This window comes from Diadema antillarum, unplaced genomic scaffold (genome assembly GCF_040938485.1).
Source record: "Diadema antillarum isolate AM-2024a unplaced genomic scaffold, OU_Dant_1.0 scf00000197, whole genome shotgun sequence".
NCBI lineage: Eukaryota > Metazoa > Echinodermata > Echinoidea > Diadematoida > Diadematidae > Diadema > Diadema antillarum.
Genome location: NW_027271086.1, coordinates 2,575,018 through 2,686,695, shown reverse-complemented (window position 1 = coordinate 2,686,695; position 111,678 = coordinate 2,575,018). Strand labels below are relative to the sequence as shown.

The 111,678-nt window shown below is 39.0% G+C and overlaps 1 protein-coding gene across 1 annotated transcript; it reads left to right on the top strand.

The window, feature by feature from the left end:
• The first annotated feature begins 5,394 nt into the window (after positions 1-5,394).
• LOC139723654 (dual specificity testis-specific protein kinase 2-like) lies at positions 5,395-106,616 on the top strand. Its single transcript, XM_071634879.1, has 11 exons — positions 5,395-5,551; positions 14,976-15,338; positions 22,653-22,774; positions 37,014-37,062; positions 83,532-83,681; positions 84,664-84,740; positions 91,213-91,297; positions 97,348-97,431; positions 102,809-102,895; positions 104,564-104,654; positions 105,769-106,616. Exons 2-11 carry the CDS (start codon positions 15,045-15,047, stop codon positions 106,419-106,421), a joined length of 1,692 nt encoding a protein of 563 aa, XP_071490980.1. The 5' UTR covers positions 5,395-5,551; positions 14,976-15,044; the 3' UTR covers positions 106,422-106,616.
• The last annotated feature ends 5,062 nt before the right edge of the window (positions 106,617-111,678 follow it).

Genomic DNA, 111,678 nt, shown 5'->3' with positions numbered 1-111,678 from the left:
TCTATTGGATGACAGATTTTTCTAAAAGTTTACATCAAGCAAAGCAGCACTTGGAATTTTCTCTAATGTTAACTACACATGTATTACAACTTAAAATTATTGCATGTCCAGCAAAACAAAAAATTATAGAAAATTGCAGGAGATGAAGAACAGAATGTTTTCCCAAAGCATACCTGCGTTGCAGTCTCAGAATAATGTGGCACACAGGGAGTCGAGTTTAATGGCACGAAAAGAGTTGACTTCCCTTGTTACTGCATTTGCACTTGGTATTCATCAATGGCTAATGCCAATGGTATTTCACACGCCACGGTGCGTCAATAAGCACCGATATACTGGGCCGTAAAGTGCACAAATGCCGTAAAAGTAAACCTGCAAAATTAGGTCGATGAGTATAATTCTTGTACGCAGTACAGTAACGAGTAGCTGTTCTAACCTTCGGCATATTTTTGCTAGTTTGCAGCGCAATGAATTCCGAATTCCGCGCCTGTGCTGTGGTGGCACTGACAGCGCTGTGCCAACAGTCACAGCACCCAGTACTTCGGCGACGAAAATTGAGCGGTCGTTGGGGTGCAGCCGCAGCAGTAGTCTAGCTCTACAGGATAGAGAAGCAGCCGGCAGCCCGTCTACTATAACGTCACGTAGAATATTCCCATGGACTTTTACATGCCGAATCATAGTAACTCACCATCCATCCCCTTCTTTGAAGCTATTTGAGTTTTCAAGTGGTCATAAGTGTAATCAGTTCGCAGAAGAATATGGATGAACAGCAACACAGCAGAAGGAGGCAGCAGCTTAACAGTCCTTCCCGATCGATCCCCAGCAGACCTTCAACGCTTCCGGTTTTCGCAAAGGATCAACGGATCTACGGAACAGTAAACGTAGAGGGCAGCAAATGCTCTTCCTTCATCAGAGCCGCGATCGCGAGCGAGAGCCATTTGTGACCCCTGCACCACAAAACAAACTAAAAGTCGCCAGACATGGATTTTTAGTTAAGGTCAGATTCTGAAAGAGCAGACTCTATGCTTTAAAATGATATATAACTCAATCCAAATGGACTCTCCTAGCCTATCTAAATATTGGAAAGAAAGTACGCACTCTGGATAAGTGTGAACTGAGAAAAGAGGCTCTGAAGGACAGGGTCTATTCAATCTTTACCAAGCCGCGCTAGCTGTGCCCTATGACTGGAACAAATGACAGGATGATAACCATCAGAGCAACAACAATGAAGGGATTACTCAATATCGGATTAGGCTGAAATTGTGCATGCTTTATTAACACATTCTGATCAATGCCAACTTTCAAAGCAGTAGCATCATCCCATCTAAAGTCACTAGAGTTGAAAATGATGAGCATGGACAGGGTTTTTAAGAAATGAAAAGAGGACTCTTTGAGAAACACCTAATCACACTATTCTACCAAAAAGTGTTTCAGAAAAACTGCTAAAAACCCAATTTCCTTTTTGTTTTATGATCCCAAACTTAAGTAATATATAGAAGAAGACTTGCTCTTTCAGAATATATGAAAAAGTCAAGATTGGCTAGGTTGACCCTATTTCACCTACAGGGCCGGCGCAGTGTTTTCAAAAGTGTGGGGGCCCACTTCCGGGTTTCATGAGCTAACAAGCAAAAAAAAAAAAAAAGAAAAAATAAGGTCCTCAGCTCATCTCTCCCCGTCCACTTCCGGGTTTCTTCAGCTGACAAGCAAAAAAAAAAAAAAGGTCCTCAGCTCATTCTCTCCCCTCCCATTTCCGGGTGTTATAAAAACAAGGTCTTCAGAGAAAACACATAACCTTACCGCCGCCATACTTTAAGATCTCTATCTATTTCTATTTTAGTGCCACTTACGTACTTCCGGGTTGAAAAAAGTGTGGGGGCCCAAAGTGATGACACCTTATGTATTCCTTTGTATGGTGCACAAAAAGAGTGGGGGCCCGAGCCCCAACGGCCCCCACGGCTGCACCGGCACTGACCTATTTTCAGCTCTCACACAAAATCAGTGCGTGCGACTTTTTGTTCGTTTTGTGATGCACGGTCAGATTTTAAACGTATTGATCTGGCATACCGGCAGGGGTCAGTTTCATGAAGTCATCGATACCAGAAGTGAATCTCAGAATGGCCAATATTATAAGTCGCTCATCATGTAGCTTTTGAGCCTTTCAAATGCTATCCATTTCATGGAGTCTCTCATAAATGTGTCTTATGAGCGAAAGGTCTCTTATAATAACGGACCCCTGGTCGACGTATTTAGAATAGTTAGAATAAAATAAACATAGCTGTTTGTGGTGTCACAATACATTACTTTGTGACATCATTTCACAAATAATACCATCAATTGGAAAGTTTCGTCATAAAATGTGACGTAATTTTTTAAATAGTACGCCATGGGGTGTCAAGTATGCCAACATTCTGACATAACTGAAAAATATAATACCTACATTATTATTTTGTATTTTTATAAGTACTTCTTTTGTAGAATAATAGCTGCTGCTAAGTAGCTACAACATTATGCTACTTGAATTCATTCATGTTTCCACCTGTATTGCCATCAAGATAACAGTGAACAAGATGAAAAGGATGGTATAGTTCTGGTTGAAATGGGGCTTCAGGTTTCCAACAATTTTTTTTTTTAACCTCATATGAAATCTGAAAGAGCATACACTTTTTAAAGTGGGACCCACCATTTATCAGAACCACTTTGTTTTACTTTGTTTTTAGATATCTCGGCCGGTTCAAAAACAATTTTCCTCAAATAAACTTTTAATTCCTGTTAGAAATGTATGCTCTTTAATAGATTTGATACTGAGTGGTTTATAATCATCTCGCAAACATTCAAAATCTGAATTCCCCATCTCAACCAAAACTATATACTATTCCTTTAAAGGGAAGGTATACGAGTATTGGTGGAGATCAGAATTGGGCTTTAACTTTTTGCGAGATACCAAGAAAACACTTATGAAATAGTGCATAACATACCATTTTAAGAGGAATTCTACGTTTATTTGATGAAAATCGGGTTTGGAAGGACTGAAACATCCAAAAACAAAGAAATAATAATCGTAATAAAGTGTGGGTCCCACACTTATTAGAATCGCTCTGTTTCGGATATCTCAGCTATTTCAAAACCAATTTTCATCAAATAAACGTTGAATTCCTCATGGAATTACATGCTCTTTCATATTTCATAAGAGGTTTCTCATTATCTCACCAAAAAATATTAGAAACCTGAAATCAGGTCCCAACCAAAACTATACAATCCCTTTAAGGCATGGGTAAATCAGAAGAACACGAATGATGTTTTAGCGCGCTCTACACTTTAACACAAACAGGATTCAACAACTGTCCGTGTAATCAATGGTTTTGAAAAAGAAGAAAAGAGAACGGGATATACATTAGAACAACTCAGGATACATTTTCTACCTTGAAACGAAAAAAAAGAAGAAGAAGAAGTTCAACAGAGCAACTTTTTTTTTAATGAATTCTATAGGAGATGATTAACGTTCTATATGCCGGTGCCGGTGATTAAAAATAAATAGATATAACAAAAATGTGTTGCATACCAGAAAATTGTAAGTTTCAAACTTATTATAGAACCGTGTATATTTCGCTCAAGGATTGTTTCCTATAACTATTCCCTTGCGGAACAAATTATTGGTTTTTTCATGTTTGACTTGAATACCAAAATAGGCATATTATAGCCCAATAGCCTACCGTAACTGCAACCAAAAGAAAAGTGTGGCAAGACGCAATCCATGCATTTCTAATTATGTGCCTCTTTTCTTGAATTTCTCCGATAAAACTATTAACATGACTCTACACACCTAATTATAGTTTTATTGTGTTCTTCTTTCATTAGTATTTCATCAGTGTATGTAAGAAAGTGCACATACTCATTGAACCTGTGTTCTGTGCCTCAAACTAGATAATGTTGGCATGAAAACATCATCCGATTGGAGGTGATCTTTCAAACTTATTACAGGATACAGTGTGTAGGGTTTTGTTGATAGGGCTAACCTATTGCTATTGTCTAGATAACACATCTCCGCAAGGTTGAGTAAAAGAGCTGTTTCAATTTATTATGTTTACATGGCCCACTAGTGTGTTTAATGTTCCATGTTCGTAGTGAAGAGTTTGTTGGCAAAAACCGATAAGTCCTTATTTGTCAAATGGAGATATTTGCGATTAAAGGTCAAGAAAAATAAGGAGAATAATAAGAAAATTTCGCTTCTTTTGACCATAACTTCAAAAATGTATACCTTATTATGTAGTGACCAATATATCATTTGAAAGGTATTATTTTGTACTTTATGACAGAGACCGTACTTCAAAATCTTCAAAAATGAACTTATCGGTTTTTGCGAACAAACTCTTCGTATAATCTTAAGACACTTTGCCCAATAATGCATTAATTATTTCACAGAAAGTGAACCTAACAAAAATAAAAAGTGATTAAAGCAACTTTGAGATAAAAAATAGAGAAAACAAAAATGCCAGTTGCGGAAATCTGGAAGTGTACTTTTTCAAAAAAAAAGAAATTAACAAGATGCCGCGGAAATGAAATTTTTAATCATAATTTATGCATTTACGTAAAGCATCTGAATGAGATCTTAATACATTCTGTGTGTGAGTGTATGTATGTTTTTATTTTTAGTTGACCTGTATAGCATTTTTCATACAGCAAAGTAAAACAGAAGGAGGTAAGGGTGCATTCTCGAGGGAAACAATGTAAAACAATGATGTATAAAGAGTATTTTCACCACGTTTTGGCGTGGCATGTCCAATGGAGGTATTTTTTTTTCAATAAAATTACTCTTGTAAGGAGCATTCATCGGATAGTGACTCGGGCAAGTGACGCCCTGTTTTCGCCGAACGATCATATAGGAAGGAATCATTGTGCTGTAGATTTTAATTCCATTCGTATAAGTGTGACACAAGCTAATCCCGAGTCCTGACTCAAACCTCAAGTAATCCACTTCGGTCGTTTACAAGGGGGTTAATCTGTTTCATTCGGCATTCTCTCTGTACAGTCCGGTCTGTTCGTTTGTTTTTGCGGTCACGGTACAAACAATAGTGACGACAGGTGGATTGAAGTTTGCCGCCCTCTCTTGTGCTCATACCGTGGAACACTAGTCTACACACTACCCATGCCTTCGTCTGAATGGTGGTTTGTTGACGGAAATAAACAGGCCGTGCGTGGGAACGAACTCTGGAAGCTGGCTGCAGCTAGCGTACCATACAACATACGACTCCGAGCTAGCTGTGCGTATCGCAGCTTGAGTGCTGTACTGCATGGTGATTTGTTACGCACGCTCACGTACAATTACAAGTGTATGTATCGCGTAGGCTTGAGCATGCATGTATGCATGCATTCACGATGATGTTGCCAGGTACTAGTATATCATCTACTGGACGAGATATCGTCGAGCGCCAGTGACAAGTTTCACATCTATCGCTCACTCTGACCCCTGTTTTGACACGCGAGATCTTCGTTGCAGAATTTGACAGACGGTTTTCTCCCCTGTTTTCATCCCAGAATATGTCTGCCACGATGCTGGGTAAGTTGTTAATACTTTTATTTAGATTCATGCTGCTCAGACTACCAGCCCCCCCAAAAACCTGTGATGCTGACATGTGTACAGACGGAACGGAGCTCGTAGCCGAGCCCGAAATGTACATCTGTGCACGGAGCGCCCGGGGTTTATCACCCAGAGCAGCTCAACGACTTTAGATATAATTCCTGTAATATTATTAGGAGCTATTAGAGATTAAGAGATCTAGACCAGAGCCATTATCGGTCTATGACAAATGTTTAATGCATTTGTGCATGCATGCATGCAAATGACAATGCCCGACTCAGGCCCAGGGAACAAATTAATGCCATGGTTTGTTTTCGTGGTCACATGCATGCATGAGCATGGCCTTCTCTGTATTTGACTATGAGTCTTGTATCTTTGAATAGGGTGTCTGGAGCATTTTTGTAACTTTTGAAATTCTGTGAGAAACGAATTGTGAATTATTTCATATGAAAGAGAATTACATCATTAAGACATATTTCAAATTTCATGGCGAAATGATGTTTCTATCTTGAGAAATTTAACTTTGAAATCACAGCAATATCACCCCTTTTTTTACGAGCACGCATGAAAATGTGACCCAAATCATGTTTGCAAACAACGCCGAAAAGCTGCATTCGCGTGTGGATCCCCAGCGATCAGATAATGAGCGTACAGCGGTGAGAAAATCTGCGTAACAAGCGCAGAAGCCACTCCCCCTATGTGTTGTCATACCCTGTGTGCGCTGCGTGCGTACGTACGTGCTCGGTATTCAGTTTACATTCGATTTACATGTACCGTATTGAGCGCCCTACAACACGTACGAACCCCGCGTATGTATGCAGGCGCAGCTAGCTAGCAGCAGCTAGGCAGCCCCGCGGGTAACTCGGGGAGCCAAGCGGAGAGCATCGCGATTGTAGGCCAGGGCAGCAGGCATGGCGAGCATGGTTTGAAGAAATATGCAGTCGATTGTCGAGAGCAGGTGCACGCAGCTCGCGTGAAATGTACAAGCTACAACCTCTACAGCCACAGGCTTGGAATTGATGCCACATTACCACTATTCGTACATGCAAAAATGACCAAATAAGAGTCTTCCGAAATCTTTTGCACGCCCTTTTTGTCGATCGGGTGTTCGTAATACACCGCTGCCGCTACCACCACTAACGTTAGTTTATAAGGCCTACTTCGTTCGCACTTGGCTAAGCGGACGTGATTGTATTCACAACCGACTTAACGGCTTAGTGCCAGTGACTCGAGCATTGCGAGTGCACTTTCGAAATATAAATGAACAACGATAAGATCATAACCAATCCACAAGTAAACTAATAATAGTAGACAGAAATTTAGTAGAGTCTGGTTGTTTTGCAAGACGTACGTGATTTGTGAGCGTGACTGTATCCGATATGTACAGTACAGAGTGCATGCTATGCGTGTTGTAGGAGCTATCGCAAGCGACAGCGCAGTTTCCTGCCTCGTGATATGCACATCATACACAACACACACACACGTAATGACACACACACACACACAGAGGTAGCTCTTTGCTGGCAGCATCTGGCGCGCGCCGCATGCACATGCGATCCATCCCCATACACCGCAGAGGCCATGTGGTTTTAGACGGCGATGCGTAATCAAATTTACATATGCATTAGCCCCTTCGCGCGAAGTTACTATGGATTCTTGCATACGAAGCCCCGCCTAAAACGTTCGCTGTGACCAAAAAATTATTGCAAGGGGTATCTTCAAGGCGATATCCCCACACCTAGGCGTGGAGCTAGCGAAAAACTAGCGACACCATCGGATTCAGCATGTCCTCAACTACTAGTATGTCTCACGGCGATACAAATACCGAAGCAGACGCTGAGATATGGGGATAGATGTGCTTCTATCGATTTTTACATCAATTTATCGTCGGATTCATGTACCGCCATTCTGATAGGATATGGAGAAAAACTTCCTCTTTCATATGATACCAAATTTGTCAGGATTCGTTAATGGCATGGTCTGGGGATTTGGCAATAAAGGCGAAATTTGGCTCAAAAATGCTGGGTCAAAACAGCGTAGGCGCGCGGCTCCATTGCATTCTATGGGACTTGCGTGTTATAAGATAGGGGCGCGTTTTGGTCGAGGGTTAGCAGTGCGCGATCAGACACCCTACTTTGAATTGATAGGAGTCTCAAGACAGTTAAATTAGTGAGAGTCAGAGAGTAAATAGATCTCTATCTCTAATTTTATGCATGTTTTGTGTCTTCCAGGGGAAGAAAAAGCAGCATTCGCCAACAATAACAGACACTGTATTACACATCACATATGTACAATTTGTAAGGATCTAACGTTAGACTCCACAACTTGTAATGCACTTGTCAATGTAATGACTCACCCCACTACCCCCGGACATGGGTGCGTCATTTCCTCGTTTGGTCCGTCAAATTTGTGACCCACGTGTGCGTCATTTTACCAGCTATGTCCGTCAAATTTTTGACCGAGAGGTGCGTCAAAATCCCATCATTGTCGTCAAATTTTTGACCGAGGGGTGCGTCATGGTACGTCACTTGGCTATGGAAAATAACATGCATTATTCTGAACCGAGGGGTGCGTCATGGTATGCACTTGGCTATGGAAAACTGCACGCATTTTTGCATGCTACGTATACCAGTACCGGATACACGTACGTACCGCGAGTGAATTTACAGTGAGCGCTTTCCCGCGGCAAGTGAAAATCAAAGTCGGGAAGCGTTTTGGAGTAGGCCTAAGAGGGGAAAATGCTTGCCCGAATCTGGTTAAAAGCCACCCTTTCTCCTCACATTTTCTTTCCAACAAACTCATGAAATCACGTATACTCAATCTCAAGCCAGACGGACTGTTTAGCGATATAACGATTTCAACCTCACAGTACTAAATAGTAAAATCAAAGATCGTATACGGAATTCCGTATACGATCTTTGGTATACCGTTGCGTGGTGCGTACTGCGCGTACCTGCAGTAGCAGGCAAGTCGAGTGTTAGTGGTGCGCGACTCGCTCGCTAACGCTGTGCAATTCGCAAGTGAGCAGCGTGCTCGTTTATATTCCTCATCGAACGTACATCGTCCATGTGTTGCATTCAACCGGACTAGAAATGGCCGCGCACATACAGCGCATCTGCAGACAAGTCATATGTATGGCTATGGATTGCATGCACATACATTCGGAATATCGTAGCAGCAGAGTGATGTACGGTGAATGACGGTACGGTGCTTACAGGGCCAGGGTAAGGAAACTTGCCGAAACTTTGACAAATTGTGTTTACGAACCGAAAGAAAATGAAATTGCTTGAATAAAGCGTATGCAAAAATCCTTTCAGTATTTACGGGGGTGCGTCAAATGTACCGAGGATGTCCGTCAAAAAAGTGACCTAGGTGTTCGTCAAAAACCCCGTGTTGTCCGTCAAAAAAGTGACTGTGGTGTTCGTCAAAAACCCCGTGTGATCCGTCAAAAAGTGACTGTGGGGGTGCGTCAAAAACCCCGTGTGGTCAGTCAAAAAATGACCATGACGCACCCATGTCCGGGGGTAGTGGGGTGCGTCATTACATTGACAAGTGCATAAGTTGTCAATTGACATGGTTGGTTTGAAGATGGCATAGAGTTTCAGGCCTAACATTGATGTTACCGTGTCGTTTGGTAGGAGAGTGGATCATATTACCAGAATGTTTGTGTGCATTTTATTTTTGCGAATTTCACGAGCGCCAAGATTCACGAAATTAAAATGCACATGAAAGTTCTTGTCTACACTATATGCATTGAACGCCAGTGGTCATCTGCAAAAATTTCATGCCACAAAAAAGGCTGTCGGCTCCAATTCGCGAAAATTTCATGCCGCGAATATATCATGTTTTACAGTATACGGGTGCCTGCCGGTCCTGACGTGGCCAGAATCAAGTCCTGCTGTATTCACAAAGTCATGAAAATTGCGAATAAACTATTGCAAAATTATGTAAATCATTCACCCTGATTTTGGGAATAGACTTCAAATTATCCCCCCTTCAAAAAGTTCTCTTTAAGCACGGTGCAATATAGCATTATAATTCCAGACACGATTTTCGTAATGGAATAATTGACATCTTTCACATCTTATCCATACACCAGAATCACTATTCATACCCACGATCGCTGTACACATTTGTAACGAGCAGACGACAAAGAGAAATATGGCAAATGAGACTCAAATTTTATATTGTACTATAGAAGATCGAACATGAATTTTTTGAACAATTTACGCAATAAATCTTGTGATAAATTTACATCTTCTCCTAAATCTGAGGTGAAATGATACATGTAAATCTTAGTGTTTCTATATTTAATGTGTTGCATTTTTGATGGTTTTTGCCCATACAATGCTCAGAGAAAAGTAACGCATGAATAGATTTCTGCAGTTTCTTCAAGATTCTTCTTTTTCTTCCATGTAATACTAGTAGTTCTACATACATGTACAGTCAACCAAACATGCCCTGTCACTGTACAGGCTAGCCGAAGGTGTATTCAACACTCTAGGGGATCTGGATCTAGTGTGTTAGCAGTCATGATGGTGCAGATTTAAATTTATACAGTGGCATTGATATCAAATGTGCTGTGAAAAGCTAATAAGATTTCATTAGGCAGTCACACAAAATTGTCAAGTACATAATCATCACACTTTTCCAGGAACTATTTTGGGTTGACTCGGGTGATTGGTCGATTCATCCTGTGCATTACCCAATTGGCTTTTGCCCATTTCCCCCATGGAATGAAACTTGCTTAGAAAAGGAATGATTATTTCATGGTGTTTTGTGAAGATCCTTTCAAAATGTACAGGTGGTATAATGATAGGTCAGTTCTGTAGTAAAATCAAGTCCTTCTCAAAGAGGAGAAAGTATCATGAAATCTGAAATGCAGACAACCTGTTGTAAAGGGAGACAGAAAATAGTGGTCTTTTTGGGCAAGTGGTCTTTATAGACAGTTTCATGAATATTTTCTACGTGCAGGTGTACTGAGGGGAAAGAATTTTACGGGTCTATAGTTGACAAGTGTTTTGGTTTTTTTTTCTTCTTTTTTTTTAGACCTTGGTGATTTGTAGCAGGCAGATATGATTACTGTACAGTATTTGTGCCTACAATGTATGTTTGCTTCTTGGTACAACAGTAAATTTGCTGCATGAAGGTTGCAGCTGAATTGAAGTTCTGTACAAGACACGCAATGCAGTACTCTCGTATTGACGCTGCATAAAAGTCACAAAATATTTTCTCCACTGAGGAAAACGCATGAAGTCATCCTTTGTGTGATGGGTTTTACCATGTAGGCCTACATGTATGCTCTTCGGTTATTGTGTTCGCATCATGCTGTGTACATCAATGATAGACATGAATGAGTTCCTTGTCCTAATTTCAATTTATAATCAAATGGATGTACACCTCAGTGCATTCATGAGTGGAAAGCAAGAAAGTGCAGACGTTCTCTGCCCTTTGAAGATGGCTGCATGGTCAGTGTGTCAACTGTGTCCACACTCTGCAAGAGCATGGACTTTGTATAAATCATGAGGCTAATTGTACCAGGTATTGTGTGTCATACATTTGATCTACGTATCTTCTAGGATTCCGGTTTTTTGGCAAAGCAATTTCTGTTGGTACGGCAGTGAAAAAGAGAAAGTAGAGACACAGGGAATCCATACATTGTGATCATTAAAAAATATGGCCTATAAAATGTATTACAGGCTTCCTAAAATGTTCTCTTTAAAATGTAATGTCTGTATTGTTAAAGTGATACCCCGTACAAAGAATTCAACCTAAACTCTATGTAATCCCATTCCTTATTAAAAAAAACAACGAAGCAAACAAACAAACAAACATACATTTTAACAAAACATTGTGAATGGCAAGCATAGGGTTAGTGTGACTGTAAAATATAATCTTTAGTGCTGATTGATATTATCAACCAACTTGTGACTGATGAGTCTGGCCTTTTCTGTAGAAATAGTCTGGCACCTAGCTGGGCCTTAAGTACTACATGTAGTACTATCCCATATGAGAACATTTGCTGCCAAGTAAAGTGCACATTATTTTGTTAGTCTTGAATTACAACCATCAGGTAGAGAGTATAAGAGAGCAGACATTGCCAAGTACGTCTGGGTTTTTTGTTTTCTGTATACATTGTGTAGTACGGTTAGGTACAACTCTGTAGTACTGTCATCTGACAGCAAGTGGCCTTCAGAGCAAAACGTTTCTTTGCACTTCACCTGGCGGTTTTGTTTTCAAACACATGACACGGCAGTGTACACTTGTCCCTCAGATATAATATGTGTACCCTCGAGGATTATAAAGCTGTGTAAAAAGTCAGTTTCTGTGGTAGGTTCCACTTGAACAGACAATGGTCATTGATACCGAATGTTTGCTGTTACACTGACATGATGAGGTCAAAGATGGAACGCTATTTTTAGGGATGTGGTCACGTTTTGTGCATGTGAGTGTTGCGCTATACAAATTGTTCAGTGGCCAAAGTCAGTCAGGAGGGAGATATTAACAACTGGTGCAAGTTTGTTTCACATCACATCCACAGAAACACTGAGGAGGAAATTCAGAGTAAACTTATGTGTTGTTTAAACATCACTTCTGAACTGGCTCTGAGTATGTAATGTTTTTGCCATACATATACATGCACTGTACATTGTATGCAGGCTTCTTTCAAAGGAAACTTTTCTATTTATTATAAAACGGGAAGGGGGAATAGTGGGGGATGATGCAACAAAAAAATTGTCCAGTATATTTGAAATCCTTGTCTCACAAGGAAGACAGGATCGCTGGAAGTGTTTGAACAGCGAGAGGGAATAGTACAGTATTTACACTGTGCATTATGTTGATTGCAATGGGCGTCACGCACAAGCATGGTTTCAGGATATGAAGGCTAAACTGGGTTCTATGCCTAGACTTCCCCTTTGCAAGCCTGGCCATCCGCCAATGATGGCATGAGGCCTGATTTGAAAATGGAGTAGACAGACGTCCAGGGTCGTTTGGACTCAACCTGATGCTTTTCCACTTTATTCCAGAATAACACGACAGAGTTGTTTAAAATCAGAATACAGCTACACTGTGTATGCATGTAGTGTAGATAAAAGTTTTGGTTTAAAAATTGTTTGAATTATCCTAAAAACAAACTTGAATCATATTCCTTAAAAACCTTTTTTTTTCCAGTCCTACTTGTAGTTACAGAGTGTGGATTTCAAGTCAAGTTTTGCTTAATTTTGGATGCATGTTTTTAGATGCTGAACAGTTAAACCCTGTAAAACTTGTGTAGGAGAATGACTCATGAACAGCCTGACCTTGTAGCTTCTGGGATGTCTCTTCCCACCTCCCTGGTGTGAGTGTATAGTACGTACAAACTGCACTACTGTAAAAGTGGAAATTTTCGCGGTGTTGAAATTTTTGTGCATTTCGCGCAATCAGAAACTAGCGTGAAAATAAAAGCACACGAATATTTTTGCTTGCCATACAATTGTATGTTCCTGTAGTTGATGTCTTGATCCTGCCGAATTGAAAACACGCGAAACTCTTCTTACCTCGCCGAGCGCGAAAAATTAGTCGCACGAAAATATCCACTTTTACAGTACTCTTTCATACTAAAGTACATCAAGAGTTGTGAGCGTAATCAACATTTGTTGTATGGGATGTCACATGCGGTTTGAGCAGTCAGCAAGTAAAATCCATCTTTAAAGTGTCTGAACAACCAGGATTTTGCTCAGACACCTTGCAAGAAATGTTTCAGAAACACTTGCAACTTTAATAGCAAACAAGTTTATAGGACTTTTACAAGTCTGAAACTGCTTCTAGATTGTATAGTTCTGAAACTCTGTTGTTGTTTTTGTGAGCTACAATGATGTAAGCTTCTTAAATTTCTCTGGTGGGACAGTTGATTTATAATCCAGTTTCCTTGTTGGAATAGTGAATCCTGTTTTACCAATAACTTTATTGTACTACTGTACATGATACTTCTTCCGAAATATTAAGGCTGATCAATGCATATGTGATGTGAGTAGGAAAGATTTCATCAAAATTCCGTTCTAAAATTTCCTTTAATACTCCCTCACTATACAAGTAAATATCTTCAGGATTGTGAGTCTGTGTAGTGTGAGGTGACTTCGTTTATCTTAAAATTAAATGTTAAAGGAATGGTATAGTTTTGGTTGAGATGGGGCTTCAGGTTTCCAACTTTTCTTTGTCAGATGAGAAACTTCTTATGAATTATGAAAGAGCATATAATTCTAAAAGAGGAATTCAAAGTTTATTTGATGAAAATTGGTTTTGAAATGGCTGAGATATACATGCAAAACAAAGTGATCCTGATAAAAGGTGGAACCCACCTTTTATTAGGATTACTTTGTTTTTGGAGATATAGTCATTTCAAAACCAATTTTCATAAAATAAACTTTAAATTCCTCGTGGAAGTATTACAGGGTATATAATTTCATACGTGGCTTCTAAGTATCTTGCAAATAGTTGAAAGTTGAATCCTCATCTCAACCAATACTATACCATCCCTTTAACACTGTGAAGATGAATACACACACTGTGTACATAACGTATGTGTCCTACAACAAACAGAACTTGTACACTGTATTAGTGATGATGGTGATGGTGATGATCCACAGCATTTGTATAGCGCCATACGTGTATCTGTTATAGAAACATTCAAAGACGCAGACTCCGAGAGAGTTAACAATTGAATGCCTGGTGAAAAATGTGAGTTTTGAGTGAGGCTTTGAAGTGATCCAGTTCGTCAATTTCATAGAGAAAAGATGGGAGGGAGTTCCATCTTAGGCGAGGAGCGATAGAGAAAAATTCGCGGGTCTCCGTATCCCTTGAGATGTGTAATGGGCATCTGGAGAGTAAGGCCAGATGAACGAAGACCAGGGGAAGGCTGCCAAATCCTGCAATAAAGATGTTTGAATTTTTTTTCAAATTCAAGAACCTTATAAATTACCAGTATTTGCATAGGAAAGGATATTGCCCAACTGCAATGTAGGCAAGTGGTACAATTGTAAAGGCATGGTGTTTCAGTATGATACACCAAGCTAATGTAAATCTTCATACATGTCTCATACTATGTTTGTTATATGTTTAGTCATGGAAAAAAGTTCTAAGTTTAGAAATATTGAGTGTGTACAATGTCATGCTTCCTCGCTCTATATTACAATGTATGTACGTATGTGCATCCCTCCTATCAACTGTGTTCCAGCGAGTTTAATGGGGATATCGTCGAGGAATACAATGTACATCATCCATGTGCATTGAGACATTGAAATCATTATTTATCTCTACTACATGTAAAACAGATGAGGGAGTTATGAGATGGCTATTTTGACCTGTGATTATAGAGAACTGATTTTATCAAGATTATTATTTTTATCTTCCAATTTATGCACAGAATCTCCAAGATGAGAACAATACTCTTAGAATACCCATCGAGGTGATAACCTTCCTCCATCCCATCACCATGGACGCCGTCCCGTCCGCCAGCAATGGGTGCCCCAATGGCGTCGGCAAGCCCAAAGGAGAAGAGGGCGACATCCCGCTCCCTCTGGTCGGTAGGCCGTCCCCGTCTCCATTGCCGGGGAGCCTCCAGCGGCGCTTCTCCACGCAGGGTAACGACTTCCACATGCGGTGCCGCGGTGCAGGGGAGTCCACCTCGTCCTTTGGGGGGCGGGCCTCACCCCTCACCAACATCGTCTTCTTGGAGGACTTCACCAAGGAGAAAATTGGAAGCGGCTTCTTTGCCACTGTCTACAAGGTAAAGTATGCTCTGTATTTAATGTACAATCAATTAAAATATCAAGATACTCATTGGCACCACCCCCCCCCCCCCCCCCCACAAAAACAAAAACAAAAACAATACATAAACAAGCAATCCAACTGCAAAGTGGTGGAAATATGAAAGAAAATATCTGCAGGAGTAAGATTAATTGAATTACATTGTATGTTGAGCAAGTGTCTCAATGGTTTTAAATCATCTTTATTAATCAACAGTTTCATACTTACATGTTAGTATACAGTCTGTATATCACTTTGAAAATGTTACAGGGAACTTCCACCGATAAGGCAATTCGTGCATCAGGCTTTGTGAGCATGTCTTGTCATAAAAAGGAAGAAAAAGGTCTTACCAGGGGAATGGAGAGCTCTCTGCTGTTATGCAGAGTCTGTCAGTTCTGAGAAGGTGTTTATCGACTTTGGTGTTTGTGCTTTCAGTCTCGTAGCTCTGAAGCTATTTGAAATCCCGTATATCATGATATTAAAATTTCCATTTTAAACCCTCCCCTCCCCTCGTTAAGAAGGGAAACATCCAACATATGTCACATTATGATTCAAGATATTTTTTCTCTTTTTGTGTAGGTCTACTCAGAAATGAAACTGATCTTCATATTCTTTCTTCAATACATTTTTTTTTTTCAATTCTGAGGGTAATTTGTTAAAGTTACCTTTTAAGAGAAAAGAAATTAATTCACGATGTAAGAGACAACAGTTTCACTTTGAAACTCATTAACATCTAGCAGTTTCAGTAGTAATGATCTAAAATGCGGATAGAAACATTGCGCAATACTGTTCAAATGAGGAATACCGTCTTTTTTATAATTCACCTGACCGAGAAACTGTGCACTGTAACTTGAGCGTTATACAAAATGTACCTTATTTTACCTTGTTGATAAACAGTAATTTTTATCCCCATGATGCCTGGAGTTGCTTTTTCTGCCATTGCAGGCATGTTACAAGTTACTGTATAGCCTACGCTGTTCTTTGCGCGTACAGATATTTTCACGAACGAGAAGGTCATAGACATTTTTGCAAGATGTTGTTTTCGTGAATTGACGCCAACGCTAAACATAAATGCACTAATATTACCTTAGCACATGGAGATATTTTTGCGTGTTGGTAAATTCGCAGTCCAAAGTATGTGATTCGCAAAATTCTCGAAAATCAAACCCTCGCGAAAATAACAGCTTGTACAGTACCGTATACTGGACACGTGTCCTGTAGCCATAGTGGAATGTCAAATGATAGGATGGTGTTCAGATGAAGGTGGGGGGGGGGGGGGGGGGATAATGTATGCCGGGTCAGTAGGAGAAGAAGGAAGTACACTGCTTCAACAGGGTTGCTTTAATAATCTCCTTTTTGAGGCCTTTACAAATGACAAGGAATCATTGCTGCCGATACCGGTACTGGGCTCTAACTGTATGTTGGACTTCCCCCACAAGCAAAATAATGTTTACTCAATGTTGGCCAAGCTTCTGAGTATGAGCTTCACTGTGTTGCACCATCGAGCTACAATGTGTGAACGCTTGCAATGAAGGGAAGTAGTATGGAAAAAAAGACTCTAACCCCCTTTTCTTTGTTACAAAATACACTGTATGTGACTGTTGAAATATTTAAAGCAGCCTTGTGTCTGTGTCTTTGTGTTTTTATATTATCGTGTGCTTAATCAGTGAAAATAGATTACAGATGCCTGCAGGTTTTACATCAAAATAAATACTGTAGTACTTTGTACATGTATAGAGGAGACATTTGTTCACTCAGTTTTAGAGTGGGAGTAGCACGAAGCAGTCGTACAGTGTTAAAAAGCAAAATGCATGTAATATTTGAATCAACAAATACCTTTTTTGCCTTTACAATATCATCTGAAAAAAATCCTTCAACATGAATTGTAGGCAAAAATTGATGTAATAAAGCTGCCAGAACAAGGTAAATGTTAGTATGTGTCCTTTCAGCCATTAGTTTCAGTACGGTACCCACTAAAAGACCTTTGATATACCACAGAGTATTTAAATGTGAATGTGGCTTTAGTTTAAATGACAGCAACATATTGTAAATTTGTTCTACAAATGTGGGAGCAATGTACAAGGTAATTTTTGGATCTACTGTAAACACCCTCAAGCATTGCTCCATCATTTACACAGCCTCTGTTCAGTTTGTATGCTCAAAATGGTAGTTTGATCGGAATTTGTCATACTGTGCACTTCTTCTTTGGACGATATTTTATGGTGAAGCTATGATGGCATTGTGACAAGTTTTGTAAGGAATGTGAACTTCAGACTCAGACTATTGGCAATGGGGGGGGGGGGGGTGGGCGACCACTCTAGGGGCAGTATAAAAGTCAAACTGATGTGTGACTTCACTGATTTTGTACTCTGTCATGTCCTTGAAATTTCTGTGGAACTCATCATTGTCTCACAGTGTAACCAAGAAAGCCAGTTTATTGTACTCCCGTAGGTTTTACTGTTCTCAAGGCTTCAATTGTGAAGGTGTATGGGAAGTCTCCATAGTTTACTCTCTCTATGTATTTGGTGGACATGGTTTTTATTCAGGTCATGGCAAAACTATTAAAAGTACAGTATGTACATGATGAAAATGACATGTGGACGCTTTTGTAAAATACTTATGTAGCATTGTAAGCCATTGAGCTGACATACATGCCGTATACTGTATATATACAAATCTGTAATAGTCCTGATTTTTCTATTTGTTTTTTCTTTTTATAAACATGTGGAAATGTTAGGATTGAAGATTTATACGGTACCTATAAAAAGTCTTACAAAAAAAGAAGAAGAAATAATCATACAATGAAATAAAGAGTTTTTTTTATGGAGGGAAAAAGTCCTTTTTTTCAAGTGGCCTGGAATATACCAACTGTTTAGAAAGCAGCAAGCAGGGACTCAAAGTTCACATGTTATTCCAATTCAGTTTTGTATCAGGTCTTGTGTACAATTAAGTTACATGTAGGACCTACAATGTATGTAGGCATTTACATTTGTATAACAAACATCCCCAAACATCCTACTGCTTCAGTGTACATGTAGATGTTTGTCATGACAAGGAAACTGCATTTGATATTGTACTAGCATCTCTGTAGCACAGTTGCTCCCTGACACTCATAAAGAACACTGTTCTCAAACCTGTCTTTTTACAAAGTTTTTATTTCTACAGATCCCCCTCCCCGAAGTTTGTTTTACATTCCTTGATGTCAAAGGTCGGCATCATGAGGGGGTAGAATTTTGACCCTCTTGCCTGGTTTCCATGGTAGAGGTTGTTGGATTTTTCTTTGTTTTCCCTCTCTGCAATAATACCACCATTTTTTTTTTTTTTTTAACCCATTAATCATCTTGGTAACCTGCCAAGGGAATTTCATTTTCATCAGAATGCTCCACTGTAGTCTAACCTGTAATTTTTGTATTTTTTAATGTGTATGAGTAAAACCACCATGTACCCAATTTTGGATATGACTGCATTATGGATTGTATGATACAGTACATGCAAAGTCACTGGAGAGGACAGTTTGATATTTTGGTATTTCTTGATATTGAAGCCATGATTACGTGTAGATTTGGCAGAGGATTGGAAGCCTTCACATGACATGTACTTGGTATAAATTTGTAGTAAGGAATGCCTGGAAAGTTTGCTTGTAATGGTTGCTTGGCTGATGAAATATTGTTTGTGCAATGTTGGAAGCCAGTGTACAATTGTACGCGTGTATAAAGGGGCATCTGATTCACAAATCACTTTGCTATGATTGTAGCTTTAATACACAGGTCTTTCAATATCAGCAGTTTCCATGGAAACATGTACGCATCTTGATACAGGGTCATCTACACATACAAATGTACAATAGTTCACAATGAGTATTGTAGCAGTGGTCTCTATTGCAATATCTGTAAGAAGTGGACCCCTGATGAATTGATATTTTCCACTTTTTACAGATTTTCATATAGGCCTACAGTCTATTGTATTTCAAAACTTTGATGTATCTTGGTCATGTGTCATGTTCTGCTTTATCGATACATATTTGTACATTACAGACAGATTCTCGTTGGGGATATCAAAAAGTATAAATTGAAAGAGAGATCATTCCTTGCCTGAACCTGATTTGTTATTGGCATTCCCAGTTTACTCAGTAATTTGTGAACATGTCTCTCCTTAAAGGACAAGTTCACCTTCATAAACATAAGGATTGAGAGAATGTAGCAATATTAGTAGAACACATCATTGAAAGTTTGAGGAAAATCAGACAATCCGTTCAATAGTTATGAATTTTTGAAGTTTTTTTGCAGTACCCGCTGGATGAGAAGACTACTGCAGTGTATGAATAACTTAGATGTCATATGCGTACAACAATATAAGGAAAATATAAAGAGAATTTCACAAAATTCCATCTTTTGAAAAAAGTACACATTCCCCTGACTTGTTACCGATAAATGTTATGGGTAATATTATTCCCCCTGCCTTTAGAAAGAGGCAAGTCAATTACTCTTTTATTATGCGAAAAAAGTGAAAATATGTTGAATTTTCTTTTATATTTTCTTTATACTGTTGTACGCATATGACTCACAAGCTGTAGTAGTCTCCTCATCCAGCGGTTCCAACACAAAAATTTAAAAAATTCATAATTTTTGCATCAATTGTCCAAATTCCTCAAACTTTCGATGTGTTCTACTAATATTGTTGCATTTTCTCAATCCTTATGTTTATGAAGGTGAACTTGTCCTTTAAATATGACCTCTCCCAATTTTCACTGAAATTTCTATCTGTGAAAAGGTTGCCCAATATCACTTCAATGCCATTCAAGTGCCAAATATTAGCTCAAACCACACATTCCTTACACTGTACAGTGTACATTTGTTTAATGAAGATAGCTGTAAGCCTTTATACTGTATTTGTCTAATTTCCTCTTCAAAGTTTTTTATACATGTATGAGAACTTTGAATATTTCCTACGGTTTGCTGTGAGATATTTACATCAGGAAATTTGTACTTTTTCAAGTTAAAGGTCCTGTTTACCTTTGGGAGCAGTGATTTAAAAAATGTTCAAGATATCACTTTTGATGCACAAATGTGTTGGTCAGTTCTGTCACAAAACATCCTACCATATAAATTTTTTGCAATAAAGCCTAAAATATAAGGAGATGTCACCATTTTTCTCATTAAACCATACAGCTGTAACTGTAGACGGTTTCATCTGGAGACATTTTTATTACAACTATTTTTCACATTTTGTATATTTAACAATAAGATACTGGTTCAAATTTTTACATTGGTTGTTTCTATCCCTAACTCACATTTTAGAACTACTTTGAAGCACTAATGCTGGGTTTTTGATTCATCTGCGAATGTTAAATTACGCCTTTAATGTCACATTCATAACATTAAATGCTTCACTGTATACACACTGTACACAATCACTGTATCTGTTTGTTATTAGTCATACACTGTACATAATTTAGCCTGACGCTTGCATAGAATGACAAATGATGCACTTCTAGCAGAGAAAGAAAAAAGATAAGGAATTGCCCATAACACTGTTTGATATACAAATTTTTGGGAAACCTGTTAATTTGACAAATTAATACATTTACAATATAGTCCTGCAGATTGTAAGCAGTAATATAGCATTTAATATGGCATCATCTGTAGTATTGATGAGCTGTTGGCATAATGGCATTGATTGTATTCCATGTCCTTTGTACATCATTGACTGATGGAGCCTTTTTCATCATTTTATAGCTTTAGCTGATACAGTTAATACCTTTGTGGGTGTTCCGGAAATGTATGCTAGATTAGCCATGGGAGCGACTGGGTGTGAAGCCACTGGACTTGAAGTAAATCACTGCCAAGGCTGAAGTGATCAGTGGCCTAGAATTTATCTTTGTTATGTTTTTTTTTGTTTGTGTGTGTGTGTAACTTTGTGATAGTATGGGAAAGGGACAAAAAGTTGTTAAGGGGAGGGGGTAGGGTGATAAAAAAGGTTTTTTTTGGGGGGGGGGATGGGGTAATTGAAGAAGTGAAGGTGAGACATTTTCTTCCCGTGGGTCAGTCGGGAGGGAGGTGATTAGCATTTTACAGAGCAAACACCTTGACATTTCAGCATCTGAAAATTTTATGACATCTGAAGCTGCTGTCAAATTTAGTCGTCTGTGGATGTCTGCAAGTCTGTGGATGTATTTCCAGTGTGAAAGTGCTACGTGTACACTGTGATCAGTAGTATCTTGTGATGCTATAATCTATGGAAGTGAATAGGAGACCATCTGCTCTCAGCGAAGTCAGTCAATGCATTAGCTGAAGCCAAGTTTTATGCACACATAATGAATGAATGCTTTAGGGTAGCCTTGCTTTGGGTTTTATTTCAGCTAATTATTTTTTTAATGCGAATTCAAATGTGTAAAAACTTGTATCTAAAAAGAAAGAAAAGAAAGGTATTTGTCCGAAAGAATCAGGTGACAGAAACTACTTTTCATTCACTCACAGCGACAGCTACCAAAAATATTCTGAGGACTACAGTATACAACGTACTTGTATGATACATACTTGGTATATATGCAATGTACTGTACATTTTAATGTACATTATCCCCTTACTTTCATGCTGTTTATGTGTGCTTTATCGTAAAGGATTACTTTGAAATCCCTCCTCCCCTCTCTACTCCATATGGATATCAATGTACATAGTATCTAATGTCATGGTGACACAACAATGAAGCACATTTTGTTGAGCTTTTCAATGAAAACATATTCTGGGTAACAGGGCATTGTGACACTTAGGTCATATTTAGGTCTACTGGGATAGAAATCACAAAGGTACCATGAGGCAACTGGTCTACAATTGTAATTGTACAAAACTTTGCAAGAAAAAATCATAAAGTCACAGTGTGATTTATCTCTATTCTCACACCCTGCTGTTACTTCCTTTTTTATATAATAGAAAAGGACTCGAATAGGGTTGTTTTTTTTAAAATCAAGACAATGTTTTTTGTCAGCATCAACAACTGTATGGCATGAATAAAAATCATATCTTTCAATATGTTGTTATACATAAAATAGAAGTGGAAAGCGTGTTGTGAACAAATAACAGGAGCACTCAATATGTGAATTCTGTCTATCCCAGCTTCTGCCTCCATCTTTCTGTTTTTCGTTCACTCAATTTCTATCTCTCTGTTCCTTCTCGTCATCCATGCATACACAAATTTTGTTATTATTACACTGTATTTGCTGTCTGAATTTCCCCCTTAAAAAAAAAAGAAGTAAAACAATCACTCTCCAACGCTGTCTTTTTGATAATATCCACAGGTGCAGCACCATTGCACGGGCCAAGTCCTGGCGGCAAAGATTAACACATGCGAGAACAACTGGGACAACGTGCAGCACGAAATCCAGTTCATGTGTCGCGTGTCGCACCCAAACATTGTCAGGTAAGTTGAACCATGGACCTACGAACCAAATCTCTCAGCTTGAAGGCTCACACAGGTATAATGCAGAGATGCTGTGTTTCTCAGCTGGCCGGGAGTGAGAAACAGCGATTTAGCAAAGCACCCGTAGGGGGTGGGTTGGAGCGGATGTCCATCTCCCCCCCCCCCCCTCCGCCCCCTCCACTTTAGCTTTTTAACTCACCTGAGCCAAAAACTCAAGTGACCTATTGCGATCGCTCTTTGTCCAGCATCTGGCATCCGGCGTCCAGCGTCCGGTGTCCGGCGTCCAGTATGTGTATCAACTTTTTACATTTTCAATCTTCATGAAAACCCCATCGCCGATTTTCACAAAACTTGTTAGGTAGCATGTCTAGGGGGATAGGATCTCAGTTTGTTCAAATGGGCACCATTGCCCCTCCTTGGGGGCCCCCAGGAGGCCTAATACCCCCCCCCCCAATTAAGGAATCTTTAAAAATCTTCTCTCGAAGCATCCATACTGTCACACAACTATTAACTCCTGTAGTCTATATAGAACATCCTGCACGGGCCCAATGAGGGAATAAAGACATTCGCTACAGCAATGCTGAGCACTGTCACTGGTCCTACGGTCAAAAAAGAAAAAAAAAAATCACTGTTGGATCAGCAACTTTTCAGGGATTGCTGAATTTACTGGTCCAACACGGCAGGTAAAATAACAGAATAAATATAATATAGCATTGGTCGGGGCCAGTAAAAAAAAGTAAAAAAAAGTACAGGACTATACCAATACGGAAAATGCATTAGTGTGCTAGCATACTCACTCAATACTACCACAGTTCGTGGTTGCTAGATATCCCCCTCCCACCCCCCCCCCCCCCCCCCCTTGAATGTTGTCTCTGCATGACTACTGCAAGCTTGGTCTGTGAAGGTTGGTGTCAAGTACAAGTATGAAATTTGCCACAGTACTTTTCACTCTCACATTGTGTTTGTCATTAAAATGAATTCATAGTAATTTATCGTCAAGCAGAATTTGAAGAGCTTTGCTGTCAGATAAATGTGTACTAATTTGTTATTAAAATGAAATTAATAGTAATTTGTTGTCAAATGACTTTATAGTAATTTTGCTATCAAATAAATTGAAAGTCATCTGTTTTCTAATGAATTGACAGTCATTTATTGTAAGCAAATGATGTGCAGGGCTTTACATTGTTGGTAGAAACAAACTCTCCTGCTCAAAGAAGAAAGCAAACAAACATTTCTACAATTGTAGTTTAAATATTCAGTGTCAGTAGCACATGAAGACAAGAAATCCAAATTATCATAGATAAATTAAGTGCTTGGATCAGACCGTAATTACATGTATTTGTTCTGTAATTGAGGAGAATTAGTCGCGTGAGTTGCCCAGACAAATGTACCACTATTCATCATGCTTTTTATGTTCTATTATCGTTGTGTGTGTGTGTGTGTGTGTGTGTGTGTGTGTGTGTGTGTACCGTGATGGATCACAGTGTAGTCAGGCTAATCCATCACAGTGGTTGCCTCAACAGTATGGTGGCCTTAAAGGTGCCAATGAAAGCAAGAGACTGAATTTTGCATTGTTCTTTCAGAGTGCGAACTCGCAAATCGCACTGTTCCCAAGGGGGGGGGGGGGGGTCTTATGAAGGAAGAGAACCCATTTTGAGTTCGTAATTTGTTGTAGACTCCATATCGACGATTTGAATGCTGGTTGAACCAGTCAAGAAGTCATGTTTAACATGCTACTAATAGTACTGCTGCATCATTACATATCCCAACCCAGGAATGCAAAGCTCTTTGTTAGATCGTATTTGGTGGGTTTTTTTTTTAAATCACACTCCTGGCATTAAAAGATGTCATCGTCAGTGACAGGGAATACCAACTGAATGACTGTACACATTGACTGCAAAGTCCTCTTGTGTTTACCTTGGAGTTGAGAAAAAGGGGAGAAAAGCTGGTCTTTGAACTTTCTCACGAGTTTCATACAATGGCAGCGGAGAATGTAGCAATTGTTCATTCATTGTCACTTCCCTATGGGGCATAAAAACTGCATTGTACTACAGAATATATGCTGTGTAGTTGTCCTACACTATACGTTGCATGTGGCTACTGGCACTTTGCCAGATATTTTTACAGTCTAAATAAAAAATGTTGAAGACGGTTGAGGTGAGGCTAGCACACAGCACACTTCAAATTGTCTGAGCTTCAAAATACTCTTGTACACATGCCCCCCTCCACACACACACACACACACATACACACAGAGCCAAGGATACAATACTAGTCTATGGTTCAGACATCATTGGTTTGTTTATACAAATGCTCGTTATACTGGACAAGATGACAGCAGTACACTCGTTATGTACACTGAGTACTTTACACACTGTAGACAGCAGCTGCATGTGTGTATTTCAAAGTAATTGGCAACAAGTTAGATACAGTGCAAAGGAGTTTTATAGATGGAGAACATCTGCATACAATCTACGCGTACATATAGCATCTTGTAGACTTGATGAACTGCAGAGCTGCATACCGGTACACGATTTGCGGATAACGCAGACAGTATGTAATCGTTGAAGACTTAGGAATCCAGAGAATGCAGTGAATGTCTGACATTGACTGTAGATGTCATGATCACATTTTGTCTGCCTGTGGACCAAATTGGTTGCACCCAGACACTCGCTCACTGTCACTGTCAGTAAATTGTGGGTATGGTTTTGGAGCAGGTCTATCAAAGGTGAATTCACAAATTATCATATATACAGTTGAACCTCTATTATCCGGCCTCCCTTTATCCGGATCTCTCTATTATACGGACGCAATCTCGCCGTGATTTTTTTTTTTTTTTTTAATATAATTACGGGAGGAAAGGGGGATTCCCAACTCCTTGAGAACTCCTACACAAACACACATGAATTACACTTCCAACATGATTAACATACATTACATCAAATTTCCTTCCAAATTGCTTACCCTCAGACATTTTAACATCCCCAAACATCCCCAAATGTAACAATGAAAAGGTTGCAGTATACACATTACTACATGTGGTACTACAATGGGCTACATCAGTACTTGTGTATGTATACGTACATAAAGCAATGAGTCTCCCGTATCCGGCCAAATCCCTTATCCGGATGAGCCCCGGTCCCGACTTGTCCGGATACGAGAGGTTCAACTGTATTGTGTTAGGCAGTGATCTGAAAGATGCAATTCAGGTCAATAGGCCATTTCATCAACACTTTCTATCTTTGTAATGTATTTCTTCTGTTTTGTGGTTTAGTTGTTTGTTTGTTTGTTTTTTGTTTGTTTTTTGGTTGGTGGTTGTTGTTGTTGTATCTTTTATTCATTTATTTATTTATTTATTTATAATTATTATTATTATTATTATTTTTTTTTTTTTTTGGGGGGGGGGGGGGGAGTCCACGTGGGACCTACAAGTGTATAGTATAATTGCAGGTTGTTTAATTCACCAACAGATTTATTCTAAATTTACTAGAGTTCTGCACCTGGAATTCAGTTTATGTAATTTGCTTTTACAGATCATTCTCGGTAAGCCTAGGCAAAGCTTTTTGGTCGTCAAGAATGACCTTTTGTTATAATGGTATGCAAGACATTTGGTATTTACAATGTATGTTAAATAGAGTTGTACACTAGTATGGTCTTTTGTGATGAAGTGGTCATGAGAAATTTACTGTGAACATTGTACATTTTATTTTGTACACTACAGTAAAGTGTGTGTAAATTTTTTTTTTTTTACAATGATTACAAAATTTAGAACCTAGAATACAATGTTTGTTTTTTCTCAACATTTCAATGCTAAAAATGCTTTTTGATATTTGAATAGCATTAATGTTGCCCTTATCACGAATGACTGGATATTTGATCGTGGTCATACATGACATTGTACTGTACCTTTGCAATTGGCAGTCATCATATAGTTAAAGAACATATTTCCACATGCTCCAAATAGCAAAATTTTCCCATTAAAACAGAGTAAACATTTTACATGTATGACTCATACAGTTGTGCCAAACTGTGAAGTGTATTTAAAGGACAAGTTCACCTTCATAAGCATAAGGATTGAGAGAATGCAACAATATTAGTAGAACATATCATTGAAAGTTTGAGGAAAATTGGACAATCGATGCAAAAGTTATGAATTTTTAAAATTTTTGTTTTGGAACCGCTGGATGAGGAGACTACTACAGCTTGTGAGTCATATGCGTACAACAGTATAAAGAAAATATAAAGAAAATTCAACATATTTTCACTTTTTTCGCATAATAAAAGAGCACCTGACTTGCCTCTTTCTAAAGGCAGAGGGAATAATATTACCCATAACATTTGTCGGTAACGAGTCGAGGGAATGTGTACTTTTTTCAAAAGATGAAATTTTGTGAAATTCTCTTTATATTTTCCTTATATTGTTGTACACATGTGACATCTAAGTTTTTCACACACTGCAGTAGTCTTCTCATCCAGCGGTTACTGCACAAAAACTTCAAAAATTCATAACTTTTGAACGGATTGTCCGATTTTCCTCAAACTTTCAATGATGTGTTCTACTAATATTGCTACATTCTCTCAATCCTTATGTTTATGAAGGTGAACTTGTCCATTAAACAGAACATGTGATAGTAGAAGTTTTTCTGTTCCAACACCAGTAAGCAAACTCTAACTAGTATTTATCAGCCAAATGAAAGCCACTAATCAGGTATCATGCTTGCTTTTTTGTGTGTGTTTGATGTGGAACCTAATTCTTGTTAAATGCAGCGATTATTTTGTTAACGGAGAACGGTTCAGAGTATCGTCTCCATCAGAACACAGGCAACTGCTGATATGTGGCCTGTCCAATACAAATAGGGAGAGAAAAATATTGAAATACTATGTTGTATAATCACTATATAGACCTGTGTATTGTGTGTGTGTGTGTGTGTGTGTATCTGAGTGTGTTTAAAAAGGAGAGATAGTGTATGTGAGGGAGAGGTGTTTTGTGGGTACGTGAAAATAAAAAAGAAGATAGTGTGCATAGTTTATGCAGGAATGCCTCTGTGTGAAAGAGAGAAAGAAAGAGAGATGGGGTAGAGGAAGGGATGAAGAATATGGTATTATACAACAGTATTGTGTGTGTATGTGTGTGTGTGTGTGCACATATAAAGAAAGGAGAGAGAGAGAGGGGTAGAGCATGTTTTTATTACAGTGTGCACATGTCTCCGTGTGTGTGTGTGTGTGTGTGTGTGTGTATTAAAAGTGTATATTATGTGTGTGTATATGATGGGGTGGGAACAGACAGCTGCCTCTGCAGAGATTTCCTGCACAGAAGCACGGTGTCAGCCCCATGGAATTCATAAACATAAGAATTCCCATCATTGTTTGAATTGTTTGGAGCTGATATCACCGTGAGCTCGTTACAATGTACTTCAGGTCTAATTGTGTCATTTTAATGGGGACACCAGTCTGATACTTGAACAGTAGACTTTCCAGGAACTGAAAATTGTGCTTTTTACGTGTGTTTGGTACAACAAGGAGGAAGAAAGTTAACAAATAGAGTGGTAAAAGATTTAAACTGAAGGACAGCCTTTTAGTGAAAGTGGCCATCAAACTACAGATTGATGGGAAAGAATGTTCCTGGTCTGCAGAGCTGAGCTCTACACCAACATGCATCAGTGCAAGAGAATTTTAATATGCACTTGAGGGGGAAAAAGAATGTTGCAAGTGAAAGGGATGAATAATGTGCTCCTTAGTGATGCCTGAAGGATGTTAAAGACAAGTTAGTACTTTGAAAGTACTGTCTACAGTAGGAAGAGTGCTTACATTGTGTTTTGATGTACTTCATGTATTTACTGAAAAGCTTTCATATTAGGACTCAATTTATGATCATTTGCACAATACACATGCCTCAAACAAATCTTGGTACCCTTAACTGTGAAATTTTGTTGGAAGTCCCCCCCCCCCTTTCAAACTTTGCTTCCCTAGTTGTTTGAAATAAAGATTATACATTTGCACAGTTCGTTTTCAGCATGATGTATTTCCTTGTTTCTGGATTCGAGTATTTTATTTTGAAATGTTCCATGTTGATTTCCATTTTATATTGATAATCGTGAACCTGCAATTACATTCTATACTTCAAACCCACAACATTTACAACATGTTATGACAGTAACACTCCTGCCAGTCTGGAGACGAGACTACACCACCAACTGGCATGGCATTTTACTGTCTTCAGTAGATAGCAATGCCTGTGCATACATAAGTTGTACACAATCCTACAGAGTCCGAGCCACATTGCATAACCGCAGAGTTTAACAGACTGTAGATTGCATCTAACGCCTTACGCAATCACAAGGATGGTAGTCTGTTTTGTTGTTGTTGTTTTTTTTTATTGTATACATGTACAATAACAGTATCATGTTGTACTGTATGCAGTTTGAAGCAAGGTCTGGAAAATGGTGATATTGAGGCTGAGAAGCTTCGAACATACTCAAGCCTTAAACAGAAAGAATGCTTTGTCAGAGGTCAGCGCTCAGAAGCCAGACCATATACATGTAGGCTTTGTCCAGACTGCAGCCTTAGTGACTGATGGCGTTTGGAGAGTTCTGACCATCGAAATTTGTTATTGGAAGGGGTATCAAAATGAAAAAGAAAATGTCACATTATTTGACATTTGTCTTAGAAATATAGATAACCGTACTGTAGTGCATGAGGTAGTAGTTCATGTAGAGTGCAAGATCCTTTGTTATGTGCTTTACATATATTGTATAATCTGTCCAGTTTAATACACAATTACAACAAATAATTCATAGAGGCTACATGTGTAGCACTCCTCAAGCTTTATAATCATCTGAAAAAGAGAGGCTTAGTTTGAAAGATTAAGGCCACCTGTTACAAAAACAATTTTCTGTCATCTGCAGATTCTAAACAGTTCTTTGTACTGTTAGTGTAATCCTGGGCTCCAGCAAACTACTTAATCCAGTGCAGTGAGCTGTAGAGATTAAAGGGGGAAAAAAAAGGAAAGGACAGACAGACAGATTGAGAGATAAAGGAAGTCAAAAACTGTTTGAAATGAAAAAATTCAGCGAAAGCGGAAATCTGCAAGACATGCTTTGTATCATGTCCTTCGATGCCTCCTCATTTCCATTTATCCGGTTATCTTTTTGCCAAGTACTCTCTAGTGCTGTGGCCGTTGTTGCGTATGTCAACACCGCTCTAGATGGCTGCCCAAGTGATTAATTCGAGCAGATCACCACTCTCAGCCGCTTTTCGGTTGGGAGTGTGTGATTGCGGTGCGATGAAAGCCGTGATACTTTGAGTAGCTCTTGTATCTTGCACCAGCAGAGTGGGCCTCTCTGGCAAAGACTTTGTATTATTATGTAAAAGAGACTATGGCATGATCTATAGATGCACATACCCTATTGTATGTTTACATTATTTGTTCTTTTATCAGAGCTACGAACATGTATATGTACCGTTCTTGCCAGGAGGAGGTATGCTCAACATCTGTGTGACTTGTGTTGGGTCTTTAAAAATATTCTAAGAGTCTGCGATCAAGGCTATGGTGATATGTGTGAACATACTGTAAATGATGTACCTACTAGTGTACAACTGCTCTGGCTTATGTTTTCCAGCCTAGACTTTGAGTTACTTTCACACAGAGCCCAGAACAGGTAAAACCTGTTCCAGAAACTGCCTCCAGCAGGTTGGCACAAGAAAATGGACCATGATACACTGCAGAGCTGAGTTTAAAACTATTTTGAAATAATAGTTACCTTAATATAATTATCACTGAGAGAAATTCCATAGTCTGGACATCCAAACTCCTGATGTAAAATGTTGACATTAATGCTGTTGTAATTGCACTCATATTTTTTTTTGTCACAATCCAAATTTTCAAATTTTTAGTGTGACAACAGAAATAATGTGTTTTATGAGATTTGGATTGCAATCCAAATTGCACAAATTTGTGTGATTTCTTGCAAAAAGTCTAGGTGTGCAGTTGATAACGGTGACTGCAAAGAACTTCTAAGATTTTACATTCCATAATGCACCATGCAGTCCCTCCTTGCTATCTTTTACTATGCTCTGGCTTCCCATGATACATTGAGTTGACCTTGAGATGTACACTAGTATAAAAGTAATACCATTCATAACATGCACCGGTCAGCTCATGATTGCGACCCAAATTTCGAAATTTTTGCAATGAGAAGACACTGATGTCATTGAAATCGCACAGAGCAGGGCTTTTGCTATTGAATGCCCTCTAGGCTTGAATGGCCATTGAATGTCCCCTATGAAGGTTGAGTATCTGTTGAATACTCCCTTTTTTCACCATTTTACAATTTTCCAATGCTGCAAGAGTTCATACCGCAGGAGGGGCATTGGAAATTATTGCCCATCAAATTTTGGTTGCACCCCACAGAAAAATAAAGGATAAACACTGATTATACTCAACAAAAATTGTCCTTGTTAATTGTGCGTGGCAGATGGAAATCAAATGCATGGTGTGTGGTGCTCTCTTGCATACTTGTACAGTACATTCAGAGGGGTTATCAAGAAAGAACTCTTCGTGGAAATTTAAAATGAAGTGGATGTCTGGAGAAACACCTGCATCTATACAGTGTACATAGAAGTGTATATGCGGACAATGTTAATCTGTAGTACAGTTCTCTTGTTTTTCAAGGTTGCTGTCTGATGTTCCGTGACGATTATTTTCTGATCACCCTTGGAGGCCACAAGGCTGCTGCTAATTTGGACCGTGTTATTCCATACCAGCACTTCGTGGAAAATGTAGATGATACAGTAGACATTGCAGCCGATCTTTCTTGTTAGAACGCTACTATATTTGTACCAAGCGCTACCAGCAAGCAGTCAAAAAAGCATAATGAGGTGTGGATGGATATCTGTGACCTCTATCTTTTGACACATGTTCTTCTTTAAGTATGGGTATACATACGGATTGAAATTTTTCATGATGAATAAAAGGGTCGTTCTGAATCAGGGATAACGTTTTCACACAGTAGTTGGGCTGCAAATACCAGTAATGCCCCCTTCATTCAGTTCGAAGCTTGTTTTATCTAGATGTGTTTAATCTCTTCTCAAGTTGTACGGAGAGAAAAAGAAATTGTGTGAGATTAATGGGCTGGAGACTGGTTCGTGACCTGGTTGTGACTTGACTCTCGCTAGTCGCGGAGATGTCTCCACAACGTCTCTTGGAATGTAGCCAAGTCTCTGGGAAGCCACGAGAAAATTGACATGTTCAATTTTTAAGAGTCTTTTTCCAGTCTCTCGCTGGTTGCAGAGACATTTCTGTGATGTCTACAAGTTGTGACCAAGTCACGGAGTCTAATTTTATTCATGAGGTCTCCGAGACGTCTCTGCAACTTTGCGGAGACCCATTAGTCACTTACCAAGCACGTTGCGGAGACGTCTCAGAGATGTTGCAGCGATGTCTTCATGACTTCCGCAGAAATGAATTAGGCCATTATCTTATATGGAGACATCTCTGAAGTTGTCATGGAGTCTCCTTCTTTGTTAGAGTGCAGACCATTGTTTTATCTCTCGAATCGCACAAGTCGCAATGACTGATCAGTCGCGGCAGTTGTGGCAAAGTCTCCGGTGAGATATGCCCTAAATAAAGCAAAGTTACTGTGAATCAGGGAGAGGTACAACGAGTGTATGTATCTGGCTCTAGTTAGGCCTGCATGACATTTTTTTTTTTTTATCTGCAAGATTCAAATAGTAACATGAATTTTTAAACTTTGATGATTAGCTTATAGTTTTAATTTAAAATACACTTCTACATTATACCTAATCTTTCAAATTGAACTTTTGAGTGAGAGCCCCACTCAATGATTAAACCACAAAACCGGAAGAAATACATACTGCAGTGTATGCAGCATTTATGGCGATATTAAAACGTGCTGATGTGTGACGATACAGTAGTGTACAACAAGCACTAGAGATTGACCTGGAAGCTTTTTGGAAAAACATTTTGTATGAGTGTGTACATATACGTATTTGGTGTTACAGTGTCTTTGTTCTTGTGTTGGAAGTTTGTCAATGATAGGGAGCCTCCCACACACTTTCGCGAGAAGTGAGAATGATCGGTTCAGGCAGAAACTTCTCTCCACCAGTGAATTTGACAATTTGACTGACCAAATATTGACTTTTGTGTCTCAGAATTGAACATCAAGCAAGGGCAACACATCCTTTAACTTCCTCAGTAGATGTTTCCAATTTAGGTGGTTTCTAATGCGCCCCAGGCTTGTTAGTACAGGTACACTTGCGCAGTGCTACTACTAATCGACCATGTCAGCAACGCCACTTCCCATCCTATTTGGTAAGCTTCTCAATGTTGGTGCACCACCTACACGATACGCTGGAAAAAAAAGAAATCATCTTTGTTCAAGTGATGCACCATGATGTACTCAGCAGCTCAGTGAGGTTGGTCAGCTTAAAGTTGCATCCGTGGATATAATTTCTAATGTCACGCAGATGGTGATTATGCAACATCTCAGGGGAGATCCCCTGATATGCATGTGACAGTGGTTTGCTTTGGGTTGTTGTTGTTTTTCTCACCCAAGAGTGTGCTTGGATGAGGCATCAGTTACTGTAAGTGGAAATTTTCGCGCATTTCGCGCAACCAGAAACTAGCGCGAAAATAAAAGCATGCAAATATTTTTGCTTGCCATATGCTCTTGTACGTGATGTCATGATTCCGCGGAATTAAAAACACGCGAAACTCTTCTTACCCGGCAAAGCGCGAAAAATTAGTCACGCGAAAATATCCACTTTTACAGTATGCTAGCATTGCATGCTGTACACACTTGGTTGCCGTGGGAATCATTTCAGCATTTCATGAAATTTGTCAAGTCACTGACAGCTGTTTTAAGCTACTGGAATCCTTGCATCTGATTGGCTGAGAACAAATTTGTCAGTGAAAATCACTGACCAAACACTCAATGAAATGCTCTCTGATCTGTGTTGGCAATACTTCTTTCCTGTTAATATATTTTGAAAATGCACTCAAAATATGACTTTTTAGTCTACTCATACGGTGTACGTCTGGTGCAAAGAGGGGATTCATCATCATGACATTTCATATTTCACTTTTGTTTTAGATAACTGTGTTAGATTTGTCCCTGTTTATCCAAATTTTTAAAGCAATTATGAACATGTCCTATGCAAACTGTATTCAATGCATCCCTGTACACTAATGCACATGCAAATTACATGTATAAAATGAGGGTATGAGAACTCACAGAATGTCAACTGACAGTATATTAAAGTTAAAGAAAAAAGATACAAGGACAAAAATGTGCTACCATTGCCCAGCCTGCTGCTCATCAGCAGATGGATGGTTGCTAGGCGACGTCATGTGACGGTGAAAGTGATGCCGACTTCCTGTCCGGATTCCGCAATAAGATACATGTATGCGCAGGGATAATGGTGTCCCCGTGGGAGATCAGATAATTTCTTGCAGTTGGCAGGTGTGACCGAAGCTCCTATTTACACTGCTTCAAAAGCCTGACTTCCTCCGCTAGTCCGCATTGCTGGAGGATTTATTTTTCTTCCTCCAAACCACCTCGTCTCCTAGGCAACAACCTCTTATGTCCATACTATTGAAAATTTGGGCTAAGAAAGTGTCAGCATTTACATTGCCACTTGCCAGTGAAATATAGCCACATTTAGGGGAAAAGATTGTTTGGATGAAAGTTGCGAGGCAGCTGCATCAAATTTGCAGATAATGGCAGAGAAATCACAGGCCAAAGTTCATTATTTTTATAAAAATTTGCATGTGCTGTCATGTTTTGGAAAGAAAGTTATGCCAAAAGAAAAATATTTGCAATATTTGTCATGAGACTTCCCGTGGTGTTGGTACTGTTGCATCATACAACAAGTAGCTGTAGTTGAGTGCTGCAGACTGCCAAGTCAATTATGAATTTAAGCATTACCTTGGGAAAAAATTTTATATAACTTAGGCGATTTTTCATTTCTTTGCAAGTGGAAAGCTCAAACATCACATTTTGTAATGTTGCAATTTTTCCCAATGAAAGGAAAACAAGTTTCGCCTGAATTAGGTGTAGCATGCAAACAAAGCTTAAATTGTGAGTTTGTACTCATTGCATGATTTCATTTCATATTGTTGCCACCAACATTTGCTGTGCACTCACACACCCTCTTTGTGTTTTGGGCAGCGTACACTAATTATTGGGCAAGTACAGTCAAAGGAATTAAAAAGCCTATTGAAAGTGTAGTACTCACTTTATTGCCTGTTAAGTGGGAGAATGGGATAGATATTGATTTAATCATGAAGGGAATATTTGCTTCTCTCTGTCTCTCTTCTCCTTTTTTCTTTCCTTTAATTTTTCACAATGTATCAGGTAGAACAGCTCCGTACGACTGCTCCTTTTAAATCACAAAATTTCATGTGGAGGCAGTCATATGTTTCTCATGTCATAAGAGATAGTGATATATTATATATCATAAATGTTTACAGAAGGCAGATGTGATATATTGATAGATGAGATTCTTTTCTGCAATACAATCTGATCCATGTAACATGCTATCTGAAAGTATCAAGTATCTAGATTTCAGTGGTGGATATGTAGAGCTGGGCCCCATTTCTTCTCTCTCCTCTTTCTTAAAAACACAACAACATATAGAGCTGCAGATATAGTTATGATTTTGTTCTTGCCGAAACCCATACCGTCTGCTAACCCCAGAATAGGGCTGAGACAGTATCACTACATAGAGAACAGTCTGAGATCTACAATTTGTAGATGATGCAGAAATAGCACAAATTGCAGCAAATTATAGTATGACGTATGCACGCAATTTCCTCCAATGATTTTGACTGTGAGGTGAGAGACTGCAGTATCCATCAGTATGGCATGCTGTCTTTTCCAAGTTGGAATTCCATCATCGGCATGGCATGATATCTGTTGAGAATAGTGACAGCACTGCGAAGTTACCACTGGGAAAGCACCTATGTCATACGACTGTCAGGTGTATTTTGACAGTGTCTTGTGTTCGTGACCTCTCATGTTTTTGACCTCTCCGTGTCAAGTAGAGTGTTAAGAGGAGAATGTAGATCTATTTAAAAACAGAGGCAGTTGTTTTTGAGTGATAGTTTCGATCTTACTGAGATTCATAGTACCATGTACGCTGTTTTGATAAATGTCGTGTTTCACTCCAGATTTTGTTTGGAGCTGCAGCTTTCGTGCTTTTGTTTCCATTCCAAAGCAACTTTTTCTCTCTTTCTGCTTTGGCAGTTGATTCTCTTATTTTGCCATTCAATTCAGTGTACCAAATTCTTGCCGAACTGACCTCAGTCTCAGAATACATTTAATGCTTTTAGAACCAGCTCTTTGAGAAATAGTTGGTGCATATTTGAAAGAGAATGATTAAAAGCAGCATTGAAAACAACTGAATAATGCAAGAATGCAGTTAATAAAGAAGCCAGAGATTGGCTTAAACTTGCACAAAAACTTTGTGAGAGGTACAAGTGTAAGATCACTTGAATGCATAAGTTGATTGAATTCAAAGGCTTCAGATATGTTATTCAATGGATTCATGGAAAAGAGTGTTAAACATACAGGATGTATCATGAACCATGAAATCCTGTATGAAGCATGCCATTTGTGTGCTACCACTCAGAAGGCCCTCATATCACAATTTTTTTCAATATATTTCGAGATCTAGACAATTAAGTCCTCATGGTATGAGTGTGTCCAATTAATTCTTAATGATTTTGGTCACTATGCATCATCTGAAAGATGGACACTTGCTGATTTCTACTTTCAGATTCAAGGAAGGAAAATCACATGATTGTTATTTTATGCATATTGTGTATTTGTATGTGTGTTTTTTTTTAATTTGAAATTTTGCAAAGAGAAGAAAAAAAATCCAGATGATTTCTACATAACAAAGTTATGTTCAACTGATGAAAATAGCTGTTAAGAAGGTCTGCAATTTAAGATATCCATTCTGATTTTCTTAAATGCTTCATATAGAAATATGATTTGATGTTTTGATGCCCTGTGGCTTTGATTGTATGCAGTTCATTCATCTTCCTCGCACTTCCTCCTCCTTTTCGGTGAAAAGTCCCCTTTTGTTTGAACTTTTTAGTCTCCCATCAAACGAATGAACATGATGTATCATTTATGCTGTAAAGGATTAATGGCTTTGATGTTCTGTACATGTGTATTATTCATCTTTTCCACTCTCCCTCTCTTTGCCTTTCCAGACTCATGGGACTATGCATTCATGAAGGGAATCTACATCCGCTGCTTGAGGTAATACATCCTTTAATGAATTAAAGTGAAAACATATTTTGGTAAGGGGTTGAGAACCCGTGTTGCAACATTTCATATTTGCTTGCTATATATATCGAAAGAGTCTACCAAGAAACTTACCTGGTTGACGCGATTTGCTGGGATGATGAGTCGTTTCGGAGTGTTCTGAGATCAAAAATAAAAGTCAGTATGCCGACTTTTATTCCAGAAGGATCCAGGTTAACTCGATCTCAGGGACAACTAGGCCCTATTTCAGACAATTAATACGCAGTTTGTGATCGTCATATTCTATACATAGACGCACATTAATTTTGTAGGCGCGCCAAAGAGGTTCGTTGATGTGCACGTTGTATCAACTCAGCCCATAACTGCGACCAGCCAAAATGCGAAGCGCTCCCATAGTACAACACTGTACAATCCAGAGGGACAACTCGGCCCCGCCGTCAAAGAGAGACCGAGTTGTCCCCTTTTCCGAGTTAGCCTGACCCCGATCGGGTAAGTTTTGAGATGCGAACATTTTGGTTTAAATTTCACATTTTGGTCTTTACCCAACGAATATCTTGTTATTACAGCATTATTCCACACATCTCTTAGGCATACGTGAACATTTTGGAGCGAAATTTGACAATTTTGCAGGCGTACCAGAACTATGCTTTGCCTTTTAAAAACCAGAGTAGATTTAGTACTGAACTTACTGCACATCCATCTTGGTAGTGTATCAGAGCAGATTGTGGTGCTGCAAGGGTGAGGGAGCTTTTTGCTCTTTAATAGCTAGACTTTTAAAACTAGAAAAAAACAACAACATTGTACAACAGTGTCATGTATCATCAATTCCTCTATCCTTGTCGGATATTTCCTGCTGCATAATCTGCATCAGCCAGTCTGCCTTCTCGACTGTTGTGTGCTGTGAAGCAAAGCCAAATTTATATGAGGCATGAAATTTTCACGAATTGAAGCCAACAGCCTGTTTTCGCAGCATGAGATTTTTGCGAATTGCCACTGGCATTCAATCCATATAGGGAAGCATCAAGAACTTTCACTTGCATTTTAATATCGCGAATCTTGGCTCTCGCAAAACTGAACTGTGCTAAAATTTGTGGTTTTACAGTACATGTATAACGTTTCAGGAGTTTTTCTGTATTTCCTATTGTTTATTGAAGATTTTCATGTCAATATGTTATTCACTGGCATGGCCCTCATTATCATAGTGTGGATTTGAACACACTGCAGACACATTGATATTCAAGCATACATGACCTTTTATTTATTCTTATTTGAGATAACTGCTTAATAATACTTATACATTCACCAACAGAGTGTGATATGAATCCCAGGTATGTCAACAGCAAGAGAAACATATCAGCAATACATAAATCTGTGTTACGATGTCGAAGTCATAGGCACACACCAAGTAGCTGCTTGTCGAAGGTCCTTAGATCACCCATGTATTTGATTAGCAGTCCGCAAAATTTTCGAACAGGAGCAGTGATTGAACTAAAGTGTACTTTGTTCATGTACATTTGCACGTTCTGCTGCACGTGCATGTAGGGAAAATATTGACGATTCAGTCGCGAATGGTATGTTAAGTTGGCAGTCTGTTGGTTTACGGTCACAAAATGTTTCACACAATGCAAATACACGACATACTGTACTTGGCACACACACACACCCCATACCTCCCTATCATGATATGATCTATTCAGTGGATGGCTATTCTTGATTATGTACAAATTTGTACACTGTACGTACAGGCTGTATACATATGAGTCACTCCTGGACAAGAGAGGAAATCTTGACCTTTAATATCTATTGATTATGAAAGAGTTTAAGTTATTACTCCCCTCCCCCTCGCCGTGAATATTCAGTGTTCATCAGTTCTTAAAATTATTACGAAAAAAGCAAACACAGTGATGCAAGAATTCTTTTTCAATACTTGATGGCCTTTCAGATTAATATTCTTTTCATTCACTTTCAATAATAATGTGAAAGTATGCAATCACATACATTTAGGACATAATGCATGAACTTTATCAAATTGAATTTCAAGTTTTCTTACAATTTCTGTACCTCAGAGAGTAGCTGGAATGACAGAAAAGCAGATTGTTGGCTTTTCATCTGCCATTACACTATTTCTATTGATGACTACAGTGTGGTATTAAACTTTATCAATAGCATATAATTTCACACATTAAGAATTTGAAGGTTGAAAACAAAGTTTGAAGATGTCTGTGCCTCAGAATATTTTGTCATGTAGCAGACCTGTTTATTTTTTTTTTTTAAATCTATACGAAATAGGAAATTATCATTGTACATACTGTATACCTCTATGGTTCTTAGGGTTTTCAGGGTCTATTTTGTCTTCGATCATTTATTGAAATCATTTTGCTGGTGACATATTCTATGAAACAGCATTTCCTAGGGGTGATGACCCTTTAGATATATCTTGCAACTTTTAGTACTAATGGCTTAATTTACATTTTGATTGAAAGAAAAATTACACCATAAAATGTATGCTGGAGAATATCATACAAAGGAAGTATAAACTCTACAAAACACTCCGATTGAATGAAAAGTGGCTGAAGAATTGCACACAACCATGGATACACCATTTTACAAGAATTGTATTCATACTGCATGATTCAGCAATCCAAAATGAGCTAATTGCATCATTCAAACTTAATAACCACACAGAGTTCAGAAGCCAATGGGCTTTCCTACATCAGTAATTTTCATCTTATCAATTGTGTTTATCTTATTCACCCTGAGACCAAGAAGCTCCTTGCTGAGACTAAAGTCTGTGTGGAATGATGTGTCAATTTAAACTGAACCTTGTCCTACAGGGCCCTATAGCCCCCCCCCCCCCCCCCCCCCCCCTGCTCTGGGCTTACAAAATTTGTTGGATTGACCCTCAAAGGTCAAGTACTCCATCGATTGGTCTGCTATATTTTTTTTATGATGTCCTGACAAACAATTTATTTCAACAGGATTGCTTCATAGGTGATAGAAGTACAGAAGTATAGCCATCTGTTGTCATGATCTCATTTCTTAAAAATAGGACACAAAGTGAACGAGTATTGCCAAGTATGTATCTGTAACATCCAAAGCATTGTGAGATTACGCCCAGGCTACCGATCCAGTATTTTGTTCAGTCCCGTATGGATGCTTCTGTGTCTGCTGTTTTTCTTTCACTCTTCATACTCGCAGTACAGTAGGATTCAAGTGGTTTGAAAATACAAACACAGTGTTTGCCGATACATGGTTTCATATCCCTTTAAGATTATGACCCACAGACTGAAGTTGCTAGAGTAAGGCTCACCAAAGTCCAGTTGACTTTTTTGTTTTGTTTGTTTGTTTAAGGTAGGGGGAAAAGTCATACCAACATTATGACCGACTTTCAAAAGTGAAACATACATTTACTTTTTCATACTCTATGATATATGTTAGTTGCAATCTTATGAATCATGTCAAGGTTTCATCACATATACACACTCACACACACACACACACACACACACACACACACACTCGCACTTCATGCACATAATGATTGATTTTTCCTAGCGTATTGTAAAGTGAAACTCATGAGTTGCTGTCTAGCAAATATTCCCTGAAGTGCAGGCAAAAACTGCAGATATCATTAAAATCTGCTCAAACTACAGCTTTTATAGAAAATGTGCCCTCAAATCATATACCAGTATATATACATATGTAGTACCCGTTAAAATCTGAAATCACATTCTGTAATGAGCAGAAGTGTGCACAATGTATTTTTTATTGTATTTATGGGTTTTTTTCAGCCATTTGTCATTATTGCCATCTTCTCACCTTTTTTTCCCCCCGCTGTCATTGCATTTTCTCATTGAGGGAGCATTTTTTTCTGCCAGGTCAGCAGAACTCATAACTCGTATGCAGTGCTGTGCCCAAGTTAAAAAAAGAAAATAGAAAGAAAGAAAGAAACAATTGTAAATCGAGAGTTGAGCCAGGCAATTTACATTGTACAACAAACATGATATGTTGTATGTACTGGGTATGCAGTAGAGAAGTAATCATCAGTTCCACCGGCATTTAAATCAAGAATCTCTCTTGCAGAGCTCCGTAATTAATGTTGCAAGTTGCATATATACATGTAGTCGGCTGAGTGTTCGAGGCACCTAATAACGCCCTGCTCATAACGCCCTCCTCATTTTCAGCTGACGATATCATGTCCATTTCTCACCCTTCACTTGTACAAGTATGCCATTGTTGTCAAACTTACATGTATGTGGATACAGTGCATGCATTGTGTTCATTCTAAAAGGGGAAAAAAAAACACAAACATGACAAAGCAGAAGCTGAATATACAATTGTAGTTTTCAATATTTGTGTGGATTAGGCTCCGCCCACTTATCAAGGGAAGCCCCGCAGTACTTCCGCACACCATAGAAGGCAAGCCATTGATCTTTTCAGCTGTGAAGGAGAAATATAAATTGCTTCTCCATATAGGTGTGAAATTGTTAATGACTTGGAAGGCATCTTGTCAGCCGCTGGCATAATTTATGGTAGAGTGAAATATTTAGTTTGCTAGAAAACATGCAAGTTATTTGAGTTTGTTAGCATTCAAAGGAGGAAATGAGCAGAACATAATGCAATATTTCTTTTTGTGTAGCAACTGAAATTCAGTGAAAAATCTGCCCAAAGAAAAAAAATATATATATTTAAGGGCAGGAAAATTTAAAGTGTGGTGATGATTCCAGCAAAATTAGATTGACAATAGGAACCCTGTTATATAAACTTGTCTTGTACTCTGACATAACCTTTTCAATCAAAACAGAATTATTTGTGTATTTATTTCTCTCAGTGTGATATCCAAGGACACATTCATTCAGGACTGTAGATTGATGTTTTCATCAAATACACACCTCTGTGTTAATGATGGTCCATACTATACATATGTACACGTAGGTGCATCAGATTCTGTTTCTGTGGGTGTGAATATCAACAACAGTAACAACAACAACTTTTTGCGGTGTTTATAGAGCAGGCAAAAATCACAAATTTCAATGTCCCTCTTTGCCCCCATGGAGAATGGCCCATGTAAACACATTGATGCAATTGATCATACATCGCGACGCATTGTTCCACCCCCAAGAGTAAACTACTGGGCATCATCTTCAGAATGAGCTCAGAGCATCATCTAATACAGTACAATTTTGCTCACAGTGTATATTTGAATGAAACAGTGAAAGAAGAACAGATTGATGAATGTAATTGACTGATAAAGCTCTATAAAAGAGGTGCTTATTTGTAGTCTTGTGTATTCTTTTGAAGTACAGCTGTATCATCTATCTATACTGTATCTTATCCATTGAAACTTAACTTTGAAGATCTGCCTAAAGTCCCTTTTTGCTCATTTTTTTTTTGTTGCGTGTAACCATATTTATGGAGATTAGTGCACTCTGTGGTTTTTACATTTCTTGAGTTGTGCGAAGATAATCTCTCCAGTATTATAAACTAGATAGAAATGAAACTTGTAGTGCAGTATTAACTCTCATTTAATATATTATCATTTCATTATTGCCATCATTATCATCATTATCATTATCATCATCATCATTATTGTCGTCATTGTCATTATTTGTCACTGTTTTCCCAGCATTTAGAGACAGACAAATTGATTGCTTGATTGATTACTTTATTGTCTGCAATGGAAATTCTTCGTACACCGTACATTGGATATTACAACAAAATAAACATCAAATGTTCAAAGTCTTATACTGGTATTCATTGGAATGCATGAGCCTAGCTACATGTACATGTAGCAGTGGCGTAACTATGGGATGACAAGAATGGACTTGAAGCTTTTTGCCAGTAAACACATTCATTACATGAATAGAGTCTATCAACATCGAAGAAGAATACGTACATACCTAGGAGGTAATGCACATTGTTTGCACTTCCTTATTAGGGCATGATGGATTGCTCAAGAATTGAACTGTTCCATTCTGTTTACTGACCTTTTTTTTTTTTCAGCGAGTGCTATTCTCCTGGTTGTCGACAGTATATATTGTTTTTTTTTTTCCAACTTGCCTAGAGTATATAGACCGTCGATCTTTGTGTGTAGATCTTCTTCCATGTATCCAGGGCAGTGATCATAGCATGTCTCTCTGAGCGCTACACTTGAACAATTAGAGCAAACACGCATGCAGCAAGTACTGCATTCTTCTTTAGATGTCTCGCCAACTTTGCGTAACCTACGCAAATCCAACCACTTATGGTTGTACATGTAACATGTGTGTATGAGTGTATAAAATCTCATTTATGGCAATCTGATTTCCATAGGACTTGGGGTTGTGGGTGTAGCGTACCTGGACTAATCCTGCACACAGTCTTTCTTTGTGTATGGTGCAGTTGTGCATTCCCAATTACGCTGGTAATATCAAATTTTCTGGAGACGCTTTTTTTATATGAAGCATGAAATCAGATTCAAACTAGAGAAGCACTCTGAGAGCGCAGACCTCCGCCAAGCATGCAGCTCATTTCCATCACTGATCTTGTTCTTCCATAGAAATATCAGTGATTTCCACCCATACGTACATGTAGGGCCTACTTATACGTCATGCTGAAAGTGTTTATAATAGTGTGCTGAAAGTCTCCCGCTTTCGCAATATAGAAGCCTTTGTTACGTCATAAACCCTCAGCTGCACAGCGCGCCTCGCCCTAGCAGAAACTAGAGCACGCACTTTAGTGCGCGCATGCAAACCTCAAATACGCGCAGCCTGAACTCCCAAGTTCATTGACCCTACCTGCCAAAATATCAAAAATCCTTCATAAATTCCTAAAAAATTATCGGATCACTACCACAAGTTAATCGTTTCTTACTTGTATCATTCTAAACCTTTCCTGCAAGTTTCATCCAAATCCGTTCACTACTTTTTGAGTTATTTTGCACACGGACAAACGAATGAACGAACGAACGAACAAATGAACAAACCAACGGTAATGAAAACATAACCTCCTCCCTTGGCGGAGGTAACTAGAAAAGCACTCTGAGAGCGCAGACCTCCGCCAAGCAGCTTATTTCCACCGATGTCTTCCCGAAGAGATTTTCTCCTCTCCACCACTGGGGAAAAGCTCTTTGACCTCTTCCATAGAGATCAGTGATTTCCACCCATATGTACAGTATAATATTACATCCTGAAAATTCGCCCGATTTCCCAATATAGACGCCTTTGTTACATCATAAACCCTCAGCTGCACGGCGTGCCTCGCCCTAGCAGAAACTAGAGCAAGCACTTTAGTGCGCGCATGCAAACCTCAAATACACGCAGTCTGAACTCCCAAGTTCATTGACCCTACCCGCCAAAATATCAAAAATCCTTCATAAATTCCTTAAAAATTATCAGATCACTACCAAAAGTTAATAGTTTCTTACTTGTATCATTCTAAACCTTTCCTGCAAGTTTCATCCAAATCCATTAACTACTTTTTGAGTTATTTTTGCACACGGACAAACAAACAAACAAACAAACAAACTAACAAACAAACACACAAACAAACAAATGAACAAACAAACCAATGGTAACGAAAACATAACCTCCTCCCTAGGCGGAAGTAATTATGCGTAGATTCTTTGTCCATGGTATCATGCAACCATATTTTCTGTTCACTGGAGGTCGCCATGTGCACCGTGGAACATAATTGGTTCAAGTGCAGAATTAGAGGCATGAGTTCACAAAAATACATTACTGTGAAGAGCATCAAAACCTTGTCCGTGTTTAGCTCTCATTGATACACGGTTTGTAGTTCTTTGTCAGTTACCCTCAGTTGTTAAAGTTTTAGTGAAATGTAGATATTCCCTCTCCGTATAGGGAAATGTAGTTTCACCGAAGAAAACTTTGCTTGCTGTTAAGAGTAATGTTAGTCGAGATGCTGAATTACAGTTACGATTGCAATTACAATTCTAGTTATGAATTGTCTGTAGACACTACCCAGGGAGGCTTCGTGGATTATGCTCTTTTTGAAAAATTTATTTAAAAAAGGAGGGGAGGTGTGGCCTCTTACCGAATTTTCATCAATCACTTGTGAGCAGTGAGTAGGGCTCCTGTGCTGTGACTGCAGTGCTACCATTTAAAGAGCATGGTTTTTCTGTGAAAGTGGTTTAAAAGGCCACCAAAGATTCCGCCCCCAAAAACGCAATTTGGAAGTCAGTCTGCATACGACTGTTTCATTCCCCAATTCTGGCAAATCATAATTGACTGTCATTTGAATGACAATAGGAATTATGATTTGAATCATCTTGTGCGTTTCCAGTTTTAACACGGCAAAGGTGCCTATTAAATTTGAATCATGGTTCTGGTGATGCATCATTACACTTGTGTTTCAAATTATGCACTCTCAGTACATGTATGTGAAACACTCTTTGTAATATTTTTCTTGCTTTCTCTTTAATGTTGATATATTTGAGAGTAAATGGTACATTACAAGAACAGGTGCAGGAGATCCCAGAGACCCACAAGGCAACGTGTTCTTTACATCCTGTTACTGATACACTTACAGGACGTGTATTTGAATCAAGTTCAGCTGTATGAGATTAATAACGGAAAGGATATCCAGCTTCACATTACGAAGGGAACTGTGGATGAAATCACATCAGATAAGGCATTTACTGTTTAATGTTCCTTTAATTTGATAAGTGTTTGATTTCCTGTTTCTCTGCTCATATGTAAAACTACAACTTTTTCTCTGTTTTTTGTGGTTTACCCAGGCATTTTTGTCCTCGAGGGTGCTTCCTGTTCTGAACAAGTGGTGGCATTAAGATAACCAGTCTAGGTCAAAATCTTTATCCAGTTTATGAAGATTATAAGTTGCTAAGCTGATATCTGCCGAGTTGTGATACGACACGCCCTTCGCTAGGATGTGTTTCATATTTTTTGATTCACTGCTTTATTGATATTTTATATTTTTGCCCACCCTTAACTAAACAATAACTGGAAAGTCAGCACATAAAGAAAAAAAAAAAATCCCTCGAGAAAAAAAGAAGAAAAGAAATAAAACTGGAAAAATATAGAAAATGCAAAACATGCATTTACAATGTATGCAGAGCTGAACATTAGCAGTGGCCAGGAGCTTCTAAAAACTTATCTCAGGCCACCAAAGTACCAAAAAGGATTTTAAGCTTACCAGGTAGCAATACAGAATTTGCTCTGCACTTTGCTAACAAAGGAATTACTCGATTGCCAACAGAAAAAAACAAACCACACAATTCTTTATATTCATATTTCCATTCTTGATGCGTTTCTGCTGCCACTTTAATTGCTCATGAAAGAAATGTTTTGATTATGATTATGCTTTAAAATGAATGATGCTATTTGAAATTCACATCCCTAAACACAGATGAATTTGATAATAGAAATGATGAAAATTATGGCATTTTTATCAAAATAAGTTGTGCAAGGAAAGGAGCAACTTGCATGCGGCAATGTAGTATAGTAGACAAAGATGGATAGTTTTGTATCTACATGTAAACACTGTCCCTGTTTGTGTCTGTGATAGGTGCTCTTTTGTTTTGTTTTGTTTTTTAATGGAGAACAAATGGCAAGCAGTTACTGGTGTCAGGCTGCATGGTCATGCCATGTTCAATGGCGCTACAGCATAAATATGTGTGATGCCACCAACTCATTATACCTACAATGTGTACAGTACTATATAACCAGAAATCTTCACTGCATGAAATTTTCGAAGAGTGAAGCTGACAGCTTGTTTTGTGGCATGAATTTTATGTCCGAATTACCGCTGGCATTTGATGCATATAGTGTATACAAGAACTTTTGTGTGCATTTTAATTCTGCGAATTTTGGCTCCTCGCGAAATTCTCGAAAATTCATGCACACAAAAATTTCTGGTTTTATATGGCATTCACATCCGTGATTCTCGTGATATCATAAGACACATTCATGTGGAACAGTCCCAGGGGTTTGTTTGATAGAACAGTCACTGCCATTCAAATGTTATGATCATAAACAATAGCCTCAGTAGCTTGTCTTCTCCTTCCAATAATTATGGAGTATAAACTGCAATGTGTGCATTCACACCAACGGTGAGATATTGTGGTACAGTTGAACCTCTCTTATCCGGCCTCCCTTTATCCGGATCTCTCTATTATACGGACGCAATCTCGCCGTGATTTTTTTAAAAATAATTACGGGAGGAAAGGGGGATTCCCAACTCCTTGAGAACTCCTACACAAACACACATTAATTACATATTACTTCCAACATGATTAACATACATTACATCAAATTTCCTTCCAAATTGCTTACCTTCAGACATTTTAACATCCCCAAACATCCCCAAATGTAACAATGAAAAGGTTGCAGTATACACACATGTGGTACTACAATGGGCTACATCAGTACATGTGTATGTATATGCACATGTATATTAAAAGCATTGAGTCTCCCGTATCCGGCCAAATCCCTTATCCGGATGAGCCCCGGTCCCGACTTGTCCGGATACGAGAGGTTCAACTGTATTTCAAATGATGCTGCATTTTGCACCAATCGTACAGAGTTGTACAGGGTATATCTCATGTGACTTTACACACCACATGTCTTCTCCTGTATGAGACATATATGCATGAGTGCAATGCTTACCAGAAATATTATGATATTTTGTAAATGAGAATCGTACTAAGTGAATTACTGCGATATCTTTTACCCTGATATTTTTGCTGGTGAGAACGTGGCTGACAAATTACCAGGGTATTGAATACCACAGTAATTCCAGTATGAATGCATCTATTGTAAGTGGTTGGGGGGGGGGGGGGGAAGCAGTTTGATACTCAATGTGTATTCAACCAAAAATAGAATGTAATGTTGATACAAGTCAAGGATATGCTGCTGATTGAAAAGAATTTTGGAAACTGCCAGAATTAAAGGGGAATTTCTATATGAGGACAGACCATTAGAGTGATAATGGTGGGTGAGGGTCAAAAGATTATTGGGTTGTGGTTTGTGGTCTGTTCCTTGCCCTGATTAACCTGTGGTTCTAAAAGCACATTGTATACAACAGCACCATTTTTCGTTTATGTCTTTCTAGGGTAAATCAACCTACCTTAATAGTTTTTTCTTTTCTTTTCATCTGAAATCTCATCTGTGATTGATGACCTGGAAGATTTAGTGTATTTTCCGACTGTGGCAAGATTCTTTGAAAAGACCTCAGTAACATGTGTTGTAATTCATGCTTGAATCCTGGAATATCCAACCACATCAATATGTTTTTGTAATTTGTGACATTTTTCCAAAGGGAAGTATTGTAGGAGTCATTGTTGTTTTAGCCTAAATACAATACCACCACAAAAAAAAAACTAGTAAAAGCTTCATTTATTTGCAAAAGCAAAGGTCTGTCACCCAAGAACCAGGAAGTATGGACCATATGAGATGGAGTTGGGGGGGGGGGGAGGAGAAATGTTAAAGGTACTGTTTACCATTGGGAGCGGTGATTTTAAAAATGTTAGATTCATCACATTTGATGCATAGTCTGCACATAGGTCAGTTGTATCACAAAACATCATACAGTGGACCATGTAAAAATTTTGCGATACAGCCTAAAATATAGGAGAAACATGTATCACTATTTTTCTCAATAAGCCTTAACTGTAGACGGTTTGTTCCAGAAATAATTTTATTGTAACTATTGTTCGCATTTTGTATATTTAACAATACTTACCATTGATTATCCTGATTAAAATTTTTACATTGGTTGTTTCTATCCCTAGAGTCACATTCTAGAACTATTTTGAAGCACTGAAGCTGGGCAAATATTGCCTTTAAAGGTGTATGGCCAGTTTATTACCAGAATGCCAGTGGACCGAAATCATGATATATCGTACAGCTGTACGTGTGTAGTTCCACTTCGCACACACTCAGATATGCCAGGCAGCAATGAGCTTTGTCTGAAATTGGCAGTCGTATACAGGTTCTCCCAATCTATTGCTCATATGCAGAGGTCGATTTCACAAATATGACTTTATTGGCTCTCCCCGGAACAAACACCACCTATCACAAGTCTCGCTTGCCCCCTCGTCATCGTGATTTGATTCTCAACATCGCGCTCGTGGCCGCAAATTGGCACGCCGCTCTGCAAGCGCCGCACTCTAATCAGATCACAAATCGGTCAAGCAGGGATAGGGGGTGTAGTAGGACCAATCGTGTTTTGGTCTGCGTCGAGTGTTGGAGGGCTGTCCAGCCCACAGGGATGAATTTGCGACCTTGGGGGAGCTTCAAGCATCCATCACAAGAGCGCTAAATTGAATTTTACCCATCTTTACCGCCCATTGCCCTCATTCATGGCATTTGACGTCCCAAATCAGTGCTTATGTAAACAAAATATATTGACTGCAGAATTTATATCACTTTCTTGGATTTCTAAATGATACAATGTGCAATTTCCTCTGGGCACGAGACACTGTAAAACTAGAAACACTCGCTGCATGAAACTTTCATGAGTTGCAGCCAACAACCTTTTTTTCGCAGCATGAAACTTTTGCAAAGTGCCAACCATGATGTGGTACAGCATACGAAGAACTGACATTCAAGGCGTTTGTAGACAAAATCTATTATGTGCAGTTTGCTCTCATGAATCTTGGCTCGTTGTGAAATTCGTAAATATTTGTGCTTATGAAATTTCCGGTTTTACAGTAGTATTTTTTACACACACACACACACACACACACACACACACACACACACACACACGCACATACACACATTGTATTTACAAACAATTTTTTTTTTAATGGCCATTTTTTTCTTCCAGGCGGCCCTTTCAAGAACTTGTTTCTTGGTAGCAGAAATTCATTAAATTGTGAGCAAAGATACAAAAGAAAAGGAAGCTTTTGTTTATTGTCTTCTGTTGGAATGTTCCCTGAAAGAATTTGTGCCCTGTCGTGAAGATTTCCTCGTTCTCTTGATATTGATTCAGGACTGTTCACTGACATGAAGTACCACTAGCAGTCCTCCACCCCCCCCCCTTTTATTTCTTTGTTGTTGAGGCATGTCGAAGAACAGGAGTGGGGCAAAGTACTTTTGAGACCAATCAACCGAGTGTATGCCATTCTCATAGATAATGTAGTCTGTAGAAAGGAAATTTTACTAAATGCTGTATGATACTGTTATGTTGCTTTGTGTGGAAACAGAAAATCAGTAGAGGTTAATTGGCAAAAATCAGGGGAAAATATTAATCATATGAAATATGTTATGAATTATAAAAGTTTGGAGAGTAAGATGAATTTTCAACTTGTGTGATGTAGGTGCTAAGTAGCTCTCCATTTTTATTTTTGAAAGAAACTTTGACTGATTTTAATTCTTATTGAATACAATGTGTATATGGGTGCAGGCAGAACTCATGCACTGAGGAGGACATGTAAAGATTGATTAACATATATATACCAAGTACAGGTCTGAAGAAAATTTTTCTCAAAAGAAAAATTAAAAATTGATTTTTTTTTTTGCTGGTGAAAATCAAATAGAGAGCTACTCAACACCGACATTACACAAAGTTGCTAATTTGCATTATTTCCTGGACTTTTGCAGTTCATAATTTATTTGTGTGTGCATCTGAATTTTTATCAAATTTTGACTAATCTGTTCGGTCTTCACACAAAGTAATATATCAGGATGAAATATTCCCTTTGAAACTTGCAATTCTAAAAGAAAAGAAAAGAAAAAAGCCACCTGAAAATGCACTCTTCAGGACATAGAACTCTGTGAGAGAAAGTGCTGTCAAAGAAGAGTATAAAAAAAGATTAGATTTTTGGCCCAAAAGTGATATTGATACATGAAATAGATCACCACTGCCCTCAGGGCAAGTCGATGAAGTCCTGAACATGATGAAATGGAACAAAAGTCAAGGAACTCTGAATGTGTCGTTCACCGGTGAATGTGAACGCCTGGAGGTCTGCAAAGGACAGAGACTCCATGGTAAAACTACTGTAAAACGAGGAATGTTCGCGTGCATTTTGATTTCGCGAGAGCCAAGATTTGCGAGATTAAAATACACGCGAAAGTTCTTGTCTGCATAGAGGCAACTCGCGAAAATTTCATGCCGCGAAAATATCATGTTTTACAGTATGTCGCAATTGTAGATGAAAATTCAGCCATGAAGAGTGAAGCTCATATTCATTTTTAAAGTGGCCAAACAGTCTGCATGTCAGCTATTTGAAAAGGAAATGACATTTGAGAAGAAAAATAATGGCTCACTGCTATTTTAAATGCCAACTGATATTATAGTTGTAACCACAATTGATACCTTTCGAAGTATTGATTCCAAGTTATGTGCACAGTCAATGTTGTTGTTCTTGTTATCCTCAAATTCTTATTTTGCCTTCATTATGTGCATGTGTGTTTGTGTGTGTGTATGTGTGTGTGGGGGGGGGGGGGGGGAGGAGGCAGCAGCCAGCTCTTCCAGGAATACACTAGATTTACAAACTAAAAGGGTGAATCCTGTTTGATAACTGATACTGGTTTATTTGAGTCACTTCAAGTAGTAAAAGAAATGTTTCAAGTAGTGAATGTTCATGAACCACCATGGGATGCATCATTTTCCATTTACAAGTGAATGCATGAATAAAATAAAATGAATGAATATGAAGTAGATATTACGAAAATGTAGGAAATGGGAAAAATATGATTTAAGATCTGTTCTTGGAATAGTACCACATCCTTACAGTATCAGATCTACAGTAGTATTTTATGATTGAAGCCAAAACATCAACTACCAAGTGGGAATCTGCCATTTCTTTGAAATAGCAAAATGAATGGTTTACATTGTGTTTCATGTTCTTACCAAAATCTGTCCCGCAGGTCAATGCACTCTGCCAAATAATGACACTTGATGGCTACACACCAAAGTATTGTTCAGCTACAGTGTATTATTTCCCCTTCCTCCTTGCCCCTTGGCGACCTCTTTATTCACTGACAATTGTAATGGGACTTGTCAGTGTGAAAGGGACCTGCAGTCTAGATTAAAAAAAAAAAAAACATGAAAGAATAACTACTGGTACACAGGATAGGTACACACTAAGGTATTGTACAGTACATTGTATTATTTCCCCCTTCCTTTTCGCCCTTTAGAGACCTCTTCATTCATTGGCGATTGCAGTGGGAATTGTCTGTGTGAAAGGGACCTGCAGTCTAGATATTAAAAGAACCTTTAAAGAATAATTACACAGGATAGGTACACACAGACGTATTGTGCAGCTACACATGTACATTGTACATTGTATTATTTTCCGTTCCCTGGTGCCCCTTGGGGACTGCTTCATTCACTAGCAATAGTAATGGGAATTGTTGCTGTGAAAGGGACCTGCAGTCTAGGTATTCAAAAGAACCTGTATTTCATGCATGCTTTGGTGTTGTCAAAAACAAACTGACACAGTCAATACAACTGTAAAGCAAGATGTATTCGCAGCATGAAATTTCGAGAATTGCAGCCAACCTCCTTCTTTTGCGGCATGAAATTTTCGTAAATTGCAGCTGGCATTCGATGCATATGGTGTGAACAAGAACTTTTGCGTGCATTTTAACTTCGTCAATCTTGCAGAATTCACAAACTGAAATGCACAAGAAAATTTCTGGTTTTACGACTTTACAGCTGTACATCGTATTTAGTATGAATGACTTGGACATGTACAAAATACTTGGTATATTGTCATTGGCTAGTATTGTATCTGTAGTGTTGACCTGATAAATGCTGGCTAGATTGTCTTGGCCAAAGTTTGTAACTGAACATACACAAGCACATACACACACACTCAAATATAAACACATACAAACAAACACCCACACACACTCAAACACGCACATGCACACAGACATACACATGCACACAAAGAAGAATCAGTCACCAGTACTAATAGCCACTGTACAAGCAAGTAGCAGACAACTGGGACTTTTATGGCCGATTTGGCAAGCGGTGAAAGAAGCAATTGTGAAAGAAGCAATTGTGATGAATTGTCAGCAATTTGTCGTGAGGGTGTCATATGGGGGCGAAAGAAAATCTTCTATAGCAAAGATCAGGATGAGAAGGTCAGTGACACTTGGACAAGGATCTAACAACTTCCCCAGAGCCTCACTGTAAAAGGAATGAAATGAAATAGTCATAGAAGCTGAGAGAAGAAACATATAAAGAAGAGGAAATACTATCCCTAGCCTCCTCCCCCACCCCCCCCCCCCCCCACCCCAGTTTGGTTAGTCTTTGATCAAGGCCAATGCCGAGGTTCCTTGTCTCTCCGGAGATTAGAAAGAGTTGCAGGCAGTATCAGTGCTCTTGTTGTTTTTTCCTCGTCCTGTGAATATGTGCCTGTCATATATTTGAAGGCCTTGATTGGAGGTTATAGTGGTGGGATGGTCTATGTCAAATATGTAGGGCTGGATTGGAGGGATACACTGGGTTAGGCTTACACGGATATGGGGTTGATAACCTACTCTAGCCTTCCATGGACAAGTCATATAAAAACAAACCAACCAATAAAAAAAAAATGTAGGATGTGAATTAATTCATGAGGCACTTTGAAGTGGGGCACATGTACATGTATGAACTTGGGATGGTCATTGAACCATCAAAACAGCATGAAATACATTGACAAATGAGAAATGTTCATAGAATGCAACAACATATCTCACAATTTATGAACAAGGCAAAATGCAATAATGTATCTCACAATACAAGTACACCTAAATGAACAAGGCCATTCTTTTCATTGAAGTTCTTTCATAATTTTGTCAATATTTTAAGCTTGATTTTTAAAGATGAAGATATTTTGTTCGTTTCAAATTCTTCCATAGCAGTGATGACTTTGGCCAGGGGAAGAGAGTTACAGTTGATGAGTAATTTGAATTATTATTGAAAGAATAATTAGTCTTTTACATCATGTACCTTGTACTCTGCCATGCTGAGAATTTTGAGTCCATATTCTGTCACTACTTAATGTGCAACTGCTTTATGATACATTATATAAAACATCTGTGATTTGCAAGTTACACACACACAAAAAAAGTGTTCCTCACCAGTTTGTGTGAAAGCACAGCACATTTAACAATTTCACATCTCATTCTTTCAACCAGTTTAGGACAGTTTGATTTTGCTACAACACGTATTTCCCATAGACGCTTGCCCAAGTATACTCGGGACTCGTCCTCAACGGCTTAATATCCGAGTTGACGTAAATATATTCTGTACTGTTCTGTGTGTTCTCTGCATACAAGTTGCCGTGAACATGAAGTGGAATTTTACTTTAATTCTCTACAAAGTCCCTGTAATTAAAACCCAGTGCTGCCTCATTGGAGATCATCATTCAATCACTCAAACCATCATTAGAGATGAAATATAGCTGTGTCATGCATACTGGGTGTTACATGATTTCAATAAATCAAGACTGCAAGTTGTGTGTTAGGGTATGGCTTGCTGTCAAGCAAATTATGTGGGCGTGATTTAACCCTTTTCGCACAAAGATCTTATGGGGCCTGTACAATTCTTGGATGGGGATTTCTGACTCTTGTATAGAATGGGTTTAAAAGGCACATGCTACATGTATTTAATTGCTTCCAACAGAGCATGTACAGTTTACAGAGTGTCTTATTTACGAGGAACGTATCTTCTTGTTTCGAGAGGAATTTGCAATATGAGAGACAAGGCTCGTTTTCAAAGCATTTACAAAAGTTAAACAGCGGGAGAAGAAAAAAAATATGAAGGAAATGAAACCAATACTAGTGTCAGATTGTGATACAAATTTTCTAGCAAACTGCGGGCAACACCCATCTATAATAATTATGTTTAGGTTTTATTTTCACTGAGAAACGTGCTGTTCTAATGTGGCTGAAACGTAATGAAGATGAAAGATGCAATTTCACTTTCAATGATATTTTATAAACATATCAGGTTCGATGGTGTAATGTTGCCTTTCCTCCACACCATAATTTCAGGGCGAGTCATGCAATGTCTTTTTCTTTCATTTCTTTCTTCTTTGCAATCACCAAATGGGGCATTGTACATTCAAAATTGAAAATGTTGTGAAGGGAATTTACACCCAAAACAAACGTTTGTGGATTCAATGAGAACAGAATGAGTAGAAAGAGCGTGTCAGTAAAGTTGGGGAAATTTGAACGAACTATTAAAAATGATCTACTGGTACATGTATGTCTGAAATATGACAAACTGAAACATTGCACTCACAAAGAAAGGAGAGGACAATTTGTGAGCATGCAGTATGAATAATCACTAGGGGGTTGCATGATATTGTGGCTGTGTGAGTGCAGTAGCAGACCTCAATGTGTTCAGGCTTGCTTCAACAGAAAGCTGGAAATGAAAGTGCAATTTGCTGCTGTTACTATTCTTGTTGTATTTTTCTACAAAAATGTGAGAGGCATTGTCAGTCAAACTTGAATGGCACAAAGTGCAAGCTGTCACTCAAAACTGGTTGAAGACAAAAACTCTTGATTGACGAGGAGATGGAAGTCCATGAATTGCAAGCAAGAAATTTAATATCCAGGCTGTAATGAAACTTGTGCTGTTGTTGGTTTGGATGAGATCTATATGATAAGAGTCAACTTAAGCATATAATTGTGTGTCACTTTTTAAAGACAACAAGAACAACAGAAATATAAATGCTGGACGGACCAGGCTTAGTTCCACCAATGTTATAGGATGTGAAACAGTATACTTTATTTGCTTCACTCTCCTTCCGTAAACCGAAGACCACTCTGATTTATAGTGTGCTGGTAGCCGACAGATCAACTGCAAGAACTCTGAAGTTGAGTTTTTAAGTCTCCCAGGTCTGCTGTTCAATATGCCATGGATACAGTTTCACAGATAGGTTGCTATCGGTAACGAGTGAGTTCAGGCCTTTGAAATCATTTTTTTCTAAGGATCCATGAATGGGTGTGGCGGACTCTTATCCAACCAGGAGTGATGTGACCCAGTTTATAAAGTACTATAAATTTAATCTTCCATATCCTTATTGTTACCTTTTGCCCCATTAGATATGGTTTCAGCCAGCTGCTACATAAATGATACATGTACATGACATGCAGGGATCCAGTAGGCATTAATACATTAAACCTTCACACTTTTTTATTATGCAGAAATTCTTCATCCAAGTATGAAGGTTTAATACCCATTGCAATTTATCTCCAATGTGAAAGCTGTCTGTATTTTAATACACCAATGTGAAGATACGCTACATGGAGATTGCATGATTTTGCTTCCTGTGGTTCTTAGATGATATATTTCTACAAAGAGAAAAGTTAATTCACCACAATCAGGCCTATTCAGAGTTTCAATTTGCATATGAGCAGAAAAAGGTCATTTGTACCAACAAGGATGTTGGACTTTAAATTCAATGAGATATAGCATATGTGATACAATGATTATTCATTATTGTAGTTCATGTAATCCTTGGCTTATGATGGTGCTTGCCAGCACATCCACCTGACAGCAAGCCTGGTATTTTTATAGCAATATTAATTGAAAAAGTTTGTTAATAGATTCAAAGCAAAATAATATGAAATAGATGCTTTTTCAAGCATTACCTGACAGACTGGGTCATTCAGGTCACCAGGGATCAGTTTTATGAGGTAATCTCATAAAAGTCTTTACATGAATCTCAGAATTGCCACAGTCATTAATATCTAGCTAAGCGAGACTTTCAAAGAGAAGTAAAATTTATTTCATGAAGTCTGTCCTAAATTTGTCCTGTGAGCAAAAAGTCTTTCGTAAGACTTTCATGAAATGGGCCCCTTGTCTACGCAAGATCATTCTTTGAACATGACTGTTGAAATAAGTTAAACCAGTTGATTGCAACCATCATTTATTTTCCACTTTCCCTACAAAGAAAAGCTAGTCAGGATATAAATCAAGCTCTGAGTGATAAAAAGTTCATTAATTTTGAGATGTCAAGTATGTTTGAACTTCATACATGTAGTACCAAAGCTAGGAGGTTTTAGGTTCTTCATATTTTCTGGGTGTTCTTAACTGCTTCGTGTAAGATGTGAAAGCCCTAAAGCACAGCAGATGGTACAATGTATGTTACCATTAGATGCAATCATTCCTTGCAACCAAGGTACTGTAAAACGAGAAATTTTCGCGTGCATTTTAATTTCGCGAATTTCGCGAGCGCCAAAATTCACGAAATTAAAATGCACGCGAAAGCTTTTGTCTACACTACATGCATTGAATGCCAGTAGCAATTCGCGAAAATTTCATGCCATGAAAAAGGCTGTCGGCTCCAATTCGCGAAAATTTCATGCCGCGAATATATCATGTTTTACAGTATTTTGCATGGTGTGTACATTATGTTTCTAGTCACATCTATGCCATCGTGGCTGATGCACCTTTAAGCTTATTTCACTTGGGTACAAAACTATGAACTTATGCAAGTGGTATTAATAAAACTTGATAGCGAGGTACAATGTCGACAACTGCCATCAATTAATCTTTGTTTAATGATAGGACATGATGCTGTAAATTACTGAATGTGTGCTCGGGTTGTCCATTACCATGTCATGCTCAAAACCTGGATGCTGTGCCACGGTCTCAGACATGCAGTAAAAAAAAAGAAGAAGAAGAAGATCTGTACTTTGAGTGAAATTGATTAACCCTTTGTGCCCATCAGTAGCACAGAAAACCCCATAGCATTGTACACACTGTCCAAAGTCTCTGGCATGAAATGGGTTAAGAGAGGAAACTTCAGAGAAAATATTAATGGGCATTTAACAAGATAAAGCAGTTTGCACACAGAGCCAGAATGTAATACCACATACTCTGTAGCAATGCAGGTGATTCTTTGTCAGGTCATCTTGTTCTCCTGATTTCATCTCACACAGATTCATTTCCATCATGTACAGTATGACAACTCCTGTGCCACCGTAGATTTTTTCCAGAATATAACCATGGTGGGCGTGTTGTCATTGCCCTCTTCTGGATGAAAGCTAGTCTGCCAATTGCTGTTGACCCCAATGATTTGGAGAGGTGACCACTTAGCAAGGTGTCAGGACCTATCCACTTGACCTCCAGAGGATCGACCTCAACTGAGGTCAATATGCACACACTGACAAAATAATTATCCCTATGGGCAGATCCTTTCTTCCTACCTCCCCCCCCCCCTCTCTCTCACAGAGTGTTCAGACGCAAAAAATGTGTACTAGAACGGTATAGCTATACCAAAGCGGTATAGCTATACGATGAAGTTATACGTCTGAACGCTGACTAACGGCACGACGTTTAACGAAACAACGTATAGCGAAACGATGGTCAGAGCATCATTTCGAACCAGAACTCGATAACAAATCAGCATCCCATCATGTCCATTATACGTCTGAATGCATGGTGACCATAGAACGGTATAAATGGGCGGGGCTTAATGGGAGTGCACATGAAAGGTGACCCCACACCTGTCACTCATGACCATAACAGCATGCCCGGTGAGAAACTGCACATCTACACAACGTTTTCCAGAACGGTCGAGATTAGTGTCTGAATCGTCTGTCGGCTGTACGATGATTCTTTATACGTCGTTTCTTTATCAAGTTTTGGTATAAACTGGCCTACGTCTGAACAGGGGATCAGTGTGTATGTGATACCAGGGAGGTGAGATGAACTCACCTCCCTGGCGATACCCACAGGTGTATTTACACCCTTTTACATTTTTGTAGTGGTAGAAGAGGAGGGGTGAAAAGGGGGCTTGGCTGTGAACAAAACTGTTTTCACACGTACTTAGAGTACATAATCCATGAAGCCTTCCTCGGTTGTGTATACGGACGACAATTCAAATCGTAATTTGAATTATAATCGTAATGCAGCATTTACGATTTCTCAACCCGATTGCAAACGGTCTTACTCCCAAGTCCACCCATCTCTTGTTTGCTGTGAAGATAGTTTGCTGTCGAGAATGATGAATCGAGGTCAATCTTATCTGATGTAATACCTACAAAAAAAGAGCGAAAGAAAAAAAAAGAGCCACTTAGTGGTTGTGGCATAATCAAATATGAGCCAGGGGTAGATGATGAACTGAAGGTGCTTGCTGATTGATGAGGATTTCTGCATAGTTTTGCCCATTCACTGAAAAGGTATAACATAAAGGAAGTGGTAGGGCCTATAGAATGCGTATTGGTTTCATATGAGTCAAAGGATTTTTTTTTTCAATAGATAGGTGATCAGATTAATAGGCTGTTCATACCTGCGAAATATGATGATTTGATGGAAAAATCTAGGGTTGGATTGAATGGATTTATAATCACATTGACTTTTAGATACCAGATATTCATAGCTGGATAGGTAGATAGAAAAAGAAATGAGAGCAAGATAAAGAAATAGATTACTCAATGAGAAAATTGAAGAAGGAATACAAGACAGATGATACCTTCATAATCATAGGTAAGAATTAGAAGAGACGTAGGTAGGAAGAGGATGGAGAGACAGACAGACAGACAGACAGACAGGCAAAGAGACGATTAAAGGGATGGTACAGTATTGGTGGAGATGAGAATTGGGCTTTTAACTTTTTGTGAGAAACCAAGAAAACACTTTATGAAATTGTACAGAACATACCATTTTAACAGGAATTCAAAGTTTATTTAATGAAAATCGGGTTTTGAATGACTGTAACATCCAAAAACAAAGTAAAACAAAGGGATAGTAATAAAGTGTGGGTCCCACACTTTATTAGAGTCGCTCTGTTTTGGATATCTCAGCCATTTCAAAAACAATTTTCATCAAATAAATGCTGAATTCCTCATGGAATTACATGTTCTTTCATATTTCATAAGAGGTTTCTCATTATCTCACCAAAAATGTTAGAAACCTGAAATTAGGTCTCAACCAAAACTATATGATCCCTTTTAAGGATAGAAGCAAATCTATAACCTCTGATAAATTTTCTGATGTTATCCCCACAAACCTCTTTGTTCAGGATTTTTTTTTTTTTTTTTGGGGGGGGGGGGGAGGGGGGGGGGGAGGGGGGGAGGAGGGGATAAGTTCTGTCTTTATGAACATGGCATTCATAAAGGAAAACAAAAAAAGTTGTGCAAAACTGATTGGAGGTGTGGATGATGTGAGAGTGACATCACAAATTATTTTTAGAAGATCTGATGCCGTTCCAAGATAACAATTTTCGCAAGAAGAGAGAATTGAGCAAGGAAGGAGCAATGGCCCAGAAATGTGTCAATGAAACTACTTTTCCAGAGCAGAATAGATTTCATTGTTGGTTCCCGAAGTTATTTTCAATTTCCATCCCTCCAAGCCCCAATCAAAGTCCAATAACCAGAAATGGGCCTTTGTTGTCACACAGAAAAAAACAGATGCTGGACTGTTCTTGAAAGACTGACCCACCGACCGTCCTGAGCCCATTCCAGGCAAATTGAGCCATTTATTATTAAAATATATGCGAGGCAATTTTTTTTTCCCTCAATGACAGAATCTTATTACCAGGGATATTGTCTGCATTGCTGTAGATACCAGTACATCACTCTGATGTCGCGTCCCTGTGTATGAGTCACTGGCAAGGTGGTTCAAAGAAACACAGGTTGGGAGAGAGGTTAGTGCCCTGGTAGGAAGTACACAGGTTTAATTGCCTGTGGGGGATTTGTTACAATCTTTTTTTGCAAGACTTGATAACTTGAAAATAAATGAGATTATCAAATTGAGCCAATGGAAAGCCAGCTGAGGACAGATATTTTGTTGTTGTTCTTTTTTCTCTTTTATTTTTCTCTTTTATTGTAGAGATGACAAAGGAAGATGAAATTAAATTAATCGAGACAGCTGAAATTCTACAAGGGAATAAATCATCCACGTATTTGCAGCGTCACATGCTATTAGATGGATTACAAGTAATGTCTGTGGTAAAAATATTGATTCATTTCAACAGAAATTTTATTGCATGATTTAACGTAAATCCCTTCATGCATTCACTGGTACATATCATTTACAAAAGTTATGAAAAATTGCTCAAGGCCTTGCGTGTGACATCTGATAATGTCTTCTTGTATACAATCTGAAAAATATGTTTCTGAAATGCATACTCCTTCTTTAACCCGTTGAGGACGGGCTAATATTGCTACAACACGCATTTCCTATAGACACCTGCCTGTGTATACTCGGGACTCGTCTTCAATGGGTTAATTGGGTTTTTTCTCAAAACCTCTCAAGACCTTTTGACTTTGTATGTAATCATATTGCTGATGGATCTGAAAGTGTCAAACTGTAAATGGGCTTCATAGAGCTTGTCCACCAGATGCTGATTTGAAAGTAGCCTACATGTAAAGGTTCAGAAAAGAGTCCCTCAAACCCATAACTTTATGGCGAGGAATCTTGGATGCTGATACTTTCATGGAGCACCTGTGCTATATTTAGTGCTACAAATACTATACATGAGCAGCCTTGCGCATAATTTCCACCCTTGATTTCACAGTAAGTAGGAGGCTGTAGCATCCCCTTTGGGATGAGACCGAAGAATGGAAGAACCCTTCTGATCAACAAGATGTTTTTCCGCCCCCAACATCACATCACCGTCAAGAGTGATTGGGTAGGCCCTCATCGTGGCGTTCTCCGCCAATCTCCTTCAGAAACCTTCATGGCTATTTTTGGCGGCGGCGCGATTACCGTCAATGCCACGCTCGATATGAGCGCGGCACATGCCCGACGTTCGACAAACACTTCATGTGTTGGAACGTGTGCAGCGAATGAATCTCAATGTACTGCAGGAATTCTTCATCATTCATGTTATTTTCTCCTCATGGAAAAGCTCAGTGTTTGATTTTCGATTTCAATTTCACTATCAGTGACTGTTTGTTTTGTTTTTTGTTTTTTTAGGAGGGGGAGGGGAGGGGGAGGGATGTCTCCTGAATTCATGAATTCATAGGTGTCAAATGTTACTTTTTTTGCAATACTTGTAGTTACTTGTACTTTTTTTTTTCTAAATATACTGCAGGTTTCATAGAAAATCAGTTTTTTTCCCCAAATTGTATGACTACAAGTTGTACAGATGTCTATGGTAGGAAAGGTAAAAATAACTGTTTTTCTTAACAAAAATTTGCCTTTTCAGTCCATAGAATACTGCAATGCTGTTTGCAAGCTTGGCATCCCTATAAATGCTTCATTTGATCGTGGTCGCCTACACAATTTCATGTGACCTTTAATTACAGAGGATAGTACAAGTTGTAAGCCTATGTTGACGGTGATAGTGACAATGACTATCATTTGTAGTGTCACTACAACACTGTGGCTATTACTACTAGTGCTACTCTTCCTGCTGCGACTACTACTACTACTACTACTACTACTACTACTACTACTACTACTACTACTACTACTAGTACTACTACTACTACTACTACTACTACTACTACTACTACTACTACTACTGCTGCTACTGCTACTACTACTACTACCACTTTTGCTGGGAGAGCTCTCCTTTCAGTGACTATTCAGATGAAAATATGATCAACATTATCATCACTGTTATCATCCTTGTACTCATTACCTATTAGAATTTCTTCCTATTCATGCCTGAGTTGTAAACCATGAACCTCTTTCATCAACATCTGTAGACAAATTGAATTGAATATAGCCAGGTAGATGACAAAGTGCATCCCCATTTACTATTCAATCTAATGTTGGCACAAGGAAGTTTTGTAAGGGATAAATATCCAGTTGCTGGTATTAAAAGGCATGCTAAGTGAGGGGGAATTTAATTACAATAATGGCCTTTTAACCAACCACTTTTATGAGTGTCAATGAGTGTGAAATGATAACAAAACAAAAATAAAAGAGTGAAAGACAAGACAAAATGAAACTAGAGAGGGGCCGTCAAAGGCGGCAGACCCACGCCTAAGTACAAAGTCGGGGTAAACATAATGTGCATTCGGTCATCTACCAGAATTCGGCCACTTAATTGCCAGTGTGCTTTATCACCAGCCAGTGAGTTCTACCAAAGATCGTACACTGAAGTGTACGATCTTTGGTTCTACAGTCACATCACACGCAAATCACATAATTACACATACGGTATTAACACTCATTCACGTACAGGAAAGTCCTTAAGTCTCCTCCAAAAATCCATCGAAAATCCCAAATTCCACCGTCAAAAGTGCAGAATCGGAACTTTTCCAAGCGCGCGCGAATTAAGTCCAGTTTTAAGAGTATTGTCTACGCGACGAGTCGCGGAAAAAAGCGCTAAAAATCGAGAAATACGCTGTTTTCTTGCGGGATATTTTGATTATAGCAAGCCGAGAGTGTGATGATATCAAAGGTCGTATGAGTGTACGATCTTTGATGGTATCCACAAAAGCAAAAAAGAAAAACAAAATTTACGTACCCCCTAAAGGCAATTACCTATGATTAGTGTCTACGGGAATTATTCAATGCAAGGGTTGAATGCAAATGTCTACTGCACCAGTATTCGGCCACCAACGAGCGCCGCAACGTCCCCGGTGCAATTTTGCACCAACAGTGTAGAGCGCGATGCATTTTCAGCGGCCTTGCACACGCATTGACATTGAGCACGCATATCGTGCAGTGTGACTGCGACCGAGCAAAATGCTCCTCCAACGAAAAAAACAATCAATGTTAATTTGAAAAATCATCAAAATACGGGCCAGTTTGTGATGACGGAGAACGAACTTTCATAAATCTAGAAGGACATAGTCCCTCAAATAGGCCTAAACGTAAATTTCGGAATTCTTACGAACATTTGAGCAGCGAAGTCGGATCGTTGGGGAGTTTATGTCTTCGTATGGTAGCGGAAAATCGCAAAGTGAGAAACGGGAAATTTTCGGAATGGTCACTATACCATGGGGTCAAAACTTCAAGGTCACACAGAATTTGCAAGGGTCAACCGATTATCACCAAAATCTAATCAATTCTTTCCTGTCATTATCCAAACATTCCCTGAACATTTCGTGCAAATCCGTTTACCCGTTCTCTTGTTATCTTGTACACAAACAAACAAACAAACAAACAAACAAACAAAACTAGAGAGGGGCCGTCAAAGGCGGCAGACCCACGCCTAAGTACAAAGTCGGGGTAAACATAATGTGCATTCGGTCATCTACCAGAATTCGGCCACTTAATTGCCAGTGTGCTTTATCACCAGCCAGTGAGTTCTACCAAAGATCGTACACTGAAGTGTACGATCTTTGGTTCTACAGTCACATCACACGCAAATCACATCATTACACATACGGTATTAACACTCATTCACGTACAGAAAAAGTCCTTAAGTCTCCTCCAAAAATCCATCGAAAATCCCAAATTCCACCGTCAAAAGTGCAGAATCGGAACTTTTCCAAGCGCGCGCGAATTAAGTCCAGTTTTAAGAGTATTGTCTACGCGATGGGTCGCGGAAAAAGCGCTAAAAATCGAGAAATACGCCGTTTTCTTGCGGGATATTTGGATTATAGCAAGCCGAGAGTGTGATGATATCAAAGGTCGTATGAGTGTAAGATCTTTCATGGTATCCACAAAAGCGCAAAAGAAAAACAAAATTTACGTACCCCCTAGGCAATTACCCCTATGATTAGTGTCTAAGGGAATTATTCAATGCAGGGGTTGAATGCAAATGTCTACTGCACCAGTATTCGGCCACCACGAGCGCCGCAACGTCCCCGATGCAATTTTGCACCAACAGTGTAGAGCGCGATGCATTTTCAGCGGCCTTGCACACGCATTGACATTGAGCGCGCATATCGTGCAGTGTGACTGCGACCGAGCAAATGCTCCTCCAACGAAAAAAACAATCAATGTTAATTTGAAAAAAATCATCAAAATACGGGCCAGTTTGTGATGACGGAGAACGAACTTTCATAAATCTAGAAGGACATAGTCCCTCAAATAGGCCTAAACGTAAATTTCGGAATTCTTACGAACATTTGAGCAGCGAAGTCGGATCGTTGGGGAGTTTATGTTTTCGTATGGTAGCGGAAAATCGCAAAGTGAGAAACGGGAAATTTTCGGAGTGGTCACTATACCATGGGGTCAAAACTTCAAGGTCACACAGAATTTGCAAGGGTCAACCGATTATCACCAAAATCTAATCGATTCTTTCCTGCCATTATCCAAACATCCCCATAACATTTCGTGCAAATCCGTTTACCCGTTCTCTTGTTATCTTGTACACAAACAAACAAACAAACAAACAAACAAACTAGAGAGGGGCCGTCAAAGGCGGCAGACCCACGCCTAAGTACAAAGTCGGGGTAAACATAATGTGCATTCGGTCATCTACCAGAATTCGGCCACTTAATTGCCAGTGTGCTTTATCACCAGCCAGTGAGTTCTACCAAAGATCGTACACTGAAGTGTACGATCTTTGGTTCTACAGTCACATCACACGCAAATCACATCATTACACATACGGTATTAACACTCATTCACGTACAGGAAAGTCCTTAAGTCTCCTCCAAAAATCCATCGAAAATCCCAAATTCCACCGTCAAAAGTGCAGAATCGGAACTTTTCCAAGCGCGCGCGAATTAAGTCCAGTTTTAAGAGTATTGTCTACGCGACGGGTCGCGGAAAAAGCGCTAAAAATCGAGAAATACACCGTTTTCTTGCGGGATATTTTGATTATAGCAAGCCGAGAGTGTGATGATATCAAAGGTCGTATGAGTGTACGATCTTTGATGGTATCCACAAAAGCAAAAAAGAAAAACAAAATTTACGTACCCCCTATGCCTAGGCAATTACCCCTATGATTAGTGTCTACGGGAATTATTCAATGCAAGGGTTGAATGCAAATGTCTACTGCACCAGTATTCGGCCACCAACGAGCGCCGCAACGTCCCCGGTGCAATTTTGCACCAACAGTGTAGAGCGCGATGCATTTTCAGCGGCCTTGCACACGCATTGACATTGAGCACGCATATCGTGCAGTGTGACTGCGACCGAGCAAAATGCTCCTCCAACGAAAAAAACAATCAATGTTAATTTGAAAAATCATCAAATATCAAAGGTCGTATGAGTGTACGATCTTTGATGGTATCCACAAAAGCAAAAAAGAAAAACAAAATTTACGTACCCCCTAGGCAATTACCCCTATGATTAGTGTCTACGGGAATTATTCAATGCAAGGGTTGAATGCAAATGTCTACTGCACCAGTATTCGGCCACCAACGAGCGCCGCAACGTCCCCGGTGCAATTTTGCACCAACAGTGTAGAGCGCGATGCATTTTCAGCGGCCTTGCACACGCATTGACATTGAGCACGCATATCGTGCAGTGTGACTGCGACCAAGCAAAATGCTCCTCCAACGAAAAAAACAATCAATGTTAATTTGAAAAATCATCAAAATACGGGCCAGTTTGTGATGACGGAGAACGAACTTTCATAAATCTAGAAGGACATAGTCCCTCAAATAGGCCTAAACGTAAATTTCGGAATTCTTACGAACATTTGAGCAGCGAAGTCGGATCGTTGGGGAGTTTATGTCTTCGTATGGTAGCGGAAAATCGCAAAGTGAGAAACGGGAAATTTTCGGAATGGTCACTATACCATGGGGTCAAAACTTCAAGGTCACACAGAATTTGCAAGGGTCAACCGATTATCACCAAAATCTAATCAATTCTTTCCTGTCATTATCCAAACATTCCCTGAACATTTCGTGCAAATCCGTTTACCCGTTCTCTTGTTATCTTGTACACAAACAAACAAACAAACAAACAAACAAACAAAACTAGAGAGGGGCCGTCAAAGGCGGCAGACCCACGCCTAAGTACAAAGTCGGGGTAAACATAATGTGCATTCGGTCATCTACCAGAATTCGGCCACTTAATTGCCAGTGTGCTTTATCACCAGCCAGTGAGTTCTACCAAAGATCGTACACTGAAGTGTACGATCTTTGGTTCTACAGTCACATCACACGCAAATCACATCATTACACATACGGTATTAATAACCGGGGGGCCAAAAGCTAAAAACAGAGGTCGAGTTGCACTCTCTCTACAAACTAAGTAGACCATGCTTATTTTCAAGTTTTTATTGTAACAAACAACATTCCACTGGTCTACCTCAAAAAATTTGTTGCGAAAGCCTCCAAATCCAAGATGGCGTCCAAGATGGCCGCCATATTTACTGAATTTGTTATTTAAATGATAGAATTTGATAGAAACATCAAATTTCAACAAATGTGATGTCATATGAAAGAGAATAAAATTATCTACAAGTTGATACCATTTTTGTGGGTTATTGTGATAAGTGGATTGAGATTTTAAGGAAAAAACACTCATTTTTTGATATTTTTCTGAAAAAAGGAAAATCATGAAAATGCTTGATTCAGCTTAAATCAAAGAAAGACTGAAGGATTATCTTGAAACATCTCAAGAATTTTGTTTGACATATATTTAATATTTCGAGAAAATTAGGGGTCAGTACCATTTTTGATTCAGGAGTTATAATGTCTCAAACTTGAAAACTCACTACGTAAGAATGGCCACTTTAGTTGTGACCAAGACCTTGTTGGTCATAAAAAAGTCTGCGCGCACCAAGACTACTACACGCACCACTGGCACTGGCGCTGGTAGCAGCGCCAGTAGTGCGTGTAGTAGTCTTGGCAAATGCAGACTTTTTCTTTGACAAACAAGGGTTTGTGCCTGCAAACTAACTTTTCTTATCAAGTGGTAGCTCAGGTGATACTGATCGCTATCATTTCAAAGTAGATTGTTCTGAAGCAGATGAGATGAAGCAAACAAAATTTCAAATAGAGGTAATAGCTTGAAACTTGGCACCAATCTTGTTATAGATAGTTTAAGCTCAAAAAAAAAATCAAGATGACAGCCATCAAAGTTGACATAGTGTATTGCGCCAAATTAAATGTATTATTTCGATTTTGATACAATTTTGTCTGTTGTGATATCTTAAATCGTCTAAGGTTTTTATGGACACATTTTTAAAACCAGTGATATTCTACTCTCCGAAAAAGAAAAAAAAAACAAATCGAGTGGAAGTTTTTACTTTTGATGTGAGGAGTGAATAACAGAAAACGGTGAATATAGAGTGAAATTGGAGTGACTTTTGAGTGAAAATGTTCATTTTCACTCATTTTAGAGTGACCTTAGGCAGGGCTCCACACTAACTTTTATTTTTGGTGGCCCAACGGCAAATATCCGACCTTTTTTGGTGGTTTTTGGTGGCCCCGGGCCACCGGACCAACGTTTGGTGTCGAGCCCTGCCTTTGAATAGGGATCACTCGTCACTCTTCGGGTGATCCCCGAGGTCACTCTAAAATAAATGAAAATGAACATTTTCACTCTCGAGTGATCCTGATATCTAATATGGGAAAGCATCTACCAATGGCATAAGTTCAGATCAATTGTGACACTATAACCCACATGAAATCAGCCCAAAAACAATGTAAGAAAAATCTGATAACACTAAATACAGTTTCAGCATGCTTATTTGTAAATGTGAATATACGGCACGAATAATCAATTTGGAACATTTTATTCGAACAATATACTGAAAAGTAATTTCCCACAACACATTAAAAGCAAAGTTCAGAAATTGCCGCCATGTCGGATTTTTTTTTTTTTTTTTTTTTTGGGGGGGGGGGTTCGGATCAGAAGGGCTTTCAAGGACATCTACGGATCAGACATTATTATACATATACCATCATCATTCACGTATCTACAACAGCAGAGTAACATACAAGTAAAAAGCATATACATGTAGTATCTTTGATACAGAAGCATTTCTGTTTTTATCAAAGATTGGGCCTTACCCAAACACTGGAATGAGCTCCACCCCCTCCCCCCCCCCCCCCCCCAAAAAAAAAGACCCTCAATATGGTTTATACTATAGTACAATATCGTTCGGATGTATAGAAACATGTAATAGACAGAAAGATAAGAAGATTAAAAATATATATCAAATTATAAGTTATAAGTTGAGATTTAACTTTGACGCAACACACTTAAGGTATTGTTTGCCATTGGGAGAGATATCACATTCGATTTATATGTGCAGGTTAGTTGTATTACAAAACATTCTACCATGTAAAAAAAAATCATAATAAAGCCTAAAACATACGGAGATATCACCATTTCTTTTCAAGAAACCATAACCATGATAACTGTTAACAATTTAGTATTTGAATTTGAATTTGAATTTGAATTTAAATTTGAATTATATAAAAAAAAACATTCTTATCAGATCTATTTAGTACATCTAACAATATTTAGCATCAAATATACTGATTTAAGTTTGTGCATTAGTTGTTCTATCCCTAACTCACAGTTTAGAACTAGCTTGAGGAATTAAGTAAAGCTGGGTTTTTGTTTTACGTGCACTAATGGGAAATAATGCCTTGAACGACAACCTCGATTAATTACCGCCATCTTGATTTTGTGTGGATACTGTTTTTATCGCTAATTATTACACATTGGAAAAATTTGTGCCAAATTCCAAGCTCCTATCTCTTTTTGGAAAATACTTTCTGTTCAATCTTATCTGCCTCAGAACAATCTACTATGATGAAATGCTACAGTAATAGCGACCAGCGTCATCTACCACTTGGCATGAAAAGTTAGTTTGCATGCAGGTACTTGCAAGTCACTAGACCATTACAGTATTACATGTGACCATGTAAACACATTGTATGCAAACTTTATAATGCATGAATATAATTTTTTCAAGTTTTAGATGTTAACTTGTCAACAGTGTATGATATTGCCTGTAATTCCAGAAATATGAATTATGTCTCAATCTCAGTAAATCTCAATCTCAATCGCAGGTTTCAAAATAATTCTTCAGTTCTTCTTTGATAAATACTAAATCATGCATTTTTATATTTCTTCCTTTTTTCAAAAGAATATAAAAATATGGATCCCCCCCCCAAAAAAAAAGAGAAGCAAACAACCCCCCCCCCCCCCCAAATTCATCACAATACACAGCTTAAGTGGTATCAACTTTTAGGAAGTTTTGCTCTCCTTCATATGACATCAAATTTGTTGCAATCCAATGTCTCTATGAAATGTTAAATTCAATAAAAATGGCGGCCCTATTGGACCGCATATGTACTTTGGAGGTTTTTGCAACAAATCTACTGAGGTGTACTTACGGAACATTGCTTAGTATGCTTAATATTATGTATGGTTTTGTTTATAGAGAGAGTGGAACTCGAAAAGTAAGCAAGATCTTGGATTTGACCATCTGTGACGTCTTTGGGAACAGATGCGTGCAAATATATATTATGTAAAATGGGATTTCAAGTTTGAGATATTATAACTCCTGAAGCAAATACAATACTGACCTCCAAATATTGATTATATGGGAAAGCTTTTAATTTCTGCATGGTTTTCATAAACATTTTTAATTTAATTTTTGTAACTTTTTGAGAAATATTCATGGTGCATTCTGAAAAATGTCTCCATAAAAACCTAAGATGGTTTGAAATAGCATTAAAATGTTCAGAATATATAAAAACAATATAAATAGACACCAAAACAGACAAAATTGTATAAAAATCGAAATGATACATTTACTTTGGCGCAATACACTATGTCAGCTTTGATGGCCTGCAATCTTGAATTTTTGAGTGATTGATCCAAATTTTGTTTTAAACTTTCTATAGCAAGGTTATTTCAAGCTTCTACCTCTATTTGAAAGATATTTTTTGCTTCATCTCATCTGCTTCAGAACAATCTACTTTGAAATAATAGCAATCAGCGTCACCTGAGCTACCACTTGGTATGAAAAGTTAGATTGCAGGCACAAACCCTTGTTTGTCAAAGAAAAAGTCTGCGTTTGCCAAGACTACTACACGCACCACTGCCTGCAGTGCCAGTGGTGCGTGTAGTAGTCTTGGCGCGCGCAGGCTTATTTTACGACCAACAAAGTCTTGTCACAACTAAAGTGGCAATTTTTACATAGTGAGTTTTCAAGTTTGAGACATTATAACTCCTGAACCGAAAACGGTACTGACCCCTAATTTCCTCCAAATATTAATTATATATCCAACAAAATTCTTGAGATGTTTCAAGATAATCCTTCAGTCTTTCTTTGATTTATGATGAATCAAGCATTTTCATGATTTTCCTTTTTTCAGAAAAATTTCAAAAAATTAGTGTTTTTTTCCTTAAAATCTCAATCCACTTATCACAATAACCCACAAAAATGGTATCAACTTGTAGAAAATTTTATTCTCTTTTATATGACATCAAATTTGTTGAAATCTGATGTTTCAATCAAATTCTATCTTTCAAATAACAAATTCAGTAAATATGGCGGCCATCTTGGACGCCATCTTGGATTTGGAGGCTTTCGCAACAAATTTTTTGAGGTAGACCAGTGGATTTGTGTTTGTTACAATAAAAACTTGAAAATAAGCGTGGTCTACTTAGTTTGTAGAGAGAGTGCAACTCACTCGTTAACCCATCCCCGTCACATCCCACATATTTCGTGGGTTTTATTATTTATGACCAAAAGAGGGCGTCCTATGACCTGAGACTTGGCCAGGAGCTGTAGAATGATTTTAGCCAATCACAGAGATCGTTACTGGGACTCTGAAAAATAATCTATGCATAGAAATCTATTTTAGAATGCCTCTTATTGGCCAAAACACCTACCAGGGGTTCGAGCCTGCTGAGAAACTAATCAATATTCATGTTTACAGCGCGCATGCATCTTTGTTGCTCCAGCAACGGCAGTGATTTCCTACGCGCGGTATCGTGTTATCGATAGCAGTTGAGACTTGTTGCCCGATACCTGTTTACTCACTGTGGTTACGAAGGTATTGCTGTGTCGCATTACGTTAGTGTGACATAAGTTCTGTAGGGTTTCGTCCATTTCTCTCATTTTTCTCTCTTTTGCTTTCATTTCACTCTATCCCTTTATTTTCAGAGTACAGCCGTACATCTGATCGTGTTGTGTTCCATTTTTTGTTGCGTGATTATTTCGTTTGCAGCAATTTGGAGGTGAGTTTTTGTTCGAATGTCGGTTGATTGATTGAACGTCGTTGTGTGTGTGTGACCATCGTACTTTTCGTGTAGCCTACTGTACTCGTTTCTACCTACCGTAAGTGTCTCCGCAGCAGCTCCGTCCTTCGTCATCAAGCTTCGTGTTTTCATCGTAGTATTTCTCATTGTAGTTTTTCTTCTCCTTTTTAGATTTCGGTGCAAGATATTCTGTATATTTTTTTCTACGGTAATTTGCCTTTGTTGTCGATCGTATTCGTGTTTTATTATTTTTCCACCTCCATTTCATTTTTGTGCTGCAATATGTCTGCGAGGTATGAATCGTATGCTGATGTGTTTGGTTTGAGTGACGAAGATGAGAGTGATTTTGAGGGTTTTGCGGTGGATGAGATCGGTGGGAATGACTCTAATGATGACAGTGATGTTGGTGAAAGTTCGAGTGATGATGGTGATGGTGTCATTGGTGATGATGATGAGAGTGACACTGACAGTGACACACAAGCTGACGCTCAGGAGTGGTCTAGAGACCTGCATTCTTTTTTGGCAAGGTCCTTTTCAGGACCTCCACCTGGACCGACAACAAAACTGAATGAAACGTCTACAGTGCTGGATTTTTTCTTCTTGTTGTTTCCTTTGACTTTGATCCAGCACTTGGTCCAGGAGACAAATCGGTATGCTGCACAAAAGCGGCAAGCCAACCCAAATCTCCCTAGGTGGCAGCCTGTGTCGGTGGAAGAAATGAAGTGTTACCTTGGTATTCGGCTGTACCTCAGCATAATGCCTCTCCCAGAAATGCGCTGGATGTGGAGCTCCGATGATGTTTTTGGCCATCTCCGTATCGCTAAGTTCATGTCTCGGAAACGTTTTGAAGGAATTAGCGTGAATTTTCATGCTAATGATCGAACTCAACACCGACCAAAAGAACATCCAAATCATGACAAGCTGCACTTGGTTAGACCGGTGTTGAATGAAGTTTTGGCAAACTGTGTGCAGCAATACAATCCTCACCAAAATTGTTCAGTTGATGAGGCCATGATTGCTTTCCGTGGCCGTCTCGGATTCCGCCAGTACATTCCAAGCAAGCCGACGAAGTATGGGATAAAGGTGTGGATGAGAGCTGACCCTGTGAATGGATACTGCAATGAGTTTCAGGTGTATGTTGGGAAAGAGAAGAGAAGAGGGCGTGAGAGAGGGTTGGCAGCACGTGTAGTGACTGAGATGACTGAACGGCTTCGGGGGAGACATCATGTGGTGAACATGGACAATTTTTTCACTACGATTGACCTGTTTGAGACCCTCCAGCAGAAGGGCACCCTTGCTCGAGGGACGGTTCGTCGCAACCGTCGAGGTTTGCCACATGCTGAACTTGCCGAGCCTAGGCTGAAAGTACAGGGTGAGTTCAATGTGCTCCAGCGTGGCCAGCTTTCAGCCTATGCTTGGCAGGACAAGCATCTTGTGAACCTGCTCTCTTCAGCCGATGATCCTACAGCACAGACAACTGTTGATCGAAAGCAGCGAGATGGGACTAAGAGGGTGGTCCCATGCCCTGTCGCTCTCCGTGAGTATAACAACTTCATGAGAGGAGTCGACCGAGCTGACCAGCTGAGGACGGAGTATCCAACCTTCCGTGCGAGTCGGCGGTGGTGGGTGTATGTCTTCTGGTTTCTCTTTGATGTGGCCGTAGCTAATGCATTCATTCTCATGAATGAATCTGAGGCCCATCAGAGGGAAACCAGAAGTGGACGCCCAAAACCGCTGACTCAGCTTGAGTTCCGGAAGCGTTTGGCAAAACTTCTCCTCAGCAGCCATGATGATGACGGTCGTGATGACCAGAATCATGGTGGTCATGCTCTTGGGAAGGGACCATCTCGGCGAGCGTGCCAGGCGTGCAAGAGAGAGAGGCGGCGTTGTGAGACCCGAACGTTCTGTGTGAGGTGTGAAGTGGTGATGTGCAGCAAATCCTTTGCTGCATATCATGGATGGTAGATGGTGCAGGAGAGAGCAGCGAGAGCATGAGGTGTAAGTGGTGATGTGTTTGCAGCATATGGGTGGTAGATAGTGTTTTAGTGTTCTGTTTTGTTTGAGAGTGGCATCTCACTGTGATCGATTTTCAGTTGTCAGTGCTGTCAGGATACCAAATAACGTTTCATTTCTGTTTGTAAATTTTTTATGGTAATTCATTGTAAAAGCAATGTAACATTTCAAACTGGACTTCCTTGAGGAAAAATTTATCAAACTGCTAACATGAAAACAAAAACTTCACATTACTCTGTTTTGTAATGTTTCTAATGTTCTAATTCACATATGAGCAATCACTGCAGGAATTTAACTTCCTATTTTCTTTTACCTTGTTCAGTTATTCAGGTTCACTTCAAAAATTAATTCAACTAAAAGCTAGACAATAAATTTGTATTAGGTCCAGTTTGAAATGTTAGCTTGTTTACTTGTTCATTGTATTCACAATTGTACATGTATAGTTATGATGTATGGAATGCTACAATAAAGAGAGCCTGCAGAGCAGGTGTTTTCCATGCTGTCCCTTTCATTTCCTTCTCTCTTTTTTCTTTGCCCTTGGATGAAAAAAAAAAAAATCCTACTTTGCCATGTAAAGACAGAACACATAGCAACATCAAATATCATGACATTTGTAAATATTAGAACCTAATAAGCAAATGATAATGATTATGATAATTATAATAATAGTAATAATACTGTAATAATAATAGGTATAGTAATAATAATAGTTTTAATAATTTAGATAATAATGATTACAAAATAATTCTAATGGTATTTGGAAATAAAAGAAAAAAATAAATCAACTATTGTAATTCATGTTTGGACTATAAATGATTTCTTATGATATAAGATATTTCTTGTATTATATGAAATTATTTATAGTGCAAACATGAATTCTAATAGTTGACTTATATTTGTCCATATTATTATTAGCTCATTCAAATGTGCAAGTAGTACAACATAGTTTGATAATGATCAAGAGAAACCTGAAAACTATCGTGGTAAAAAGTGATATGACAGGTACTTCTGACAAAGACTGCTTCATCTGATAATGCCTGAATTTCTGTAAAAGAAAAACAGAGAAGGTAAGATTGTAAAATCAGTAATGCCACTGATAAAATCACATTGGCATACATTTACATCTCACAGGAACTGCAGTAGTTGTACGACTACATAACAGCTGATTACTTATGCATCGTTGCCATGATCGCGCGACGTAACTGCAAAAAGGAGCGTTGAATTTAGACTCGAATCAAGAACTCTTCATATTATTATTATATTTGTTATTCAAAAAGAGAGAAATTTTGGAAATGAAAACCCTCAAAAATATTTGCATTATGTTTCAAAAGTGTACAATAAATATATAAGTATTCATATTTACGATTCTATAAAAATCTGGAATTACCACCCAAATATGAAATAAAGGAAGGGCTTCTATCAAGGCAAATTTCGCCCCAAGAATCTGTAGCACACCGTATCTGGTGCATTCCTTGCGTTCTTTGCCACATGACAAAAAGCACCTTCACTTCATGCAGTACGCGTTCTACAGTACAGTACACACGCTGTTGTATTGGTAGCTGTATGAAGTTCACCGATCTCATTCTTGATCTCGTCGTGCGAGGAAAACTCAGAAATACTATTCTCAAACTCAGCCAAACGTGAACTGGGAATCTACATTAGAGTGTTGAGACCGTTTGCCGATCGTTTTAGTGGATTTTGATTTCGCTATTCGTTTTAGCTTTCGAAAGTGTGGCTTTTTTACATCGGATTCCTTTGTACCATGCCACGTTTTCGTTTTTCCGAAGCAGCATAAACCACGTGTTTACAACTGCGTCACATGTACGGTCTTTGTTTTCCCACGCTATCGCGATCGAAGATTGAGAGAGAGCGATAACTCGTGTGGTTGGAGACATGCGGATTTCTGCACAGGGTGAATGAATAGTCAAACGTATCGTGATTGTATTACAAATCTTTTTTGTGTGTCTCTGAAAGTTTGAAATATGTTATCTAAGCATAAATATATCGTGATTCATTCATAAAATAGATTAGCAATCGCAAAAAATCTCTTTTATTAGAGTTACTTCATGATGTTGCAAAACAAAACCCCCGTGACTGAATGGAATGTCCCACAGTTGTCTCCGAGGGAGTCGAGGACATTGTGGACGCTTCGATTTACGTATGGGTAATGTGTGATAACAACGGGGTTGAAATGAAGAGGAAATACGAAAAAAATACACACAAACGTAACATTTCTTTCAGAATTCATACAGTTTATTATTTTCTTTCACATAATTCACACAAACTAGCGCTGTATTGAGTCAACTAAGTGCACATTCGCTCGAGTGTACACGCATCAACCCTCCTGCCTAGTGGGAATGACACAGGCATTTTTTCAATGACGTATGAATGCCCTTCGCGTGTAGATCGCGCCGTAGGGAAGATTGCGCCCAAGTTCACTGCCAACTTACTAGACAGGCACAAACTTACAGATTACACAGAGGCCCGTACGTGGATGGGTTAAGTAAGCGACTTTTTGGGGTTTGGCCCTCCGGTTATAACACTCATTCACGTACAGAAAAAGTCCTTAAGTCTCCTCCAAAAATCCATCGAAAATCCCAAATTCCACCGTCAAAAGTGCAGAATCGGAACTTTTCCAAGCGCGCGCGAATTAAGTCCAGTTTTAAGAGTATTGTCTACGCGATGGGTCGCGGAAAAAGCGCTAAAAATCGAGAAATACGCCGTTTTCTTGCGGGATATTTGGATTATAGCAAGCCGAGAGTGTGATGATATCAAAGGTCGTATGAGTGTAAGATCTTTGATGGTATCCACAAAAGCGCAAAAGAAAAACAAAATTTACGTACCCCCTAGGCAATTACCCCTATGATTAGTGTCTAAGGGAATTATTCAATGCAGGGGTTGAATGCAAATGTCTACTGCACCAGTATTCGGCCACCACGAGCGCCGCAACGTCCCCGATGCAATTTTGCACCAACAGTGTAGAGCGCGATGCATTTTCAGCGGCCTTGCACACGCATTGACATTGAGCGCGCATATCGTGCAGTGTGACTGCGACCGAGCAAATGCTCCTCCAACGAAAAAAACAATCAATGTTAATTTGAAAAAAATCATCAAAATACGGGCCAGTTTGTGATGACGGAGAACGAACTTTCATAAATCTAGAAGGACATAGTCCCTCAAATAGGCCTAAACGTAAATTTCGGAATTCTTACGAACATTTGAGCAGCGAAGTCGGATCGTTGGGGAGTTTATGTTTTCGTATGGTAGCGGAAAATCGCAAAGTGAGAAACGGGAAATTTTCGGAGTGGTCACTATACCATGGGGTCAAAACTTCAAGGTCACACAGAATTTGCAAGGGTCAACCGATTATCACCAAAATCTAATCGATTCTTTCCTGCCATTATCCAAACATCCCCATAACATTTCGTGCAAATCCGTTTACCCGTTCTCTTGTTATCTTGTACACAAACAAACAAACAAACAAACAAACAAACAAACTAGAGAGGGGCCGTCAAAGGCGGCAGACCCACGCCTAAGTACAAAGTCGGGGTAAACATAATGTGCATTCGGTCATCTACCAGAATTCGGCCACTTAATTGCCAGTGTGCTTTATCACCAGCCAGTGAGTTCTACCAAAGATCGTACACTGAAGTGTACGATCTTTGGTTCTACAGTCACATCACACGCAAATCACATCATTACACATACGGTATTAACACTCATTCACGTACAGGAAAGTCCTTAAGTCTCCTCCAAAAATCCATCGAAAATCCCAAATTCCACCGTCAAAAGTGCAGAATCGGAACTTTTCCAAGCGCGCGCGAATTAAGTCCAGTTTTAAGAGTATTGTCTACGCGACGGGTCGCGGAAAAAGCGCTAAAAATCGAGAAATACGCCGTTTTCTTGCGGGATATTTTGATTATAGCAAGCCGAGAGTGTGATGATATCAAAGGTCGTATGAGTGTACGATCTTTGATGGTATCCACAAAAGCAAAAAAGAAAAACAAAATTTACGTACCCCCTATGCCTAGGCAATTACCCCTATGATTAGTGTCTACGGGAATTATTCAATGCAAGGGTTGAATGCAAATGTCTACTGCACCAGTATTCGGCCACCAACGAGCGCCGCAACGTCCCCGGTGCAATTTTGCACCAACAGTGTAGAGCGCGATGCATTTTCAGCGGCCTTGCACACGCATTGACATTGAGCACGCATATCGTGCAGTGTGACTGCGACCGAGCAAAATGCTCCTCCAACGAAAAAAACAATCAATGTTAATTTGAAAAATCATCAAATATCAAAGGTCGTATGAGTGTACGATCTTTGATGGTATCCACAAAAGCAAAAAAGAAAAACAAAATTTACGTATCCCCTAGGCAATTACCCCTATGATTAGTGTCTACGGGAATTATTCAATGCAAGGGTTGAATGCAAATGTCTACTGCACCAGTATTCGGCCACCAACGAGCGCCGCAACGTCCCCGGTGCAATTTTGCACCAACAGTGTAGAGCGCGATGCATTTTCAGCGGCCTTGCACACGCATTGACATTGAGCACGCATATTGTGCAGTGTGACTGCGACCGAGCAAAATGCTCCTCCAACGAAAAAAACAATCAATGTTAATTTGAAAAATCATCAAAATACGGGCCAGTTTGTGATGACGGAGAACGAACTTTCATAAATCTAGAAGGACATAGTCCCTCAAATAGGCCTAAACGTAAATTTCGGAATTCTTACGAACATTTGAGCAGCGAAGTCGGATCGTTGGGGAGTTTATGTCTTCGTATGGTAGCGGAAAATCGCAAAGTGAGAAACGGGAAATTTTCGGAATGGTCACTATACCATGGGGTCAAAACTTCAAGGTCACACAGAATTTGCAAGGGTCAACCGATTATCACCAAAATCTAATCGATTCTTTCCTGTCATTATCCAAACATTCCCTGAACATTTCGTGCAAATCCGTTTACCCGTTCTCTTGTTATCTTGTACACAAACAAACAAACAAACAAACAAAAAAACAAAAAAACAAACAAACTAGAGAGGGGCCGTCAAAGGCGGCAGACCCACGCCTAAGTACAAAGTCGGGGTAAACATAATGTGCATTCGGTCATCTACCAGAATTCGGCCACTTAATTGCCAGTGTGCTTTATCACCAGCCAGTGAGTTCTACCAAAGATCGTACACTGAAGTGTACGATCTTTGGTTCTACAGTCACATCACACGCAAATCACATAATTACACATACGGTATTAACACTCATTCACGTACAGGAAAGTCCTTAAGTCTCCTCCAAAAATCCATCAAAAATCCCAAATTCCACCGTCAAAAGTGCAGAATCGGAACTTTTCCAAGCGCGCGCGAATTAAGTCCAGTTTTAAGAGTATTGTCTACGCGACGGGTCGCGGAAAAAGCGCTAAAAATCGAGAAATACGCCGTTTTCTTGCGGGATATTTTGATTATAGCAAGCCGAGAGTGTGATGATATCAAAGGTCGTATGAGTGTACGATCTTTGATGGTATCCACAAAAGCAAAAAAGAAAAACAAAATTTACGTACCCCCTAGGCAATTACCCCTATGATTAGTGTCTACGGGAATTATTCAATGCAAGGGTTGAATGCAAATGTCTACTGCACCAGTATTCGGCCACCAACGAGCGCGGCAACGTCCCCGGTGCAATTTTGCACCAACAGTGTAGAGCGCGATGCATTTTCAGCGGCCTTGCACACGCATTGACATTGAGCACGCATATCGTGCAGTGTGACTGCGACCGAGCAAAATGCTCCTCCAACGAAAAAAACAATCAATGTTAATTTGAAAAATCATCAAATATCAAAGGTCGTATGAGTGTACGATCTTTGATGGTATCCACAAAAGCAAAAAAGAAAAACAAAATTTACGTACCCCCTAGGCAATTACCCCTATGATTAGTGTCTACGGGAATTATTCAATGCAAGGGTTGAATGCAAATGTCTACTGCACCAGTATTCGGCCACCAAACGAGCGCCGCAACGTCCCCGGTGCAATTTTGCACCAACAGTGTAGAGCGCGATGCATTTTCAGCGGCCTTGCACACGCATTGACATTGAGCACGCATATCGTGCAGTGTGACTGCGACCGAGCAAAATGCTCCTCCAACGAAAAAAACAATCAATGTTAATTTGAAAAATCATCAAAATACGGGCCAGTTTGTGATGACGGAGAACGAACTTTCATAAATCTAGAAGGACATAGTCCCTCAAATAGGCCTAAACGTAAATTTCGGAATTCTTACGAACATTTGAGCAGCGAAGTCGGATCGTTGGGGAGTTTATGTCTTCGTATGGTAGCGGAAAATCGCAAAGTGAGAAACGGGAAATTTTCGGAATGGTCACTATACCATGGGGTCAAAACTTCAAGGTCACACAGAATTTGCAAGGGTCAACCGATTATCACCAAAATCTAATCGATTCTTTCCTGTCATTATCCAAACATTCCCTGAACATTTCGTGCAAATCCGTTTACCCGTTCTCTTGTTATCTTGTACACAAACAAACAAACAAACAAACAAACAAACAAACATACAAACAAACAAACAAACAAACAAACAAACAAACAAAAAAACAAACAAACAAACAAACAAACATACGGAACCCTTTACATAACCTCCTGCCGATTTTCATCGGCGTGGGTAACAAACAAACAAACAAACAAACAAACATACGGAACCCTTTACATAACCCCCTGCCGATTTTCATCGGCGTGGGTAAAAACAAAAAACAAACAAACAAACAAACAAACAAACAAACATACGGAACCCTTTACATAACCCCCTGCCGATTTTCATCGGCGTGGGTAACAACACTCACTGCTGGTGTCTACAACATTCATAGACAAGGGTTTGAAGTGTTTAATTATACCAGGGGCACCTCCCTGGTTATACAGTGTGTATGTGCATGTACAATAGGCGTTTTCACATCAGCCCGATGTTTCGAAATAGCGCGCTATTTGATAATGTGAACACAAATTAACGCGCTTATTGTATCGCTCTGATTGAGAAAATTTCTCAAGTCCAACTCAGGAAATTTCTGAAATAGCGGGATAGTAGCGCGCTATTTGATAATGTGAAAACGACTCGAGAAATTAGCACAATGCATCCCATTATGCCTAGCGTGTGTGACCCGATCGATCAAGGCAAACTGCACATAAATCACGAGGAATTTTTGAGAGGGCACACCCATTACTTATGCTGTTTGCACATACTCAGCTGTCGAATTAGCTCGACAAAAATTTGGGCTGATTCTCTTTGGGCTGATGTGAATAAGAAATGAAATAGCGCGCTAACTCGCAATCGCGAAAAATTTCTCGAGCTTGGATTTTTATCGGGCTGATGTGAAAACGCCTAACGGTTCCTCCGACCATCTCTTTTGTGTGTCTGTTTCTAAAGTGTGCAAATAATTTATGACTTTTGATGCCTGAAGTTGTGTACATTGTAGTGCCTTATTCAGACCCAGGCTATTATACATGTAAGTATGTTCCAACATCAGTTCGTGATCTCAGTATAGACAGTATGCTTTGTGATGATGACAGTTCATGTCTCTTTACTGTACAACGTGTAGACGTCTGCGTGGCTGCATCCAATGAGAGCAATCTTGAGGAGACGCGAAGGCTGAACGTTTGTAGAGTTCATCGTGGATAGCATTTATAACACAAACAAATAAACCAACCTGGAGAAATGTCATCCACCAAAATAGCACCAGCTACAAGCACTGTAAATGCTCCCAAAGAATGTTGTTTTTGCAAAAACAACCTAGTTATTCTACAATGATCATATTGAAACATACTACTGTTTTCAGAAGTGCTTTGCAATGCTTTTATGTGCTCCGCATGCATAGATTGAAGTAAGATTGACTGCATCATATAGGTACTGAAATAAAAGAGAAGTCTCGATCAACCACAACTCTACGCAGTCATTAAGAGTTCAAAGGGATCCTTGGTGTGTTTTTCCAAGTAGTAGGAGATCAAGACTGAGTTGTAAATTTGCAAATTGCTTGCAGTGACATCCTGTGAACTCTTTTTCCGAGTATCGAAGGTATAAAAGACAAAACCAAAAGTGATGAATGGTCAGCGGCACTGACCAGAAGCATGTTGTATTGTGGTATGAACTATTTTTCTTCACCACGGTCCAATGGACATTACTGTTCCTGGGAACTCGGGATGGACAGGGAGTATCTTTGTGGTTAGCTTTTCCTATCTTTCCCTGTCTGGAGATTAACCAATAGAGATTACATTTCATTGGTACACTAAAACTTAAAAGCTGTCTTTGTCAATATGTGCTTTCTCAGTGAATTCTCCTTTTTTGGGTCTTTGCGTACTCAACCAGTGATGTAACAATGTTTTCATTTAAAACAGAATCTGCTGTATGGATGCATGATGTTGTTACTTTGATAGGGATGTTTGCTACAGTATCACACTATTTATTTCAAGATTTAAAAAGGGTCTCATCTGTCGTATAGCATTCCGACATGATGTGAAAGGGACTTGGCCATAAGGAGATATTCTGCTTTAAGGGCAGACCATAATTCTTAGTAGAAGAAGGGCTCAAAATTCATCTCACACCTTTTTGAATATGCTTGGAATGCATCAAAGGGTCTTCCAAGAAACTTGTGTGGCTGATGCAAGATCAAAACGGTAAAATAATTTCAGTACAGTTAAGACCGAAATATGCCAAAGAGAGTCATTTTAATGTGCATATTGTGTAAAATTTGGTGTCGTGCTTGATTAAAATTGAAGAAAAAAGTAAATTCTTTCATTGATTTATTCTGCGTTGTTTGTTGACTTACAATTTTATTCTCCTATGTGTCAGTATTTATTCTTCTATGTGTGCCAAGATTTCGCTCTGATTGTCACAAGTGCAGCCCAATCGTATCCTCTGTACTTGAATGGAACAGGCTAGATCATTCAATTAGATCAGCTTCTTCCATATATTCATTTAAGAGATTGTTTAAGCAAAGTTGCTATTTGTAAGTAACACACGAAATTCATTCTGGGCTTTATCATTCCTGTATAATAGCGTTTTTAATTGTTATTTCGGCATTCTGGTGAACTCTTGCTGTGGCATGTACTTTTTATGTTATTTTGCAATGTACAGTATGCTGGTATGTATCTACACTGTATTATGTCATCTTCTGTATATACGTTTTGCTATTCAATGTACATACAATTGTATGTTCATCAATATTATTCAGGGCTCCATGGAAGACCACTATTTATTGGTGAATGGACTACCCTGACAAAAGATTAGAAATAAATAAATAAATAAATAAATAAATAAAAGTATTTGTACCGTCTGTTTATTGTGTTTGTTTCATGCAATGTCTTTTTATTGCGTCATTCATGTTTTCATGCTTTCATCTACGTTCAGTGTACACTGCAAACTACAGGTTCATTAGCTTGGAAAGTGTAAGATTAAAAAAAAAGACACTATAAAAGCATGTGGTTTCTCTATTTTTGTTCTTGCAGTACATCAATGGAGGGACGTTGACAGGGTTGCTGTGTGACAGCCAGGTCTACTTGTCGTGGCCCATTAGGATCGGCCTGGCAACGGACATCTCCGGCGCCATGGCTCACCTGCACAAGAAGTGTATCATGCACAGGGACCTCACCTCATCCGTAAGTACAGTAGACTCTGGTTATAATGAAGTCTTCGGGACTGGCAATTTTCTTGCGTTATAACGAAATTTCGTCATAACCGAACAAATAAACAATAAAGAACAAAGAGTGGATAATTTTCCGGCCTGAATTTTTACTTCGTTGTAACCAGAATTTCGTTATAACTGTGTTCTTTATAACAGGATTGCACTGTTATTATAGGGGGTGTGGCGAAAAAGAACTGTTGGAGTCGCCTTGGTTACAGAGCAAAATTTAGTTTCTCCAGACCAGTGTGGGGTAGATACACTTGTACAAGTAGTTTTCTGCTTGAATCATGCTATTTTTATTGTAAAATATATGTGCAGTTCATAATGCATTTGCCCATGCTCTTTGAGAAAAAGGCTCTATGGTATGAGAATAAATTTTCTTTTGAGCTGGTGTCTATGAATTATCATTGTAATGAGTACAGTTTTGATTTTAAGTATTGCCGGTATTGTCATCACTGGAGTAAAATAATTGTTATTGCAGCTGTTGTCCCGCACCAATCAAGAGGATGATGTCATCATAATTACCTAGACGTTATGCTGTATATTCTGTAAATGTATAAACTGTCAAGAAAGAAACCTAGTAAAAACAGGAGGTTTGCACCGCGATTCACTCTAAAAAAATGTCAGTGTTGAGATGGAATTGCTTAATACACATTTCACCAATCTAATTCTTTATTAAAGAAAACAAATTTTGGTGTTTTTGTTGTTGTCTACTTTGTCTACTTTCTTTTTGTTAACTCTCTCTTGGAAATTTGGAAGGATGGAGCACTTATTCCTGAGGTCTTATAATTGATGGATTGTGTTAATAACAATGAAATTCATTTTTGATATGTTCAATGACTCTTCTTTATCCCTCAAGCATTATTACAGTTGTTCAAGTTCATGTGAAATGCTGAGATATTTGTCTAAAGCCTAGTTTCTGTATTTCATTTTTTAAATTTCTTTGTGTCTTAAAGAATGTGCTGATCAAGAGAGTCGGTCTGGACAGGCGAGCTGTGATCTGTGACTTGGGCCTCTCTTGTCGGTTTCCACGGTGAGATGTCGAGGATGTTTGTCAAACCCCGCTATAAACAGGGCAGGGGCCTAGATGAACAAATTTTATCCTGAAGCATGCAGTACACTTGTAACTACATTGCATGTTATGCTGGCTGCCACTCAATCTCAAACATACAGACTGAAGTATAACTACAATTTGAGCTGATGTTAGATGCAGTCAGTTAAAGAATTGATCATATGGACAGATATGGTCCATTACTTGTTTTATAACTATTGACAATGATATCATTGTTCATGGTAACAGTAAAAAGAACAAACTTCTCTTGATATGTCAGGGGACCTGCACACACAGGCATGATCATGTGGGACTACTGACTATAAATCAAAATAGTGAAGTTTCATTGATAAAGACCCTCCGCAGATACCCAGCCTTCCTCACAGATTCTTGCAATGTTACAAACATTCTGTTGTCATAATGTCGCCATATGTGAGTATGCACATTGGAAATTACTACAAATAAAGACTGAGATATCTAAGTCAGATATTTGTCTGTATTTGGCTATCCGTAATGCAAATGCTGCATATTGTACATTTTTACAACATAACACAATGCAGGAATATATGAGGATGTTGCCAAAAACAAAAAACAAAATTATACAAGCATGCAAACTATATGACTTGGTCTGTCCCTGAGTCAATGTTTTTAATCTTTACTGCCCAATTTGCCCATGTGACCAGAAGTGATGTGACTATTGATGAATATCTGGACAAAAAAAAAAAAAAGGGAAGGAAGCTGTAAGTTTGTCATGGATTTTTATCGTACAAATATTTCAAAGTGTCCATCAAAATGTGCACGCCCGGAACATGAAGAGAGCTATTAAACGTACAGCTGTATTTGATTTCCCTTTTTGTCGACGAAACAATGGAATTAAATGAACCAAACCGGGTTAGCGTGCAAAATAAACAGCCCAATTTTGGTGGGGAGAGAGGAAACGGCACAAAAGGGAGAAATGGCATAGAATCAAAGCTGTAAAGTTAAACAAGCTTTTTTTGAGGTCACTGATCTCGTAGTTGGGAGTGCAAGTACCTGTGGTCTGACGCAAAATGGTCATTTAGTTGATAGTGGTGACAATGACCGAGTTGTCAGGGAATTACCCTTTCTTGCCGATTGTTCTTCAGTACTGTCTTTTCTTTATCTGTGTGTTTGTGGGGGGGGGGGGGGTTGGGTGGTTGTCCCACATCCCTTTTTTTTCTCTCTGAAAAGCCAAAATTTAGATTGTCTTGCCATGTGCAGTCTGTGTCAAAACAGCTGACATCCTCTAATGTACAAAGCATGAGTCACATTCAATGCATACATGTAGTTTTCTCTTTGTGTGATATATTCCTCTACCAATTTTCTAGCAACTCCTATTCTTGCTGATTGGGTGCTGTGTGTGTGTTTTAAGTCCTATCATTAGGTGATACGGTTATCGCCAAATTACAATTTATCTATACTCAATTTCAGTAAGTATAGTTACAATATAGTGGCATATTTCGTCCAGGTATAAATCACATTGTCATGTAAACACACACACTCGCTATATTTCCCTTTGTTTTGTATTGGATGCTTCATTGCTTTTACTGCTGGAAAATTTCACAGGCTTGTAGCTGTAAGAGCTCTTCAAACTGATCATACATTAATGACAAGATAAGATATAGCAATTTTGGTTGTGCAAATAAGGGTCAAAGTTCATATTTGAAAAGACCAATGTTAAACTCAAGATGATCTTTGAAACACTTTATTGTCATGTTTCACTTTGTTCGTGTCAAGGACGACATGGTACAGATACACTGTACTAAGAAATCCTGTTAATCAACTTAGGCCTTCTCTCACACGCAGACACACGCACGGGATCTCCATATGGTTTGCATGATAGAAACAATTTGATCTGAATTATGCACGTCCAAAAAAAATCGACTTCACGCACATATATTATACAACTTTAAGCCGATTTATTACATCGTTTTCATTGTCGATCACGGGTGACCGATATAAGATGACCCCCAGCGTATCACCTAACTCGTCTTTTAAGTGACGAGTTTCATGTCTCATTTCTGTTGTGTTCTGTGTGTGTCTCTCTTAACATGAGCTCAAAATTGCCATACAAATATGTTTTGAGAAGAATAATAGTAGCTGGTTTTAATATACATATAGCAAATTCAGACTTCTGAAGAATTTCAATGTCCTTTACAGGCTCTTCTTACCCTGGTTACTGTAGATACATTACCTCCAACCATCTCTGACAGTGCTCACTCTCCACTCCCTTGGGAACATTCCAGCCAGTCGCCACGGGGAGGGGGAAGAGGACGAGGAGGAAGGGGGTGTGGGGTTTCGGTGTGATATCAGAGACATAATTAAACACGGAATTCAATAGTGTTATTCTCTCTTTATTTGGTGAATGTTATGTGGCGGTAGCTGTAATTCTTCTGTTTAATAGGTATGTTCTGTGGCGGGGCTACGTGCTTGGCGAGTGATTTTTGGGATTATTGGGGAAGTCCACCCTGACGGATTTTGGTCGGAGCCATTGCTCATATCCTGGATATAACATTATTCATACCTATTCCAGCTGATCCGCAGTGGGAGAAATATCAAGGTCTAATGAGCAATCTCTTCAATGTGTACACAGTATATGTTGTACATATGTGTTTCCTTTGCGGCATTGTGCAATCGGTTTCGGCCATTGCATGATACTAGACCTACCAGAGGAAACTCTGGGAAGACTTAATGTAAAACACTTTCTCTGTTGGCAGTATTTTTAGTATGAATTATTAAAAGGGTTTGGTAGGATTCTGGAGTGCGCTGCAGAATATTTAGAGTTGCCATGTCTACCTGATTCTGCAGAAGAATTCATGAAATACTCAGGACTAGTGTTTAATCGGTTAAAGTGAATATTCCGCAACGAAAACAAGCAAATACACACACGTAAGAATAGCATCGCACTCAAATAAAAGAGGATGTGTATAGGCCTACTAGACTTCATGTGACACCCATCAATGAATACTGAAAATTACCAAAGGACTCGGAACCAAACCAGAGATACGTGGTTTCCCATAATTGCTGGGAAAAAGAATATCATAGGGCAGTCTTTTATACCATGTGGTAAATGAGGCTGGTGGTGATGAACTACAGACTGAAAATCATTTTTGCAATTTCTCTCAGAATGAGTAACCCAAAAGTTGTACATTTGATTGAAACAAAAATACAACTGTAAATAGCAGGATGCAGTAAGAACCGGAAATGAGCCTGATGAAACTGAAGTAAAGTCAAACTGCAATGATAGAAGCAGTTTCATTGGACAGAAGCAACAGAGAGATGTGCGTTTCTACTCTGAATCTGTTAAATGTTTGTATCTGGGCATATGGTCCTTTTTTTTTCCGTAGTGTAGTTAATAGCACTGTCACAGGCTTGCCTTCAGATTGTGAGGATTTAGCTCTTCCAAAGGTGAACCCTTCATTTTTGGCTCACTCATCCTTCATTGATTGTGGCAATCTTCTTATCCCAAAACACCCAATGGCGGAGCAGTGTCACAACATCACTATTTTGCATGTTTCAAACATAGAGCGTGGCTTCGTCTACATAAGTTTATTGACCTTGCATATCTTTGGGTTTGTACCTTTACATTGTAATTGAGGTGTGACCCGTTTTGATTGTGTTACGGATCAAGTCTGTTGCATGCCAATACTCACTAATTCTGTCCTTGTCGAGAGAATTTTCCAACATGATCAGATGTCAATACCAGCACATACACAGAGTGAATTTGAAAACAAAACAAAAGCAGAACAAAACAAAACAAAAAACACACGCACACAAAAAGAACAAAACCAAACATCACTGATAGATATCACAGTAGCATGCAGTTCAAGCTCGCAGTTGAATTGAAGCAAGGTTGCAAGTTTGACGAGGTTTCGGTTACTTGGGGTGAACAAAACTTTCTTGAAAATAATGCTAATTGCTTCTGGCAAGTACACCCATGAAGTGGAGGGGGTTAGAATACCACAGCAACATGGAAACATATACAATGTAAATGAGACTCGTGCTTCTACTAGGCATCAGGGGAAAGTGAGAGTTCGGTTGATTGACGACGACAGAGTTTTAGTGATATTTTCATGGACGGGAGGGAGTGCATATGGAGACATACAGGCACATTTAACATACCAACATGTACCTGGTATGTAGCAGAGAAGAAAAGGCTGGGCGAGAAACTGAAGAATGAGATTAGAATGAGTGTGTGGAAATATGCATGAGTGGAGGATAGAAAGAGGGAGAGATGGACTGATGGGTGGACAGAGGAAAAGTAGGAGACAGTATGTTGAAGGCCATTCATATCATAATATGTGCCACATACAGAGCTATAGGGTGAGAGTGAGAAATAGACCAATGCTAGTAGATAGATACATACAGATAGATAGATAGATAGATAGATAGATAGATAGATAGATATAACAGATAGATAGATAGATAGATAGATAGATAGATAGATAGATAGATAGATAGATGGATGGATGAATAGATAGATAGATGGATGGATGAATAGATAGATAGATAGATGAATAGATAGATTAAGATAAATGAATAGATAAATAGATAGATAGATAGATGAATAGATATATTGATAGTCTGTAGATAGATAGATAGATAGATAGATAGATAGATAGATAGATAGATAGATAGATAGATAGATAGATTATAGATAGATGGATAGCCAGATGTACAGACAGGAGGGAATAGGAGGAGAGTTTTAGGGGTGTTGTTGGTCATTCATTCATATCACATATAGAGAAAGACGGACAGACAGACAGATGGATGAACAGACAGAGTGGAATCAGAGGAGAGTTTGAGCAGTGTTTTAAAGGTCATTCATTTGTATCACATACAGAAAGAGAGATAGATAGACAGGCAGACAGACAGGCAGACAGACAGACTGAAAGTGTGCTTACAAAGATAGATGAAGTGCTGAAGTTTAGTGAAGTGATGAAGGCACATAATGTAACACATACAGAAAGAGAGAGCGGGGGTGTGCACACACACACACACACGACACATACACACACACATGCAGATACAGAAAGATGAAACAGACAAACATACATACAGAGAGATTGAGTAGAATGAGATGAGAATTAGTATTAAGCATCAAGGGCAATTCCTTTCGTGCCATCTAGTATAGTGTACAAGAGATTTGAAATGTTATTGTTGCTGCAAAGTATTTCCTTCCTTCCTACATACCAATGTCCTGATAAGCATGAGACATCGTGCTGTACCGTATAGCTGCCGAGATAATACAGGAATGTCTGGGCTGACGTATCCACAGAAACATCAAAGGATGAAACGTGCTTTAGAGTCTTATTCAAACTTCAATTTGAACCTCAGTGTTGAACTCTCGCCAAAAGTGAGCAAAAAGTTAACCCTTTAGCAACTAAAGATTCTGTACATAATGGCCTATGGTTCCCTGGAAGGTACAGCAATATTACTCTCATTTGAAAGCCTATTAAAGGACAAGTTCACCTTTATAAACATAAGGATTGAGAGAATGTAGCAATATTAGTAGAACACATCATTGAAAGTTTGAGGAAAATCAGACAATCCGTTCAAAAGTTATGAATTCTAAAAATTTTTGTGCAGCAACCGCTGGATGAGAAGACTACTGCAGTGTATGAATAACTTGCGTACAACAATATAAGGAAAATATAAAGAGAATTTCACAAAATTCCATCTTTTGAAAAAAGTACACATTCCCCTGACTCGTTACCGACAAATGCTATGGGCCTGCCTTTAGAAAGAGGCAAGTCAAGAGCTCTTTTATTATGCGAAAAAAGTGAAAATATGTTGAATTTTCTTTTACATTTTCTTTATACCGTTGTACGCATATGACTCACAAGCTGTAGTAGTCTCCTCATCCAGCGGTTCCAACACAAAAATTTTAAAAATTCATAACTTTTGCATCGATTGTCCAATTTTCCTCAAACTTTCACTGATGTGTTCTACTAATATTGTTGCATTCTCTCAATCCTTATGTTTATGAAGGTGGACTTGTCCTTTAAGACTTTACCAAGACAATGGTATGTCACAGACGTAATTCTGACATACTTTTGTTGGCCTTTGACCTCTTTCAAATTACATTTAAATTATATAGTCTATATGAAAACAATAAAAATGGTAAAGCATAAAAATATAAAAAAGTTGACGGGTGGTTTTGGGGAATTTTAGAGAGTAATAAGGCGGGCAGTGTGTTGTGAGAACATTCCATTCTAAAATGTTAATGCCCCCTTTCTGTTTTGGGCCCCTAACTCCCCTGTCCCTCACAGTTCCTCACACTTGTTTTGTTGCAATAGTTATTAGTCACACAACATGAGCATGGCCTTAATAGTCTCTGTTCAAGCACACAAAGTGTATTTTTATAGTGCTATATTGATCATTTCAATGTTTCCCTCTATCTTCTGTGTGTGTGTGTGTGTGTGTCTATCTATAGGGAGCACTCTGGCCTGAAGTCGCCTGTGGGAACCCCCTTCTGGATGGCGCCAGAATGTCTGCACTTCAAGCCATACGACGAGAAGGTTCGTTCAGGTTAAAACTTTGTACAATCAAGTAAAGTCTGAATGACACCATCTTTTATTTTTGGTGTGATAAGGGTTACATTGCCTTGCACAGAGTGATTCACTGCAGGTGGATACATTGACCATACACGGTGTAACAGTGAGGTACAGGTAAACTGGAGAACATTAAGTAGTTGAAAGAGGCAGAGAAACAATAAAGCTAACATTGCCATATATAGATTCAGTTTGTTGCAATATGGCACTTCTAAATCCTATGAGGCAAAAGTCAGAGAGCATTTTTAGCTCACATGAACCAAAGGCGCAAGTGAGCTTTTGCGATCATTCATTGTGCGGTTCGCGTCATCCCCGAAATGCATCCAATGGTCAAATTTTCTGCAAACCTGGCAGGTACTATTGCCAGTTTGGAAGAATATTCAGATGGACACCATGTCCCCTGGAGTCCTTTGAAAGGCCACCAAGTTTGCTATGCTCTTCCAGGTAACAGTCTGTCAACTCATGAATAGCACCTGACTCGCGAAATTCATGCAAAATAAAAACTGCACGAAATGTTCGGCGTGTACAGGAACTCGAACATTTTTTTAATTACTGCTCCCAATGGTAAACAAACCTTTAAACGCCACATATCATTGCTAAAAGTTGGGAGGGTGCGGGGGAGAAAAGAAAAAAAAAAGCAAACTTGTAAACAAAATCAAGTAATAATGAAAACCTCCAGAGAAGCTTCTCTATGCATGCCTGAAATACTTGTGTACCTGGGACACTTTGTAAGAATGGGAAGTGTTCATTGTGCCCCCGAAAATCATGATCATTGTCTTGGCAATGCTGAAATTGAACTTCCCACTCAGGTACCAAACAAAAAACAGAACAGAAACTAAACTAAACAGAGCAGAATAGAACAAAACAGAACAGAACAAAGCAAAAATATTTCCTAGGTCCCTGAATATTCAACATATCCAAAGTTGGCTGTATAGATCACCTGTGTAGTGGTTATAAAATATACAAGATATTTTATGAGAGAAAGCAAAGATAGTCCATCTCCCCTCTTCCCCCCCCCCCCCCAAAAAAAAAAAAAAAAGAGAAAAAGAAAAGAAAGAAGACAGCAGATGGGAGACACTGATGGAAATGATGATTGTTACAAACTTCAAAAGTCATCTTCAGAGATGGGCAAGATCAGTAATTGATCAGCAGACAGGATGTTCATTGCTAGTAAATTGCGAGTCTGGGGCCTCCAGAGCCAAGGCTCCGTTCCTTCCGATTCGATCACCACCATGGAGCAGATTGGTTGATAAGTTCCGGAATGGTTGAAGGAGATACGAGATCCTTGGTCGCCCCCAAAGACTTCCTCTGCAACTTCCTCAACTTTTTAAGGCCATGGGAAGTTTTGATAGTGAATCTGCAGTTCAAGAGAAAAAAGTGTTTTGTAGCTTTGTTTGGAAATGATATGGTTGGCGATTTTGTGAATAGTGGCAAGCTGTTTTTGGTTCCAGAAAAAAAAGAGGAACTTAAATAGAATCAAAACAGAATGCACTTGTTAATGCCAAATTTGGTGTGACCTGTTGCTTATATTAAGTTGTTTAATCTTTCTTTTCCCCCTGCACAATTATGATTTCATTTGAACATAGTCTGATAGACAATCTGAATTCCTTTTTCTCTGTCATGTTAGAGAATTTTTGTCTATTTCTCTCTGTCTTTTGCATATTAATCTAACTTTTTGCATCTAGTCTTTCTCCAATACAAGATACAAAGTAAAATTCAGAATGGCCAATTTGAGGATGGCTACATGATAAACTGTGCAACAAAATTATACAACAAATATGATGGATTAGAAAAGTTGTAGTAGTCAAACTATTGTCTCTTTTCATATGGCTTCTTACCATGTCTGTTAGTCCTTGTGCTTTAATATGGTGTTGCATATTTGATTTTAATGTTCCTCTAAATTGTTCACTATATGGGATAACTATATAAAATGAAACTTGATATACAAGTGTGCCTCGTATGCAGTTACACATAGGACCATAAAGAAGATTGCGAAGGACAAAGATCTCAGCCAGCGATACATTAATTTGTTTCTGAGACACTTGAAATATTGGGAAGGGCGCATTTAAATTTTATGTACTGTAAACTCTGCAAGTATGTATCACCTGTTCTTTATTGTCTTTCATGTGAAGGATATTCTACTAAAAGCGTACTACCTCTTTGACCATTTTTATTTGGGGGGGGGGGTGGTATCAAAACTCCATTAAAGGTCATATACTCCTTTTGCAAATGTCACAAAAGTTTGCATGGTTGAAGAATAATGTCTCCCAACATTTTGTATAAAGTCTTTACCCATACAGTAATACACCTTAGAGTTTCTGAAGAAGAAATGAAAATCTAACCCCATGTCATGTGAGTATTCTCTCACCTTTTGTACCGAGAGTAACAATTGGAATTTTTTCGGGGTTCAAATAAATTCATTGGAAATTTATAGCACTCATTTCCCTCTCCATCATAAAAGGAGTTCTCAGTTTTATTATTCTGAATTATTCTGAATTACCTACCTTTTCAATACACCAGCATATGACAGGAATCTCATTTTCAGGATTGCAAGAGTCACACATATACTTTAAGTTTTCATGCCCCTTCTCTTGGGCCTTACACACTCATTAATGATAAATCAAGCATGAAATCAATAAACTCATATAATATCATTGGTATTTATGGAAATCAAGTTTTCCTTGCAGTCAGGTAGTACCATGTGACTTGTTTTCATTCTGATTTTTTAAAAAAAGTGTGGGGAGTAAGAAAAAGACTGAAAGATGAAATAGGAGTTCAACCGTGCTTGAATCAAGCTTGTGAAAATTCAGTGATCTGCAAAGTTAGAGCTTCGTTGGGGTCCAAACTCTGGAGTCAGTATTTCACGTTTGTGCAAGCCATCTATTGTTTTGTAAATTCCAAATATTTGCCTTGTGTGCCAATATATCAGGCAGCCTGAAGATTGGGAATAGTATTAAACGTAGTTATACAGAGCTCATGATACAAAGATAAGAGGGGAAAAATCACAGGGTAGGAGTAATCGTTCTATCTTTCTTACCCAAACTGTACACTGTAGTTTGAAGGTTGCCTTTGAGCTCAGAGTGACTGCCAATAATACAATCATTGTACATATTTTTCCATACACCCTCTGAATGCTAACACACATACAAATATTTTGTCATCAGCAAAGAAAAAAAAAAGGAAGACATTTTATGGAATTTCATGCACCGGGCAAATGGAAGGTGAGCTCACATCTTTGCTACATCATGGACTTGTCAATTTCTGGTTGATTAATTGATAATACCTTCAAAATTCTGTCACATTATTTTTTATCCGAATTTGTGCAACTTTCACTACCCTGTTCCTTTCTATTTCCAGGCTGTATTCAACAAATTTGCATTCAGTGTAGACATTCCCTTCAGCCCTGTCAGTGCCATATCGCAATGACTTTGATACAAACAATGTCAAGGGCAATTCAAGGTTGAAGGCCTTAAAAGGGTTTAAAGGCCTACAACAAAAGGCATGGGTGTGGCTTGTGGAGGCAGTAAATAGTGGTTGGTTTTCAGAAGGAAATTATTTTAAACTTTTCCTGCACCAAGCTGTTGGGGTAATCTCATCTCATAACAGCAGAGGAGATGATTTGTTTGATGTATAAACCTATCAAAGTAACGAAGCAAACAGAATGTGATTTTGGCTTTTCTAACCTCTGGGACGTCCACTTTGTGTATCATTCATTCATGAGGTACTGTAGGATATTATTGTCTGGTATATCTTCATTGTGGATGTGGTTGAGGTTTATTTGACCCACTGGGTCACATCAGTGATCCATTATGGGCGATTGTTTATAAAAGAAGCTTCATTGAGAGGCCCTCTATAGTTTACTGTCAATAAGGACTATGGAAGTGTTGGGTTAAACGTCACCGCTTCACTAATGTCACCGTGTCACTAGTCCACATGTGATAGACCTTGCCCAACGTTTACACCCTTCCGCCACTTAACAATGCAAATGTTAGTGGTAGCCATGTGGCACCATGATTTAGAAGTGTGAACGACGCTGTTCAGAACACTCACTCCCTGGTTGAGTCCTCCAGCAATACTGTGCCTCCCCCCACCCCCCAATTCAAACCAACGGCCTACGGGATCTGGCTGGGTCCCTGTGAGGGTTTCCTGAGACTTAAGAATCTCTATGGCAACAGATTAATGATCACCAGTGGTGACGATCATAGTACAAATACCGTAGGCCTTGTTTATGTTGATGTCAAGAATATTGTACATATGTGATCTTATTAAGCATAAAGCTGTAGTAAACGATCAAGTTTTGAATGAAACTGCAATCGAAAGTGGTTGACTCTGTGTCTAGGGATGCTGAAACTCACACATACCTACATATTTTTATTCTATCATTTGGGCTAGCAAAAGGAAATTAACATTTGACAAGCATCTACTGCCGACGATCATGTATACAACAAACCCTCATTACCATTGTGTGTATGTGTGATTGCTAGCATCATTTTCATTTTAATATGAAAACGTGATGTGTTTATTCAATTCATTTGTCAAACTTTTTGTTGTGACTACTGTATTACAAAGATGATATGCCGCTATTAGTTTCACTTCTGAAGCTAGGAGTTCTGTAGACATCAAAGTGTTGCGGCTCTTTCCAACAGGTTTTAATAGTATTTGTTCCCATTGAGGTCAAAAATAGGAATGTGCAAATTAATGACAAGGAACTGGGAAGAAACCCAGCCCATTAGAGTCAATATGTCATCTATTTCCAGAGCAAACATCCATTTATCAACCATTGCCAGGCTGTTACTGTTTGCTTTCATGTTTAGATATAATAAGACTTTGTATTTTTTTTTTTTTAATTTCAGTAAGTGTTTATAGACTGTTTTAGTTCAGTTTTTGATTAAAGGTACAATTAAGATCAAGAAGATAGTAAAATATATTTCAAGATCGACATCAAAATGATGGGATGCGTGTAAGCTTTTAATACCTATCCCCTAAATGAGTGTGTACAGTACATGCCTTGTCTTAAACTGGCAGTGGTCTTTCACCTATTATGTCTTGTTTGAAGAAGAGTTGTAGGTGAAACGTATCAGACTTGATGGGCTTATCAGGTATGTGGTTGATCTAGTTTCCTCTTTCACACAGACTGTTCATTGATTGTTTCACCTTGTTACATTTTTTGTGTGTCTCAAGGGGCAAACCACAGTGTGTCTAGACTAATGCCGCTGTATTTTACACATCTCACTGTGGTTGTTATATGGACAAAGAAGTAGATTATTCAATGCCCAAAGTTTAACCTTATTAGTTGAAAGGCTACTTGGGTGGGACGAGTAGGAAACTTTAATATCCAAACCCCAAGGACAGAGCAACATTGGATTTGATCGTTTCAAAATGTGGTCGACAATAAAGTTCAAATGACCCTCCCCCCCCCCCCAAAAAAAAAAAAGTTAAAAAAAGCAAACAAGAAAGAATATTGGGTGCTGTCCTACCAAGAAGGCAGAGAAAGTCACATGTTTAGAATGATGGGACAACATACAACCTTTGACCTGTTATTTGTTTGAGGTGTCTTTCTGGGTCAAACTCCCCACAGCGTGAAATGTTTAGTTATTGCATGCCGTAGCTGGTCGGCATACTACACCATGTGGTGACTGTCAGCTCATATTGAGCATCACACACTGAATCTCTGTTATGTCCCTATATGGTGTGAATTCATATTCAGCATACATGTAAATCACAGAAATATTTGTGTTATTTCCAGCACGATGAAATTGTGTGTCAGTCAATTGTCCACTCCTGTTATGACGTTTGAGTATCTTCCAAAAGAAAAATTAGCCATGCATGTAGTGACTCATTCATATCAGGGCAATGACAAGATATGAAATGAGAGTTAAAGACAAAGTTTGAAAATGTGGTTGAAAAATCACTATTTAGTTGCTCTACGTGCTCTTAGTTAGGAATGAGAAAGTTTTTGCGCTCCTCACTCCATGTGCGTTAACTGTTTGTGATTCGATGTTGTGCGCCCTCTACAGGTGGATGTCTTCTCCTTCGGCATCATATTATGTGAGATCATCATCAGGGCCACTGCCGATCCAGACGAGCTTCCACGGCGCAAGGTATAGTAGCCCCCTCCTCTGCCTCATTACACCCAACCCTTGTCACCCCCTCACCCCTCTTTCCCCTCTTCCCCTCTCCCCTCCCCCCCCCCCCCAGCATGCAGTGCTATTAATGGGTCTATCTCAAATCCATGTGGGGTTTCTGCCTAGTTCAGTAGCAAATTCGTTCATTTTTATTTCATTTTAATAGTCTTTCATCTTCTTTTTTTCATTTCCAAGCAATATACACAAATATTACAAATGATGAAATACCAGTATATTCCATGTAACATTATAACGCATCTAAATGTTTTGCTTCAAATCCCAAGAAATCTGCAATGAAACACTTCCTGTTAAAGAGGCAGCTGAAGTTAGGAATAGGTGGTAGACCCCTTCAGGTGGTGTGATAGGACCTTTCTTTTGACTTTTTGAGACACTAGTTCAGTGGGGGACAGGGTCTTAAACAGCTCCTGAGTGAAACACTGCATTGCATGAATAGGTGAAGGTCAAAGGGCACATTTTTTTTCTTCTTCTTTTTTTTTTAATGAGGATTGTGCAGATTAATCATGTGTATCAAGGTCTTGATGGCCTTGTTGATAGATAAGCAGCAGCAACCTTGCACAGTTCGTTTGGTCTGAAAGATCAAACGTGAAAGAACTCACCCGCCCGTGCCTCCGACCAGATTCATTTATAAAGTTGAATGAAGGGTTGCCGAACAGATGCTCAGTGACTAAGAGGTGTGTCAAATCAGTCTGATGTAGTAAAAGAGTTACTGTGACTTGTGTATATGTGTGACCGTGTTCATGAAAGAGCGTGAGACCTGTAGCCCTGGATGAGGAGCGATCCAGCTGCAGTCACCCCCTCATGGCCAGACGCGGCACGGGTGCCAAAAAAGCGCAGGCCCCAGCTCACCCCCTTATCTTTCGCACCCAAACAGTGTGATTCAATGTATCCTGCAGATAATCCCACCGTGCTATCTCTCTGCCAACACTCCCTACTTCGGCTGCCCAGGGTTTACCCCCATGCACTCTGATCGCTGACGAAGTGAACGCTCTTCACATGTCACATACAACTGCCATTAGTATATTGGACTATGGCCTTTGCATGTCTAAGCTTGAAACCTGGTGCTGTATGATGCAGACACTCAAAAGATAAACCCCTAGCAAACCTCAATGACAGAAGATATTCAGAAAGAATTTGCAAGGCAGATTTGCTTCTTCAGTCAAATGCCAACCTGAAGCCAAAGATTAGATATCATATTAATACCAAACAAAATGCAGCTTAGCCATGAGAGCCATTTAAGATAAAATTTGTGTAATTTTTAAGTCATACGAGGATCGATAACATCGCAATTATAGGAATGTGATATCATTCAGATCTTTCAGGTTAGCAGACATCCCAACCATACTGAATTTTTAGGAAAGAATCTGAATTTTGACCATTCCTAGCTCTTGTTTCAACAGGAGTTTCCTATTTTTCTGGATAATTTTACTACACACTCGTATGGGAACTGCTCTTTCTTTTCTACTTTGAGCCAAATCATCCCTATTTTTCAGTCAGAAAGGTTGGGAGGTCTGGGTTAGAACCATATTTTCAGACATTTGTCTGTAAATTCACACTTTTCTGACCTCAAGATGATACGGGGCGAGTCTAACAGTATTCACTTTGAGGACTGTCAAGAAAACTATGTACTTTGAATCAAACTGTCCTGTTGTCAGAGTTACTTTCCTCAATAGATTTAATATCAAGGCTCACTTCCACATTGTTATCCAATTGCATTTCAAAGTTTCCTTTGTCCATCACTCTCTCTCTACCTGCCTCCTTTCTTCTCCCCCCCCCCCCCCCCTCTCTGTCTCTCTAATAACAAAGTAATGATAACTTAAACAAGAAATGAAAAAAAAAAGCAGAAGAGAATAGTCACTCAAATTTTGGCATAGCATCCAAAACACGCTTCTCACTGTGGGTGTACAGAATTCCCCTCTAAAGAGGCATCTGGGCCAGTGTTATCGCTCCGTCTTCTGTACCGGAGACCTTGCTGTCAGGAAGCTGTAGCGCCACAGTGTCTGAAATTTCATCTGAGTTCCTCCTTACCTAACCTTTTTTTTTTTCCTCTATCTTGTTTGAAATATGTTATTTTGTCTTTATTTATTTTTTTCTGCTAGCTTGATGAAGTGGAAGGAGGAAATAGTACCAGCAAGCATTGGGGCAGAGGGAAATGAGGGGAGGGGAGGGGAGGGTCTAGCTCTCTGTGATTTGTTTGTGAAGTTGCCAAATATAAGCTTCCTCTTAAAAGGCATTGAAGTCCACTGCACACTTGTTGAGTGGAAAATGTGAACCAGCTAGAATAGTGCAGGGAGGTCTATGATGAAAAGGGATAGTTCTGTTTGTCCCCAGAAGTCTGTCACTTTGAATAGTTAGTTAGTATGAAATACTTTGGTTTTTTTTTTCACTTTTTTTCTAGAGGAAGGAGGTGGTGTGATACAGTGTATATCAGATATGAGAAATACTGTGTTATTCATATACATTCATGTTTTGCAGTCACAAATTCCATATGATTAGATTATGTATTGTTTGTGGGCAGATAAGTCTTTTATGAACCAACCGTCTTAAAGGGAAAGTTTCCCAAATATACATGTGGGTTGAGTAATTGCAGCAATATTAGTAGCACACATTAGTGAAGAGTAAAGAAAATCTGACAGTCTGTTTGGAAGTTGTGAATTTTTGAGATCTCAGTGCCACCATTGCTGAACGAGAAGACTACAAGAGTTTGTGACTTCACTGCAGAACAATGATATATAAAGAAAGGATTAGAGAATTACACAAAACTTTATTTTTCATGAAAAGAACACATTCCTTTTTACTTGTTACTGACATATGTTAAAAAGGTCATATCATTCCCCCTGCTTTCTGAAAGAGGTAATAGTCAATTGCTCTTTCATTGTGCTTGAAAAATAGAATTATGTTGAGCTCTCTTTATGTCATTCTGCTGTGATGTCACAAACTGTTGCAGTTTTCTCATCCAGCAATGGCAGCGCCAAAACTTGTAACTTTTGGACGGATTGTCTCATTTCCCTCAAACTTCAGTGATGTGCTCTTCTAGTATTGCTGCATTCACTCAATCCACATGTACATTGTACATGTATATTTGAGGGTATTAAATTCCCCTTTAATATGCAAGAAGATATTCACCAACATGGACCACTAAAGAATGCAAATCTTTGCCCAACCTGCTATGTGTCTCTCGTCATGTTAACCAGCCCTCGATAGGATGCATTACGGACGCACCTCCATGGTGTCAATCTTCATTTGTTATCAGTACTTGCCTTACACCTCAGCTGGATGGCATGTAAAACACACACTTGTTTCACCTCTAAGCAGTGTTTGGCTGGTGCGGCAGTGTGTGATGATTGCCCTGCTATCCAGATGATGTAGATGAGATGTAGACCTGCACCCACATAAGGTTACCACGATAGGTAAATCCAATCGTGAGGATGGGGATGGAGGCGGGGTACCAATCAGTCATCCACCCGTCCCCTCATTTGGAAGTTTGTTTTCGGTCTTCTCCACAGCACCCAACTTCCCTACCCTCAAGCCTCCCGTTAATCCGACACCCACGTTTGAAGTTTTCGTTAGCTCTAGATTTAATCTTTAACAGGATGCCCTGAAAAAAAAAAAAATAAAATATGTAGAGTCATTCTCCAGCCTTGGTAGAAGACATGAAACTTGGCTGTATTTCAGAGGCACATTGTATAGCGTGCCATCTTTAGGATTACATAGACAAATAAATGTCTCGTAAATCAAATACAAGAAAGGAAGGCATTCTGGCATCACATTAAAGGGAGAGATCACACAGTGATGCTGGTGTTGTCACAGTCAGGGGCTCCGTGCCTGTCATGTTCGGAAGGGTTGCCACTTGTGATCAAAGTGCAGCTGACCTTTGTACTCCTCCTGGATTTCCCCCCCCCCCTCCCCCCCCCCCCCCTTGAAGATGGAGTGATGACAGGCCCTTCTGGGAGGTATTCAGTACACCCAATTTTTAAAATAATGTCACAGGCAATGTTATCTAAGAGCAGCAGCACACAGCAAGGTGTATGGGATTGGCACCATGCTTTTTTTTTCCTCTGCCAGAATATGATGTGTCAGCAATTTTCCCATGAACTTTCTCTCTCATGCACTCCTCTCCTTTGAACCATACCTTTGCTCATCTATCATGATGTTTTCTCTTTCACATGAACTAAAAAAAAAAAAATGAGTGGCACTGATTGCCTACTTTGTGATAATCAGCTTCATGGCCCGTCGCCATTCATTTCACACTCGTCGTCAGAGTTAATCTCTTTTCAATATTTTGTTTTTACGTGCCTCTTTGTCGTTTGTTCTCAGGATATGGCCCTAGGAAGTAGTTAGCCTTCCTCACTTGATGCTGAATTTCATTAACATCAAAACAAAAAATCCCAAACATATGATTTGCTGTAGTCAAGAGTGTAAAGTCCGCACTGTTTCGCAAGGTTACCTATAGGACCCATAAAATTTCATTGGATGATGGAAGTCTGGATTTGTATGTCATTTGCTTCCCCATAGGAATTAAAAGATTGATTGAATTTTAATATACACAAAATGTGTTTTTACTTTCAAAGTTTGGTAACGTCTTTCAGTTGCCTCAGACCTATGATGAGTTCACCTTTGGGAGTTTTAGTGACCAAAAAGAAAACTACACTTTGAAAGTTGTATAGTTTTTTATCAATTTAGCCAGAGATCATTATGTAGAATATGAGTGCATGTGAGTCAACACTCCCCCCTCCCCCATAAAAAGACAACAAACAAACAAACAAACAAACAAACAAACAAATAAACAAACAAACAAACAATTGTTCCTTTATAATGGATTATGAGAATGAAGTTTCCCACCCAATATTCTGTGTGAATGTTGCATTGTTGCGACTACGCATCAACATAGCAGTGTTGCTCCATTTGAGAATACATGTACATTCATGTCTTCGGCAGTGGCGCATGTTATCAATCTCACAATTATGAATGCAAAGATCATGGGATTTGCATTTTTTTTTCAAATATTATATATATACATGTATGTATATTACTAGAATTCATTATTTCATAGGTTTCTATACCATGCTTTGTGTTCCACACCCAAGACACACAAAATTCACACATACAGTGTATACAGGTGTCATGGGATGAACTACCAATGTAGTCCAAAAGATCAAGGTATTCTCAGCGTGAGTCAGTGCCAAATTCATATCTTGCACAGAAAGACATCCATATATTGTATAGGCGCTTAAAGGGAGTGATTTGTTTACTTTACCAACTGCATGTTTGTTTGCTTTACCAACTGTGTGTTTGTTTACTTTAAGAAATTTGTATTTGTGTTTGTCTTTTGTAGGACTTCGGTCTCGATGAGAAGGCATTCCAAGCTCTTGCCGGGAACTGTCCAGAGCCTTTGAAGGAGCTCGCGTTTCTCTGCTGCAATGTGAGTGTTATCGTTCCTTTTCATTTAAAGGGATGGTATAGAGCTTGTAGTTTTGGTTGAGATGGAGCTTCACGTTTCCAACTTTTTTTGTGTGAGATAATGAGAAACTTCTCATAAATCATTAAAGAGCATACAATTCTATGAGAAATTCAAAGTTTGTGTGATGAAAATCTTGTTTTGAAATGGCTGAGATATCCAGAAACAAAGAGGTCCCAATAAAAGATGGCCCACCATTTTTTTTTAGGACCACTTTGTTTTAGTTTGTTTTTGAAATCTTAGCTATTTCAAAACCGATTTTCATCAAATAAACTTTGAATACCTCTTAGAATTGTAATCTCTTATAATACATTTCATATATGGTTTCTAATAATCTCCCCGTAAGTTGAAAAACGAATCCCTCATCTCAACCAAAACTATACCATCCCTTTAATGCCTCTGCCACAAAGCGTCGCTTGAGGCATTATGTTTTTGGGGTGTCCGTTTTCCATCCTTCTGGAATGGCAAAATGCATGCATGCTTTAAAAAAAGAAAAGAAAAAAAAAGATATGGGTTAGTCATTGGGTCAAGGTCAAGAAGAAATGCTAAAATTACACTATTTTTATCCAAATTTTGAAAATGGCTCAAAGTATTGTCATGAAAATTGGTATATAACCAGATACTGATTATTTGCCAAACATGTGAATTCATTGCCTCTCGGTGGCAAATGTTCTGGAAAGGTACATGTATTTTGAGAATAATACCCTTTATTGAAGGAATACGCTTACCATCAACATTTCTTGTTTTTCCTATACTCAAGGGGAATTCATAAATACCCTCAATATGGACATCATTTCTTGCAAAGTAGAGAAATAAAAATGCTATAAATGTGAAAATTTTGAGCACATACAAGGAGGAAATTAAAGGGAAAATCCAGTCCAAAAACAAGATAATCTGATTAAAAAAAATAGTAAAATCTTAAGAATTCAGTGGTAAAAATTTGACTGAAATCGAATGAAAAATAAGGAAGTTATGAAATTTTTAGATTTTGCATCATGTGTGGACAACAATATAAAGAAAATATACAGGGAATTCCACAAAAATGCATTTTTCATGAAATTACACATTCCATCAACTTGATACTGACATATGTTAAGGGTAGCAATTATTCCCCCTGCTGTCTGAAAGCGGTCAGTCAAGTGCTCTTTCCTTATGCTAGAAAAGTGAATTTTTGTGGAATTCCCTTTATATTTTCTTCATATTGTTGTCCACACATGACATCATAACCTCAAGTAGTCTGGTCATCCAGTGGTTCCAACACCAGAACTTTAAAAATTCATAACTTTTGCATCGATTGTCCGATTTTCCTCAAACTTTCACTGATGTGTTCTACATTTGTATTAATGTTGCTGCCTTCACTCAATCCACATTTCTCATTGGGTTTTGGTTTCCTGTAATGATGCATAACCCTATACTGCATTGGATTACATGACTGAAAAATAGCAGTGACAACATTTTTCCCCTCCAGAAACTTATTGTTCTGATTTTGAACTACTTTTGCAGGGTTTAAGCAGAAATTGTGCTTTGTTTTGTTTTGTGTCGCTTTTGTTGTTGATGATCTCTTGTATTTTCGCTGATAATGTACAGACTCCAAATACCTATAAGTTGCTTTTTTTTTTCATGTGGCTATAGATGAATCCGTCTAGCAGACCTGGCTTTGTCGATGTGGAGTTCCAGCTGCAGCACATCAAGATCAAGCTTGGCCGTCAGGAGAGAGACAAAGGTACAATCTTCCCATTGCCATGGCGATTTCCGTCCTCCCACTTTGGAGTATCGCTTGGTCGATGCTTAACCTTACTGATGTATGTACACTGTGACAAACAATGTGACAGCTTCTCTGTTGGACGAGATCTAAACGGTGCTAGAAAACGAAACCATCTCAAAATTGTTCACAGTAGATGATTGTACATAGATGTACTCTTCTCATTTGTATTGGGCATTGAACCTGAATGATTGTCTTGAGAGTGGTGTAAGTCACCCGGGGTCAAGCAAAAGGGGTCGGTACTGCCCACCTGTTTCCCTGGAAACCCAGCTTGTGAGAAATGGTGCTGGTGGCAGGAGCTACATGTATGACCACGTCAAGCATGGAACCTCCGTTCTGCACGTAGTCCTGTGCCCATTAATGCTTGACTTATAGAGTCCAGGCTCATTTCACAGCTGTACTGTGGTGAGGGTTCATTTGCAGAACATGTAAGCTATACTGTACAATTTGTAGCAGTAGTGAGCAGGAGAACAAATGTTCTGTGCTCTGGTGGTGAATTCGCAGTTGGGAACCAGATTTATGGGTCCAGAAGTAAACGGTATCCCTTTCAAGAGAAAAGTTTGATAGCAATGTCCCACCTTGGAATTGAAAACAATGCATTTTTGTAACAGGAGGTCATATTGCCGCAAGTTGTGCATTTCGCAAATGTTAACCAACTCAGAAAAGTCACGAAAATAAAGACATGACAAAATGTCTGATTAATCTGATATCTGAAATCTGATTGATGCTTGCTTTTATATCAAAATGTAAGCTCTGCCTAGCCTGCTAGCTCCTATGGTTATTCAAGTTTCTGATATCAAACTGTCATTTCTGTGCTAGAGCTGGTGTTCATCTGGCAATTGATTGACTAGTCAAATTTAGAAATGAACCGCCAAAGCAAGTTCATCGTTTGAGAGTGAGCTGCATTTCTGGGAAAAATAAAAAATAAGAAATTTGCAGTGAGAAAAGTTATCCGTCTGCAGATGCAGAATACAAACCAACTGAGAATAGAATGAACAGTTTGTAGATGAAGAAGTGTGATGTGACAACTCATTAGTGCAAATGATGTGATGCTTCTGTCTTGTTTCGATGCCAGGTACTTTTCAGCCCAGGTCTCGTCGGCACACGGTTTACCTGAACGTGCCCAACACCCCCATCCCTGCCCCGCCCACATCGCCGACGTCTCACCGACTGGTGCGCAGCAACTCGGACCGGGGCTCACGGGACCGCAGACTGTCCCGGCAGGGGAGCCGCACGAATCCGTTCAACACGTCACTGCTCCTGGGCGGCCGGAGGAAATTTGTGAACTCGGGGCGGGAACATCTGAAGCAGCTCTCGCCGGACATGTCCATCAACATCGAACAGGTGCTGTCCACTCTCTTCGGACCGATGGAGTTCACGGAAATCTTTCAGAAGCCGGTCAAGAGGAGGCTGTCCGTATCGCTGCCCTCCTCTCCCGAGATGCACCGTCGCGAGATGTCGGCGGACGACGACGATTTCTTCGAAGACTTTATGAGCTGGGCCAGCTCCCCCGAGCCAACGGACCAAATCCCCGACAGAACTCCCCGGACGTTTGACGAGGCGGTAGAGGAGGAGTCTCCCCCGCCACCAGTGGGAGAGTCCAGCAACGCGTGCCAAAGCAGTGAAAAGTGCGATACCAATTGCAATGGAGTGCTAGCAACAGGGGAGAGCAGCACCTCCGGTAACACAGAGGGGGAAACCTTGAGCAATGGTGTGAAAGTGAGCTAGATGAACTCCTTGGTGTTGCACCTGCATGATTTTTATATCTGCTCCCCCCTCAGGCGGAATGGAAAATGCCATATAGTCCACCATTACACAGTCCCGTGGAATCCACCACAGCAGAAGAGGGGAAACAAAGGAATGGATATCAGAGGGAAGTTTGCCTGTGGGATTTTCAGACGGTGGATAGCAAAGTATTAAAAAAACAACAACAAACATGAAAGTGTGTTATGGGTTTCTGCCAACACAGAGACTCCAACTCTCCCGTTTTCGACGGGAGATCTCCCGCCGAAAACCCATTTTTGCAAAGTCTCCCGTTCTCCCGTTTGAGATTTAATTTCTCCCGCCCTGGCTCTGTGTCTCCCGTTGGAAAGGATTTCTTACTTATTGCTATTGTATGTTGAAAAAAAAGCCTTAGATAGCACCAGAGAGCATCTAGAAGCCTAGGAATTTCGCTCTTCGCACACATCAACTTGGAGTCTCCCGTTTGCTACGGGTTTCAGGCGGGAGAATCTCCAGATCAGAAGGTACTTTGGGTTGGAGTCTCTGCCAACATCATTGCAAGTTTGTTGATGGAAAACTCAGCAAGTATTATAAGTACGTTCTGACAGAGACCATGTAATGTGCTCTCTAAAAATATGATAACTTGTGAAATAATGCTACAACTTGCTAATGCTTATTCTCATACATATTTTTTTTTTTCCAGCACTTATACCATTGTATTTTCCCCCTATCCTGCAGTGCATGTATCTTTCGGCCGATGATAATTATGAAATTCTTGAATCCGGAAATGCAAATGAAAAATCAAACTGTAGGAAATTCACTTTTGTCCATTGTAGAGATTAAAACTGCAATTAATGATGAAGCAAAGATAGCAGCAGATTCTTTAATGTCACACCATACTAGATGCATACATGTATAAACAAGGTAGGCCATATATACATTGTAGGACAGATAGAACTGAAGAAACATAAGATCAGAATCAATATATCACAATCTGTTTCTAGTGTGCCGTTAGTCGAATCATTCCTTTCATATGTGCAAAGCACCTACTATATTACATTATACAAATAGTGCATGCTCTATGATGCACTATACTGGATTAGAGAACGACAAATACTAAATTATCCCGAGTGCTGTTTTGTTTCACCGAGGCCGCAGGCCGAGGTGAATAGAACTGCACGAGGGATAATTTAGTATTTGGAGTTCTATAGTCCAGTACTGGTGCATCAATAGAACATGCACTAATTGTTATAGTAAATAGGTCCCTCGATCCACATGTATTTTCCGTAGGTCTAGGCCCTATAATTTTAATCTAACAAGACTCACCGTACCGCCGCCACTGCACCAACCTACTGTAGTTTACGTACACATACACAGCGCGTGACGCTAGTACAGCCGCGTATGCGTATTGTATACATCACAGAGCAGACTCGCGTATAAACTCCTACATTCTGCGTCCAGTGCTCTACGCGCGCATACGTTACATGCTTGGCCCTACGTCCCTCCCTGCGCGAATCTCTTCGTATATAAAGCGTAGGCACGCACTGTAAGCGTTCGGTATAGTGGCACGGTCGTGCCACTATACCGGAATTTTTGCACAATCACGTGATACTATCCAACCAATCACAACGCAAATTTCACTCTACCTATTTACTATAATGGCATATTAAACTCCAGGAAGGGCTATCATTAACACCCTGCTGCCACTACGTCAAAAATCGTCAGTGATAGTGTGCACAAACCAGTAGCAGGTGACATGTGCGCAGTTTTAATGTTGACACATTTAATTGACCATGAGCCTCACCCCTGTAAAGGTGCGAAGTCTCTTGAAGTTGGTATCCACTCAATGATGTTGTTTGTATAAAGACCACACATGTGGATCTGTTGTGGCCCTTTGGAAATATGTACCACAGGTACTCAGTCTTTAGGTCACTGGTTCAAATCCACTGGCGGCAGCAGTTGTGCCCTTCAGTGAGATATACTCTTTTGACTGGTCCTTTGGAGGGGACGTAAAAGTTGTAAGTCTCACGGCAGTTTGCTCAAAAGTATGTAAGTGCTTCCTTTGTGGCCATGTTAGGAATGAAAGCAGGTTTCTCAACAAACAGCGCACCATAGACAGAAACTGCTCAAATGGTACGACTGTATAAACTTTGCTTTGTGTGAGGGGTGTGGAGAAGTGTTTCAGCCATAAACAGTCCAGTGGAGACAACCAGAACACCGTTCGTGTATCATGAATGAATGATCGTTCCTTCTTGCCAACTCTGTGTGTCCAGTTGTAGAGAAGCATGCATGCTCTCGAGTGCTTCTTTCTCATAGATTAAAAGAAAAATAATATGACCAAAAAAATAGATAAATAAAAGAGTAACACAATGATTGAAAGCTGTATACGCCATATATTTTGCAGGGTTTTTATTTTGGTGAATTTTCGCGAGTCGGTGGCGATTTGCGAATTTAACAACACATGAACAACTCGCTGATCTCGACACAGCTGTGACGTGCACAGGAACATTTGTTCGTTCATTACTGTATTCTACAATCACAAATGAAACCACCCTTAAAATTGTCGCGAAGTCCCAATATGCACACACACACACCAAAAAAAAAACCTCTCTGAATATATGGCATATACAGTTGATGTGATGCAATGAAAAAAAAATTCAAAAAATGTGATCTTCCATTAGTAAACTGCTAGGTAGAAAAGATGCTACTTTAAGTCAGGGAGCGCACTGCAGTACAATCGCTTGTCGTAATAGTTATTGGGAAAAAATTAAAATAAACAAATTAACAGACAAAACTTCACAGTGCAGAGTTCTGTGAATGATTCTTGGGGTGCTGACTATGAATGTTTGCCATGTTTCTGTAATTAATGATATTCACTTGTTGTAGATGAGTCCTGCAGTGCACATCTTTTGTGCATCTGATATTCAAGCAAATGCACACAGTTGTATGCTTTCTCCTCTACCTACAATTGTAAGAACAGTACATGCCTTAGAACATGCATGCAATACAGTGAGTACCAAATAGAGCAAGGTATATTTATGTACTAGGAAGATAAATAGAGGTATATGTATATTTTTCAAACATGGGTAAAACACATTTATGGCCAGGAAACTCTGCACTCATTATTTTTCAGCTACAAAGATATATGTACTTGAACAGTAGAGGGCAGCCTCCATTGAATCGCCATGCCAAGGGGGTTCGATGGTCTCCACGTCTGCCATTAGTCACTAAACTGTGTCAGTAAGAAAGACCTGCATGCAGATCAGTGTGGAACACAAATTAACTTTTATGTCTCATAAAAAAAGTAAATAAAAATGAAAAAAAAAGAGGAAACTATTTACAATGTATGCCAGATAGAGCTGTTGTATTTAGTTGCACTGACAAGAAGTTCTGCACTAATATAAATGCAACAACAGTAAAACAACCTTTAAATGATGCTTCAGACTGCATCACTACCACAGCATGGAAGGGAACAACCAGATATTTCTCTAAGTTTTGCCCATCTTAGTAATGGCAGTGTTTCGTACATTCACTGAGCATTTGTGTAGGAAAGAATAAAAAGTTGTTGGGGTTGTATGTAGTCCATCTGCCAACTCTCATGGACATGGTGTCAACAGTATTTCACAAGAGCAGTCAGTTTGTTTTTGAAAAACTTAGAGTGTCCATCATACAGTTTTCAACTCCACTTCTTGGTTGGTTGCACACTAATTACTTTAACTTGCTACAGTGTGCTCTCTCCAGATGTTGTGCCAGTAAAAATCTCATATCTCTTCAAAATCTTCTCTGCACTCTCGTCTCTATGACAAGATGTCATTGTGGGACACACACATGGTCGATTGAAAATAAGCAGTAAGCTCAGTGAAAGAAGCATGAGAGTTGATGCACTACATGCTTGGTATCCAGGCAAGCCAATATGTTTTGATTGCAAGAGATTGATAAATTGCCTTTCCTCATCGTGAATTAACACAAGTTATTCAGTATTTTTAATAGTAGTAGCCGTGATCAAAAAACAAACAAACAAACAAGAAGCCGAATAACCGGTATTTATTTGTGTAGATGTAGGGCAATTTCTTAATCAGTTACAATTAAAACAACTCTACGCAAGAATTATCAGTTTGAATAAAGTGTTTTGACTTCGACGTACTGAAGAGGCAAACCAGCTCTTTTTGACAAGACATTTTTGTTTTGGCTTTGGCTTACCCTCTGGACTTGAGTGGTCTTTAGGATGATATTTTCCCCCATATGACTCCAGCTGCAATTTGAATACCAAGACATTAGGGACACTGCTCTGAGCCGAGCCAGGTTGTATGTAACCCATTGCCTGTTTGCTCACCACTGGTACAACACAACATCATCCTCGATGTTATATATGTCTGCACAAAAGCAAATCATGGAAGCAAGCCCCAAACCAAACAACAAAGAGGTTCATTCTTGTCTGAAGGTATCTGAACACTTGCTTCTGAGTCAAGCATCTGATCGTAGACACTTTATATGCTTTAATGAGGTGCTCGAATTAGGTCATAATATTGTTTATGATTTGATGCAATGTGTCCGCCATGTTGTTATCGAAGGGTTTAACATAATAACTGTTGGAGGACAATGTATCTTTATTTTACGGACTTAGAGGTATGCCAATATAAATCAGATTCTGTCGCTGCATACATACCAACTACCTGTTCATTTTAAACTTCACTGTGTCTGTTCTTGGGGGTACGCTCGTTTAGTGTGCTGTATAAGGCGGCACACTGTCTATACTGACAGAAAACACTGGTGTCTTTTTATCTCATATTCAGGTATTTGCATCTGTACAGCATTTGCTCTACTGGTAGTTTTTTTGTGTGTTTTTTTTTTTTTGTCGAGAAACATTGCTGCCTCACAAATTGGACATACAGTTTGTACGTTGGGTCATTAATCGCTGAAATTGTGTGCATCACAGACATGTTTGTATCAATAGAAGGTATTTGTGCATTGAATTCTTTTTCTATCTTTCCTTTGGTGACATGACAGTATTTTTGTTCAATATCTGCAGTAAAGTCACTTTTTTTTTCTTTGCTCTTTGTGGTGATAATCAAGCAGATGTAATTTTTGCTGTTTTTTTTTTTAATGAATTAAAGATATCTCTTGGATGTTTTGAATGTTTAAATCATTTTTTATATTTGTTCACTTTGTGTGAACATATTTTGATTTTAATGTAAAGGACAAATGAGTTTCATTCTTGAAATCAAGTGGCACGGTAGCCAGTTGATTCTATACTTACTTTATC

Coding starts and splice junctions, on each gene's coding strand:
- LOC139723654 (XM_071634879.1), top strand. CDS start 15,045: ATGGACGCCGTCCCGTCCGCCAGCAATGGGTGCCCCAATGGCGTCGGC. Junction 37,063..83,531: donor ATCTACATCCGCTGCTTGAG/GTAATACATCCT, acceptor TTGTTCTTGCAG/TACATCAATGGAGGGACGTT. Junction 83,682..84,663: donor ACAGGGACCTCACCTCATCC/GTAAGTACAGTA, acceptor TGTGTCTTAAAG/AATGTGCTGATCAAGAGAGT.